The following is a 144,179-nucleotide window of genomic DNA, read 5'->3' as shown; positions in this document are numbered from 1 at the left end:
AGCCCAGTCCCGCAGGCAAGGGGACACTTCCACCCCCCTATTTCTGTGCAATATTACGTTTTGCGATGGCCCAGCCCAGCGAGGCCCATGTTTGTTCAGTGTGTGTGCGGTCAGTGGCTTCCCACACATTGAGGAGGCAAAGCAAGGGGGAGGCTTTCAAGGTCTCACCGCAGGCCCTTTCCATTTGTTTCATGACACTATCCCAATAATGCCTCTATAGCGGGCAGCCCCATAAAATATGGAAAAATGGGCCAGTTTGATTGCAGTGTCACAGGCATAGGGGGTCAGGTCTTCTACCCAGCTTGAATAGGAGTTTTGCATCAAAGTATATGCGGTGGAGGATTTTTAATTGGACTAGGCGCAATCTCATGGGTATGGCCACTTCCTTAGGGGAAGCAAGTGCGTTGCACCAGTCTTCGTCATCCACGCTCCCCAGGTTGGACTCCCAACTGTGCCGCAACCATTGCATAGGATCAGGGCGATTGTTTATCAGTTTTTTAAAGGTAAGGGATATCGCATTTTTGGGCATCAGGTCGAGTATCAGTCTGTCCTCTAAGGGGGAAGACTCCGGGAGGGGGAGCTCCCTTGGCATGGCAGTAGAAATGACATGACTAATCTGAAGGTAACGAAAAGTTTCAGTGTGTGCCAACTGATATTTGTTCTCTAGTTCGGCAAAGGTAGCCAATTTCCCCTTCACCCATAAGTCTCCCACCGTCGAGATTCCTATCATGTCCCATTTGTCAAAGCCAGGGCATTTACTAAGTTGACCAAGAATATCTGGTTCCCAGAGTGGTGTGGCTTTCGTCAAACGGTTATGCCAACCCCACTTTTTTGTGACTTCATGCCAGACCTCCACCGTGCGTGTGGTAGGACCAGTGAGATTAAGTTTATGGGGATTAATGTATAATGCTCTGTTATATCCTCCCCGTCCCAAGAGCCAGCGGTCTGTGCGAAAGTTAGGATCGTCGTATTACCCGTACACTCACCTGTTAACCGCAACCAATTATGATGCCTGGTAATAGTCGCAGGTCTGGCAGCGCTATGCCCCTGTCATACCATCCAATAGTGAGTTTTTTCATAGCTATTCGCGGTGTCCATACACCCCAGAGGAGACCCGCACTACGCTATCTATATTGGAGAACTAGACGTCAGGAATCGTGTTGGAGATATTTTGTAGTACGTATAAGAAACGTGGTAAAGCAAGCATTTTAAAGAGTGCCGCACGCCCCAAGAGGGTAAGGGGAAGAGATTGCCACTGTTTAACATCTGATTTCAGGCATGTTAGGGGTCCCCGCAGGCTATTGTCATAGAATAAAGATGGATCTGGGGTGATGAAGATGCCGAGGTATCTAAAACATCGGGTCACCACCGGAATGTCGTAGCCCCTTGGGCTGGAGGGCAGATCACCCCACATTGCATATAACTGGGATTTAGACCAATTTATCATATAACCAGAGTGTGCGCCTTACACGTGGAAAATGTGGAGCACTCGCCGTAGGGACCGCGAGGGTGAGGCCAGGTACAGGAGGATATCATCTGCATAAAGGGAGATGCGATCTTCGTGATCTTCCGTCCACTTAAGGCCCCGTATTTCCGGATCCTCCCTAATCCAGACTGCCAGGGGCTCCAACACCAGGGCAAAGAGTAACAGTGACAAAGTGCATCCCTGCCTCGTGCCCCGCTGCAAGGGAAAGCTTCTGGAGACATGTTTGTTGACGGTTACATACGCTGTCGGCTGGGTGTATAGTAATTTGATCCAGTTGGTAAATGTTGGTCCGAAGCCCATCCGGGTCAATACCGTGAAAATCAATTCCCACTCAATGGTGTCAAACGCCATGGTGGCGTCTAACGACAACAGGGTCGTGTCTTCTCTGATAGTGCCTATTCTGCCCAAGACTCCATTCAGTTGCCGAAGATTTAAGGCCGTGTTCTGTCCTGGCATAAATCCGGATTGATCCAGATGTACCAACCCAGTGATATGGAGATTAAGTCTATTGGCTAATACTTTCACTAGAATTTTTGCCTCCACTGAGATGAGGGAAATGGGGATATAAGATTTGCAGTCATCAGCTGGCTTACCCGGTTTGTGGATTACCACAATAGAAGCAGTCCTGATATTGGCTGGGAGGGTACCTGGCTCAAACCTTTTGGTTTCCATGTGTAGTAAGTTAGGAGAGAGTTTAATAGCCTTAGGTGTGAAGAGTTCAATGGGGAGCCCGTTGGGGCCCATCGCCTTACTGGATCGAACATCCTGAATCGCTTTCTGAATTTCAGCCTCTGTGATCTCTATTTCTAGGGAATCGCTATCTTGTGTGGAGAGGCTCGCAACTTTGATGGTCGAGAGGAGGTCTGCCACCATAGGGGCCTGAGATGCATTGGCTGGAGTATACACCGACTCAAAATAGGAGGCAAACGTGTCAGCTATCTGCTGGGGGTCGGTAATAAGGATGCCGGCAGGACTAGTTACTGCACGGACCCCTTTCGAGGCCCTCTCCCTCTTCTCAAGCCAGGCCAAGAGTTTACCCATGCTTTCTCTATGTTTGTAAATCCTATGTCGGGTAGCTAGATAGCGTACCGGTGCAACTTCTGAGAGAAGCTGCTGGTAGTCCAGGCGTATCATGTCTAGTGTATGGCGCACGTCTGAGTCGGGAGTTTGCGGAACGGCCTCCCTAACCAGGATGTCCTCTTCCAACTCCGCCACTCGCTTGGAAAGCTCCCTCTTGTGTCCTACCATCAATGATAGGGTACGACCCTTGATAACAGCGCCAAACGCTCCCCACGGTACCCCAGCAGAGGAGACCGACCCTACATTTTCTGTGAAATAATAGTCCGCCTCTTTGATCAGTGTCTCCCTAATGTGGGGAATTTTAAGGGTCCAGGGGTTAATGGAGATGATGTTGCGGTGTCCACCCTCTCCCACCATCAGTGTAGTGAGAAGGGGAGTGGTCTGAAATACCGTGCACTAGGCAGCGGGATGCAGTAAAATGATGGAGGTCTTGTGCGTGCGTGAACATATGATCTATACGGGATTGGCTATTGTGAGCCCCTGACTGAAATGTAAATTGAATCGCGGTAGTGTGGAACCACCGCCAAACATCTACCATGCCCATGGCAGTCGAAAACTCAGCGAGCTGGGAGCCCCGTAGGGGGTCGCTGCAGGGTGGGAGGCGATCTCTAGAACCATCCAGGACTAAATTAAAGTCACCACCTAAAACCAGTACCCCCAGGGGTAATTCAAGTAGGAGAGAACCTATTACGTAATGTAGGACGCTGCAGCCCAGGGAGGACGTCAGCGGACACTATGTTGAGAACTCGTCTCTCCCAAGTACCTGATACTGCTGCATATCTGCCATGTGAATCCGTCCAAGTGTTGTGGATTATATATGGGCAGACTTTGTGGAGGAGCACCCCAGCCCCCCGCGAGCCTGAAGTGAATCCAGAATGGGCAGCCAGTCGATATCCCACCTATTCAGTGCCCCACAGGAATTCCCAACCAGATGTGTCTCTTGGAGTAGGACAATATCTAATGCTTGGCGCTTCAGGTATTGCAGTACTATACCCTGCTTGATTCTATCACCCAGGCCATTGACATTTCAGGTCAGGAGTTTAAGTACTGTGTGTGAAGTCATAGGGGTAATATGGTTGAAAAATAGAGAGTCTGAGATCGTAGGGCGATGAATGGGGCATGGTGTCAGAAACGCAGAGGCGGGGGAGCCTGCCCCCCGGAGGCGACCCTAGTGTGTCCCCCTCCACCGTTTATGCCCCTTGGTGGTGTGTAGAAATCATCTCAGTCAAGGTGGATAGATAAGTAGGACAGTAGGATCCATTGACAAGAGAAAATACTAAGAGTTGCATTGCACAAGTACAGAAAACAAAATAGCAAAAACTACAAAACCCCTCTATCCCCCAAAATAGAACACCTTCCCCCCCACCCTGCCTCCCTGCATATTGGGCATAGAACCACCCGCAACTTGCAGAGTGCCTGTCACCCTCCCTCAACAACATAGGGTACGTAAGCAACCCCACTCCCTGGAGCCACTGTCGTGAACCTAAAGTGTAGCCCCGGCTAGTAACCCCCAGGTCATCCATTAGATCGCAAGAGTGATGAGTTACAATTGCAAATTGGTAACTTAAATCAGTACAACTAAACCAAATAAGTACTGAGGTGGAGCGACTCAGTCCAGGTTCATTAGATCATGCATGGAAGGTGCCGCCCCCCAAATATAAGGATTCCCACTAGACCAAGTCTTGGAAGTCGGTGTTAACAGTAAGTCACTATTACTTGACAACCTCATTTTTTCACCCCGTCGGGCTCTGCGTCCCCAAGTTGGCACCAGGGGGGGACCTCTGCCTCTGGCGGCAGTCATTACCTCCACCAGCGGTACTTGCTGTTTTTTGGAGGCGCTTATCCACTGTACGCCAACCATCAAGCCAGTCCCAGGCATCTTCGGGTCTTCTGAAAAACCATAGTTTGCCATCTGACTCTACCCAGAGTTTAGCTGGGAACAACATGGCGTATTTGATTTCCTGGTCTGGTAGTGCGCGCTTCACGTCCAGGAAGCTGCGAACCTGTTTCTGAACCCTCAGTGTGAAGTCTGGAAAAAAGGTGACCTTACTATTGTCAATTGTCAATGGAGGAGCCGCTCTAGCAGTCTGGAGTATGGCATCTCTGTCGCGGTAATGGAATACTCTTGCCAGAAGAGGCCGGGGGGGAGTCCCCGGCTTTGGTCTGCCCCCAACAAAGAAAAGCATTCAGAGAGACCCCTTGGCTGCAGCTGCTTTAAAATCAGTTCTTCGACAAAGAGGTCCGGAGCTTGCCCCTCTGCCCGTTTCGGAACCCCCAGGATCCGTATATTGTTGTGTCTCATGCAACCCTCATAATCGTCCAGCTGGAGGGCTAGCGCCTCTTGGGAAGTTTGAAGTTCGGTCACTTGGTGCTTAAGTAGATCAGTGTCACTCACCAAGTCTTTGGTTATATTCTCAACGGTACTGACTGCTATTTTATGCATACCTGACTTGATTAATGAGACCTCCATTGCTACTGTGTCGACCCGGGTTTCGAGGGACTGTGCGCACCAAGGTTATAGCTGCTAAAATATCCTTATTAGTGAGACCTGGCTGCTCCCCCTGGGTCTTGGCGGCAGTATACTCCTCCTCTAGGCTCTTTTGCCACACACATTTCTCCAACTTCGCCTGCACCCCATTGCGCCCACCTCGGCTGTTCGCCATTTTGTCATCGGTGGAGATAGGGTATCCGAAGGAGGGTAGGATCACACCAGCTACTCACCGCTGCCTGCAGTGGGACTCCCCACACAGGCCTGTCGGTTTTGACCAGCGGCTCCTGACCCCCAACGTGTATGTTAGTTAATCGGCACCCCTTCAATAACGCAATTATCCCACGCCGTCTTCGGGGGCCAAGAGATTGTAGGTCGAGGGACTCTGGGGGCAGCCAGGCAAACACCCCCACCGGCGGTGGTCAGTTGGAGTCAGGGCCCACTGCTGAGGCACACACCTCAGCCGTCAACGTAGCTTGGGGATAAGTCCCTCCAAATCAGGGTGCGAGGTGCTTGCTGTGGGGTCCCACGCCACCCCACTCAGATTAAAAATTTCTGTGTAGGGTCCAAGCGCGCCTAGGGTCAAACCGCCGGTGGATGAAAATTGGGCCGACTGCGGGCGCAGATAATCACAGCCTCCTGGGCCTGCAGTGCAGAGGCGCGCCGATAGTCAATGTACCGCTAGGCGCCCTCAGATCTACAGCCCGAGGTAGAACAGCAGAGGTGGAGGCAGTTAGCAGATGGGGGTGGCGCACTCACCGTTGGGATTGTAGGCTTCAGAGGCCTAACACAGCTGCACTCGCTCAGGCACAGGTCTCCTCACCCGGCCCCAGCCTCAGCTCAGTCAGCGCCGGTCAGCCGGAGCTTGCCACCGGACACCTCCAAAACAACTGGAGGCGCTGCAAGAGGGGTGGTGCACCTCATCTGGGTCACAGGCAGATCATTGTATAGCACCTCCTCAGATGCGTGCAAGGCTGGCTGTGCTCCAGCTCAGGGCCCATATCCGCAGCGTGCGTAGGCTGCAGAAAGTTCGCTGGGCACAGCAGCGGTCCTGAGACACAGGCTGTCCGGTCACCCCCGGAGAAGATAGGTGCGGTGGGCGTCATGCTCACTGTCAGTTGTGCTGGTGTAGGGGGAGAGCGCAGCCCCCACCTCACAGGTTCCGACTCCCCCCGTAGGCCGTAGCCGCGGCGTAGAATAGGACATACGTCTGGCGGATCGATGGGGCAGGATCCGACCGGATACTCCGAGCACAATATCTCGGCTTGGAAGCCTCGGATTGAGGCCGCTTTTGAGCAAGTACAGGGCTCAACCTCAGGGACAGATGGGCTCCTCCGCAGGTGGTACTGGCCGGGGAAAGATAGTATATTCCGGATTGATTGGGAGTGGCACAACGGAGCTCGGCTACCGTGCGGCCATTTCCCAAGGCAGTTGGCCACGCCCCCTCCATTTCCTATTTTTCAAGCAAATGCTTGCAACTCCAGACTATTCTATTTCGGAGTCTGAACAAAACCACTGCTCTAGTTATCCAACACGGTGGTGTGCATGCAATTGACATAGAAGGATGAAAGACTAAGCCAACACATTCAAATTCCCACTCTGACTTGCATTTTCAAGCATATCTCTGAGGCAGGTGTTCAACCTACCAAGCTAAATTAAGGGAGCACTAGACTTTCGGCATGGTCCACAGCCTTTCAGTCATCCTCGATGTTCACACAGTATCTGGCACATGTGTCTGTTGCAAGGGACCTGGAAGCAAAGGGTTTTAACACCTAAGCAATAGAGGCATAGAATGACAGTATATATGCAAGATCCAACTTTGGTCGCAACCACTCGAGTTTGCCCATCCCTCTGCTACCTGCCTAGGGTCTTCCTGTTGACCTCTATAAAAATGTAAATAGTAAACTCAAAGTCAGGCAGGTTCCAGGCACGCACTCACAGAAGAAGCAATAGGATCAGGTTGCTTGTATAATATCTATGACTGGTGCAGGCCAGGTTGACCATCCTCCAAAGCCCTGGTGCTGCTGCACCTCTGATGGGTACAAACTTATGGTTGTAGCGTTACAAGAGACAGGAGAGCAGTAAGTCCAAGAAACCTCACAGTTTTGTGTGAGCCTCACCCCTTTCTCTGCTCATCAAAGGATGAGGTGAGATCAGAGATTCTTGCTGATCCCACCATACCCTGTTATGGTTTGGGAAAGGACAATCCTCACTGATTGACGTCAGCCACAAGCAGCACAGGGTTGATGCTTAAAGCGCCCAGGCTGTGTTCAAATAATGATGGTACTTTATGTCATAGGAATGTGTGGAGCACGTAGGCCCTCTAAAATTTGTGACATGACTGCCTGACCTTTTCGCAGAGTGATGGTCCTGATAGTACAGTGTGAGAATAAAATAGAAAAATGTAGGAGGCAGAGTGCCAAATCCTATGTTAATGAGCTGCCACTGATATGAAGTTAAAAAAAATACATCTGCCCTTCCCTGTATTTACTTACCTTGATCACACTTGACGTTATAATCACAAAAAATAATCAAGGGTTTTTACACATGACTGTATGTCATAATAACACAGCCGAAATATCAACTTGCACAAATAGTGTATGCACAAGATCGAATGTCTCAACAAGGTGAAGGTAAGTAGAGAAGGATAGATTTACATTTCTGTGTGTGAAAAGGAGGCTGGAACCCCCAGCATCTCTGCTCCCTCCTGGCACATGGTTCAAAGCATACCCTTAATGCAAACACCATGATTACAGTCTAGACTCTAAAGTGATTTTAATCTGTTTCCACCCTACCTGGAGAGACCTTGCCAGCGATTCTTTCCTCTTGAACCCGCAGCACCCTCAGCCTGTTCCCGCTCTCGCCGCCGCACCACCATCTACAGCGGCCGCGGAGTGGAGGCGGGGACTACACTGCCCAGCAACCCTAGCGGCAGGAGAGCCGCCGACGCCGTTTCCACGCCAGGAGGCGCATAACAGAACGCTTTAACCCCGGTAGAGCGGGCTTCTGTTTCCACCCTACCTGGAGAGACATGGCCAGCGATTCTTTCCTCTTGAACCCGCAGCACCCTCAGCTTGTTCCCGCCTCCCGCCGCCGCACCACCATCTACAGCGGCCGTGGAGTGGAGGCGGGGACTACACTGCCCAGCAACCCTAGCGGCAGGAGAGCCGCCATTGCCGTTTCCGCGCCAGGAGGCGCATAAAAGAACGCATTAACCCCCGCATCACGGGATCGCGCGCGGGCAGCGCCGGGCTAAGCCCGGGCAAAGGGCGGGCCGTCTGTGGCCGTCCGGGGCAGGAGGAGGCAGGGCTGGGCCCACTCTCTGAGGCTTGCTTATTGCCACGAAACATGTAAACCCTTATGTGTGCCTGTTGTGTCCTGCAAAGCATTTAATATCTTCGTGACTGTTTAATCTGCATGAATTGGGTATAGACATTCACGCCTCCTAGTGCTGCTTAGAGCTATATCAATTTTCTATTATTATGTCGTCCCGTAATCCCAAAAGTAGATCTTCATTGCTGGGAGGGTCAGTACGAGGAACACTGGACAACTTTATTACAAGGGCTGCTTCAGTCCTCGAGAAGGAGATTGCCCTGGTGGAGCGGCGCCTATCGGCTGAACATTTACAAACCAAACGCTCCTCGGCCATTTCACCGGCGCCAGCACCACCCGTGCCCTGCTTAATGAATAACTCTCAGAGTGTTGTTAGAATTTCCTCACCTATGCGAGACTCTAATCTCCTGTCAAAATCCCACACCCATTCAACACCGCTTGTTCCTAACTCACCTTCTGATTTTTCCTCTGACCCTATAACACTGTACTCACAGTCTCCTAGGGCCGTTGCTGTAACTCCCCAGCTAAAGAAGGGCAGGGGAAGTATCATCGCAGGCCCTCCACCAAAAAACAGAAAGAGGGGAGGGAAGAAACATAACAAAATCAACACACTTAGTAACAACAAGTGTAAACCAGCGAAAAATACTGAGACTCTTGTTCCTCCAGTTGTTACAAAATTACAAGGCCCCGAAACTCAATTGGACCTTCATTACTTTGATCCATTAATAAATGAAATAACGGGCCGATTGGAGTTACTCGTAAGATCACTTCTTCTCTCACTCTTTGAAAGAATGAAGGGAATGTCTAAACAACTTGGGTCATTGGAGAAGTTGATTTCAAATAACACTGACCAACTAAAAGAACTATCGTCTAATAGACTGACATCTTTAAGTAGCCCCATTCATTCTAAACCATCTTTACCGATAGAAGATAGACAGTCTAAACTAGAGGCCAAGAAAACCCTACCACCTTTATTAAGTTTAAAAAATTCATTACCCAATCGGAAGGATAACACTGAGCTAGATTGTGGTCAGACTATTGTCAGCTCCCAAATTAATGGGCCCGACTCCCAAATACGCAATGCATGTGCTCCCACTGCGCCGGGAAAGACCGACGGCGCAAACTGGCATCACATAGATTTGCCTCCGGAGGCGGTCCCTTACGTTGTCGTCTTGGCAGGAGTCCCAACACTAGAAACAGGGAAAACAGAGGGCTATCACGACCTAAAAAATAAGGTTATATATTGGCTGGGACAGAACAGACCCCTACCTCCTAACATCGATGGCGAAATTTTAAATGTTCGCAGACTTGGTTGGGTTGGTTCACGGCCTAAGGAAATTCAAGGGGATGTGATTATTATTAATTTTAGAGATCGCAGGGCCACAAGGCATATAATCAATTGGTTTCAAGGCCAAGACCAGAGCGTCATTAGAACCTATGACCTGACGTACTTTTATCCCCCAGACGCTGCTTAGGAACATAACACAGCCCAGAACCTACCCACGGCCCCAACTAGGGGGCTTTAATTTTAACATTCCTATTTCCAATCGCTTCTCTTCTCTTAGAGGACTAGAGGACGTCGACTGACTTCCTATTGGAGAATATACTCGGGTCCCTCTCGATTGTGGATCCAAGGTACGAGCGAATAGTGATCTTCTTTCCCCTCGTCTAAATCCCACTGCAGTTCACAATAAGAAGCCACTATATCTGGCACTAAGCCCTGTCTCTCAATCGACGGATGAAGCGCTGGTATCCTCAATACCCTTATCAAACCCTACCATCGTTCATCATCGAGAGATTACCAAATCAAAAATAGTGGTTGTATTTTGGAATGTAGCTGGACAACGCTCCAAATTAGGGAACGATGTTTGGATTAATTTTACTTCAAATTTTAACATTTTGGGGCAGATTTATAATAACTGGCGCATCCCTGCATATCAGCAGGGATGCGCCAGTTATTGTGCGCCACAGCTCCGCCACCATGGATGCGCCGCATTTACAATGCGGCGCACCATGGGGCAAAAACGGCACAGATGCGTGACGCATCTGTGCCGTAAAAGTGGCGCATTGCTGGAGTTGCGTCGCAAGCGTGACGCAGCTCCAGCAATGCTTTGGGGGGACCTATCTTCACAATGCTGCGTCAATCCTTACGCCTGCTTCAAGCAGGCGCAGGGTTTTGACGCAGCATGGGCTCAAAAGTGACTGAGTGAAATCTTGTAGATTTCACTCAGCCACTTTTAGGAGGCGTTCCTGCGACGGAACGCCCCCCCCCCGCACAGGTACGCCTACTGCTGGCGCAGGGCTTTACAACGTGACGCATCTCCCAGATGCGTCACGTCGTAAATACCCCGCAGCATGGCGCAGGATTTGCGCCGCCGCTGTGTCACAAAAGTGACGCAACGGCGGTGTAAATGAGGCGCAAGGGCCTCATAAATCTGCCCCTTTGTGTTTACAGGACACATGGCTGACAACAGCGATTCATCTAGATGGCTATAGAACGTACTTTTCACCTGCCCAACCCTCCAAGTCTGGTAGGGCCAAGGGTGGCTTAACTACCTATATATCAAATTTGATTGAGATGGACGAGATGAGGGTCTTAAAACTCGACCCCAATTTCCAGCTCCTTAGCTTTAGTATAAACGCGAAGGACTCCTTTCTGCTGGTTAATTATTATAACAATCTTCCCGACTTAGAAGCAGTGGAAGTAGTTAATACCATTTGTTCTTTAATATCATCTATTATTAGGAAATCAGCCAGGGAGGTAACTATTATATGGGGTGGCGATTTCAATCAGACCCCCTGTTGTGTTTCTAATCAATTTTTATGTGGCTTAAATGATGAGACAGATAATCCTATTCCCCATTTCAGCCACTCGAAATGGGGAATAGGACAGTTAGCTCCCTAAATGAAATTATGTTCAAGTTAGATCTGGGATTTGCCAATAATTTGGCCAATCCGAATATGGTGCTGGCCCCTACCTTCCATGGGAGAGGTTGCAACTCCACCATCGATTTCATTCTGATCTCAAATGGAGCCATAAAAAGGGACACTGCTTTTCACATACACCAGATTGTAATGAGCGACCACTACCCTCTTAGAATCACCATCTATCTCTCCGACAGGCCCAACCCTAATATCCCCAGTTTGTTGGACCAAAATAACTTAGTATTAGCCAGACTTAATGGCTATTCTCTCAACTGGGCCCTAGTCGATCCCATTGAAACTGTTAATACAGTGGTAACCGACGCATACTCGTCCATCCTGAAATGTTTGGACTTGACCACTTCAGATGCCGATGTTACCATCAATTTTGGCACTGTGATTCAGGCCATAAATAAAGCCCTAACGGTAAAAAAGAATAATACTGTAAGGAATAGACAGGGCTGGTTCAATCACACATGCACAGCAGCGTACTCTAAATTAAAATCTGCTTTACGCAAGACAGTTAGGGTCCCCGCTGAGATATCCGAACTGAAGAGGGCATATAACTCCGCTATAAAAGAAAGAAAATCGGAGTTAAAAAAACAACTTTGGGACCAACTGCACGAGAGCTGTTTTTGTAACAATAGTGCCGCATTTTGGAAAGTGGTAAAATCACCTTTCTTGACCGATAACGGTGGCTTTCCCAAAATAGAGGTCGCCATAGATGAAAAGGACTGGGTAGAGCATTTCTCCAAAATTTTTATGATTGACCCATTATCAACTAATGTTAGTGACAATGATTTTTACTATCAACAGTCTTCGCCTTTTCCTATTGACCTGACCATTTCACTTGATCAGGTCACTCGGGCTTTAAGTGCAAGCAAGAAAGGGAAGGCCCCGGGCCCCGACGGGGTCCCAATATACTTTTTTTAAATCCATACTGATCTTTGGATTCCTCTTTTGACCAGGGTCCTTAATGCATTGTGCATCATCGGTATTCCGGAATCCTGGAAAAAACCTATACTGGTCCCGATCTTTAAGAAAGGGGAAGAAGCTCAGTCTCCTGCTACCGCCCTATTTCCCTACTGGACTCCACGGGGAAAATGATGGGCCAGATAATTCTTGGTCGTTTGCAGGAGTGGGCGGAGGAAAATAACATCTTATACTATCTACAATATGGGTTCCGTGAGGGTTTGGGGATCATAGACCAAGCCTTAAACTTAGCACTTCTGATTGACAAATATGTAAATATTAAGGCTGGAGCACTCTACATGGTCTACGTAGACCTGTCAGCCGCGTTCGATTGTGTCAGCCACTCTAAACTCTGGTCCATCTTATTAGATCTAGGGATGGATCGGAGTGTAGTTACCTTTGTGAGGGAACTTTACGCTGATGCGACTGCCAGGGTGAGGTTTAGGACCAGTGGAGAACTCACCGCGTCGTTTGGAGTGGAGAGGGGCGTCAGACAAGGTTGTGTCCTGGCTCCCTTCCTCTTCACCCTTTACACTAATGGTCTGGAGAGGGAGATGTTGAGGGGAGCCCAGGACCTTCCTATGGCAGCCAATCGTCTCATACCGGCTCTTCTGTACGCAGACGACGCGGTGATATTGGCCCGCACCCCAAACGAACTTCAGAGGGCCTTAAGCAGCTATGCACTTTTCATGGCCAATCTGGATCTTAAAGTCAATATTGGGAAAACCTTCGTTATGAAGGCGGGGGTTGGTAAAAAAAATAAAACCAGGGCTATTTACTTGAATAACGAAAAACTGCCGACCACTGACAAATACCCTTTCTTAGGTGTCATGATTGACCAAAAACTAAGCTGGAAACCGGCAGTTGATGTGAGGAAACTTCAATTCACAAGAACTACTTCCGCCCTCGTAAATTTCTCTAGGAAACTAGGGAAAAAAGCACCCGTGGAAATGGTTAAAATTTACAAAGCCAAATGTATTTCAGTGGCTTTGTATGGAGCGGGAGTATGGGGCCACGTAGCCGTGGGTCCCATTCAGGCAGTAGAGAACTGTTTTCTGAGATACCTTCTCACACAACCAACCACTGCTGCAAATTATTCCTGCCACTTGAAACTGGGTCTTCCGTATGTGACAGATCTGGCGAGAATCCAGCCACTGTTATTGTGGCACCGAATTTGGTCGTCGGAAAGAACAGTCTTTACTCAAAAAATTATTCAAGACTGTAAAGCCCTCGAAAACGCACACAGATCTAGGTGGCTAGTCTATGTCAAAAGTTTTTTAAGTGACCTAGGGCTAGTAAAATATTACTATGACCCTACCTTGATTCAGGAGATACAGAGGGAGGTCTTTTACAAACTCTGTTTTAACCACCTCGAAGACTTATGACTTAACTCAGAGGTCATGAAGCAAACAGTTAGACATAGTTTGACTGTCCAGACGGTATTTGGGATTCAGCCATACCTAACCTATGGTATTACCTCCTATGAACTGTTTCTTCTAGTTAGGTTTAGGCTGAACCTTTTCCACCGTTTAGTTGTTTTTCCGTTGAGAAATAATTGGGCCAAAACACTACCTCCCTGCCCCTGCGACGGGATATCCACCCAGTCTACAATCCATACTACCTTTTTCTGTAAATACTATATGGACCAACGGAAAAAACTACTCATCCCTCTACTAAAACGTTTGGGCTTTCGTGCTTGTCGTCCAGCTCTCCTCTTTTTACAGTCATTGGAGGGGGCGGGGCTGGTCTATATTGTTTCCAATTTTTTACAGTACATTGTGCGACATAGACCGAACTTAGGCTGATTTTAACGGGATTTTAAACTAATAGGTTGGGTTGATGATGGGATCTGACTGTTTTTTAGCCCATATTTATTACATATTTTATTTTATTGTTAAATTGACTGTTAAAATTCAATTGATGCTCTTTGCCCAGACACTTTACATGCACTGTCACTTTAAAGTCGCGAATAAAATTACTGTGATCATTCTTGTCTGTGTTGAATTTTAAAATGATGGAACTTCTATGTGACGTTTACCATGTATTTTTATCTGTATCTTTTATGACCTTTCTTCGGAAGGCCTAATAAAGTAAGTTTTGATTTGATTTTTTGATTTTAATCTGCCCAGACGAACAAAAAAGGTTAAAAGAGGTCATTCAAATAGGACATACATTATATACAGTTCAAAAATGGCGAACAGATAGACATCAGTGTATTGTGTCAGAATGAGAAAAAAAACACAGAAGTGAGACAATAAAGGTGCTGTGCATAGAAATAAACTTTTCAACATGTATTTCTTTTAACACACAACTCTGGTTCCTTATTAGGGACGTCCACCTAAGCTAAATAAGTATGTGGGTAAATGAGGCTCACAGCATTTCAAACTCATTTGTAGAATTGACTTTGATTGTTAGGGACACTTGGATGGATTGAGGCCACCAATTTGGGTCTGTGGTCCAGGTCCTATCTCTAACAAGTGAATGAGATGCATGGCATCTAATGGGATAAGGAAAAAGTGGATGCTTATTTGCAGAGTCTGAATGACCCAAGGAGTAAAACCAAGTGTCAATAAACTCTCAAGGGGAACGGCAATGTGCACTATGTGATTAGGTATTGGATTGCAGCAGGCTCACGGAGCAGTCTCGCTGGCAACTGTTGATACTTGGGCATGCTTTTGGCAATCAATTCCAAGTCACTCAAATCATACCCGTGGAAAACCAATATCTTACAGGCGGAAGCCAGCTGGTTAATCGGGCGGGAGCAGGATTAACCTGCCGGCTCCCGCCTGTGAGATATTCTTCTTCTGTAGGTAATGGCAATTCACTCAAGCTAACCTCATTTTGTGCCTAAATGAGGTTGACGGCATTTTTCACTCACTTGTAATATTGAGCTCCCATCAGGGCATGGCTAGCAGGTACACCTGGTTATTATCGCGCCAGCACCCGCTTGTGAGATATCATTCTTCCACAGGTATGGCTTGACCAACTTGGACTGTTTTCATGTGCAAGCCTAAGTATTAACTGTTACAGGTGAGATAATACCGCTTTAAGAGCCTGCAGTAATTCAATCACTAATCATACAGCACACAATGTAGTGCCCCTTGGGGAGTTAGTGACACGTGGCCTTACTCAGTGGGCCATTCCTTATCGCATTAGGCACCACATACCTCATTCACTTGTTTGAGGTTGTAACTTAACCACCTACCCACATTTGTAGCCTTAGTCCAGCCAGGTGTCCTTGTCAACCACTGTCCTAATCAGAACTAAATACTATAAGTGAGTTTCAAACAATGTAAACTTCATTCCGACACAAACTCGTTTGAGTTAAGTAAATTGCCATTATAAAGGACAAGAGTTTTGTATCAAAAGAAACACATTTAAAAGTTTTTGTCTATGTACAGCATCATTATTGTCTCACTTCTACGTTTTCTTTTTTCACTGGGACGCAATTCACTGATGTCTGTCCACTTAAAACTGTATACAATGTATGTGCTATTTGAATGATTATTTTTAACCTTTCTTTTCATTGTCTGTGCAGACTAAAATCACTTAAGAGGCTAGACTGTAATCATGTTCTTTCCGTGAAGTGCGTGCATTGAATTGCTTTCCTCTGCTAAAAAGATTAATGTAGCGGAATGAGTTCCAGGTGAACCACTGTTCTTTATGTATGATACTTCCCCAGGTTCCCACCTTCATGAGGGCCACTTTTGTTTTGTATTGTGCCCTCCTGGCACACTGCAGTCTCTGGTCCAGGCCAGCATTCTCCCCAGCAACTCCCCCTCACTGCTAGACCGCCTCGGTACTGAGCTCCTCCTTGTGCAGTGTTCGTGCCGGCAGCTCACCCCAGCACTACAGGTGCCTCCACTCTTGACGGCTGCTCTGATCTTGCCGCTCTTTCCTGTGTCCTCTTTGTGATATTGTGAGTTTATTGGATTGTTTTATTGTATTGTTGGTTTAATCGGTGTACTGGTTTATTTCGTTTCACCTCTGTGCTTGGTCACTTCCTGCTGCTGCTGCCTTATGGCCCCTCCCCTCGACACAGACCCGCTCCCGCCTCCCTACCTACAGTCCCGCCCCCTCCGCTACTTAATGGCGACCGCTGAGCAGTTGCATGCAGCGGGCGCGCTGAACGTGTGCCAAAGGCAAGCCAGTCTGCGCCTGTCTGCGTCCCGACCGGGGCCAGCGCCAGGGACCCTGCCGCTTCTAGGCCCCACCGCTATGATTCCGCCACCCTCCACGCTCTCAACCCCGGAAGACACACCAGCTGCGTAAGATCCTTGCCGAACACCACCCACGATCAGTTCTCATGCAGATTCTGCCGTAGATCCTTCACCACCGACAAAGCCCGCACCACCGCCGAAGACCCGCCGAATGCACGCACCGCCAAAACCCTGACATGCATCCCTCTCAATGTGCGCTCCCTGCACCGACACGCCGTAGAGATCTGGGACCTGATTGACACCCTCTCAGCTGACATCACCTTCTTCACGAGACGTGAACACCAACACCACCTCCGGCCCTGACATCTCCTCTGCCATTCCCGACGGCTACAAGATCTAGAGAAAGGACCACCCCCACCGCCCAGGAGGAGGACTCGCCATCGTATACAAGACCCCCCTCCGACTCTCCACCTCCAGTGCGAGTGACCCCCATTCCAACACCTCCACCTCCACTTCCACTTCCAGATCCAGACCAGCCCCAGGATCACGCTACGCGGCACCCTCATCTACAGACCGCTGGGACTTCGCACCCAGTCCGCAACTACCATCGCTGAGCTCGCCACACCCCATGCCATCACCTCCACGAACTACATTCTACTCAGGAACCTGAACTTCCACTTCGACAACCACAACAACCCCGACTCCACCACTCTCCTCGACAACATCACCAACCTCAGACTGAAGAAGCTGGTCAACACGCCCACTCACAGAGCTGGACACACCCTCGACCCCATCTTCGCTGGAGGGGGGCACATACGTTTCAGCCACACCACCCAGCCCCTCTGCACGGATCACCACTGCGTCTACTTCACCTTCCACATCACCACCACACCCAAGCCCACCCCACACCTGCCACGAAGGAACTGGAGCAAGGTCACAGAGGAACACCTCAACAGCACCCTTCACCAAGACCCCCTGCGCCACGACCGACACCAATTCCACCGCCAGAGAACTTCATCATTGGATCTCCCGCTGTGCCGACAAGCTCGCACCCCTCCCCCACCCCGCAAAACAACATCCTCTGAAGGCTGCCTGGTTCACCACAGAACTTCAAGAAGCCAGGTGCTCCTGCAAACGCCTAGAGAAAATTTAGCGAAACCAGAAAACCACGGAAACTTGGAACAACCACAGGAGCGCCCTGAAGGAATACCACCAGTGCATAACAGACACCATACGGACCTTCATAAGAGACAAACTCCAGACCAACGCAACCAACGCCAAGGAACTGTTCAACATCATACAGCAGTTCACCAAGACCCCCAGCGAAACCACTGACATCACACCTTCCCAGTAACTCTGCGACAAGCTCAGCTCCTACTTCCATGTAAAGATCAAGGTCATTTAAGACAACTTCAGCGAATAGACGATGGACGCCACACCCCTCTCCGCCCCCACAGGTAAGCCAGCCATCACGACCTGGAATCCCGCCACCATCAAACACATCACCGCAATCATGAAGAAAACCCACTCAGGAGCCCCTACCGACCCCTGTCCACCACACATATTCAACAAAGCTGCCGCCACCATCGCACCCGAACTAGGACGGACCATCAACGCCTCCTTCAGATCTGGCATCTTCCCAGATGACTGGAAGTGGGCCGAGGTTAAACCCCTCCTCAAGAAGCCAACCGCCGACCCAACAAACCTGAAAAACTACCGGCCCATCTTTCTCCTCCCTTTCGCGGTCAAAGTCACCGAGAGACTCGTAAATTCTCAGCTGACCACCTTCATCGAAGTAAACTCCATCCTTGATGCCTCACAATCTGGATTCCACGGCAACCACAGCACCGAGGCTGCCATCCTTGCTGCCACATACGACATCCACATACTACTCGACCAGGGACACACTGCGGCCCTCAATCTTCTAGACCTCTCTGCAGCTTTCAACACTGTCTCACATCGCACGCTCACAGCCAGACTTCAGGACATGGGGATACAAGGAGCCACCCTCGACTGGATCCAATCCTTCCTCTCCGGCAGAACCCAGAGGATCAGACTCCCTCCCTTCCTCTACGAACCCACTGACATCAACTGCGGAGTACCCCAAGGATTATTGCTCAGCCTGACGCTTTTCAACATCTACATGGCCCCTCTCACCACCATCGTCAGACAGCATGGGCTCAGCATAGTATCCTACGCCGACGACACCCAGCTCATTCTCTCGCTCTTGAAGAACCCCAAAGACACCAGACTCTGTTTCCACGAAGGAATGAAGGACGTCACAGCATGGATGAAGGGGGGAGGATGTGGTACGACGGCTAAACTGCTGACTTTGGTGCTGGAAACCAGGGTTCGAGCCTCAGGGTGGCGTCCAAATCCTGTGATTCTGGGAAAATCACTTAATCTCCCCGTGCCTGAATGTGTAACGTAACTGGTGCTCATGTAAAGCGCTCCAATTTCTTCGGGTCGAGTTTGCGCTATATAAAATCTGCGGGGAAAAAAAAGGACAGCTGCTTGAAGCTCAACTCAGAGAAAACCGAGGTCCTCATCCTCGGACTCTGCACCTCCGCCTGGGACAAAACCTGGTGGCCCCCCGCCCTCAGGATGCCACCCACCCCTACAGAGCTCGCACAAAACCTCAACATCATCCTCGACTCTTCCCTGTCCATGAACCGCCATATCAACGCCGTCACATCTGCCAGCTTCAACTGAAATTAAATTAAATTAAATGAAAAATGGTATTTGTAGAGCGCACGGCTACTCCACGGAGTGTCCCGGCGCTACAGGACCAACTAGGACAGAGCAGTTAGAGTACAAGACAGTCGCACTAGAGCCAGATCAGAGGCCTTATGTCCGAAAAAGCCCGGTTTTAAGCTGTCTCCTGAAAGCCAGCAGGTCTTCGACCTGCCTCAGATGAAGGGGTATCCTATTCCATAGGCGGGTGGCCAGCACTTGAAATGAGCGCCCCCTACCCGTGAGCGGGAAAATTTAGGAGTAAGTATCAGGGCTTGACCAGAGGACCTCAGGGCACGATGTTGCACATAGTGTTGAACCCGTCTCCTAAGGTAAACAGCGCCGGGCCATGAAAGGCCTGGAACACCTGAACCAATGCTTTAAACAGGATCCTCCTACGTATTGGGAGCCAGTGCAGTGTTTTTAGATGAGTGAACATGTGTGCTCTGGGTCCCACTATGAGAATAACTCTAGCTGCTGTATTCTGACCCACCTGCAAGCGGTTGAGTAGGTACTCAGGCAGACCCAAGTACAATACATTGACATAGTCAAGCCTGGAGGTGACCAAGGCTTGAACTACTGTCTTCCTGTGTTCAACCGGCAGCAGAGGGAGAAAGTTTTTAACATTTTCAATATGCCGAAGCACGAGCCAACAACTGTCTGGATTTGGGCTTTTATTGTTAGGGCGACATCTGACTTTACCCCTAGGTTTTTCACGACATTTACAGGAGCCGCAGGAGGAGACATATCACCAGGCCACCAATTGAGCCATGATTCTCAAGGTGGACAGCCCAAAAAGATAATCTCTGATTTTCCGGGTTGCATTTCAGTTGATTGAGCCGCAACCAAGAGAAAAATTTCGACAAACAGGCGTTAATCTCCTCACTACTGAAGTCACAGCCTTTATCACGCATGAATAGCAGTTGAGTATCATTGGCATAAGATACTATCTTAGTGCCGTTCGACTCTGCTAAGAGAGCAAGAGGGGCCATATAGATGTTAAATAGCGATGGACTCAAAATGGACCCCTGCGGGACCCACACCTTCATAGGGGGGATGGAGACTGAAAAAGGGGGGGGGGCGGATTGCTTGATGGCAGTCGTTAAGGAATAAGGTAAACCACTTAAGTACCGTGTCCCTGATGCCGCAATCCGTGGGGCACACTATCAAAAGCTGCGTACAGATCTAAGAGTATCAGCACAGCACCTCCTCCCCCATCCAATTGCTCTTTAATGGTTTCAGAAACTTCCAGTAAGGCTGTTTCAGTACTGAAATTCGTCCTAAAGCCAGACTGACTATCATGGAGAATATGGTTAGCCTCTACATATTCAGTCAGTTGTAGGTTGACATATTTTTCCAGGGTTTTGGAAAGGAATGGCAGCAGTGAAAGGGGCCTGTAGTTTGCAGCCACAGTGGGGTCTGCAGAAGGCGTCTTCAGCAAGGGGATGATATTAGCCCTTTTCCAGTGGCCAGGGACCTGCTGTTGTTAATTGAAACAACGATGTGATTAAGCATTTACTAAAGACATTAATTCCCCTCTTATAGAGCATGTTTTCTCCGTTATGTTGACCGAAGTTTGGACTCCATTTTGTATTGTTATGCTTCCACGTGTTCACCACGAGAAGAGTCCAACCTCTGTGTTAGTTGCTCCTGTAATCTGCCTAGTAACAGTCTATAAATAGCTTCTTTGTCCATCTGCTACATGCCCAGACTTGACCACATCTGTTATCGGTTAGCCTTGCTTGACCATGTTTTCGCGGGCTCAAGGAGTGTGTCAGCTCCGCCCACATATTGATCTTGTATCGAAAATGTCCATAAAAGGTAACATTCCTTGCCTCATGTTGTATCCGTCCACTTATGAGCCCCTCTGTTGTGTATAAAAGGGGACCGTGTACGCAAGTTCTTTGTGCTACTCTATGCAATACTGAAGAGTGTTGTGTGGATTGTAGGACCACCCTTAAGGGTTAATAAATGCTGTCTTTGTACTTTGCAGTTTCCGTGCCAACTTCCTTATAGATTCCATTACAGGAGAGCGAACCCTTGTGTCCTGCGGGCCTAGCTGGGGCCTGTACTCATCAATTGGCGCCCGTCACGTGGGGCTCATCGGCGACTCGGATGCTCGAAGGACTGGTCGCGACGAAGGTGAGGAATTTGGCCGGGGACGTGATCACTGCCAGCGGCGTCTTAGCCCTGGCATCCCGAGGTTTTTCTTCCTTCCCTTCCGAGCTGACCGTCTGGGTGGCGCCGGTCCCCGACTGAGACCTCTTCTGTCGGTCCTGCCGTGAAAGCCGTTTGGGCGATTGTGGAGCTTGGCAGTTGGAATCTGGACTCTTGATTGGTAAGAACCGGTGTACGGTACTTGCTCCGAGTTTTGAAGCCTGGTCCGGCTATTTGAGTTTGATTTGTGATGACTAGTCATATTTTGTATTTGTCTTTGTGAAAATATATGCGTTGCAACACATATAGGCAGGTAATGTGGAGAGATTTCTCCGGAGCTGTGTAACTTTGAACGGCGCAACGATTAAGTGCCATTTTTCTATAATATTGCATATTTTGCATTATTCCTGAGCATGCCTGCTTTTAGCGCACTCCGTAAGTGGTGTTGCTGTTTTAGAAACCGGTTGAACCTCGAGGAATCTGCTCCAGCTCCCCCAGAGGGGACTCCTAATAGGGATATGTACGTGAAGCATGGTCTTTCTTCCATAATGTACAGCACAGTATGGAGGAAATATACAAAAAAAGATCCTGAGTTGCGATGGCCTTTGTATGGATCGTTTGATATACGTAAGATTGAGTATGTGGAACAGTGTATGTGTAAGCGGCGTGCTCGTCAGGATATGTTTGAGTGTGTACGGTTGTGGGTGAAGGAGGTGCGTGAGCGAGAGAAGCGCGAGAAAGCGCTGTTTGATAAGGAACAACGGAAGAATGATCATGTGCGAGCCCAGGAAGCGAAGCGTCGGGAAGACAGAGAACAGACAGAGAGACAAGAGAAAGAGCGTAGGCTGCAAGTTTCGGGTCAATATGCTGTTCGGCAGCCACTCTATCCTGTCCTTAATAATCTTGATGATGATTTTTATTTACTAGATCGCTCTCCGCCCCCTTATGTTGGCGCATCTGCTCCGAGGCCGCAAGATTCTGTCCCGGGTCCGGGTAAGGTAGATACGCGGTCCATGTTATCGGCTGAGCATATGGCTGAGCTTCGGCAAATTTCCTTCCGTGCACTTAAGGGTAAGGTGTCCGTGGATGAATTGTTCCATACTTGGGGGTCGTGGCAGGATAGAGAGAGATTGTATTTTTTGAACCATTTCGCTGAGGAGGTGATTGCTGCTTTTCGGAAATATTCTAGTGTCTTTGAGCCTGAAGAAGTGACATCGGATGCTAAAGCATTGCATGATGGTGTTTTTTCTCCCTCTAAGGCTCCTGATACGGCTCGGCGGCTATTCGCCTTGCGGGACGCGGTGCTGGCCCATAGAGAAAAAGCGCGCCAACGAGCAGGGGAGGAGACGCAGTCGGATTCGTGTACCGCAGAAGGCCACTCATCCACCTCTCAATCAGATAAGAGCGATCTAGTGCATGCTAAGCCAATGCGCGAGGCGGCGCCTTTGTATGTTCCTCCTAAAGGAGCGGGGACTAGCTCGGACATTACCTCCGCCGATGCTAAGGGATATTTTGTGTATAATTGGGTTTATACTCCGTGGCATAGAGCTGATGTGATGGCATTAAAGAATGCGCTGCCTGACCCCCGCAAGAATCCAGCGGCCTTCTACGAAGAAGTCGAGGGGGCCTTGAATTCTTGCGTTATGACTTTAGCAGATATAGACCTGTTCTTTGGCCTTATTCTACCACCGGATATGTGGCGATCTGTCCGAAAAGTAGATGATACAGTTGCCTTTAAGGCCCGGTGGTCTGACCTTGAGGATGAGGATAGGGAACGGAAGCCCGCGCAGAAACCGCCCCAGAGTATTTTAGATCTCCCTGCTGCTATTGTGGCTAAGCTGAAGACAATTATTCCCCCTAAAAAGATTGACTGGAATATGTTAGCTGCATGTAAACAGAAAGCTGACGAGTCAGTTGCGGACTTCTTTACGCGCTTTGAGGAGACGTTTCATGATTTTAGTGGCCAGTCGCTTACTGACGATACGGGCCGCCACCTTTTTGCGGATAAATATGTGGCTAATCGGCTGCCGGCAGTTGCGGCCCGTCTAAAAGCGAGTGAAAGTTCTTGGTCTACCGCTACACCGACGGCCCTCCTGACTATCGCCCAGTATTATGAGCGTCAGGAGCAAGAAGCAAAGGGCCAGGAGGAAAAGAAATCGAAAGATTTGAAAACAAAGGTGATGTTGGCACAAGTCTATGGCCCGCCCCGGCGGGGTAGTAATAGAGGTAGGGGAGGATCTTATGGTCCTCCCTCGGGCCGATCTGATTTAAATAGGAACCAATGTGCGTATTGTAAGCAATCGGGTCATTGGGCTAGGGACTGCCCGGTGCTGCATGCATCGCGTCAGGGGCATACCTATGGTGGCCCGCGAGGTAGAGGGGGTTTCTCGAACTTTCGAGGGAAGTCTAACGAACAGGCTCGTTTTGACTCTGCTGGGCAGCACCGCGATAGATCAAACGTTTTTGATCGCCAGCATCAGTACCAAGCGTCGGGGATTGACCGGTCGGGGTACCATGACTCTCAGCATGCATAGGGATGCGTTGGATGGGGGTTAGAATCAGTTGAGGTGCCGGTTGATCAGAAGGGTCCTTATGTATCGGCTGAGGTTTTGGGCTCTACTGATCAGTTCCTAGTGGATACAGGAGCGACACGTAGTGCACTGTCTAAGCAATTGGTTCCGGGGGCTCCCCCATCCGGCTTAATGGTCACATCGGTAGGGTTTGACGGAACACTCTCCCGAAGCCCTCTTTCGCAGCCCCTCATGTTTAAAGTTGACTCTTTTTCTGCACCCTGTCCGTTTCTGCTTGCCCCGTACACACCGGACAACATTATGGGTCTTGATATGTTAAAGCATTTTAGGGCTACGATCCGTTGCTCCCCTGCTGGTGTACGGGTAATATTGAATGATAATTACCCCCGATCAGAACGAATGTGTACGATGTCAGAGGATGCGCTGTTAGCTACCCTCCCTCGTGCTTTGTGGGCAACTTCGGATACTGATGTGGGACAAATGGTGATTCCACCGGTCCACATTAGCGTCCAGGAGGGGGCGGTGTTACCGCGCCTTCCTCAATACCGTATTTCCCAGGAAGGGGAGGAGGCTCTCATACAGATAGTGCAGGATTTGATGGCGGTAGGAGTAGTGGAGGAAGTCCCCTACAACATTTGTAACAGTCCGATTCTTCCCATACTGAAAAAGGATACGGATGCCAGAGTTTATCGGTTTATAATTGATTTGAGAGAAGTGAACAAGATCGTGATACCTCAGTACCCGGTGGTTTCCGATATCACGACGTTGCTTACTTTGGTCCCGCCTACGGCAACCATGTTCTCAGTGATTGATTTGAAGAATGCCTTCTTTTCCATTCCTATTCACCCTGATAGCCGATATCTTTTTGGGTTTACATTAAATAATAGATCTTATCGTTTTTGTAGGATTCCCCAGGGCTACACAGAAAGCCCTAGCATTTACAGTCAGGCTTTGAAACGACAATTGGATTCCTTTGCTCTGCTCGAGGGTGTCGCCCTCATTCAATATGTCGATGACATCTTGCTGGCGGCTGACACCCTGGAGTTGTGTGAAAAAAGTACGTTATCCTTACTTTCCTTTTTAGCATCCCACAATCATAAGGTATCTAGGAAGAAATTGCAATTCTGTAGACCAAAGGTGACTTATTTGGGTCACCTTTTGTCTAAGGAGGGACGTGCACTCACACCGGATCGTATCCAAGTAATTCTGGATACACCGAGACCGTCCACACAGAAGGATGTGCGTGCATTTCTGGGTCTTGTTTCTTTTTGTAGACAGTGGATATTGGGGTTTTCGCACATAGCTAAGCCATTGTTAGCCCTCTTGACAAAGGACACGCCTATCCCAATCCCTTGGTCAGATGAGTGTGATACTGCTTTTCAGCAACTACGGCAGGCCCTTTGTTCAGCACCAGTGTTAGGGACCCCTGATTATGCAAAACCCTTTTCGTTGTATGTGCATGAGAAAGATGGATGTGCATTGTCAGTTTTAGTGCAGATGCACGGCGATAAGCAGCGCCCTTGTGCATATTTTTCGGCTGTACTTGATCCTGTCGCCCGAGCATTACCGGGGTGTTTTCGCTCGGTTGCGGCGACAGCTGTGTCAATACGCCAAAGCGAGGGAATTGTGTTATCCCATAAGCTGTTGGTATTAGTCCCCCATGCTGTCGATGCCCTGCTCAATCAAACGAAGACGCAGCATTTGACCAGCGCCCGTTTAACGGGATATGAGTTGACGCTTTTGGCTCCTCATATTACGATAAAAAGGTGCGTAACGTTAAACCCGGCAACATTATTGCCATACCCCGAAACCCAGCCTGAGGCGCGGAAAGCGCATGATTGTATTCTCGTGACTGAGGAACAAACAAAGGGTCGTATTGATCTCCAGGATACGCCCTTTCCAGATGTAGATGGAGAACTGTAGGTGGACGGATCATGTCTGAAGCTACCAGATGGTACGACTTCAGCAGCGTATGCGATTACCACATTGCAAACGATAGTGGAGACAGCACGCATACCACAGAAATCAGCTCAAGCAGCGGAACTGATAGCATTAACACGAGCATGTGAGCTCAGTACAGGACTATGTGTGAATGTTTATACAGATAGCCGCTATGCCTTCGGAGTAGCGCATGACTTCGGCCTACTCTGGAAGGAGAGAGGGTTTTTGACGTCACATGGAGTACAGATAATGCATGGAGAGTTAGTTTATAATCTTTTAACCGCATTGACATACCCAAAGAAAATTGCCATCGTTAAGTGTAGCGCCCATAGGAAAGTAGTTGATAAAGTTGGAGAAGGGAATGCGTTGGCAGATCGAGTAGCACGGGAGACTGCGATGCAGCCCGGTACTACTGCCGTGTATGTAGTAAAGTCACAGGTGGAAAGATGGCATGATGCGAAGGAGGAAGTGCGGGAAATGCAACGGACCGCTTCTGACAAAGAGCGGGAACAATGGGCTAGTGAGGGAGAATTGGATGATGAGGGTTGCTGGAGAAATAAGCAGATGGATAGATGGAAATTACCCACGGCTTTTGTACAGCCTATGGTTCAGATGGCACATGGGCTAGCACATGTTGGAGCTTCCGCAATTGTGAAATTGCTTACCCAAGTCTGGGAGCATCCAGAGATTGCTAGCACAGCGAAGAGGGTGGTGCAGACCTGTATGATCTGCCTGAGGTATAACCCAGGAAAGGGTACTCGAACTCCAGCAGGAGGGTTTGTGACACCTACTGCGCCCTTCGAGGTTTTGCAGATGGATTACATCCAGCTTGAGCGCTGTAACAATCTGAAGTATGTTCTAGTAGTGGTCTGCGCTTTCAGCAAATGGGTTGAAGCGTACCCCACGAAAGACAATACTGCAATGACTACTGCGAAGCTGCTGCTGAAAGAGTTCTTCCCTCGATATGGCGTCTGTAGACTTCTGTGGAGTGATAACGGCCCTCACTTTGTAGCGGATGTTATAAAGTATGTCTTGAAGGGCCTAGGCATCACTCAGAAGTTCCACGCCGTGTTTCACCCTCAGTCTGCAGGCCTAGTTGAGAAGTATAATGGTACACTGAAGCTTAAGATCGCTAAAATTCAAGCTTCAACGTCTTTGACTTGGCCAGACGCTCTGCCACTGGCGTTATTGTCAATTAGATCGGTACCACACTCTCGAACTGGCCTTACACCTTATGAAATTGTTTTTGGACGCCCAATGAATATTTGGGGTCCACCAAGACCTAAGGCTATGTATGATGTACCTTGTGTAATGATGAGCGATTATCTGGCACAGTTAACGGATAACTTGGTTTCTATCCATCAACAGGTCCGAGAGGCGCTCCCTGATCGGTCTACCGGTGAAGGACATGGTCTCCGGCCCGGTGACCATGTCATGGTGAAAGTCTTCGACAGAACGAACAGTTTGGAGCCGAGATGGGTGGGTCCTGAGCAGGTCCTCCTCGCAACGAGGACGGCTGTGCGAGTCTCCAACAGAAAGAATTGGATCCATTCCCTGCACTGTAGGAAGGTGCCGCCTGGATTGGTGGACCCTGCCGTGCTGACCGATCAACGAGAAATCTTGGCTGCAGAGACAGGCCGTGCTGCGGAGCCAAACGCCACTGAGGAGCTCTTTCCGGACCACGCGACTCCTGGAGGAAGGCGATATCATCTTCGACCAAGGAAGTGAGTTTTCCAGTACCGGGACATACTGTCAGAACGGCCCTTGGGTTAGTGAAACGGAGAGCCGATGAGGCAAGGGGGGGGGATCAGCCCTGCATTAGTGTAGCGACACCCGTCTTGGCCCGCTGGTGAAGAAATCAATCGCTGCCCAAGGGGAAGAGTTCTGACAGACTTTTAGTTTCAGGAAGATATTGGTTTTATTCTTTTATTTTTGCTTTGATATGGAGAAAAAGAAAATCCTTTGTGCATTAGGGTTCATGTTGACAGTAGCCATTGTTGGGATAACCACATGGTTCGTGGAGGATGTAACTCCCGCTCGGAATATTCTTGTGTTGACAACTCCGGTGCCTGAGGAGCACTACTTTTATACATTACCGTATCAAGAGTTGAAGCATCGACAGTCTTACTTGAATAACACTTTCATCCAGATGCTGCATCATACCCACGTTGCTACGAATGCTACGAACTGTTGGATATGTGGGATGATGCCAGCTCATCAGAAGAAAGGAGGAACGCCATTTATACCACTTCCTTTCTCTCATAATGGCTCTTGTAGAGCGTGGTATACTTTGCTTTTTGCTACTCGGAAACCAACAGTGGGACGATTGCTCTTCAGACTCAATAAAGAATGCCATCAAGACAAAAATGGGTATCCACAAGCGAATGGGACAATTTGGGAGTGGGAAGAGTACCGACCAGACAATGAATCCATTCCCTACATCTTTACGAACACAAGAGACACTGTGGGAAAGGACAAGTTTGTGATTCAAGTAGCACAAGCTCAAGCGGACCTATGTGTCCAGAGTGTGGGTTTTATCCCTGTTGGTGTTAGTGACTGTATTACTGTTCTGAATATTGATGGGTTGAACAATAGTACCTTTTTAGCCTCCCATAATACGTACTTTGTGTGTGGAAATAAAGGATATTACCGTCTGCCGGCTGGGTGGTCTGGGGTATGCTATGTATCATTTCTATTACCTCCTGTATTCCTAGCTCCCGCATCTTATCATAAGGATCTGAAATTATTGAATAATGTGACTGTAAATAGGTATAAACGTACTTTATCACTTGACGATGTAGATCAGACTGATACCAGTCTGCAGCAGTATATTGATTTTAACTTAGGATTGTTTTTCTTTGTTGGAGCTGCCCTGAACAGTAGGAAGATCCGAAGATTAACAAGAGTGGTAGAAGCTGTAACAAATCAGACTGCTGCTGCACTTGGGAATCTTACGGAGGAATTGCAAATTACTAGAATTGTTGCATTGCAGAATCGTATGGTATTAGACGTTATGCTAGCTGACAGAGGAGGAGCATGTAAAATTATTGGAAGTAGCTGTTGTGTGTTCATCCCTGATCATACGCCATCAGTTTATAATGCCATCAATAAACTGCATAAAATTGCAGCTGAGATCCATACAGAAAACGGCACTTGGTCCTTTTCTGGATGGTTTTGGACGTTAATTACTGCCTGGGGATGGAAGGTTCTAACTGGTCTCTGCATTATTGTAGCGGTTCTGTTTTCATGCTGTATCTGCGTTCAATGTGGTCCCTCACTCTACTCATTATGTGTATCATTTTGTATCCCCGATAAGAAAACTATTGCCAATGTTGCTCACCAGAAACGTTTAGCTAAAGAAGTTGAGGAAATGATGACAATTGACGTACATGATGATTATCCTAACAAACCGGATGTCTTCAGTAAATGCTGAAAGGGTCGTCTGTTGTAAATTGAAACAACGATGTGATTAAGCATTTACTAAAGACATTAATTCCCCTCTTATAGAGCATGTTTTCTCCGTTATGTTGACCGAAGTTTGGACTCCATTTTGTATTGTTATGCTTCCACGTGTTCACCACGAGAAGAGTCCAACCTCTGTGTTAGTTGCTCCTGTAATCTGCCTAGTAACAGTCTATAAATAGCTTCTTTGTCCATCTGCTACATGCCCAGACTTGACCACATCTGTTATCGGTTAGCCTTGCTTGACCATGTTTTCGCGGGCTCAAGGAGTGTGTCAGCTCCGCCCACATATTGATCTTGTATCGAAAATGTCCATAAAAGGTAACATTCCTTGCCTCATGTTGTATCCGCCCACTTATGAGCCCCTCTGTTGTGTATAAAAGGGGACCGTGTACGCAAGTTCTTTGTGCTACTCTATGCAATACTGAAGAGTGTTGTGTGGATTGTAGGACCACCCTTAAGGGTTAATAAATGCTGTCTTTGTACTTTGCAGTTTCCGTGCCAACTTCCTTATAGATTCCATTACAGGAGAGCGAACCCTTGTGTCCTGCGGGCCTAGCTGGGGCCTGTACTCATCACTGCCCCTGTTGCAATGAGGAGTTCAGAACCAGATTGACTGCTGGATTAAGGATCTCTGCAATATCCCAAAACTTTTTGCTGGGCACGGATCTGAAGGAGAACTGGACTTTAGAGAATACATGATCTAGAGGGATTTTTCAGGGGAAATAGGCAGGAATGGAGTGAAAGAGTGACTTATGCTCGGGCTGACCAAGCCGACCAGACTTGCCCCACCTTGCATACCAGATGAGGGAGTGGTAAAAGACTGTTGAATAATACAGATTTTATTATAAAAGTAGTTAGCAATATTGTTGACCCAGGTAGATGAGGGGGTAAACTGGGTACTCACCGCACTCGGAGAGGAAAAATCTTTAACAATTTTAAATATTTCCTTACTCTTGTTTCTGGCTCCCTCAATTTTGGAGGCAAAGAAGTGTTTCTTGCCCTCATCGATACTCTTAAAGTGGGCTTTCAAAGCCGATTTGTATCTTGCTTTAGCCTCCGGATTAAACTTAATCCTCCACACTCTCTCCAGCCGTTTACACCTACTTCTACTCTTCCTAAGAGTTTCAGTAAACCAAGGGGCAGAAGTGCGCGGATGCCTGCGCATCCTCCGCAAGACCTTCAAATGGATCCCCCCGATCGCAGAAAACCCATCACCCACGCGCTCATAACCAGCAAACTGGAGTACGGCAACGCCCTATACGCTGGAATCAACAAGACTCTTCTACACAAACTCCAAGCCATTCAAAATGCCGCAGCCAGACTCGTCCTCGGGACACCACGCCATGAGCACATGACCCACTACCTAGGACACCTCTATTCGTTCCCCGTCAAGAAGAGGGTCACTTTAAAACTCCTCATCCACACCTACAAATCCATCAACAACATCGGACCCAAGTACCTCAACGAGAGGGTCTCCTTCCACATACCCAAGAGGAACCTCCGCCTCACCGACCTCGCCCTGGCAGAGGTCCCCCGCATCTGCAGAAACAGAGCAGGTGGGAGAACTTTCTCTTACATCGCACCCAAGCCCTGGAACGAGCTCCCTGTGAACATCAGATGCTCCCTGACCGTGCACACTTTCCGGAAGAACTTCAAGACCTGGCTCTTCAACTGATCCGGAGCTACCTCCCCCCGCGCCTTGAGACCCTAACTGGTAATTAGCACGCTTTATAAACCCCTGATTGATTGATTGAATACCTCAAAACCCCTCTGCTCCCTTATATCCTCTACTCACCCCTTCATATTACCAATCGTTTTTGTTTTTGCTTAGTGAAAATGTGCTCACCAAATTTCACTAACTTAAAACGGGGAACAACCTTTACAACGCAACTTTTACAACGCACTACCATTACAACGCATTTTTTACAACGCATAATCCATTACAACGCATGACATTACAACGCATGACACTACAACGCATTTTTAAAAACTACCTTTACAACGCATTCCATTACAAAGCATACTACCATTACAACGCATAATATTACACTATACTATCCAACACTTACCCTACTGATGCACCCCCTGGAGTTAGAATAGTAATTTTTACCCCTATACTATCCAACACTTACCCTACTGATGCACCCCCTGGAGTTAGAATAGTAATTTTTACCCCTATACTATCCAACACTTACCCTACTGATGCACCCCCTGGAGTTAGAATAGTAATTTTTACCCCTATACTATCCAACACTTACCCTACTGATGCACCCCCTGGAGTTAGAATAGTAATTTTTACCCCTATACTATCCAACACTTACCCTACTGTTGCACCCCCTGGAGTTAGAATAGTAATTTTTACCCCTACACTATCCAACACTTACCCTACTGTTGCACCCCCTGGAGTTAGAATAGTAATTTTTACCCCTACACTATCCAACACTTACCCTACTGTTGCACCCCCTGGAGTTAGAATAGTAATTTTTACCCCTATACTATCTAATACTTACCTTAAATGTAATTTAATATTATGCGTTGTAATGGTATGCGTTGTAAAGGTAGTATGCGTTGTAATGGTAATGCGTTGTAAAGGTATTTTTTAAAAATGCGTTGTAGTGTCATGCGTTGTAATGTCATGCGTTGTAATGGATTATGCGTTGTAAAAAATGCGTTGTAAGTGCATGCGTTGTAAAAGTGTGCGTTGTAACGTCATACATCCACTTAAAACATACATAGAGCATGGTAGCAGCAGTTTAGCGTCTCTCACACGGTGATCAGTTGCAAGACAAGCACACGCAATGTAGGTTACTCACATGTGAACGCAGAATATGATCAGCTGTAGAGTGAGGTTGCCTCAGTGGAGGAATAAAGTGTAAGTGATAGCCAGTAGTTACAAAAACTATTGCATTTACCGGGCTTCTTTATAACTGAGAGAGCAATTTAAAGACCAATGGGCCAATTTACAAGCCATTTGCGACAATTTTGAGCTGCCGTTGCATCACTATTTGTGACACAGTGGCAGCATAAACAATGCACCACGTTGCGGCCCATTCACAACGTGACGAATCTAGGGAGATGCATCAACTTGTAAAGCCGTGCATCACATTATACCTGCGCCAGGAATAATGTATGCATGGGTGCGCGTTTCTGCACGGTGAAACCCTCAGAGAAGTGACGCAGTGAAATCTACAAAATGTCACTGCGCTAATTCTAGGACACCACTGCGTCAAAACCCTACGCCTCCTTGGAGCAGGCGTAAGGAGTGATGCTGTGTAATAGGAATGGGCCTCCCCATGGATTGCTGGAGTTGCATCATGCATGCAACACACCTCCAGCAATGCATAACTTTTGCACCGACAGATGCATCAGAATTTCTGATGCATCTTTCAATCTTTGCACCATGGTGTACGGCATTGTGAATATGGCCCATCCATGGTGGTGCAAGGGTTTCGCACGCAGGCGCAGGGAAATTGACGCATCCATACAGATACGTCAGTTTCTTGTAAAGAAGCCCCAAAGACTTCACTGAGTCAGACCAATACAATACAAAAAAATGTCGAATTTCATCGAAGTTTTCCTAAAAGTATTCCTATAAAAAGTACACTTTTCACTAACAATTGGGAAGCAGCACTATGGATCTATATCAATTACTTTATTTTGATTGTAGGGTACTTTCTTTACTTTTCTTTTGAGAATATTGCCACACCATCCATGTTGTTTAGAAATATTTGCATTATCGAGAAGATTACATGGCGTTTCTGAAACACAGATACATTTTACTTTCAAATTCCCATTACATTCATGTATGTAAATGTATCTTCTGTGAATATTTGCGGTTGCAGAACTTGAGGATGGGAGTGGGCCACTCCTTAATAGTCATGCCCAAAAATCTTCCAGTTTATGTACTTTTCTTTCTGACTGAAAGTTCGCCGATTGGTTGACACTTTTGCATTCATTACATGTAAACATATTTAGTATAGAGTGTTACCTAAAGTATATGTCTCATCCGATACAACTGAGTAAATTAACTGTGAACAGTTTTTGGTGAAGTCATTTATTTTACTGACCACCTCCTCTTAACTTAGCTATTAGGCTGTGTAGTAGTCTTTATAATCAGTGAAATATTTCCCACAAGCTAAGATTATTAAGGGCCTAATTCAGATTTCAGTGGTAAATGAAAATACCCCCAAATATCTGAAGGAAGTTCTAAATACGAATTAGAATTCACCGGCTGACTTTCCTTCAACAATGGGGGCGTAAAGTGACAAACTATCGGCTGCTGGATTTTACTCCATATTTAGACTTTCCTCTAGAAACCTTATAGGATTGTCAGCTACTATGGAACTCTAAATCGGGTCTTAGACAAATAGGTACATACATTGCTTTAAAAGAACCCAGATCTGCAGCGCATGAGAATGGTTATCATCAACACATATGATATCCGTTGCTTCTATAGAAGACAGCTCGAGCGACAAAGTTATTGGAGTAGTCTTGGCTGTATGTACCACTATCGACGACATTGGGGTAACTTGTAACACTTCCAGGTCCAGCATTGTAGGCGGCAATCCCACCTGAAGGAAGATGAAACAAGGACAGAGTTAGCAGTAAAAGTAAACCGAACTACTGCAAGCTTCATTAGGTACTTTCGCACATCGTACATACAAGGTTAGGAGTTAAAAACTCTAATAATGTGAAAGATAAATATTCTAGTGTTGTCACAAGCTAATCAGTTTGTGCAATAAGTATCAGCTGAGGGCCTTATGCAGACCAATATTTTGAGCACTAATGCAGTCTTTTTTTTCTATAAAGCCAAGGTCCAGGAAGATTCTTGACAATGCTGGGAATAAATATTAAAAATTAGAAAGAAACATTGATAGATCCATTAGGCCTGGCTTTTTGTGAATACAGATGTTTTGTAATAGTCAGGTACATGTGTGAACGTTTGCAGAGTTAAGCTGTACCCTCAAAGAAAAGTGTTATGAAAAGGAGTCAGAAAATGAAGTTTGCATTGTAAGAGGTGAATCTAAAAAGCATGCACAGCAAACAATTGTACAGTATGTGGTTTTTTTTGGTACTTGTTTACAAACAGCCAGTACTTTTATTTTCCTTACTTTGCAAACAAAAGCTGTACTTTTAACATGACTTCATGACAGCAAAGTAAATCAAATACATATGCAAGGGCTATTATTAATTAGCCTTGCATCTTTATGACAGGCTAAGGAATCGAAAGGAGCACATATTTCCTGAGCCAAAATACACACAAATGAGCAATTAAAATGTTGTTCTATCAGCAAAGGAAATACATCAAATATCACACTGGTTAATTTGTAAGCTGCATGTGCAGTCTAACAAAAGGACTACTTAATGCTTCAGCACTAAAAATCTATTAGGAGCGCAAATGGGCCAATGTACCCAGACATGAGATGCCATGATCTTGATGGAGATGGGCAACACATCCAAGCAATGGCAAACCATGAAAGACACATGACAGCAAATAGCTGCAGGGCGTTAATACAAGGCCCACTCCCTCTCTCTGTACTTCTTATTATACTTTTTTTTTAATTGCTGACTTGATAGTTAGCCAGACATATGGCTTTAAATTGATACAACCCATATCATGAACACCTATGACTTGAGTGTCGCTATGTAGACGACGAGTTTGTAGTTTAGTTTAGAAAACAATAAAGAGCAGGCAATGGAGTTTGTGAACCAGTTGAACTGACAGAACCCTTCTCTCACTTTTACCTGTGTCATGACTAACTCAGAAATATAATTTCTAGATCTACTAATACGGGCTAAGAAAGGTATTTAACACACAAAATGGTATAACAAACTTGCCATTCAGCCAGTTTTTGAGGACCAGATACAACTGTACTGTAAGAAATTCGGTTGTTGGTTGACTTGGGTGTGAGCCAATCACTGTCTGGGTGAAGCACAAGAAGCCAATCCTAAAATAACCTGTGCTCAGCCCTCTGGTAGTGTGGCACAGAGCAGTCACGCTTAACTTAAAGGCAGTGTGTAAGTATTTGCGCAACACTTCAAACAGTAATACAATGAAAATACCACACAGATAGGATCCCACACCAAGTTAGAAAAAAGAGTCACTTGTAATGGATAAAACAAAACCAAAACAACAAAAATCCAATCTTTTAGAACAAGAGATATGCAATTTTAAAGATTTCAGTGAAAATAGTGGCAAAAAGCACAAAGCGTCAACTGTGAATATCTGGTCCCTCTGGACCAGGATAAAGTCACATGTTCTGGCCAACCACAATGGATCCTGAGTCGGCTACAGGGACCCAGTGAGGCCCGCTGAACACAGTACCTTAAATCCTGGTTTGCTGAGCATTGCGAGTATCTGCGTCAAAGATGCATCGCGCAGCTGAAGCACTGCAGACATTCTGAGATGCTGAGATGTGAGGTCCTGCGCTATTGTCAAAGATCCCATCAATGAGGGCTTGTGATGTGAAGTCCAGTATCTAGGATGTGTCACGAAGTCAGGGCGATGCATCAGTTGCGAGGAGCTGCGAGTCTGTGATGCAGAGTGCATCACCGTCGTTGCGGCTGCCCTCAACGAGTGATGTGAAGACGAGGATGCATCATGCAGCTTTGGTTACGAAAGAGGTTGCGGGCTGCGGCAGCGATGCAGGTCTTTGCGACAGGTCCAATCGACGCAGCAGAGGCAATCCATAGGATCTACTTGGGACTTTGCCATACCGCGGAGGAGATACTTTGATTCCGCTGGATCCACAGAGGCTGGCAAGCACCTTAGGCTAACTTCAAAGGGTCTAGAGCTGGGGTGGCACCACTTGGCAGAGTAGACTCACAGATGGCAGAGTCCAGATGCAAGGGCAGGGATGTTGAAAGCCTGTTGTGCCCCTGAGGCTTCAGATCAGGAATCAGCCAACTAGCCTTTGAAGTCACTCTGGGTTCTGGTTTTTAAGAGCTACTTGTCCAGTCCTTCTCACGCAGGCAAGAAGGCAATAGGCCAGCACAGCTGGGCAGCAGTTCCATCATAGTCAAGCAGAGTGGCAGTTCTTTGAGCAGCACAGCAGTCCTTCTTCCTGGCAGAGTATCCACAGGTCCAGAAGTGTACTGAAGAGTTGGTGTCCAGAATGTATACCCAGTTGTGCCTTAGAAGTGTGGAAAAGTTTCTAGAGGCTGGTCTTTGCGGTGCACAGATGCCCTGCCTTCCTGGCCCCGGCTCCGGAATAACTACAGTGGGCATGCAACCTTTTGTGGGGAGACAGGACACAGCCTATTCAAGTGTGAGACTGGCTGGGCACACCTTCTCCCTCCCATCCAGTCGTGATGGCCCATTCAGTCACACCTAAGCTCCCTATTGTATGTGGCTGCTTATGAGGAATACGCAAAATCCAACTGTCGACTACACCCAGCTATGTGAACCAGAGACATGTTGCAGGCTTCAAATGGCTAAGGAAGGAAAATGACAACTTTCTAAAACGTGGCATTTTCAAAATTGTGTAAGCTGAAATCTGACTTCACCATAAGTTAGGATTGTTCATTACAATTCAAAAGAAACAAAACTTGAACATATTACCTGCTCCTATTTGGAAATTACAGCTTTCTAAATGTAATAAAGTAACTCAAATGCTATCTTACGGAGAGGTAGGCATTACAGAGGTAAAATGAATTTAAGAGTTTTTTACTAACAGGACATGTAAAACTTAACAGTACATGTTCAACCTTTGAATTACATTGCACCCTGCCCTCTGAGCTGTCCAGGGCCTAACCTAGGGGTGGCTTGTAAGTATTAAAAAGGAAGGTTTTGGCTTGGCAAAAGGTTTAGTTTGCCAGGTTGAAATGCCAGTTTACACTGAACACACACAGGCTGAAATGGCAAGCCTGAGACATGTTTAAAGTGCTACTTCAGTGGGTGGGACAATCAGTGCTGTAGGCCCACTAGGAGCATTTAAGTCACAGGCCCTGGACACAGGTACTCTCACTTTACTAGGGACTTACAAGTAAATTAAATATGCCAATTGGTAAAAAGCCAAAGTAATATGGTTTAGCACTGGTTAGCAGTGATAAAGTGTGCGGAGTCCTAAGGGAAGCAAATACTAAGTCAGCAACACAGGAGGTCTGAAAGCAAAATGATTAGTGGGAAAACCATGCCAAGGATGCGAGGTCTAACAAGTACCAACTTGCAAGACTTTGAAAGAGAAGCTGATAATCTATCATTGAATCTGTCTATTAGATATGGAAAAGGCGAAGAAACGGCCATGTAGCAATCAGAGATAATCTTTGCATGAGGACAGAAAAACACATTTATTCTATGATACCAAATACAGCAACACATCTAATGAAATGTAGAAAATAATCAATAAATATTATTGAATACTTAATTAAAATGAATTGTTGCTTGAAAAACTGCCATTTTCTTGCAAGCGTAAGACACATTTCAAAGGTATATTAGTGCATATTAGTGCATATGAGAGCCTGTAACACAAACTCAGCTGAAGAGAATTGTCTCTGGGGTCTCCCACCAGTGCAGGGGCATTTTCTATGTTGGCAGTGCTCACTGTGCAGGTCCTGTAAGTTTATTGATCACACAGATTGTAATTAATGTAGTGCGCTTGTTTAATAGTCCACGGGGATGTCAGTGTGCAAGCATAACATCAAGGAAAGCATAAGTTGGTGTTTGTGAGCAACAATGCAACATTGATGTTGCCAAAATATGACAGAAACTACTGGTTATTTCTTGGATAAGGGGCATTCTCAGGATGACTTAAGGTGGGTGACCCCTAAAACAGTTCCATCACACAACAGAAAAATAAAAATGCTAGAAAGATCACAAATATAGGTATTTCGATTGATCACTAATCTTCCAAGATTAAGGGCCATATGTAGGTGGCCTAACATTTACCACTTCATAAATACCGAATTTTACCGATTCGGTATTTATGAAGTGGTAAATGCTATGTAGGTAATCCATCGGTAATATTTACCGATTCGGAATGGGTCGGTATTTTAGAATCGGTATTTACCGCTTCTGTAATGGTAACTGGCTTCCCATTGATTCCTATGGGCCAGGAGGCCCATAGGAATCAATGGGAAGCCAGTTACCATTACCGAATCGGTAAATACCAATTCGGTAATGGGGGGAGCACAATCAAGGATGGCAGGGTGTCACAGTGACACCCTGTTGCACCCCTGATTCCTGCATGTGTGCACATGTGGCACACATACATGCCCTAAGGGCATGTATGTCTGCCACATTGCACACTTCTATGTGCCAAAAAATGCTTTTTCAAAGCCATTCGTCATTTACCACCAACTTTTAGTTGGTGGTAAATAACAATTCCACACAACACCCACACACTCCCCCTACATCTCATTTCAGGATTCGGTATTTACCCAATCGGTAAAATTACCCATTCGGTAATTTTACCGATTCGGTAAATTACCGAATCCTGAAATGTGCACCATACATACCAAAAGCCTGAATACCGGTTGGTAACGGGATTTTTACCGAAAATCAGCCGTTACCGACCGGTATTGGGCTTCCTACATATGGCCCTAAGTGAGGAAATCCCCTACTATCAACACAATTTGATTAGTCAATCCTAAAGGGAAGCCCTAATCATTCTAATATATATAGTTCATGTCACTAAAAACTCAAGTACCTCCTTGTGTGTGAACTACAAGATGACAAATCCCTCACACATTCCATTACCTGTTGGTGCGTTTACAATGATCAAGCTACAAGCATCTTGGAAAAATAATCTTTAGGATCTTCTCCTAGATCTAGTGTGGGTATAATAAGAATGAATACATTTTAGAAAGACATACTCAATCTACATTGTTGTTCCTTTGACATATTTGAATTGAAAACAAGAAACAGAAAATATTCACCAAGGTCGAGCTCCTCCTGGTTTTTAGGGACCAGGATGAGACCTGATGATGAAGCATGCCACTAATATACTGGGCAAATATTTTCAGAAAGAAATAATGTATATATACCAGGATTCCACCACTCCACCTCTATTTTGGCCTGGGTGTATGCATATACCCATACCTCCAGTGGAACTTCCTAGCTTTGTTTTTCCAGAGTTTGGAGGCTTGCAGAAGCTAGATGTGGCTATATGTTTGTCCAGTCCTACTAAAGTTAACCTTTAGTGCAAATCATGAAGGGACTGGGGTGTCATGGTGGGTTCTTTCACATTTTCTATATGAAATTTTGCTATAAAAACCATGTCATATGTTTTTTTTTAACTGCCTCTGCATGGGTTGGGTATTTAGAGAGTTGAACAAGAGGTCAAACTCTTCTCTTTGAACGTGTTTGGTTTTAGCATTGTAGAGAAAAGATTTGAAATGAGAGGGTACCCCAGGAATATTATCAAATCAGCAAGACAGAAAGTCAACAAAGTCAGTAGAACAAACTTACTATCTAATACTAACAAAAAAAAGAGAAGAAGTGCGAAAACATTAAAGAGTGCCTTCATCACTCCATATACTAGTCTGAGTACAGATGTGTATAAGATTCTAAAAAAACATTGGCATCTCTTAACGCATGACATCAGCCTACAGGGTGTGATTGGACCAAAACCGCAGATGATCCACCAACGAGGGCGTACATTGAGACAACAACTGTGCCCCAGTTTCATTCCTCCTGAACAGCAGTCTACCTGGTTACCCGCTGCCCCTAGTGGTTTTTTTAGGTGTGGTTTGTGTAATATATGTAGCTATGGACTCCATAAAATCAATACTTTTAAATATAACACTGAGAAAACTTATACCATCAGACGATTTATCAATTGCAACACCAAATGGGTTGTGTACTGTATCAAATGTGTGTGCACAAAAATATATATTGGAAGCACAATTAGACCTTTGAAGGAGAGGATTCAAGAACACATTCGTGCCATCAGAAACAACAACACACAGTATCCCCTGGCAGTCCATTTTAATAGTGAACACACACCATTTGACCTACAGAAAGTTGGCTTCCATCGTATAGATGCATTAAGTCAGAATGTACGGGGTGGCGACATGACGTCGCAGTTACGCAAATTAGAGAGTACTTGGATCATCAGACTGAGGGCGGTGGAACACGGGTTAAATTGTGATAAAGAGCTGTGTGAATTTCTATGAATCATGTTAAGGCACCTGTATGCCCTCCCACTGTCACACGCACTATTCCCTATATCTGCTGGTTTCTCCTTCTTCTAACATTGTAATGGTAGATTGGCATGTGATTACATGATTCCATATCAATAGACATTGGGCTTTTAGCCCTTCTTAACTTTCTTGTCTATTGACACTATCACAAGATGACTAAATCTACATTTAGATTGAGTCCTGAATTTTCCAGACCTCCACTAGCTGTTACTGGCATTGGACAGGTTATCGTTACTTCTGAATTTTCGCTTGTCTTATAAATAGATGCATTATTATTCCTTAGTTGGGTCTATATGTGCCTGTGACACCAAGGACATATTTGACCCTATATATACATTTTTTAATAATGGCTGATCACAATGAATAGGTACACAACCTATGAGTTGAGTGCAATTTTTGACTATACTGTCACAACGTTTTCCCGGCAATGATCTAGTCATCAGGGGACTTTTTTAGCATGTTTATGCTCCTCATGTATTGTCTTCACACATGCCCATGAGGCTTCAGGAGCAAGTTGCACTTTTAATCCCAGTGGGTCGATACTCACATCCAATATTCAGATAGATCCACTAACCGTTGACGAGGGAAGTTAGTCTTTTTTTCATGCTTATTAAACTACTATTATTTTTAACACATAATGTGCCTCTTAAGGGCTATGCTCGCAAGTAAATTACATCCTGGTCTAAAGTTAAATTCTAAAATTATCCGTGAGGCAAAGTACCTATTTGTACTAAATCGCGCTATACCGAATGGCACAACATTACCAAGTCCGCTTTCTATGACTACTGAGTAAGATTTAAATAGACGGCAAAAATGGCACCCGCGTTTACAGACACGCCGAGTTGCCACGCGTCTTCGATAGGACATTGTTGCGACATTCAGGTAAAGTTTAAACGATAAAATATCGATCTACTGCTCCTAAGAATTTAGCGCCGGATCCGAGTGTACGTGCCTCATGCTATCACAGCCAACACATAGCCAGACACGCTCACGGGAGCACATTAGTTTTAACGATGTAGTTCGTCCTCTGTTTTTAAACACTTACAACTTTCTCAGTTTGCTTTTGGTACTTTTAGTGAAACTATATTCTTGAAATTGTTTAACCCCTTCGACGCTCATGACGGAACGGTTCCGTCATGAGCGTCGGTTGAGCTGTGCTCATGACGGAACCGTTCCGTCATGAGCACGCCTGCGCAAGCAGCAGTCAGCACCGCGGGGGAATCCGCTCCGCATGGAAGGGGTTAATATAGGGCTTATCAAGTTCCGATATTTGGTTCCCGAACCTCATGCTATCGCGTCCAATACATAGCCAGACACGCTCACGGGAGCACATTAGTTTTAACGATATAGTTCGTCCTCCGTTTTTAAACACTTACAATTTTTTCAGTTTGCTTTTGGGTACTTTTAGTGAAATTATATTCTTGAAATTGTTAAATACAGGGCTTATCAAGGTCCGTTATTTGGTTCCCGAACCTGAAGGGGTACCTCAATCACAACATGTGATGCGGCTCGATCACTACGTGTCCCAGGCTGCCTTTTAAATACTCGACAAGAACATTAAAGTGGACACGGATTTAACAGGGTGAGAAACAGTTATAATAATGACTTCCAAAACTCATGTGAGTATTACTAAACTCACATCTATATCCAGTTTCGGGTTCAACATTTGTCCTTTTTCTTATGTGCTCTCTTATCAGAACTAATCCAGAAAGTGACGGATTTACAGCGCATGACTTTTATCAATTCAGGGGACTTTGGTATGATTTACTAGGTGAGAGGAATATCTGTAATGTTAAGTTTTGTTCACAACGTTTTTCCATTGCACTATCGGTGTATTGGTGGTGGTATTTTCCTATATTTTTTGAGTCTGTGTTATTGACTTTTGGAGTGTCATGATTACTTATAGAAAAAATTGTTCTTGTATTGCTGACATGCAATCAGGTTTCCATCAGATCTGGTAATGTAGGATATTGATTACACCAAAAGGACGCTCATATAGGCTTGTTTACAGTTTTCAAGATGCATGCATTAAGATGGGCTAACTTGACATAGCGTGCTGTTTTTCATATCAGAACCAGGATGTTGTTTCCTTGTTTCCAACAAAAATAATGTCTTTTCCTTATTTATGGTTTAATCATCGTGTGTTATCCTGTCCAATCATGTCATTAGAGGTTTTGAGTTGCGTCTCCTACGTCTGTTTGATATCTATGTGGACGGAAGAATACGTAACCAATGACAGAATGATACAATGGAAGTGTTTATCTATTTTCAAATTTGAATTGTGATATCTAAGGGCATTTCTATGTGTTTATTCACTGCGGTGATTTCCACTGATTATATTCGATGACTGTACAATTATTGTTTTATATGTATTTTCCTGCAGCCTTGAAAAAGCCCGGTGGGCGAAACGCGCGTCGGCTGCTGCTGCTCTGCGTTGTTGTTTGATGAATAAAATAATCTGCAACAGGACCTGATTGGGAAACTTCTTTATATCCAATTACAAAAAAAAGAAATAAGGACCCTCTAACAATTGACTACTATTCATGTTGCTGAGGTTTTGATTAAAACCTTTGGATTATAGTGACTCTACTTGGGTGTGCTCAGGTGTATTTTGATTTTGTGTTTGGTTTTTGGTTTGACTGCTTTATTGAGCTTTACCTTGAGGCTGCCTATTTGTCCAGAAACATTACTGTTCCAGCAACAATGCTTCATGAAGAGACAAAATTATTCACACTAAGGGGCCGCTTATGATGTCGATATGATTTCGGACCGATATCTCTGGTTTCAATTCCAACCACCTAATAACAATGTATGCGGTCTGAATTGAAACCGGCCAGTCATTCCGTCTAGAGTCCGACGGACTCAAGGAGCCCGTTGGCAGTCGGAGGCCCCAACGTAATCCATGAGGCAGCATTTCCACTGTCAGGATTACGAGGTTCGGTTCCGAAAGGCCTGCCATGTCGGGCTTTCTGACATGAAAAGCCGGTCGGAAAGCGACGTTTGGGGCCCATAGCAAGGCCCTTATTCCTCCACGGCATACAGTTGGGGGCCGAAGAGGGTGGGATTAACAGAATCTCCCATTTCTCAAATGAGAGCTTGTGCTACCATTGATTTAATGCTGCAGCACAAGTTCCCATAAAGAAACGGGAGTATGCGACTGCACCATGTGTGGTCGCATTGTAATGGCGGTGTCTGGAACGCCTATCGGAGGTCGGTCGGTCCCGGGACCACGGCGCACATCCACCTAATATCATAATCAGGCCCTAAGTGTGCAGCTGGGCCTTCCTCCTCTTTTTCAGTTTCTGTTTTACTTCTAGTTGGCTCAGCATCCTTCCCTAAACTTGATGTGTTCTACATTGTTTAACCAGCACAGCACTAGGTCCTGCTAGAATGCGAGTACACTCAGACTGTACTCAGAATTATAGTTCAGGGTAGCGTCTGCCCCCTCATGAAGCTATGGAGAAAGTGATGGTTGTTGGTGGTGAATTTGTATGCAGTGGCACAGGTCTTTCAATATCTATCCCAGGGCAGGTTCTTATATCCCTTCTTGTGAAAATCCTTTCAGACCTTTATATCTACAGTCCTTCGCTTTGCCCTGGTTTATGAAGTGCAGCTGTGCTTATGTGGTATGCATAGTAATCATGTGCTGTGCAAATGGTGAACTCTTCAAGGACACATCATATATCGTACAAGATGGTGATTCCCTACATTAGTATCTTCCTTCTCACTGGAGCAAGCCTTCACATTTGTGTCACAGATGTTTGTCAGAACTTTGACATAACTAGAAAATATTTATTTGGCTTCCTTTGTTGCTCTCTCTTATTCTGGTGCTGGAACCCTGGGAAAAACCTGCAAACAATTCCCTGTGCTGGCTGGGAACATATAGTTTGAAGATAGGGGAGCTTCTAACTATGCCCCCACCAACTCCTCAATCCTCTCAAACCACAGCAGCACCAGTTAGGAGAAGTTTGATTTATCATGCCAACTCTATATCTTTTACCCCTGAGGCTAACAAAAGCTTTGTACTAGTGGTGAAGGTCCTGCTACTATGTGCCTGAAAGTTCCTAGGCTACCCAGAGAAGAGGTAATCTGCTCTTGACTTGAGAACATGAATAAGGCCCAACTGACTGAAATCCACATGGAAACTAACTCAAGGAGAGAGTCTGCGAGTCTGCTTGGAATCCATGGGGATCTGCACCTAAACTGTCTTGGAGCGAACCTGAGACCCACATTTAATATCTGCAAGGTAAGGGTCTCAGGACATGCACGAGTCACTGTGGGAAAACGCTTAGTGGTTAACCTATAGTGGCCCCTCAACTTGCTCCCCTGTGGACTCATTCATTTGGAAGGTAATAGCCACCTGCACTTGTGATGCAGTGGTGTGGTGGAAAGGAAATGCAGTCTAAACTAAGTTGCAGAATCCCCTTTGATTTTTTGGAGCCTGCTATTTCCCAGTTTTGAACCTGAGAGGAACTTTGACCAGTCATCAAACAAATTGAGATTCTTATGACCCTTTAACCTTAAACCAGGATGTCGTTAAAGGAGGAATGATTACTGGAACATGGTGCCTCCAGTGTCACAGAGCCATCTCGAAAGCTTAGTGGAATAAGAGTACTCTTATTAAAAACCTCCCAGTGGACTTTGAGTTTTAGGTGAGAGGTACTCCTCCACAGTGAATGGAGCATGAATCCTCAAATTAATGGTCCTTCTACTGAGAAAGAAGCAAGTTATATTTAGCTGCTCTAAAACATAAGAGATAAAGAGTTTCACACAAGCAACAAGTAAAGTTCATAGTGTCATTCACCTAGTAGCTTCATATGTAGCACTAAATTAATCAGCAATTGACTGCACAAGAAAGCATACAATCTTCTAGATGGCCCAGAGAATGAGATAATTGCAGCAAAACAAAAGAGTTGAAACCACACTTAAACGCAATACACCTAAGTCCAAATGCAGTTAATTTTAATTTGCACTACTACTCCCCAATCTCCTTAGATAGTCTTTGGTGTCCATTTCACATTAAAGGTATTCGAGTTGCACACTCACATCCAGAGAGGCAACAAAAAGATGCCCTGCAAAGAGCCCTCCATAGGAACCAGTTGGGCATTGCAGTGTCGGCCCAACAAAGAGCATAGCCCGATGATGAAACATGCCACATTTGGGTGGATGAGGGCTTGTGCTCCACATAGCTGGCACTTCCAATGACCCACTTGGATCTGGATACCCAATATACTATCTAAGACATGTAGTGGAACAGTGTACTTAATTAACATTAAGCAAGAAGGGCCGCAACTTGCAAAAGTCATTGCAATAATGCAATTATGGTTCATCAAATATAGTAGAGAGACTTAGTGAACTTAGTTCCAAGAAAAAAGGTAAAGATTCTTTTTTTTAAAGTGTATTTTATTAAGATATATGTGGGGTGTATTGCAAAAATTTCAGGAACATTTTACTCTAACTGTCCACGTTTCTTAAACTTCTAAATATTCAACACCTTTTTTGAGACATTGCTAGTTGGGGCACAGATGTCACAGATTCCAAATTTAGGAAACTGAGCTTTGCTTATATAACACAGATTATAAACATTCTAGATTTCATCAGAGGAACGATTCTCCAGTTACACAGATATTAGTATAGACACAGGCACCACACAAGAATCTGTTCCGGAAGTTTGCATATGCTTTATAAGCCTTGAAAGCAATTCCTCAGGTTGTAAATATCTTCTAAACTCAAGCTCCTAATCCATCCCTCTGGTTACAATTGTACAAAATTAAAACTCCAAAGAACAAACCTATTGCACATGTTAAACAGATCTTCCACAGTCGAGCTCCGGCATCAATTCTATCTCATAAAGCTACATATATCTTCAAGTTAGATATATGACAGCATCAGCTTTCCTCAAATTTCACAGATGTCACACACTCAACTCTCTAACAGCAGCTTTGTTCAAGAAGTTCTTGGCATGGAGGGCTGCATGTGCCATTTTATAAATGTATAAATGTGCTTGAATAAGACATACATGTGTGAGGAATAGTATACAATGAAGATGTAAATGTGTGGCAAACACCACTCCATGTTTCAAATGTGTTCAATTTTATGGGAACTTTACTAAAGTGTGACAGCACAGAACAGCAACCAAAGTTGCTGTGCTGCATTGTGTCAAAAAGATAGTGAAAAACAGCATCATACCCAATGAGATATAATGCTGTTTTCTCTGTCCCACTGCTGTGTGCCAACACACACACCGTTGCACTATAGAGCAAAGATTTGCCCCTGACACCATTGAGCAAGGATGTGTGGATTCTATCAAGCATATCTTTTGTACTGGAAGGTAACCCTCCCTATTCAAATACTATGCTTTAATACTTATCCTGCTTTGTATGTATGCTGTACAACGCAGTACACATGAAAGGTTTGAAAAGAATGACGAAAAGAAAACATTCCTCCTCCCTTACTCCTGCCTTGAGAAGGTGTAAGGTTCTGGTGCAAATCACTGTGTAAAATTGTTATTACATAGGGATTTGCATCAAACGCCATGGGTAGCTGCATGGGAATGCCCACGTACCACCCATGGTATGTCACCTTGACACAAAGTACTTTGAGTTACCCATCTTTTCATTGCAAATCCTGATTTATATTGAAAGTAAATTCCACAGCAATGCTTTGTGCTTGGTTTGGATTACAAAGGTAAAGCAACCCCAGTGCAAAGTGTTAGTAAATCCGGGCCCTAATGTTCAGAATACATTTACCGGCAGACAAAACAGTATCATTTGAGTTTTCAATATTGTGGTACAACTGCAACTTAGCAGTGTTATTAGAAATCGCCTCTCTGGTTCTCCTTCATTAACCTTGAATGAAACATGGCTCAGCTCTAAATACATCTTATTACAAATGTCCCATAGGGCTAAAAGCATTTCTCTGCAAAATATATGTGATGACCTCCTAATCACCTGGCCCCCCTTGCTAAAAACATTCATCAAAAGAAATTAACAATTATGTTTAAGTAGCTGTTCTTATTATCAGGGCAGGACCGTCAGAATTAAACAGATAGCTCAGGCAAAAACTTTAGAAGACTCTGGTAGGGGACCTCAAGAATGCCTGGGGCTTTGGGCCAAAGCCTACTTTTCCCATGCCTTAAAACGTATTGGGCTTGCCTTGTTACCCAGAGGACTGCCCTGCTTCTTCAGGCCTGCTTTGTTCTCCAGAAGACTGCCCTGCTGCTTGAGGCCTACCCTGGGAGAAAGCAGCCAGAACCTGCTCCCTTCATCCTAGGCTATCTGAGTGACTCCAAGGGTCAGATGACTGACCTCCTGTTCTGTGCCACAGGGACACAACAAGCTCCAGAGGCCTCCCTGCCACTGCCCAGCTGACCTGCTGCAATTGGACCTCCTGACTCTGATGGAGTGAGTTACTAATCTCCAAGAGGTGCTATTTGCGGTAAGATACTGCCTCCCATGACAACTGCCAACACAAAATTCACAGTGAACCGACTTTTCATGCTACATTGGCAATCAGCAATACAAGTTCTACACTTCATGCTACAGCAACAACACCCTATGGTAACCGCTAATGCAAAGCTACAGGAATGACCGTCCATGATGCCCTAGCGAATCCTCGCATGGCAGTGAAGACCATCCACGATGCCAGGCCCGCTCTTTGCAGTACATAGATGACTATCCATGATTTTCTCCCTGTTCCTCGCAGCCTCCTTCACCACGAAGTGCACTTTTTGTGAACGACTTTGAAAAGGTAACTTTTTCAGTGGGATTAACCTAGTCCTGTGATCCGGCCCATGCTCCATCGTGGTTGCCCTGAACTTGTGACTTTCCTCCAGACTAACACGACTAAGTGACGGCGAGTGGCACTTTGTACTTTTAGGAGCTATACTTACCTACAACTTTGAAACTTAATATCTCTGTTTCTAATGATTGTATTTGTGTCACACTGATCTCATTTTATTTATTGAAATTTACTCTATTATATAAAACATTTCTTTTGTTGTGTTTTCACCTTATTACTGTGTGCTGCAAAGATACACTATGCCTCGATGTTCTAAGTCTGAAAGCTTTGTGCCAAGCAAATAGAGGGTTATGTACAGGTTAATTTAGTGACTTTTGTGGTTGACCCTAACAAGGATTGTGGATGTTGTCTGAATGGGGCTTCATCCCCCTCAACCAGCAACCCAAATCCTTACAGATGATAAATTAGTTTGATGGATAAATTAAAACATAATGGTTATTGCAGCTACTAGACTAGAAGGGGTAAACGAAAAGAATCATTGTTTTTAATTGCAGATGGGAGTTTTCTCAGCTGTGGGCATGGTCTTTTATAAAGCAGATCTGATAACCCTACATGTATGATCACCTTCACAGTATATTTAAACAAGAAGATACAAATTAGAACATAATCCCAAAAAATAAACTGTGTGCCCAAGCTGATGGATATATTTATTGATATGTTTTGCCATTTATTTGAATGAATTAATGCTTTCTTTAACTTGATAGAGCACTATAATACTTAGAGGTGCACCAATGCTTATTTAGGTTTGTTTGGACTAAGGTCTAGGCCACTGTGGTTGTTGAATGATTTTACAGTGGATATCTACAACTACATAGTCGCTCATGCTGCTTAAATATTCAGAAATATCTGAAGGGTCCAAGATCCTGCAATAAGTCCTGGACCTTTCTGATATTGTCCTTAGCACGAATGCGAGCAAACTTTTCCATTAGTAAATATGTGTCCTATGTGTCACTCGAGAACACAGAAATATCTAATTGAAATCGACTAAGGAAGAATAAAAGTCTAAAGTAGTAAAACTTTAATTCCGAGGTAAAGCTTTCATAATTCTATAGTGAAATGATTGGAAAAGCAGGCATGTGAATGAGATTCTAAGTGCTACAAGCTGGCTGCACCAGCACATACATGTTCTTTAAGTCATCTGGGCATTAGGCATAACTTGCATATTTTAGACAAATACTGTATCATGTTCGAGAAGAGAAGATAGCTATGTACTATTGGTGTGAAGATATCAGAGGACTAAAACATGGAACATGGAGTTGTTATGCTCACTGTACATAGAATCAAATGAATGTCTGTGTTTTAAAGGGGCATGCTTGATCTGTAAGTAGCTGTTTCAGAGAAAAGGTCAACTTGTTCCAGCCGGCAGTTTAATGAGTAGCCAAGCGACAAAGAAGTCGCCGCGTTCTGTGAACAGCAAGGGCCACTGAGAGACAGTCGAAAGATTTCATGGTAGAAACAGTAACAGGGAACCAATACTCACTCAACTTCATGGTCAGTCTTAAACCTCCCAACCTGGAAACAACCGATCCAGATGACCCTCACAATCCACAATATTGAAGACATTTGGCAAGATAAACATTGCTGAATACTTCTAATTTATCACTAAACGCATGTAAACCCAAAAAATTAGAATTTCTGACTTCATCTGTGCCAGGGGTAGAGTGCAGAGAAACATGGTCAAAAGGGTCAACTTCTGAGGATCTTCACCCCGCACCATTACCACAGCTGTCTCCAGACCACTCGAGGCTACTGAAATATGTGGAATTCGTCGTGGCTGAAGAGGTTACTAATTGTAATATTAATATGATAGACCTACCAGGAAGCATTGCCTGCAGAAAAGGATGTCACTAGGGGATCACTTGGAGAAAAAGAGAGCTAGAGCTGAGTCACAGATTGACTATTTAAGGACTGCGCCTTAATTCATGAAACAAGCACTTTTCTTTCATTTGCTAATGCTTGAACACACCGTCATGCACAAATGCTGATGGCATAATACCACACATATTGGCTCTGCTGTTGCTTGTTATGATTGTGGCTTTAAAAGTCACATTGTACCTGCCCATCTGTTTCCTCGGGCTAAGAGAGGGAACAGGTAGTTCTGTTCTGCTCCTTCTAAAGGGCATCAATGAATGCCTTGGTTTGTAAAGGGGCTCACTTGTTTGCGAGTGACTGTTTGAAAGAAAATATGGCCTGCATGTTCCAACAGGCAGTTATGTGAGCAGCCAGGCGACAAAGAAGTCGCCACGTCCTCTGAATATGGAAAATGCTGGCAGCCGTGCCCCAAAAAGCAAGTGCCAGTGGGAGGCGGCTGAAAGATGTCATGGAAGAAACAGCTACGAAAAGCAACTCCAAGACAGGTGACTTTGCTTTGGCAAGCATCAGTGAATAAATAATGCTAAACTGGCTCATTCAAATGTAATTGACGCATAAAATAAGAAGGGGCTAAAGGTTGCTGACCCATACAAGATAATGTCAGAAGGGGAGTATCAGAAGCCTACTACTGTCTGTTAATGTCATAAGGTCTTTGGCAGCATAAAAAATGCCTGACTTCATAGTATGAATCCATTCAGTAAAAGTGCCCCTTCCCAGGGAATAACATGCTTGGAATATTAAAAGAAAGCATGCAACCAAGAGGGAAAGGCCAACGTGAAACCCATCTGAGGATCTGCGATTAGAGACTTGACTTTTGAATTCCTTTTTCCTTGCACCCCGTCAGCTTTGTGAGTGAGTCTTTGCTGGTGATTCTCTCTGCATTGTCTAATTCTTAGTCCAGAACATTCCAGGTTCAAAAACAGGGAATCCAATCCTTCTCTGGTAGTGCTCGCAGGATATGAAACTCGTTCCCTCCAGACCTACCCACAAGCACCTCTTTCAATGCCTTTAACTAGAACGTAAAACGGATTCTCATCCAGAAATATATGTTATTAACTACTTGCATTTCCAAGGCTGAGGGCCACCGATGGTACACCCAGAAATGGAACTCGATGCCTCCAAAGATATATGCACGTCTCCCTCACTCGAGGCTTTCAAGAATGACTTAATGTTGCGACTTACTCAGAAATATGTACTTACATAACCCTCCCCCCAATTTTGCCTCACCCTAGTCTCTTGCAAACGTTTTGCATTGAAGCTGCTATAATGCGTATGTCGGACCCTTGCTATTTTATTTTTCCTAATATTATTGCATTGTAAAGAGCTCTGGCACCCGTGGGTCTAGTATGTGCTATATGAAACTGCAAATAAATGAATAAATTAGTTTAGATAAGTTGGTATACTGGACCATGATAACCATGTGGAGGAATAAGTAATAAAACAAGTATGGTAAATAAAACTATTGTTTATGTCAAAGATGCAAACATATGAGGGAGTGGCCTGTGTCCACGAATCTACCTACTATAGAAATGAGGATGTGTGTCAACCCTGTACAGGTCAGCGACAGAACTGAAGGTACCACCCTTGGAGCTGGATGTCCAGAATTATAGGAACCAGTTCAATTCAGTTCATTCTTTATTAATGTTTAGACACCGTCTTTAGAACATACAGTCCTTAAAAGCAATAACATTTTTAATATAATTATACCATATAAATACCAATTCATCATAATACACTAAAAGCTCCAAACCCCTACTATTTACACTATAACACAATAATCCAAACATTTTTGAAGAAATGTAGCCAGTGCACACGTCACATCAAAAAATTCCATCCTTAAGAGAAGTTCTAGTGCATCATTTTGACAATTGATATTGTATTTTTTTAAAAGAGGATTTAAAATCAAGCAACGGGGCATATAGCAATTCCGACAATCAATGAAAACATGAACGTTGAGGTTATGAAATGGCAGGAACCAGGATGGTACCTATTTGTAGAAGAGTAGGATCTGCACTTATGTTGCCCCCACTTATTTTCTGATGTTTACACTGCTTTCTGGCTATAGTCTGGCTGGGTCTCTGCTAATCAGGGTCCCAGCCTCTCTGTTCTCTCTAAACAACTTGGAGTGCATATTAGATGCACTAGTGAGAAGATACTGTGGTACCTTATGAGCCCCTTGTATATGGTACCTTAGGTACCAAGGGCATAGGTACTTCACAGGCCTACCAGGGGCTGAAGCCTGTATTATGCCACCCCTGGGAAGCAGACTAAATATGACACCACAGGCCTGCTACTGCAGCCTGGGTGAGGTAGTGTTAGCACTCCTCACTGAGGTATAGGTTCCCAATATCTCACCTTACACACACATATAAACATATCAGTCACCCCTAAGGAAGGCGCTATCAATCCTGAGGGCAGGGTGCTTGGTTTCCATGAGAGGGGGTGCCTCTGCCTGAGCAGGGCCCCTCTGCAGCTGGCAGAGTCTATTCTCTTTGGCTGTTTGTGGATGCGGTTAAACCATATACTCTTAAGTGCATTATAACCTAGCGGTAAATGCTAACTTTGGGATGGCTGCATCAAAACATGTCGTGTTTGGTGTCAAACACTTTGGAATCATACCCACACACCAGTAACTGGTGTGGGAGTATGATCCCGCCCTTCTAGAGGGATAGACATGTACCTACTGTGGAAACACTGTAGAATCCTGAAGGAGCCCTGGCATCACAAAATGGATGCCACCAGCACAGACACTGGGCTGCCCTCCTGCTGCTGACCGAAACTCGCAGTGGAGGAGGCCCAACAATAGGCATCCTGTCACAGGGAGGTGTGACCACCTTCCAGACAGGATTTAGTGTATTGGGGCTGGGTGGGTTCACTCCTAGAGTGCTTTGAAGTCCTGCACTGGGGGAGCAGTAGGCTCCTCTGTGCAGATGCCAGCTCAAACCGGTTCAGGGGCTACCAGCCCCTGCTCTGGTGCGAACCTGGACATAGGGAAGTGGGTGTAACCACCCACTCCCCTGACCCTCCCATAGGAGTGGTCATAGAGCTAGTCCCTACCTTTCCTTTAGTATAAGATAGGGAACCCTTGCCATTGCAAACTAGATATCCCTGGATGACGCTCTACAAGAAGAATCGAAAGTGCATGAAGAGAAAACTCTTCTGCTGGTGTGAGCACTGTTGTCACAGCAAATAAAATTGCTATCAGCCAATTTAACAAATGTTATTGCTCAGTTAATTATGGACAATTGTAGATCAGTATTCAATATTTGAAAATGTATTGCATTAATTCCATGCAAAAGTGATTTATGTGAAATCCAATGGTGTTCAATATCATTAGTAAAACATCCATGAATAACATTAATTCATCCAAACCCAATGCATTTCGGGTCTTTTCCAGACCCTTCGTCAGGGGTCATTCGTCAATTCTATAAAGTAAACAAAAAGGCAATTTATCTACTAGCCCTCCATGCCTAATACACAATTGTGTATGTAAAAGAAAGTGCGCATGCAACAAGATGGTGGCAAAACGCTAAATGAACTTGTGCCAATGTCAAAAAATGGCAAACCATGCTTACTACGAATCTTCGCGTGTACATAACAAAAGACCTGGTGCCATACGAAACATAACACGCAGTGTACAAAACATAATGCATAAAGATTGCAGTGTTCAAAAGAAAAATAAAGTTTCACGGTATGAATCAACTCAAAACAAAGTCGCGGTGTCAAGAGAATTGCGCGGTGTCGAAGAAATTAAGTACTCACATCTCTCACTGTGAAAAAGTGGTTGGTATGAGGACCCAAACCTCCTACTATATCACCCATCGTGAAACTGAACGCCAAAGCATTTCCAAGCGTGCTGCAAACTCACCGAGTATAGTGATTGTACGTGGCTTCCTCAGCCAGGAACGTGTACGTGACGTGAAAGACGTGTCTATTTAAAATTACCATAGAAGTAGAAAGCGGATCACAGTGTCTCGTAGTAGACATAGAAAACAAATGTGTGTGAAGGCGCGTCAACTGTCTCATAATATGAAAGACATTATCTAGCAATGCGCAAATAACAAAAATAATAAACAATTCATTGTAAACATAATCATGTTGAAAATAATCAAACTGATGTAAGTAATATTTACAGAAAACAACTGTATTCAATCCTATCATTTAATCCCATCGGTTGCAAGGATTGCAATTTTTTGGTCCAAAAAAATTCAGAGCGTGCTAATGATTTGGTAGGATCACAGTCTCTTGACGGCTTTTTTGCTTCCAGAATGGTGAAACGCAGTTGCGATATGTTATGCCTGGCCTCTTTCCAATGTAATGCTACTGATGACTTTTCATTCATCAAACGAATATTACTTTTATGTTCTCCTATTCGTGTCTTGACTTTTCTTTCTGTTCGACCCACATAAATTTTATTGCAAGGACATTTCAAAGCGTAAATCACATTCAAAGTGTCACCAGTGCTCGAGTGTTGTAATTTGATTTTGTAACCTTTAGTTGGATGGTTGAAATGAGCACCTGTCATGACGTTATTGCAGTGTATACAGTTCATACATTTTTGCATGCCTTTAAATGTTTTTTTGTGATCCGCTTTCTACTTCTATGGTAATTTTAAATAGACACGTCTTTCACATCACGTACACGTTCCTGGCTGAGGAAGCCACGTACAATCACTATACTCGGTGAATTTGCAGCACGCTTGGAAATGCTTTGGCGTTCAGTTTCATGATGGGTGATATAGTAGGAGGTTTGGGTCCTCATACCAACCACATTTTCACAGTGAGAGATCTGAGCACTTAATTTCTTCGACACCGCGCAATTCTCTTGACACTGCGACTTTGTTTTGAGTTGATTCATACCGTGAAACTTTATTTTTCTTTTGAACACTGCAATCTTTATGCATTATGCTTTGTACACTGCGTGTTATGTTTCGTATGGCACCAGGTCTTTTGTTATGTACACGCAAAGATTCGTAGTAAGCATGGTTTGCCATTTTTTGACATTGACACAAGTTCATTTAGCGTTTTGCCACCACCTTGTTGCATGTGCACTTTCTTATACATACACAATTGTGTATTAGACATGGAGGGCTAGTAGATAAATTGCCTTTTTGTTTACTTTATAGAATTGACGAATGACCCCTGACGAAGGGTCTGGAATAGACCCGAAATGCATTGGGTTTGGATGAATTGATGTTATTCATGGATGTTTTACGAATGATATTGAACACCATTGGATTTCGCATAAATCACTTTTGCATGGAATTAATGCAATACATTTTCAAATATTGAATACTGATCTACAATTGTCCATAATTAACTGAGCAATAACATTTGTTAAATTGGCTGATAGCAATTTTATTTGCTGTGACAACAGTGCTCACACCAGCAGAAGAGTTTTCTCTTCATGCACTTTCGATTGGATATTATCTACATGACGCCTTGGGCAGACGTCATGGTGTTTGAAGCACACGAATAACCTTACTAAAGGAACATGTTTAACCAAGAGTGCACGTCGGCATCTATTCAGTAGCTCTACAAGAAGAACCCTGGACCTTCGACGTTCCACTACCTTTGGAAGACTGAAGAATCTACCTTGGAGTCAAGGAGTTACTCCCCTGCTTGGCAGGCACCAAAGCTTTGCATCAAAGGTCGCATGCGTTCCCGCTTCCGCCGGAGTCCAAAGTCCCTACAGCCCCAGAAGTGGATTTCCTGACTTCGCAATAGCCATTGTGAGTCCTCAGCAGAACTGAGGCAAGTGGACCCCACGAGTGACGAGGAATAGCCATACCCGGGTACCATGCACTATTGTCAAGTGCAACCCCTTCACGACGTTCTATGAAATTGTGCATTGGACCACATGTGGTCATGCCTCCAGCAGGATCTCCACCAAAAATCAGAGGCCTACCTCATCCCGAGTGACCGTGGGCTCCTGTGAAGTGAATCCTCCTGAGGCATCTTCGTGATCCCTTGCCAGTTGGCTTTTGGGTCCCCTGAAGACTTTTTCATCAAACCAAAGGGATCCCCTGGTTTCTTCAGGCCTGCCCTGACTTACCCTTGCTGGGTGAGTCCCTCAGACCTTGCTGGTCTGCACCGCTGACTTTCTTCACATTCCACAAGACTTGCTGTTGCCAAGGCTTGTTGGCTCCAATCCGGTTACTGACACCTCAGTAAGCTGCAGACTTTGTGGGACACTCCGAATCCAGCTCCTGGTTGTCGTCGACGCCTCCTGGACATCGTGGCTGAAGAGTCAAGACTCCCGTGATCACCTGAAAACACCCAACTTCTGTGGGCATCCAGCTACCTGGCCCCGGGTCACTGGCAAGTGACTTTGAACACTGTCTCCACTGCTTTCAGGTCTTATTTCTTCAGAATCCAGCCTTGGATTCCACCGGACACTTCTCCTGACTTCACAAGCAGCAAGTCTTCTTTGGCTCCCATTGAAAACGACGGCGCGACCCGACACCAAAAGACACCTATGCACCCGGCTTCCCTGGGTGAGGTAACTCGAGTTCTCCACTGCTCCTGTGTGTGTTGGCCATAGAACTACTTACCCTGTAAGTGACTTGCTTGTAGACTCTCCCGAAGTATCCTAAAACTTTAAAATTCCAACCGCGACTTGCTCCATTGAAGTCTATTGGGATCCGAGGCTGTGTTCTCACCTGCATGCGTCTCCCGTGGGTCCTTTACTTACCTGCCTTGGGTGGAATTGTGAGGCCCCAGCGCTTCTGAAGATCTTAGGCCTTCTCCCTTCTCAAGTCGTTCTTCTTATACCTCTTTTTTAGTATATGGTCTGGTACGCCCCTAGGGCCCCAGCCATATAAGTGCTTAATTTGTTGCGAAACATTGATTTGTGCATATGTTCCTTACTTCTAATCTCATAAAGAGATTAGTAGAGTGTGTCTAGAAATAAATACATATATATTTTATATATATACCTGTGTGGTGTCCTTTCATTTGGTAATTCAAGAGATTATAAGGTAAAACAAGCTGCTTTACATTCCTCAGAGACTGAGCCTGAAGGCTGCTCTCCACAGCTACCACTAGGATAGTTTTCTTTAAAAGGTTGTCTTAAACCTATCTACCATAAGAGTCGAATTGTACTGGTGCAAGGTGGCTACTTTAACTAGTTACCAGCATATGCCAGGCCAACTTCTCACATTAGTGGGCAGCGTGTGGGATTACAGCTTGCCATTGTTTTACCAGAAAATCTCTATTTGAATTACTAACTGAAAAACACTATAGGTACTCAAGGTACATATAAAGTCAAGCTTAGTATCAATAAGTTCTACTGAACTTAGAGCTGTGTGTCAAGGGATAGCACACCCTTTCTACAGCTCAAGCTAGGATCAGCAGGCCACAAACTAGTGTAGGTAGTACAACACTGCACAACACTAGAATGTCCTTAAGGGTTGGAGCCAGTGGGTCCACCCAGCCTCAGTATAAGGACATGACTTTCTTTGACTTAAAAGCCATGTGTGCTGCAAGGCACCTGAGGATAGGACAGAGTCCCTCCACACTACACCTGATAGATCTGCTGACAGCAGATGATCTTAAATTAGCTCTAGGAGCTAAGGGGTCTGAATCAGGGAGTGGGTCAGCTATAGTCTCTGGGTCAGATGATGAAAATCAGGATGACCTGGACTCTGTGGTTGAAGGGCAAGATCCACAGGGATCTGAAAAGGACAGAGGAATTCTCCCTAAGAGAACTGACAGAGTGGAGGAGAGGCCTAGGTCCCTTTCTAGGGAATCTGACCACTCATATCACTCTGGCAGATAATCTGTCCACCAGAGGAACTTATATCTTCCTAGAAGAGAAACCTCCTCTGAAAGAATGTACCGACTGCTACAGTATGAGGAAGCAAGAGTTGCCCTCAAGGCCAAGCAGTTGGCATTAGATAGAGAAGCCTTTGAGCTCCAGAGAGCTTCTAGGAAAGAGGGGTTAGAACCCCCTGGTGGCAGCAACAGTGTCCCTAGAGTCAGAGATTACATTCCAGACCATAGGAACCTGTCCAAGGTTGTTCCTCCCTACCAGAGTGGGGATGATATCCACAAATGGATAACTGCTATGGAGAGGGCCTGTAGAGTACAACACGTCCCCCAGAAACAGTGGGCAGCAATCTTGAGGATCGCCTTTTCTGATAAAGGTAGAGACAAGCTCCTCACTGTTGGAGAAGAGGATGCTGATGATCATGAAGTCCTGAAGAGTTCATTAATAGAGGGGTTTGGCTTAACCACTGAACAGTACAGGTTGAAGTTCAGAGACACCCAGAAAGCACAGACTCAGGACTGGACTGACTTTGTTGATTGTGCAACCAAGGCTCTGGAGGGTTGGCTGATTGGTAGTAGAGTTACTGATTTTAAGGGATTGTATAATCTTATGATGAGAGAACAGATTCGTAATAATTGCCAAAACCAGTTGTTGCATCAATACTTGGTGGACTCTGATCTGACCTCTCCCCAAGAATTGGGAAAGAAGGCAGACAAATGGGTCAGAACCAGGGTGAGGCAGAAAACCCAGAACCAAGGGGGTGACACTAAGAAGCAGGATCCTAAAGGCTCTGAGAAAGGTGGGGATAAGTCAAAAGACCAGAAGTCTTCACAAGGGCCCCAAAAATCTGCATCTGGTGGGGATTCACAATCCAACAAAGGAAAAGGCCAAAAGAAGCCCTGGTGTAAATTCTGTAAACAGAAAGGGCACTGGACTTCTGACAGTAGCAAGTCCAAACACCAAACCACCACCTCTCCTGCCCCTAAGGCTAATGTTCCCCCTAGTACAGCTACTGGTGGAGGTGGTAATCATAATAAGGGTGTAGTAGGGTTGACCCTGGGTTCTGAAGTGGACTTTCACCTAGTCAGAGTACCCACTCAGGCATTGCTGATTTGTGATGGAGACATTGAAATGTCCATCCTAGTGAGCCCCAGTAATCTGGGCAAATACAAACAGCAGCCTGTAATAAATGGCAAACAGGCTTTGGCATTCAGGGACACAGGTGCTAGTTTCACCATGGTGGCAGGGGATCTTGTGGACCCTGGGCAGATCATCCTGGGTGAAATGTACCAGGTTACCAATGCAAGCAATGTCAGGACCAACCATAGTCTGGCAGTTGTGAATTTCTCCTGGGGAGGGGTAACTGGCCTTAAGAAAGTAGTAGTCAGTTCAGACCTCCATGTTGAATGTCTATTGGGCAATGATCTAGAGACTTCAGCCTGGTCTGAAGTAGAGTTATGAACTCATGCTGAGATGTTGGGCATACCTGCAGAGGTATTTGCTGTGACCAGGTCACAGGCCAAAATGCATAAAGCTGAACCAGCTCTGGATCCTGAAACTAAGGACCAGATGCTACCCAAGAGAAGGAGCAGTAGGGTTAAGGCAGTGCCTTCCCCTCTGTCTCAGATCACAGATTCCCCTCCTGAGGGAGGAGAAGCAGATCCTGAAGAAGGAACTACCCCAGAGGGACTTAAACCTGATCAGGTTGAGTTATTGGGGGCAGGGGGACCTTCTAGGGAAGATCTGAGCAAAGAGCATCAGTGCTGCCCCTCTCTTGAACCCCTCAGACATAATGCTGCTGCTGAGGCTGCTGGGAGTGCTAGTGGGTCCCATAAAGGTTATTGGGATGAGGGACTCCTATATTCTGAGGCTAGAGATCCTACCCATGGAGCCACCAGGAGGTTGGTAATACCTCAGAAGTTTAGGGGGTTCCTCTTGACCCTAGCACATGACATCCCTGTTCTGCTCGATTTTCCCGGCCTTCTTGTGAGGAACAATGATGGAATGTGACTTCAGTCTCTTATCATTCAAGTCTAAGGGTTAGAGTAGTGAATGGAGCCTATTTACTAGGCACTTCGACATGATTCTGTGCTCTTCCCCATAGATCAGGGCTTGCACACATAGCCTAGGGGATAGATTCGTTAGTATTAGGGATAACCTGTCCTGTAGTGAGGGTATTTCATGGAGCTGTGCTGAATTCAGGACTGGTAGGCCTCAAACGGGAGAGACTCCATCTTTCTTTCTGCTCCGGCAGCTTGGGATGCTTCTAGGTCAAATGTAATGTTTTAGTTATGAGGTGTTATTCGCTTGGAGAGAACCGGTTCAGGCCGGCCCTTATCGAAGGATTGTATTTTTCTTCATGCCGAAGACACTACATCAGGCCGGCCGGCTGGGAACGTGTCCTTGGTACGGGGAGGTACAAGAATTTGGTGGGCGGCAGGTTACGGGCCGGAATTTTCCATGAGGAAACGCACCTCTATATTAGTGAAAGTCTGAGGCAGTTACATGTTCAGTCCGTAGGCGGCATCTAGCCGTTAGCAGTAAAGCTACTACTTATTCCAGGGAAGACAGACGCCATCTTGAAGGCGGAGAAGAACCGAGAGACAGATGCTCTCCTAGCAGAATAGCCAGAGAGGAGAGAGTAGCCGATAAGGAAGAGGTCCCAGTGACTCGGAGAAGGGTGATTCCAGGCGAGCCGAGGCACAGACGAGAAGGGAACCTAGATGACCACTGAGTGCAGGCTACATACTACTAAGGTGATGTTGACCCTTTCTTATTAGAGTGTACAACTTAATCTTTCACTTTTCTTTGCAGGTTATGTGTTATATCGTAATGTTATGTGATTGTGTATGTAATGAGTAATAAAGTACCCAGTTTGTAGTGAACCAACATGTGCTGCGTGTTTTTGTATGAGAGGGTAGCCTATTCTTCTAGTCAGCTGCGGCTACATGAACAGATGTTAACCCTGATCAGGTAAGTGGTAACTGAATAAGGGAAAGAGGAGCCCCTCGAACCTGAGAACAGGCTATGCTCGAACTGGCAATCCTTGTGTGATCTGATGAATAGTGAGACTGATTCCCTTTTTGTATGTTATGGTGATCATAGGATGAACTGTCGTATGAGACTGCCGTCTAGGTAGAGAGGTCTGGATTCGTATAGGATCGCGAGGCCGCCACTTGTGATACTGTCGTATGGGCAGAGAGGTCTGGATTCGTAGGGGATCGCGAGGCCGCCGATTGTGCTGAGACTGCCGTCTGGGTAGAGAGGTCTGGATTCGTATGGAATCGCGAGGCCGCCACTTGTGCTGAGACTGCCGTCTGGGTAGAGAGGTCTGGATTCGTGTGGGATCGCGAGGCCGCCACTTGTGATACTGTCGTATGGGCAGAGAGGTCTGGATTCGTAGGGGATCGCGAGGCCGCCGATTGTGCTGAGACTGCCGTCTGGGTAGAGAGGTCTGGATTCGTATGGAATCGCGAGGCCGCCACTTGTGCTGAGACTGCCGTCTGGGTAGAGAGGTCTGGATTTGTGTGGGATCGCGAGGCCGCCACTTGTGATACTGTCGTATGGGCAGAGAGGTCTGGATCCGTATGGGATCGCGAGGCCGCCGATTGTGCTGAGACTGCCGTCTGGGCAGAGAGGTCTGGATTCGTAGGGGATCGCGAGGCTGCCGGTTGTGCTGAGACTGCCGTCTGGGTAGAGAGGTCTGGATTCGTATGGAATCGCGAGGCCGCCACTTGTGATACTGTCGTATGGGCAGAGAGGTCTGGATCCGTATGGAATCGCGAGGCCGCCGATTATAAGAGGTCTTGGTATGTATAGTAGGAATTCCCTGTCCTTAGGTGGTAGATATATGTGGTTGCACTATTGTAAATAGGTTCTAGGGAGGGGGTAACGTTCTGGCTGGGTTAGGGAGGCTCTGATGAGCGGGTTCTATCTGATTCGAAAACCCAAGCAGAACAATCCCTTTAGCAGGACACTTGGGCCAAAACAAGACCTGGGATAGGCTTGTTCCACATTTTCATTGGCTACATATGTCAGAGGACACCAAGGAGTTTTGTCTCTCCTTTGTCACTTGCCAAGCTAGTGGCAAGTCAGGGGGCACAACAAAGGCCCCCCTGATACCACTACCTGTGGTGGGGGTACCCTTTGAAAGGGCAGGGATTGACATTGTTGGTCCCCTTGACCCTCCAACAGCATCTGGGCACAGGTTTATCCTGGTGGTGGTGGATCATGCCACCAGGTACCCAGAAGCAATTCCCCTAAGGACCACCACAGCCCCTGTGGAGGCAAGAGCCCTCATTGGAGTTTTCTCCAGAGTGGGTTTCCCTTAGGATTTTATATCTGACAGAGATGCCAACTTCATGTCAGGGTATCTAAAAGCAATGTGGAAGGAGTGTGGTGTAAAATGCAAATTCACTACTCCCTATCACCCACAGTGCAATGGGTTAGTGGAACGCTTCAACAAAACCCTAAAGGGAATGATTAATGGCCTCCCAGAAAAGCTTAGGAGAAAATGGGACCTTTTACTTCCCTGCCTTCTGTTTGCATACAGGGAGGTTCCACAGAAGAGGGTTGGCTACAGCCCTTTTGAACTTCTGTTTGGGCATCCTGTAAGAGGTCCATTATGTTTGGTGAAGGAGGGCTGGGAGTTACCTCTAAAACCTCCCAAACAGGATGTGATGGACTATATACTTGGTCTCCGCTCCAGGAGGGCTGAATACATGAAGAAGGCAACTAAAAACCTGGAGGCCAGCCAAGAACTACAAAAAACTTGGCATGACCAAAAGGCTGTGCTGACTGTATACCAGCCAGGACAGAAAGTGTGGGTGTTGGAGCCAGTGGCCCCAGCAGCTCTCCAAGACAAGTGGAGTGGCCCCCATGCGATTGTTGAGCAAAAAGGAGAAGTCACCTACTTGGTGAATCTTGGAACTCCCCTTAGGGTGCTCCATGTCAACAGATTGAAACCATATGTTGGCAGGGCTGACATGGGTTTGCTCATGGCAACTGATGAGGAACAGGAGGAGGAGAGTGACCCTCTCCCTGACCTGCTCTCACAGAACCCTGATGATGGGTCAGTAGATGGTGTTGCTTTGGCAAGCAGCCTCACTGATCATCAGCAAACTGAATGCAGACAAGTTCTGAAACAGTTTAGACATATGTTTAGCCTGACCCCTAGTCATACTTCCTGGTGCACCCACGAGGTGGACACTGGAGACAGTCTGCCTTTCAAGAGTAACATCAACAGGTAACCTGACAATGTCAGGGACTGTATCAGGACTGAAGTCCAGAAAATGTTGGAACTAGGTGTAATTGAGCCTTCAGCTAGCCCTTGGGCTAGTCCAGTAGTCCTTGTGCCTAAACCTCATACCCAGGGTGGTAAGAACTAAATGAGGTTTTGTGTAGACTACAGAGGCCTCAATGCAGTCACCAGGACTGATGCCTATCCAATTCCCGGGGCAGATTAACTGATTGATACTTTGGCCTCAGCCAAGTATCTGAGTACATTTGACCTAACAGCTGGCTACTGGCAGATCAGGTTAGCTGAGGATGCCAAGGCCAAAACTGCATTCTCAACCCCTGGTGGGCACTATCACTTTGTGGTGATGCCCTTTGGTTTGAAAAATGCACCTGCCACTTTTCAGAGGTTGGTGAACAAAGTTCTGACAGGTATGGGAACTTATTGCTCAGCTTATCTAGATGATATTGCTGTCTTAGTTCCACCTGGCAGGATCACCTGGTCCACCTCAGAAATATTTTGGAGGCCCTGCAAAAAGCAGGCCTCACTATCAAGGCCGCTAAGTGCCAGATAGGGCAGAGTCAGGTTGTGTACCTGGGCCACCTTGTAGGTGGAGTCCAGGTTCAACCTTTACAGGGCAGAATCCAAACCATCATGGGATGGGTTGCTCCAACCACCCAGACACAAGTGAGAGCCTTTTTGGGCCTGACTGGGTACTATACGAGGTTTGTTAAGGGATCTGGATCTATAGTGACCCCCTTAAATATTCTTACCTCAAAGAAAATGCCAAAAAAGGATCAGTGGACAGCTAGCTGTCAAAAGGCATTCGAAGACCTAAAGCAGGCCATGTGCACTGTCCCCATCTTACAGAGTCCAGACTACACCAAAAAGTTCATTGTCCAAACAGATGCTTCCGAGCTCGGTGTGGGAGCAGTACTGTCTCAACTGAATGATGAAGGTCAAGACCAGCCTGTAGCTTTTATTATCAGAAGGCTGACCCCTAGAGAGAAGCATTGGTCAGCTATAGAGAAGGAGGCCTTTGCTGTGGTGTGGGCCCTGAAGAAGCTGAGGCCATACTTGTTTGGCACTCACTTCATAGTTCAGACTGACCACAAGCCCCTCCTATGGCTTAAACAGATGAAAGGTGAAAACCCAAAACTTTTAAGGTGGTCCATTTCCCTACAGGGGATGGACTATACAGTGGAACATAGACCTGGGACACAACATGCCAATGCAGATGGACTCTCAAGGTATTTCAACTTAGAACACAAAGAATCAACTGGTCAAGGTTAGTTTAGTGTCCCTGCGTTTGGTGGGGGGGGGGGGTTGTGTAGGAGAGTAGGATCTGCACTTATGTTGCCCCCACTTTGTTTCTGATCTTTACACTGGTTTCTGGCTATAGTCTGGCTGGGTCCCTGCTAGTCAGGGCCCCAGCCTCTCTGTTCTCTCTAAACAACTTGGAGTGCATATTAGATGCACTAGTGATTGGATACTGTGGTACCTTATGAGCCCCTAGTATATGGCACCTTAGGTACCAAGGGCATAGGTACTTCACAGGCCTACCAGGGGCTGAAGCCTGTATTATGCCACCCCTGGGAAGCAGACTAAATCTGACACCAGAGGCCTGCTACTGCAGCCTGGGTGAGGTAGTGTTAGCACTCCTCACTGAGGTATAGGTTCCCTATATCTCACCTTACACACACACATATAAACCTATCAGTCACCCCTAAGGCAGGCCCTATCAATCCTAGCGGTAAATGCTAACTGTGGGATGGCTGCATCAAAATATGTCGTGTTTGGTGTCAAACACTTTGGAATCATACCCCCACACCAGTAACTGGTGTGGGAGTATGATCCCACCCTTCTAGAGGGATAGACATGTACCTACTGTGGAAACACGGTAGAATCCTGAAGGAGCCCTGGCATCGCAAAATGGATGCCACCAGCACAGACACTGGGATGCCCTCCTGCTGCTGACCGAAACTCGCAGTGGAGGAAGCCCAACAACAGGCATCCTGTCACAGGGAGGTGTGACCACCTTCCAGACAGGATTTAGTGTATTGGGGCTGGGTGGGTGCACTCCTAGAGTGCTTTGAAGTCCTGCACTGGGGGAGCAGTAGGCTCCTCTGTGCATATGCCAGCTCAAACCGGTTCAGGGGCTACCAGCCCCTGCTCTGGCACGAAACTGGACAAAGGGAAGTGGGCGTAACCACCCACTCCGCTGACCCTCCCATAGGAGTGGTCATAGAGCTAGTCCCTCCCTTTCCTTTAGCATAAGATAGGGAACCCTTGCCATTGCAAACTAGATATCCCTGGACGACGCTCTACAAGAAGAATCATGGACCTTCGATGTTCCACTACCTTTGGAAGACTGAAGAATCTCCCTTGGAGTCAAGGAGTGACTCCCCTGCTTGGCAGGCAGCAAAACCTTGAATCAACGGTCGCAAAGTTTCCCGCTCCCGCCGGAGTCCGAAGTCCTTGCAGCCCCGGAAATAGATTTCCTGACTTCTCGATGGCCATTCTGAGTCCCCAGCAAAACTGAAGCGAGTGGACCCCACTAGTGACGAGGAACAGCAATACCGTGCACTATTGTCGAGTGTAACCCCTTCACGACGTTCTACGAACTTGTGCATTGGACCAGGTGTGGTCCAAGCCTCCAGCTGGATTTCTACCGAAAATCAGAGGCCTACCTCGTCCCGAGTGACCGTGGGCTCCTGGGAAGTAAATCCCCCCAAGGGGTCTTCGCGATCCCTTGCCGGTTGGCTTGTGGGTCCCCTGAATACTTTTTCATCAAACCAAAGGGCTCCCCTGATTGCTCCAGGCCTGCCCTGACTTACCCTTGCTGGGTGAGTCCCTCAGAACTTGCTGATCTGCACCGCTGACTTTCTTCACATTCCACGAGACTTGCTGTTGCCAAGGCTTGTTGGCTCCAATCGGTTGCTGATACCTCAGTGAGCTGCAGACTTCGTGGGAAACTCCGAATCCAGCTCCTGGTCATCGTCGACGCCTCCTGGACCTCGTGGCTGAAGAGTCAAGACAACCGTGATCACCTGAAAACACCCGACTTCTGTGGGCATCCAGCTTCTGGCAAGTGACTTTGAACACTGTCCCTTCTGCTTTCAGGTCTTCCTTCTTCTGAATCCAGCCTTGGATTCCACCGGACACTTCTCCTGACTTCACAAGCAGCAAGTCTTCTTTGGCTCCCATTGAAAACGACGCTGCGACCCAACACCAAAAGACACCTATGCACCCGGCTTCCCTGGGTGTGGTAACTCGAGTACTCCGGTGCTCCTGTGTGTGTTGGCCCTAGAACTACTTACCCTGTAAGTGACTTGCTTGTAGACTCTCCCGAAGTATCCTAAAACTTTAAAATTCCAACCGCGACTTGCTCCATTGAAGTCTATTGAGATCCGTGTCTATGTTCTCACACTGCATGCGTCTCCCGTGGGTCCTTTACTTACGTGCCTTGGGTGGAATAGTGAGGCCCCAGCGCTTCTGAAGACCTTAGGCCTTCTCCCTTCTCAAGTCGTTCTTCTTATTCCTCTTTTTCAGTATATGGTCTGGTACGCCCCTAGGGCCCCAGTCATATAAGTTCTTATTTGTTGTGAAACATTGATTTGTGCATATGTTCCTGACTTCTAATCTCATAAAGAGTTTAGAAGAGTGTGTCTAGAAATAAATACATATATATTTTATATATATACCTGTGTGGTGTCCTTTCATTTGGTAATTCAAGAGATTATAAGGTAAAACAAGCTGCTTTACATTCCTCAGAGACTTAGCCTGAAGGCTGCTCTCCACAGCTACCACAAGGATAGCTTTCTTTAAAAGGTTGTCTTAAACCTATCTACCATAAGAGTCGAATTGTACTGGTGCAAGGTGGCCACTTTAACTAGTGACCAGCATATGCCAGGCCAACTTCTCACACTATTTAATAGCGGAAGACATCTATTGAGTTTCTTGTGGTTCTATCCCGAGATGTAAGCAAAGCTTAAGCCGTCAGCAGCCACAAGCGTAAAAGCACGAGGTACATGCCTAGTGCTCAGGAGAAGAGGAACTCAGAAGGTGTAATTGCTGTTTTAATGTTGTCCTAAAGGTTTAGCACCTATCACAGAAATAATTTTTGCATTATGGTGCACAGGACTTATGAAGTGTGACCTATGGGGGAATTACACATACATGTTTTGATCATTTAAGATGCTTGTGATGTTTTTTTAACGTTTGCAACGTTTTAGTGAGGGAATAGTAAAATAAATCAATAAACAGAATCTTTACATGGGCATTTAAGGAAAAGGTTAATTGAGGTTTAAAATGAATGCATTTGGAACATTTACATAGGGGCTTTGGTCATGGAATTGGGGACTTTGAAAATTGTTTAATTGGAACATGAAATCTATGATGTTCTTAAAACCTCATGTATTAAAAATATGGGTGTTTGCCTTAATGACCCCACAATACCTGGGTATGAAAACAAGTTACACAGAAGCTATGGAATAATGTGGTAACAGATTTTACATAGGTAATTTTCACAGTGAATACTTAAATTAATCACTGGTATTTTTGTACAGTTTCACACACCGTGACTTGTTTTGCTCATTGGGTAGCGTAATAATCCTCACTCTTGGTACTGATACCTGGAGTGTGCATTAAGATTAACTTTAAACGTAGCAATACGCATACATTGCAAAGCAAAACAGGGAAGACAATCACCTAACTTCTGCATACATAAAATATATAGAAGACAAAAATAAATGTGACAATTAGAATCTTGCTTCAGTCTTCCAGTTGGTTCAAGTAGTGTGGCTGTACACTTTATTTATTGCACAGTCCACATGGGGGTAGTCCTTAGGATGGTCGCACATGGAGGACAATCCTGTCTGTTTTTTGAATGTGTGTCTAAAGCAATGCTTAATGTGTTAAAGATTGAATTACTCCCCCAAACGATAGTGTTGACGCATTTCAGCCTTGTTTTAGTGGGCCTCTTACGGACAATGGAGGTGATGGAGCAAGGATTCGTAGTAAGAGACTTGCTCGGAAGCAAACCTCTCATTTAACTCTTTAACATTGTACTAATTATGTATTGTGTAAAACTAATATGCACTACATCAAAATAAGGGCTAGAGAAGCTTGCCTATGTGTTTACTACCGTAAGTAACTTGAGTGAAGTTCTAAAATGGCTGCTAACGGGAAACCTTTATTGCGCATGCGTCAACTGCATCTACGCAGTATGACAAGTTGTCGCTTGGAGGGAAATTCTTGCGCATGAGCAGAAAATACTAAAATGGTGGATTGAAAGCTGACATGCACGGCATCTGCTTTGCTGATATTAAACCAAAATATTTTACTAATGCTAATGCGGGGAATGCATTAATAAGTAAAATGGGATTAGAGTAGAGATGGGTGGTATACAGTGAAACCATTTATTCTTGAAAATAATATTTGTCTTTCTGACTTTCTTATTAGTGTGCATTTGGGCCTCTCGTAAGAGTCCAGAGTCACAAGACCTCCGTGCATGCCTGGTGAGATTGAACCGGAAGAGTGATGATATTCTTGAATGCGATCCAAGGTCACACAAGTTACATACCCTGGGAACAAGCACTGAAGACCTCTGGATGAATAGATGATCATGACAAAATAAACGATTGTTTCTAATAAGATGTGACTATGGGTGGGAATAATATTTTTTTAATAAAAATGGAGGGGTTGTATCTGTGAACAATGGAATGATAGACTAAGATGGGGTATAAGCATGGTGTGATTATCACCCCCCCCCCCCTTGCCTGTCCAATCAGAGTTAGTATTTTCATGATATTTGAAACATTAATAGGTGGTACATGAATATTGAAAGGTATAATTGAGGTAGTCTTAGTTAGTTAGTCAAATGGAATTCTGTTGAATGCTGCAGAGTGACTGATGAAGAATCGAAAGCAGAACCATCTATCCTAAATTAATTAATTAGAAGAAGATCGCAGAAGAATCTCGAGGAGGAAGAGAGTGTCAGAGAGGGGTGCTACGCAAGCGTCGGTGTTAGAGAGGTCAACTTTCTTGTCCTGAAGCCTTTGTCGCCTGATCTTTCCCCGGGGACCCTTACCAGCCCTTTGGCCAGGGGGTTGATTTTCACACCATCCTAGTTAAATATTATTTCCGTGAATGTGCAGATGTCCTTTTCTCACTGTCCTCTCCTTTCTGAGCATAAGTCATTGCAAGATATAAAGTATGTGTTTGATGATTGATTAATTGAATTTTCCTTCCTATCAGTGACGGAGACTGTACTGTACTTTGAGGTAGTTCACATGAAATTAATTTAGATAAAGATTTAAAATGTCCCGAGTCTGTGGTTATTTCATTTGGTACTTAGAGAAATTATTAATGTCATTTCACCATCAACTAGTTCAACTAATGGTCCATCGACCAGAGGAAATAACTTTTTGATCAGTGAAAGATTAGTGATGCGAATTGTAAAGGAGGGGTCAGTTGTAAGGAGCAGAACTGACTTCATCGAAAAGGCCGCGCTGGTATTGGTCAGACCACGAGCGCGAGCTAGAGCCTGATTGGGTGACTGAGTGAAAGCTATTTTAGGATTAGTTGATATAATTTGTATGTTTGATTCTCATTTGCATTTTGAAGGGAGTCGCCCCGACAGAAAAGCTAGAGGATTTGCGGATTATTCTTTCCTACATCGAGTGTCTATAATGTATGGGGAAAAGAGAAAAATTTCATTTATAAAGAAAATTAAGAGTTTCTTTAAGAAAGATAAGCCTGTGTTGACTAGATAGGGAATTCCTATTCTGCCACCTAAAACGCCTGATTCATTTTTGATGATGGAGAGAGGATATCATACATGTGTATGGATGGAGAATTGTATAGAATATACAAAGAGTGATGGTGTTTTAGCTTTTCCTGGACATGGTACGTTTAATGGGAGAGTTCCTCAGAATTTGAGAATGCGGATGAATGATTTATATACAAGACCTAGACTAACGCAGTATGAGGCTTTAGAAGAATGGGAGACTGAGGCATATGAACGAGAGAAAAACAGGAGTGGAAGATTTATGGGACATTTTCCCCGATATTTACGGGAGTCACGTGAGGGTCAGATGAAGCAATGGAGAAGAGCAATGGTATCAGAAGGTTTATATCCAGTGTTAATGGCTGAGGAACAAACAGTCAGGGGGCAAGATTAATGAGAAAATAAGGCATATGAAAGTGACAGGATATAATGAATCAGAGGATGAATTGTTGGAGGACATTTTAACTAAAAACCCTCCGCCATATCAGGAAGGACCCTGTAGAATCACCCCAAGATAGGGAAAAAGAAGCACTAAATAAAAATAGAGAGAAATTAATACATAAAATAGGCCAATTAAACTTAAACCCTGATCCATTAACAATACCAGTAACTATAGGTCCTGTTGTTCCTTTGTATGGAGACAAAGTAAATTGCCCAAAACCACAAGCTGTAATGACTCCTTTAAAAAATCCTAGAAAAGAATTTGTAATAACTGATGACCAAGCCAGTCAGTGCGATTCAGTGATTTCCTTAATGGATATACCGATAAGAGAATCAGTAAGTGAATGCCTAAAAAGACTTACACCCAGCAGTTCAAAAGAAGGAGGGTCTGTGGTATCCACAAGAACAAGAAGTTCAATAGCAGTAACTCCAGAAGATCTGGAGAGATGGGCACAGGGAATAGAAAAACAAAGTTCGACCCCAAAAATATTAGATATTTACAAACTGAAAGTGGAATTAGAAGAGTTGATAGCTGGAGATATGGGAATAGAAAGATTGAATACTTACAATGAGGAAGAGTTGTTTTTTATATGCAGAAATATAACAAGAAATGTGAAAATGTTTCATGAGAAATTGACAGAGCTTGCTTCAGAGAAGGCAATAGATATAGGGAGATCAAAAGTGCTACAGAAACCATATTGAGTGGAGTTTACTGACAAAGATTTAGAACATATGAATGTGTCTGGTAGAAAGCTACAGGTGAAAGAGTTGATGAATATTTTGCAAAAGGGGGGAGACATTGACAAGTGGAGGACAAGGTGGACAAAAAAGAAGGAGGAAACACAGGCGAAGGAAGCGTCCTCTACATATTTATTGAAAGAATCAGGAAAGGTAGAAAAAATGTGTCCCATGAGAGAGGTACCTGGAGGTGGATGTGTTCATGTCCCATGGAGTCGACAAGATATTTTGTCATTTGCAAATGACTTCCCTAGGTTAAGAGAGAAACCAGTTGAATGGTCCAAACAGGTTGATAGGTTTGTAAAAGCTTCGAAGGTTTTCTTGAAAGATCTAGATGGTTTGTTTGATATAGTGGTACCTGCTGATCTATGGACGGAATGTAAGATTACAGTTGATTGGCCAAGTGAAGAATATCCATGAGATTCAAAAAAAGGAGCACCCTCAGATGATGTGATGAAGAAATATCACCATGTAATTACTTTCTTGAAAGGGAAAATCCCTCCCAAAGAAACAGACTGGGTAAAGATAGATAGAACAACTCAAGAGCCGAATGAATCTGTACATGCATACTATGAGCGATTACTGCAGGTGTTCAAGCGGTATAGTGGATTTGAGAACATTGGAGATAAAGATATGGGTCATTTTCTGTATTGGTTTGTGTATGGTTTGAGACCAGAGTTTAGTCAGATGATTCAACAACATATGTTGTGTTGGCAGGGAAAAACTAAAGATGACATTCTGAAATATGCAAAGTATTGTGGGGACAATATTGAGGCAAGACATAGAAAGCTAAAGGAGAAAATGATGTGGACACAATGAAACAACAGGAACTTATAGTCAGGCTGATGGTCAGATGAAAGAACAGAATCAGAGTGATCAAGTGGCGAATGGTGGTAAATCAAGAGGACAAATGAATAGAGAGGATGCAAAGAAGAAATTTCCTTGTCATGGGTGCGGAAAGCTTAGACATTGGAAAAACGAGTGTAAGAATATTCAGAATAATAATGGGCCAAACCAAAATTTAAATCCACAGATGCAGAATGAGGTGCTTATGAATCAGCCGCAGCAGATAGCTAATCAGCAGTGTCAGGTGCCACCAGCCTCTATGCCAAATTTTGTGAATCAGACAAAATACAGTGCGGACGCCGGACTTCAAGGAGGAAGTGGTAAGAAAAATTCACAATAGCTTTTACAGAATATTTATGAAAGTGAAAATGAGCAATGACGGTGCCTGAGGGGGGAGGAAGAGGAGTGCGTTCTTGGCGCATCCTTGCCGGTAGATCAGTCAGGTCCATATGTTGATGGGAAAGTGGAAGGCAATGATATCACTTTTCTGTTGGATACTGGTGCTACCCATTCTACTGTGAGAACAGCAGACATCCCAAACCTACCCCTCTCGGGAGACGTGATCCAAGTAGTTAGAGTCTCAAAGCAACAGATTACAACCCCAATTACAGAACCCATGGAAGTGCAGATTGGAAAATTTAAAGACATGCATAGATTCGTAGTCTGCGATTCTAGTCCAGTGAATTTATTAGGAAGAGATCTGTTGTGCAAAATTAACTGCACAATTTATTGCACACCAGATGGTGCTGCTTTTCAAACCCCTGATGGAGTTATTGTATATAAGATAATGCTTGCAAAACAGGGCACAGAGACAGATGAGATGTATTCTTTAATGACTATAGATGACTTACCAGAAGAACTGAAAACAACTGGGAATCCAAAAGTATGGGATTTCACTGGAAAAGAAATAGGGCTAATGGCAAATGGAGACCCAGTGAAAGTGACTGCGAAAGTAGGTGCAGTTTATCCCAACACCAGACAATACAAAATGAGTCCAGAAGTAAAAGCAGGAGTAGCTTCAGAGATTGACCGAATGATTAAACAGGGCATTTTAAAAGAAATAGTGAGTAGTCCTTGTTATTCACCTATCATAGGACTTAAAAAGCCTAGCAGAAAATACAGGATAGTACAGGATTTAAAAAGAATTAATACAATTGTCATACCATGTTGGTCTGTAGTGCCAATTGCAGCAGTAATTCTTTATCAGATACCCTGGAATGCAGGTTGGTTTACAGTAAGTGATTTATGTCAGGCCTTTTTCTCTATTCCTTTGCATCCAGACAGCCAGTATCTTTTTTCTTTTGAATTTGAAGATCGTATCTTGGCATGGAACCGAGTTCCTCAAGGGAATACAGAAAGTCCCTCAATTTGTAATCAAATACTGAAGAAATGTCTAGAAAAGTTAGTTATGCCTAGAAATTCAGTCCTAGTACAGTATATAGATGACTTACTTGTGGCATCAAAATGCCGAGAAGATTGTGTTACTGATTCAATTGCGTTGCTGAATCATTTGGCTGACGGAGGACACAAAGTGTCTCCAGAGAAATTGCAATTTCGTCAAACAGAAGTAAAATACTAGGGTCACAAAATAGAAAGAGGAGTGAGAAAAGTGACCCCTGAGAGAATTAAGATAATCAAGCAGATGTAGTTGCCGCATACGCAAAGAGAGATAAGAATGTTTCTCGGAGTGGTTGGGTACTGTTGGCAGTGGATTGTAGGATTTTCTTTGTTAGCAAAACCATTTATTCAGATGACACGCAAGAGAGTGAAGGATCCAATTGTTCGGAATGATGAAAGTGTGGAAGCATTTGTGAAATTGCTAAATTGTCTGTGCGAGGCCCCTGCCTTGGGAATGCCAGATTATATGAAAGAATTTGCACTGTTCTGTTGTGAGACAGAATGTTGTGCGCTTTCCGTCTTGACCCAAAGATTGGATTAAGTCGACGACCAGTGGCATATTTTTCTGCTACTTTAGATCCTGTGGCTTCAGCTTTACCTGGCTGCCTAAAAGCAGTAGCTGCTACTTGTATGAGTCTGGAGCAAAGTGAGTCTATTGTGATGGGACATCCATTTAAAGTTTATGTCCCACATTCAGTTGAGATTCTCTTAACGAGAACTCGTACACAGCATCTTACCCCTAGTCGGATGGCTAAGTATGAGAGAATAATTCTTGGAACAGAAAACCTGACAGTGATTAGGTGTACAATAGCAAACACTGCTATGTTATTGCCAGACCCACGTCGTGAAGAAGTGAATGATGAAGTGGATCATGAATGCTTGGATGTGACTGAGAAGTGTACTAAGCCCCTCCCTGATATACAGGAAGAACTGCTGAAAGAGCCAGATAACGAGCTATTTGTCGATAGCTCTTGCTTAAGGATTGAAGGAGGAGGACTGAGTGCAGCTTATACTGTCTGCAAAATGGCTGGGGTCATTGAAGCATCCTGTTTACCGGGAGTCAAGTCTGTACAATTATCCAAATTGGTGGCCTTAATAAGGCATGCAAAATTGGGAATAATTAGAAGTTAACCATATTTACAGACATTCAATATGGTTACGGGGTTGTGCATGACTTTGGACAACTCTGGATGCAGAGGGGATTTCTGACTTCTTCAGGATCCCCCATATGAAATGGGAAATTTGTGAAAGAATTGTTGAAAGCAATACAATTGCCAAAAGAAATAGCAGTGGTTAAGTGTGCTGCTCACCAGTCAGGAAATGACAATGGGGCGGCCGGTAATCGATATGCTGACCAGATTGCTCAATATTGTGCAAGAAATAATGTGGCATTGAATAAGAAAATTGAAACATGTAGAATCAGCTGCCAACTTATGTTATTCTCAGCTTTCGAAACATGGGATGAGGTGAAACAATTGCAGGATGAGGTAGAGGTAAACGAAAAGGAAAATTGGATAGAATCAGGTTGTGAAAGGAGGGCAGAAGATGATGTGTGGGTGTACCCTGATGGCACACCAGTCAAGCCAGACTGCTTGCTCTCTCAAATGGCAAGAATGTATCATGGAGACACTCATGTAGGCAGGGATGCTATGATCAGACTATTCAGAAAAGATTGGTATAACCCAATGTTTAGGGTAGTCGCAGAAAGTCTTTGCCAGAGATATTTAGTTTGTCAGCAAATAAATCCAGGCAGGAAGACAGTGGTCATCTGGGGAAAGATTGGAAAGGCAGAAGGACCATTCATAAGATTACAGCTTGATTTCATAGAGTTACCACCAAGCAGAGGAATGAAGTACAATCTTCTCATAGTGTGTTTTTTTTCACGATGGGTGGAGGCATACCCCACTAGGAGAAATGACAGTCTGACAGTTGCTAAATTGTTATTGAGGGAGTTGATTCCTCATTTTGGTTTTCCAGTAACTTTGGAATCTGATAGAGGATCTCATTTTAATAATGAAATAATTCAATTAATCTGTGAAGCATTCAAAATTGAACAGAAACTGCACTGTGCACACCGCCCATAGGCTTCTGGAGGGGTAGAGCAATTGAATGGCACAATCAAGTCAAGACTGGCAAAGGTGTGTGCATCCACATCACTGAGTCGGCCAGACACATTGCCTCTTGTAGTAATGGGACTCCGAAGTATTCCTGACAGAAAAACAGGAGTGAGTCCCCATGAGATACTCATGGGAAGGTCAATGAAACAAGCATCTATACCAGGACATAAATTGCTGAATATGTCTGATGATCTGTGTTAGATTTGGGGGTCTCTAGTTGGCAGAGGTAGGTACCTTTGACAAATAGGGACCCTTGCGTTTAGTCAGGGTAAGGGGGTACACTCCTAAAATAACCCCTGCTCACCCCCTTGGTAGCTTGGCACCAGCAGACAGGCTTATCTCAGAGGCAGTGTGTAAAGCATTTGTGAACACATACAGTAACTCAGTAACAACACCACAGATGGACACCACACAAGTTTTATATAAAAAATAAGTATTCTTTATAAAGACTTATCACAAGACCACAAACAACAAAAATCCTTAATACTGTACTTAAAAAGGGTAGAATTAGCTTAGTTCTCTTTAGATGTTAAAATGCGACACTTTGAGTCAATGTACCTTTGGATGCATAACGCTATACAACAAAAGTGTTGCAGGGATGGTGATGCGTCGGTTCCTTACATGCAGGAACAGTGATGCGTCGGTTTCTCACTGCGCTTCCATGGCGATGCGGCCTGCAACGACGTGATGCGATGAACGATTCTTCTGAGCCGCGACAGGCCCTGCGACACGCTTCTACGATGATGCGAGACGTCTCGACTCGATGCGACAGCTGCAGCGGCGACACCCTTGTTCAGTGATGCGACGACAACGGCTATGGCGGCGACACTATTCTTTGATGATGCGAGGCGCTTCGGCTCGATGCGACACCCTTGTTCAGTGATAGGATGACAGCAGCTGCGGCACGCTTCTCCGGTGATGCGAGGTGATTTGGCTCAATGCAACAGCTGCAGCTGCGATGCCCTTGTTCAGTGATGCGACGACAGAGGCGGCGACACGCTTCTCCGGTGTTGCGAGACGTTTCGGCTTGATGCGACAGCTGCAGCGGCGACACCATTGTTCAGAGATGCACCGGCAGTGGCTGCGGCGGTGACACGCTTCTTCGATGTTGCGAGATGTTTCTTACGATGCGATGCGATAGCTACAGCGGTGACACCCTTGTTCGGAGATGCGACGGCAGCGGCTTCAGCGGCGACGCGCTTTCAGCTCCTTGCGACATGCAGTCCCTCAGAAGACCCCAATACAGCTGCAGGCACTTCCAAAGAACTCTTGGGGAGCTGGTGGTTGAAGTCTGTTGTCCCTGAGACTTCAGCAGGAGGCAAGCTCTTTTCCATGCCCTTGGAGATCCTTGACAAGTTGAATAAAGTACACAAAGTTCCTTTTATCCTCTCTTTGGCAGTCAGGCAACCACTGCAGGCCAATCCCCCAAGCAGCACTTCAGCTTAGGGAGTGTCTCTCCTCAGTCTCTCTGGTTCCTCTTCTCAGCAAAGGTTTCTTCTTGTTTCCCAAAGTGATCTAAAGTTCTTGGGTTTGGGTCCCAATATTTATACCCAGTTTCTCTTTGTTCTCTGAAGGCAGAGAGGCCTTTGTCTAGTCCCAACCAGTTCTGGTCCGTCCTGTAGCACTTTTTTGACATGACTCCTTCTTTCCTTTCACAGTGCAGGGCAGAGACATCAGACGCACCACAGGAGGTGGAGCCAGCATTGTGGAGGGAAGACACAGCCCTATTCAGGTCCCAGGTGCAACTCCTCCCACCCATCTAGATGCAGATCTCTTTATTCAGCCCTGTGCTGACTCACCCTGCCTCCTGGAATCCCCCTGCCCCTGTCACTCAAACTTCACAACCTAGCAGAGGTAGGCCTGGATGGTTAGACAAGAAAATACCTACTTTCTAAAAGTGGTATTTTCAAACACAGAATGTTAAAACCAACTTCACTAAAATATGTATTTTATCATTCTGACTTCAGGCATACTAAACTCGAATTTCTACCATGTTCCCTGAGTCAGTTAGGATTATAAGATGTAATAATCAAACTGCCTATTCTGGTCTATAGGGAACAGGTAGCCTTGCAATAGTGAAAAACGAAAATGGCTTTAATTCACTATTAGGACATGCCATACATACAAGGGCTTGTCCTACCTTATACTTACAAGGCACCCTGCCTTTGGGCCTACCATGGGGTTGTCTGATATGAAGAAAAGGGAAGGTTTAGGGACTGACAAGTGGGTGCACTTGCCCAGTCAGCATAGCAGTACAAGACTGCACACAGGCTCTGCAATGGCAGACCTGAGACACACTCTTACAGGCTGCTTCTGTGGGTGGCACAACCAGTGCTGCAAGCCCACCAGTAGCATTTGGATCACCAACCCTGGGCACTCCTGGTGCACTGTACGAGGGTCTGACAGGTAAACCAAACCAGCCAATCATGGAATCACTAATTCATACATCAATTTAAAATAGGGAGCACTTGCACTGTGGCACTGGAGAGCAGTGGCACAGTGCCCAAAGCATCTAACACCAGCAAAAACACGAGGCAACAGTTAAAATGGTCAGAAAAGGTGATAACTGGCCAGGTGGAGTTAAAAGATTAAAATATCATTTGAGAATATTAAGTGAAAACCCTGAACAAGTAAATGAAGTTACTAGTCAAACTCAGTCAACGCAGTCAATTGTGACAAACACTCAAAGAAGTCCAAGACTGAGAATCTTGAACAATAAGTTCAAGGGTCCTGAGTGGACCTACATGATTTTGGAAGAATTTTAAAATTTGGATTTGAATGAAGAGACAGAGGAGGAATAAGTAAATGCTGAGCAGATTGATGAAGGGAAAGTGAGACCTTCTTGAAGTACCAAAGGTTTGAATTCACAAATAAAGAAAAGAAAGAAGAGAAATCTTCTTAGACTAAAATGGCTGAAGACAGGGTTGCTGAAAGACCAAAACAAAGTTGTACTAAAAAATGCTGTAGGGTTTGAGTAGGTAGCATTCTATTAGTGGTCATAGTATGGTTATTCCTATCTGTAGCAGTTCCTTATCTCATGATAACAGGCAAAAAGAAGGATACAGATACTAATGAAAAGACAGCTACCATGAAAGGAGATAGAGTAGAATTAGAAGCAGCAGATGGGATAGATTTACCGTACACAATATTGGATAATGACACATCATTAAATGTATTTACAAAGTTATTGTTTCAGTATGTAGACACAATGGAGATTAGTGATTGTTATGTTGGTATGGAATTACCAGCTTCAGTGGCAGAGGGAGTCACATACCATCATTTACCTTTAACATATGGCATTTCATGTAGTGTACTGACAAGTCAATTTTATAGGACAGGAAAACTTCAGTATTATTACTCAAATTTAGATGTAGTACTTTCAGAAATTCCCATTCGAAAGAATATGAATGCAGTGCTTAGTAGTCCACATGCACAGTTTATGGGTGAATTTTTCTTAACAATGAAGTCAATATATATAGTAAAAGCACACAAAAGTTATTTAGCATGCTCATTACGTGAAGAGGAGAAAGAGTTTTTGAATTTAGTTGAAGAAAGGAGACAGGATTTTCAAAGAAAAGCTACTGAACAGAAAACCCATATTCCACCATGGGCTTAGAAAAAGGGAATTTATGCAGCTGGCAAAGCTCATGCTGCAATGTCCCTAGACTTTGTAAAGACAGGGAAAACATGTCTCCATAGATTAAAGACAGACTATAACAATGTATTTATTGGTTCCAGTGAATGTGAACATAACTTCCTGATTCTGGGAGGTTGGGGACTAAAAGGGGAACTGATCCATTATTTCCTGGGGTTTACTACGTGTGTGGAAACAATGCTTACTATAAGCTGCCTGCACGGTGGTACGAGAGTTGCTACTTTGGAATAGTATTTCCGAAGGTATATCATTTAAAAAGAATCACTGGAAGCAATGAAAACACTAAAGAACTAACACGAAGAAAGAGAGCTAGTTTTTCAGAAATAATAGGTGACATTTTTGGTGCATTGATACCTTCAGTGGGAGTCATCGTAAATTTGCATAGAATCTGTCAATTGTCAACAGTAGTTGATCGTCTTTCAATGGATACTGATGGGGGTTTCTTGATGATCAATATGGAAATGGTTGCAATTAGGTCTATAGTTTTAGAAAATCGACTTGCGCTTGATATATTATTGGCAAAGGAAGGCGGAGTCTGTAAAATGCTGAAAGTGCAACATTGTTGCACTTATATACCGGATAAAAATAAGGAAAACAGAGGATATATTAAGAATATTACAAAACTTCAAGATGAATTGATACCACTGGAGGTTGACAGTGTATGGGAGAGACTAACAAAGAGTATTTCTTCAATAGGGACTTGGTTTACTAATCTTGAGAAAGGTATTATAGATCAAGTAGTCTTTCCATTAGTTGGTATAACAATAATAGTTTTAACGATAATGATATGGTGTAAATGCTGCAGAAACAAAGGGAAAGGAAGAAAATATGAAGTGATTGGAAAGGGAAAGAAAAGAAAGTATGAAGAGATCCAACTAGAAGAAATGAAAGGGAAATTATACAAACGAATGAAAGACTTAAAAAACAAAGATGAGAACGAGAACAAAAAGGGAGGAGAAGAAATTGAAATATGTTAAAGTTGGTATCTAATCGGGAAGGGTGATTTTGTGATGGGTCAAAATGCCATCAGAGAGGGGATTGATGGAGCAAGGACTCGTAGAAAGAGACTTGCTCGGAAGCAAGCCTCTCATTTAACTCTTTAACATTGTACTAATTATGTATTGTGTAAAACTAATACGCACTACATCACAATAATGGCTAGAGAAGCTTGCCTATGTGTTTACTAATGTAAGTAACTCGAGTGAAGTTCTAAAATGGCTGCTAACAGTAAATCTTTATTGCGCATGCATCAACTGCATCTACGCAGTGTGACGAGCTGTCGCTTGGAGGGAAATTCTTGCGCATGAGCAGAAAATACTAAAATGGCGGATTGAAGCTCACATGCACGGCATCTGCTTTGCTGAAATTAAACCAAGATATTTTACTAATGCAAAAGGGGGGGAAAGCATTAATAAGTAAATTGGATTAGAGTAGAGATGGGTGGTATACAGTGAAACCATGTATTCTTGAAAATAATATTTGTCTTTCTGACTTTCTTATTAGTGCGCATTTGGGCCTCTCATAAGAGTCCAGAGTCTTTTAGTCACATGACCTCCACGCATGCCTGGTGAGATTGAGCCGGAAGAGTGACGATATTCTTGAATGCGATCCAAGGACACAAAAGTAACATACTCTGGGAAGAAGCACTGAAGACCTCTGGATAAATAGATGATCATGACAAAATAAACAATTTTTTCTAATAAGATATGAATATTGGTGGGAATAAAAAAATTTGAATAAAAATGACGGGGTTGGATCTGTGAACAATGGAATGATAGACTAAGATTAGGTATAAGCATGGTGTGCTGATCATCCCCCCCCTTGCCTGTCCAATCAGAGTTAGTATTTTCACGATATTTGAAACATTAATGGGCGGTACATGAATATTGAAAGGTATAAATGAGGTAGTCTTAGTTAGTTAGTCAGACGGAGATTTGCTGAATGCTGAAGAGATCGGGATGCGGTCGGAATGACTGATGAAGAATCAAATGCAGAACCATCTATCCTAAATTAATTCATTAGAAGAAGATCACAGAAGAACCTCAAGGAGGAAGAGAGTGTCAGAGAGGGGTGCTATGCAAGTGTCAGTGTTAGAGAGGTCAACTATCCTGTCCTGATTCCTGTCCTGAAGCCTTTGTCGCCTGATCTTTCCCGGGGGACCCTTACTAGCCCTTTGGCCAGGGGGTTGGTTTTCACACCATCCTAGGTAAATATTATTTTCATAAATGTGCAGATATCCTTTTCTCTCTGTCCTCTCCTTTCTGAGTAAAAGTCATTGCAAGATATAAAGTATGTGTCTGATGATTGATTAATTGAATTTTCCTTCCTATGAGTGACGGAGACTGTACTGTACTTTGAGGTGGTTCACATGAAATTAATTTAGATAAAGATTTAGAATTTTCCCAAGTCTGTGGTTATTTCATTTGGTACTAAGAGAAATTATTAATGTCATTTCACCATCAACTAGTTCGACTAATGGTCCATCGACCAGAGGAAAGAACGTTTTGATCAGTGAAAGATTAGTTGAGAGCAAGCGGTGACTAATCTTGAAATGTTAGAAAATTATAAATTCTGAATCCAGTGGTATTACTAGACAGAGTGTATGTGGGAATATGGGCCCAGGAGAGTAGATGGTATTAGAGTATCTGTTGCAGGTGAGTCGCTGGATCAGAGGAACGGAAGTACTGTTTGGGCAACATGGAATAATGTAAAGCGGCGAACACTGTCATTTGCTAGAGCGTGCCTTGGAGTGTTCAAGGGCAAGAGGAACTACTGAGTGCGCAATTTAGGGAGAGGCGGCCATGCTCAGGTTGTGGCAAAATCTTTGTCTGCTTTGGGGAGGCAAGAGTATTGCCTACAGGGCTCTGGACGCCGTCTTGGAATTAAGCGGCATGAGGCTCATATGCTGTGGCCAGTTGCTGGAAATTGCAACAGCAGGGGGTGCGTTTCAGCAAGTGGCACTGAAAGCCTCTATTTTTAAAAAGAGGGACTCAATACCCGTTTGCTGCCAAGATGAGGTTGTGGCAGGTGTCGCGAATATGGCATTGTGGTATCACTCTGTTAGAGGATTGTGTAGCTCTGTGAGTGTGCCAGGGGTGGATCAAGTCAGCAAAAGTTGACAGCTCAGGGTGTACCTGTTACCTAATATGCTAGCCAATGAGCAAAATAAATCATGGCTTATGAAATTGTACAAAAACACCAGTGATTAATTTAAATGTTGACGGTGGAAATTACATTTATAAAATCTCTTCCCACATTATAATATAGCCTCTGTTTAACGCGTTCTTAAAGCCTCAGGTGTGTCACTTTAGGTCTATCAAGGGAGATGTGGTTAATATAGTTTCCATGGGTCTACTGTGTGCAAGTAACAGAGCAACACTACCTGAGGTCTTCTACTTATTTGGAAGTAGAAGATCTCAGGAATGGATTCTTTTTACAAAGTGGTTGATAGTAGGGGGATAAATTAGGTAAGTATTTCTGAGAGATATCGCTAGAGAAAGAATGAGACGGAGAATGTTTATGTTTGAATAAATTTGAGTAATGTATCCTGCTGTAGGTTAGCATGGGGAGTAAATGGGAACACTAAAGGGTCCATTAGTATGGCGGGTGGACTTCGTCCGCCCGCCATAGCCCTGGGAAATGGGACCGCCCTCAATGCATGCGGCGGTTCCGCATGTGAAATTAGGATGCGCCCGCCGCAATGTCAAAAATGCATGTTGTGCATTTGCATGCACAATGTGGCAGGCACCGCACGGTGCCTGCCATGTTGAGCATGCAAATGTATGTGCCCCACCACCCCCCCAACATCCTGGGGGCCCGCAACGGGTCCCCAACTTCAAACTCCGCATGCCTTTCCGTATCGGCAACGCCACCACAGAATGGCTGCTTACCTCCCGCATAATAACATGGATGGCGGTGTCTAGCAGACACCACCACCATATTCAACCCATTTCCGCCCGGTCGACGAGTCGACCTGGCGGAAAAGTGATACTGATACTGATATGGCGGGGGGTAATTTCTATGTGGGCGGTGATTTATGGCAGGTAAGCAATGGACTAACCCAGAGGCCACATAAGTATTGTTACAATATGTAACATTTCTTTGGCAACGCAGGTGATACCTAATAAAAGGAAAGTATTGTGGGCTGGGTCAGTGGCATAGCTAGGCTCTCTGCTGCCTGTGGCGGTCCCTGCCTTTGCCACCCACAGCCGCGCTGAAGGGCGGGAGGTGCTGGCAATAAATTCTGCGCTCGCAGACCCCCACAACAAACGCATGTAAGAGCAGGGGCCGCCACTGCCCCCAAAACCCATGCTGGGCAGGCTGCACCCCCTTGCTATGCCAATGGGCTGGGTGTTTGATTAGCAGTATGTAGAGACAGAGAGAGAGTATTCGTATGGCTTTGGGGAAGCCGAAGCTCCCCTTGCACTCACTCAATGTTTGAAGGCCTTGGGCAGGCTACCTAGGAGGAGTTCAAGGGACAGATGGGAACCCTTGGCTTTGACTCTTTGACCCAACTCAACTAGCGCAGGCATACAGATGAGATATGAAAATTTCCACACATACGAACTGTGGATCGCAAGTAATTATCAAGAGCCTCATTACAATTGCCCTGCAAATATAAATGTAGGTATTTGTGCCTAAATCAGCATTCAGATGTAGCAGTAACTACCACATAAGTGAAGGTTTTGCCATATCTCATTAGGAACAGGTAAACTCTGAACGGTGTGGTACATGCATACCCAGACTATAATGTGGTTGGAGTTATCGATATTTACTGTGTGCGCAATTATAACCTAGGATTGCAGAGCACTTGGAATGAAGCCATAAGTTGGCACCATGAATAGTAATTGTAGAGCTTAGCAAAACCATGTGCCTGTAAGGTGCTCGGAATAGTTCTCTGTTAGGAATGTCTAGCTTGAAGTCAAGTCCTAAGTGTAGTGGCTAGTCAACTCAATGCTTGTGTGTCTATCACCCAACCAGCAGATTTCTCTGACAGTGAGCAAGAATGGCCTCTCAACAGTGCACATGGATTCCACAAGCTGATCTTTGATTAGCTACTTTTACCCTTATGTATTCACACACACTCCACACACGTATACCTAGCTATTAGCTGTTAATGGAAACCATTGGGGTTAACTTTGCCTGGAGCTAGTGTGAAACTGACAAAGTGGGTAAAAGACTGGGTCCAGTTGTGACTAGGAACTACAGAGTACGTGAAGGAATGCATACCTCTGTTTGGGGGTATTGCCCTTGAATGTTGAAGCCAGAACATTGAGGTACGCTAATTTTGAGGACAAAATATTGAATCAAAAAAATAGAAATCTGAGTAATTATAGATTTTCTATGCCTAACTCTACAACTATGTACCTTTATAAAACACATATATCTTCAAGCTACGTAGAGGTGCAGTTAGGAATAGCAAATCTATACTTCCTCTTTATGCACTTAATGATCAATATTTTGTCCACAACATTCTTGTACCACGACATACATAGTCTCAATATTCAACAGCAGAATTCTGCCTGGGTATCATGGTTAGTAAAGAAAGCCATACATAGAGCGATTCACCTGACAAAAAATATTTAGGTTTGTAAAATTCCTAGTAACTTCCATCTAATTTGATTTTACAAAATCCCCATGCACACTGGATTTTAGTCAAGTGATTTAATTATTGAGGTTCAATTTATCATTTGATCTAGGGAACAAATAGTTGCACTAATTGCCTGTTACATGAGGTATGAGGATGAAATTGGTAGGGCGCACCAGACTGGTAAGTGCTGGGAACCTAGAGCTCGCACCATTATATGCTCCTTATGACTTCAAGAACCCTAATACATGCTCTTTAATATTTCAAGAACTCAGTCATACAGAATCACTCTCCTTAACATGCTACGCTTAGAATGGTCCGCTGTCCTTACCATCACAGTTTGCTGTTAGTATCCACCCTCATTTCTACTGCAATGGTAAGTATTTTGAAGGCTCTGGCTTCTCACCAAGGACCTATGGTTACTAGCATATGAATAATGTTTTTCCATACAGGTTTCTATTGTCCATTTCTGCGGTTTCTGGGTGTATCAAATCGCATTAATACTACCAAATGCACTGATACCCAATTTACCAGCTTCAAAAGGATGGAAGGCTGACTTCGGAGCTGGTCTGGACGTAGCAAGAATCAGATGTTTTCCCGGCAGGCTGGAAGGGTTGTGGCCAGTTTGCAGCAGTAGGGGGCAGTTTTTTGTTACTGGGGGATGGTTTTGCAGCGGTGCTGTAATATTGCCCCAAAGTAACAAAAGCAGCCGTGCGTCACACTTGCACCTCCACTGTTCCGCTCCTCCTTTCTCCTCCCAGGGGCTGGTCCTTCAAAATTGCCAGGGCTGCTTTGGGTTTCCAGACCGGCCCTGGCTGAGTTGGCCTTGATTGGATAAGAATATGTGATTTGTAAATCGTAGTAGATGTCACTAGTAGTGTTAGCTCATTCACACATTTTATAGCGAATTTAAAGAGCAGCAGTACAGGTGCAGCATCACCTTCAAAAGGTTCCTCCACCCTGTACTGTGTAAGAGAGCTGTAAAATGCCCACATGCAATGAAATGTCCACTAGTGGTTTGAGCAATACACATACCTTTGAGTTGTTGATCTACGGTCCAACCAGGGAAGATGTTCCTCAACGTCCCAGGCTCCAACAACATTGTGCCATCTCACATCAGCCTAGGATATCAGACACACACATGAATTATATGAACAAGAATAGAAAGTATGCAGCAGAAAATAATGAGTGTGCTATTTTTCCTATCAATCTCTGCCAGATCTGGGGGCACTTCATTCTGACTGGTTTCATGCTTTGTTTCTCATTACTGTGTGAAATTCAGAGTTTGGTTAAACATTAGGGAGGTGTTCAGTTGAATTAGAGGCAGAATCAAACACCGAATTCTGCTAAATATAACACGTTTGTTCATTCCTTCTCTGTAGTCATATCAATTCAAATGCTGTGATTAGAATCACGTTTTAGTGATACATGTGGGGAGATTGCCAGAGGTGTGGGACTTAAGAACTGCAATGCTTAAACACAAGATTTATTTAGATGTGCATGAAAAAGGAATATGGGGAATGCTAAAACAGCCACTGCATGTTAGGATTTTTTGTACAAAATGAAAGAAGGTGAAAACATGGGAATACATATTATAAACATTTGTTTTTTGCCACAATATTTTATTGACATTGTCTACATAACTCAGAAGGGACACTGTACAACTATGAGAGCAAAACGCATTATTTGACTCATTGAAAGGAAAAATAGTCATTGAATTGTACTGTAATTGCATTTATATAGCACTTACTAGCCCTGAAAAGGCATTGATGCAGTTTTCAGTGTGTAACATGCTGCTCCAGGAACACAGGGTTAGTTGTTAATACAAAGTTTATTTGTAAAATTAGTTTTCAACTTGTGCTCTTCAGATGAAATCATCTCATGAAATAGCCTATGATTTGTGTGGTTGAAGTTAATAGGTTATAGTCTTGTGTTCTCCAGATATGTTCTTTCCTGCAATAAATCTATAGATGTCAGTAACTGAGATTAGTTGAATTTGGATTGGGAAAGGTTAGGATTGGCTAAATTTACAATTGAAAAAATTAAAGAAGAAATTAATTAGAGGTTTATGTGAATGGGTTTATTGCATTAGGGAGTTAACAGACATTGCTAGTAGAAAAATGTGTGCTTTAGTGCCGATGAGTAGTGAAATATGAAGGTGGATTTGAAGGGAATTATGGATTGCAATGTTTAGTTCAAGAAATTCCAAACTGGTAAAAGACAAGGAGGCAGATTTATGAGCCCCTTGCGCCACTTTTGCGTCACTTTTCCCATGTTAAAAGTGACGCAAAAGTGGCGCAAGGGGCTCATAAATCTGCCCCAAGGTATTTAGGAGATGATGAAGATAAGAGCAAGCCAAAATGGCAGAACATATTTTGGGAGAAGTCAAAGTAGAAAAGGGAATTTTAGAGGGAAGTTGTTAGACCTGGCACCATTGGTGTGAGTCTCCCTTCCATTTTTCGCTGTGTCTCCTCTGTTTTTGCTGGTTATAGATGCTCTGGGCGCTGTGCCACTGCCATTCAGTGCCTCAGCGCGAATGCTCCCTGTGTAAAGATGACATGTGAATTGGTATATCCATGATTGGCTTATTTGGTTTACCTGTTAGTCCCTAGTAGCGTGGCCTGTGTGTGCCCAGGGCTGGTAAACCAAATGCTGCTGGTGGGCCTGCAGCGCTGGTTTGCGCCACCCACAGAAGCAGCTTGTAAAGTGTGTCTCAGACCTGCCACTGCAGTGTCTGTGTGCAGTCTAGAACTGCCATCTTGGCTGTGAAGTGCACCCACTTCCCAGCTCCGCCACCTTCCCTTGGCATCATGTAAGCCACCCCTATAGTAGGGTGCATTGTATGTGTAAGGTAGGACATGCTCTGATGTGTGTAGCATGTCCTGGTAGTGAATTACACCCAATTTCGTTTTCACTACTGTAAGGCTACCTGTTCTCCATAGGCCAGAATGGGACGTTTGGCTATTATATTCTATAGTCCTAACTGACCCAAAGAACATGGTAGAAAAACGAATTTAGTATGCCTGAGCTCAGAATATTAAAATACATCTTTTAGTGAAGTTTATTTTTATATTCTGTGTTTGAAAATGCCACTTTTAGAAAGTAGGTATTTTCTTGCCTAAGCCTTCCAGTGTGCTCTGCTGTTATGTGTATTGGCTGTCTGGTTTTGGAGGGACAGGGCAGGCTGAGTCAGACTTGGTTTGAATAGAGAAATATGCATTGGAGTATGGGGAGGGGTAGCTCCTGGACCTAAAAAGGGCTGTGCCTCACAAGGTGAATGCTGGCTCCACCTCCCACTGTGCGTCTGATGGCAGACCCCCTCTTTCTGAAAGGAAGGATGCAGCCTGGTAAACAAAGTGCTCAAGGTCTGGGCAGAACTGGTTCTGGCTGGGTTCAGTGACTTGTGACTCTTTAGAACAAAGACTTTTGGGGTATAAATATCTTTGCTGTAACCCCTACAATTTGTATTGCTCCTGGACAACAATAAGAACCTCTGTCCGTGTAACTGAAGGAATCTGCAGGAGAGGACTGTCCTTGTGCTTGTGTGCTGTTTCTTGGACTGGCCTGCAGTGGTTACTACTGGACTTGGAAGAAGAGGAAAAGGACTTTGAAGGAACTTTTATTTTTGCTACAGCAATCACCCAAGGGCTAGAAGAGAGCTAGCCTCCTGCTGGAGTCTCAGGCACATCAGACTCCATCACCAGCCTCCTGTTTCCTCCGAGCGAGGATTTCTATCTGCAGGTGAGGCTCCTGTGAGTTCCAGGGCCTCTAGTTCTACTGTGGAGAAGAGAGTGCTGCAATCGTCGCTAACGCCCGTTAGCGAGCCGCCGCAGCTGAAGAGCGTAAGGAAAATCATTGTGCTGCTGCCGCTGAGTGCTCGCTGCCGGAGATCATCGCATCACACGTTTGCGGGCTGCCAAATGCTTGCTAACCCGAAGATTATCACATCGCATGTTTGCGGGCCTCAAAGCATTCGCTAACCAAAGATCATCGCATCGAGTTCATCGCTTCACCACATCGCAGCGCGTACGCCGAGCATTCACCATTTTCATCGCATCACATCAGGATTGTTGCTCCCTCGTGGAGCGCCATTTCTTTTCATCGCAACAAGATCACATACGCAACAGGCTCGGCGCATCATCCTCCCTTCAAGGCAAGCATTTCATCGCATCGCCGGCTTAGCGTGTAGAAGTTTGTCGCTTTCTCCTGCACACAAATCAGCGCATCATCCTCCCTTGCGGCAAGGATTCAACGCATCGCTGGTCACGCGTGAGGAAAATCATTGCTACAACTCCTTAGCGACATTTTGGTTGCTTTGCTACAGAATCCAGGTATTTTGTGAGTAAAAAGGTCGCAGAGACCACTGCCTTGAACTGAACTCCTCTTTGCACACTTTGAACTATTTTTGCAGCATTTTAAGAGTAATCCTATTTTCCTAGTATTGTGGATTTTTTACTGTTATTGGTCTTGTGTTAAGTCTATATATAAAAATACTTATTTTTTATAACTACTTGTGTGGTGTCCCTTTGTAGTGTTCTTCACTGTGTTACTGTGTATGATCATAAATGCTTCACACACTGCCTCTGAGATAAGCCTAACTGCTCGTGCTACGTTACCACAGGGTTGAGCAGGGGTTATCAAAGGGTGTAGCCCGCGTACTCTGACTTAGGAAGAAGGGTCCCTACTTGGTCAGTGGCCAGCCATTGCCAACTAGAGACCCCCATTTCTAACAGAAGTCAATATCAGTGGCATGCAGGGATGAACCATTTTTCCTTGTATAGTGATATCTGTTACGTGTTTCAAATTAGTTCTTCAATATTGTTCAAATTTGAAGAACATAACAGATAGCACTTTATGGGTAAGGCTTTTGTGCCGCTATAGAGTTGGGACTGCGAATGTAGTGTAGGGGCAGTGTAGCTCAACAGAGCTGCAGTTATTTGCTTAGGCTCTCCTCTATGTGGTGAGTCTTACTTATGTTCTCAGGTAAACATGTTGGAAATGGCAAGTTCTAGTCTTTATTGTGAGTTTCAGGTGATTTTCAATGGCTTTTGCCTTTGCTAGGAGGTAGTTCTATAATTTTGGCACACAATAATGAGTGAGTAGTGCCATCAAAGGTTTTAGAATGCCGGACCTTCAACCTGGAAAACGAGTTCCTGGTTGAATGTATGGCAAGAAAAGATGTGCTTCTCTTGGAAACTTAGGAAATAGTTTAGGTGATGTGTTGGTGAACAGAGTTGCTGGTATTTGTGTTATTTCACGTTTTCACAGCTCAATCATACACATTTTCTCTGATTATCATATAGTGAAAATATAGCTATTTATAAGCTTTCTAAATTTCAGGTGTTTTTCTGTGGCTCTTAGATTTGCCAGAATTGAATTCCAGAATTTGGCAGCCTGTATGGAGAAAGTAGAGTCACTGACATTTTTTTCTTGTATATTGGAATTATTCGATTCTAAGCTAGCCTCGGATATATCTTCCAGGGTTGTAAATATTGATTTCTTTTTCTGAAGGAATTCAGGGCCTTTTTCTCTTCATCACCCTGCACAATAGCTTGAATGATGCACAATAGCTTTAATGAGGACCTTCTTGTGACCACTAATCAGTGGGGGGCCCTCAGAACAGAAGATCTGTAAGCTCCTATCTTTACAGTTAGAAGACGTCCTGCTGCTGAGGTCCGAATTCTCTGGGGAGTGAGAGAGCGTGAGCATTAGAGAGAAGGGGATGGGAGAGTAAAAAGAGCACAGACGAGAGACAGAAAAACAGAGAGAGGAAGGATGAAAAAATATGCACCTGATTGGACTGCTGCAAGTAAAATAAAGCAAGCAATGGCAAAGCCAAGATGAAGTACAGTGAAGTTCTAATGGATGCCCTTTTGCTTGAGATGCAACTGAAAAGATGTTTAAAAGCTGTTGTACTGCAGGTTGTTACTAGTTGTCCCTGTTGAGTCAGATGCAACTGCTCGTAAAGTCTTTCTCAAAGCTGCAGAAACAAAATGTGTTGCTTGATGTTACGCTTGACCCAGATACAACTGCTTGAAAAGGCCTTCTCTGAGCTGCACTACCTCAAGCTGTTGCTAGATAGCCCTCTTGTTTCATGTGCAACTACTTGAAAAGAGTCTTCAGTTTTGGAAGGCTTTAGTAGATGCCCCTCAAGAGTCAGATGCAACTACCTCATAGCTCATTCTCAGTAAAATACAACTGCTTTAAATATCTTTCACTAAGTAGGAGTATTAGAATTGTACTCGAAGTCCCTCCCATGTCTAACGCAACGGCTTGAAAAGTCTTTCACAGAGTCACAGTACTTCAAGTCCTTACTAGATCCCCCTCTAGAGTAAGAAGCACCTGCCTGAAAAGTTTTTCATAACTCTGTAGTACTGCAAGGCAACCTCATATATAAAAGAGAAAATGGAAAATCTAGGATTGCCTCCATACCAAAAATAAAATCTGTTACCGCATACAAGAAAAATCACAACTATGACAGCCAGGTTCCTATATTTATAAGAAAGGCACCAGGAAAAAAAACTACAATGCTAACTAGCTAAATATACTGTGTATATATTGTGAACAGATATAATTACTAGACATTAAAGGCCTGCTAGACACTCAAAATGAGTGCAAAAAGAGACTCCTGGATGGAACAGCGAGGCAGAGGTCTAGGGGCAGATGACCATGCATCAAGGGCTTCTCATCATAAATGTGCCCTACACTGACCAGGTACCTTGAGGGAAAACATTGCCTATCACTATAATTTGAGAGCCACCTCTAGTCTGTACAAATGGTGATGCACTGTCTCAACACTAACACATTTCGTTGGTGGAGAGATGTAAGAATGTCAAAGGGAACCCCTCTGCATTGTCAGAGAAAAATAACAAAGCTCAGTCGTAAAGGATTATTATACTAGATCTCCCGAATAGCACAGGTAATGATTATTAAAAGTGTGCAAGCACTACTTAAAAATAGGTAGATGCATCTTCAATGCATATAAACAGGTTATGTAGATTTTATCATAACTAGAATTGCATTTAGACTCTTTAAGCACTACCCTTTTGCTAATTATTTAAAGGTGACTCAGGAATTGGAGATACCCTGATATGTTTTGATGTAAAATAATTTGAGAGCCCTGCCTTTAACAATCAGTTTTCCCATATCCATAGACAGAGTAGTTCAGCCAACATTCATATAAACAAGTTAAAGCCAAACTGACTAAACACCTGTATTGGTGGCTTCTCAAACAAAAAATGTTTCTCTAACTAGCATGAATTGTGGAAATCAAAGAGAAAAGGTTGTTGTCCCACCTCTTTATCGAACACTACATCGCTATGAATTAACCGTCCACAACCCAGTTTCCTCTCCTATTACTCATTGACTTTATGTTTGTCTTTGGCCATGTATAACTTCACTGCCTTTGGCTAGGTTACAGCTAAAGATATACCATATACATGCATACAGAGAGAGAATTATCTACACTTCCTTCAACATTTGTATTTTTTAGCTAGTCCTAAAGACCAGGAGACTACAAAGCAGCATAACTCTAAATCCACAACACAATTAAATAGGATTGTCAGTGGTGTCCTTGCCACCTCTTCAGCAGACACACAGACACGGGCGCTCTGAATGTCAGCACAGGGATCTGGTACACCTGTGGTAGCGACACTTTACACAGTTGGGCCAATATGCCACCCCTCCTGTGACCCAGATAAAAAGGTCTGGTCACATAAGGATCATGCCACCACCTTGCTATACACTAGAAATCATTACAGGGAGACTAGTCATCCGTCACTATGCAGAAAATGCTTGGTGCACTGCCACAGGTCCAGGATCAAACTCATATCAAGGAACAGACCTAGGCCTTCACTCAGACTCTAGATTAGTGTGAGGCGGAGGCCCAAAAACTCAACACACAGGATACCAGATACTTGCAGCTTGGTCCTCACGGCATCGGGCACAACTGTTTAGCATGCACTGGACATTCCCATCCCAGCACTGGTTCTCAATAACAAATAAAAATTGTCAAACTAGCAGACTTTCAGATGTGGTATGCGGCCAAGAGATCAAGGTTTATCTTGGATAGTTGTGGCCGAAGTATAATGATAGACTGTAAATTAGACCATTGTGAGTAAGTTATGCACTTTTTGCCGGCCTTAATATTTATGACATCTCTATAGAATTGTTATTAGATTGTACACATACTCTGTATTTCTACAGAGCATACTTGTATCTACAGATCGTGCATAGATCCAGAGTCTGAGAAAGGCAAAAACTAAATAAAAAGTCTATTTACTTGCTACCAAGCTGTGAGGTTATAGAGCAGCAGGGTACTCTGTTTCTCTCGGTGGCTGTTGGGTGTGGCAACCACATTTGAATTTGATGCTGCTCCTGATTCGACTACAAACCGTACCCAGCCAGGACCAAATAAATTAGATTGTCTGTGAACTAAGTATATGCAGCATATCGAGGTGAAGTAGAACCCGCCACTGCTACTTGCATCAAAACACTTTATATGTGAGGACAGTGCGGCATGTCCCAATGTGACACAGGCGGGAAAGTTTCTAGCGCCAGCTTGTAATCTGGTCCTAGCTCAAGAACAGCTGCCAGGACCAGAATCCATCTGGAGCCCACTCTATTCAGACTATTCCAGCACTAGACTTGAGTACATTTTCATTATGCAATCAAGGATTTATACTATTAGGATGAGGGCATTTTTTTCTTCATAATTTATCCTGCTTTGATAATGAATTGGATGGGAGTTGCTCTTTTTGAGCAAAAATACTTTGCAGAGAGAATATAAATATAAAAATCTTATATGTGTGGTCTATATGATATATCATGGTCAATTTATGACTGTTCTGTTGTTGAACTTGTTATTTTGCAGAATACCGTTGTATACACAACTTCCTTTAAATATAAAACACACCATGGTTTGGTTTGATTTCATTTGTGTTGCAACCTCAATTCACTCCAATTTGTAAAACAAGGTATCATCATTTTAAATGCTCTGTGTGAGAGCCTTGTAGCTTCAGCATTCTTTTGAATACTTCACATCAAAAGCTCTTGCTCAGGCAATTCCACTCTGAAGACATGGCAGCTCCGCGAAGATACCATTTGAGAGTCTAGTGATCACAGCAGTACCTGCATTAAGCCCCAGGTATTTCCATTGTCGCCCCATCCATTAATGAGACCAGTCCCTCCACGCGTCTCACGAGAAATAATGCCAGCAATCAAGGCTGGATCCACACATAGCCTTCGGCCAACATTGAGGATTTTGGTTTTATATCCTTCCATGTGCATCAAGTCAGTGTTCGCCATTGTATGCGAAGCCTGAACTCCTGCAGAATAAGGAAAGACAAACTTTATAAGTCAACTTGAATACATTTGTGTACATTTTATATCACATGTTCAACTCCATTCAGTGACAGTGAACACTGATCTTCCATTTCTTGCATGAGGTTACAATTACTGCACTCACCACATCAAGAACAGATGATCAACTGACCTATGAGAGAAGGTGGAAGCACAAGGCTTTAGGCAACTAGTGACTAGTATATTCCATTCTCTCAGACACAATGCAAGACTTTTCCTCATTAGTGATGCTATTGAATAACCTAGTAATTCAGTAAATTGTATTAGTATTTAGTAGATCTTCTCCTGGCATCTTTTAGAAGCAGATATTGATCAATAGAGACTCCTAAATTGCCATAGTTCAGATTCTGAGGCAGGAGCAGACCACCTTTGGTAAGAATGCCTAAGAACACCCATCCACATATGCGTGTGCGCATATCAGCAAATCAGCACGTTATTAAACATATACTGCACCCTTACAAAGACACTTCTGCCCTCAGAACAAGTGGCTCGTAAAATGACTTGGATTTTCTCCACCTTCTAGGATACCATTTACGGGAATACTTGTATCTCTGAGGATTGCAAAAACCCAGGGTATTACAAGTGGGACCCTTAGGGTTCCCGTAGAAATGCATTACCAGGACAATCTGTCATTCTAGCTCAGATTCCTTTAGTAACTTCCTGTTTTACTCTTGATGTTCACACAGAAATGTTGGTTATCTCTAACAGATGAAATCTCTGTGTGAAAAACAATAGCTCTCATAATTCTGATGTGGCCTGTAACTGCGCAAAATTGGAATTAAGAGGCCATTCGTAATGAGAGCCAAACTAATAATTTAGACTTCTGAGCCCCATTGAGGCAGTGGTGCTGGAAAAGATTTTAGAGCAGGGGTGCTGCCATGAATATTACATCACTGAACACATTGGGGCTGAGAAAAGTGTAGAATTTAGCCTTCCCATTCAGCAATAAGTTGGTAAGGGTGTGGCATGTAGCTTGTGGGGAATTGTTTTAGGACTGTGTCACAAAACCACTAATCCTTTATGGGTTTCCGGAGTTGCGTGCTTCAACAGCCCATCAGGGGTAACAAGTGCTATATAAATACAAACCTTTTTTCCTCTTCTATACTTCTGCTATCCTTCCGAATCCAAATAACTGACTAACCTATCCACCACTTAAAATTTACTCGCATGTTTCACTATACTAATTCAACGCTAATCCTCTATGGGTCCCGGAGTAGCGTGCTACTTGCTGAAAAAGTGCTTTGATGCCTCGTCAGGTGTAGTAAGCACTATACAAATGCAATTTCAATACAATCTATATGCTTTCAATGTACTTAAGGATCTATATAATTATCACTATCTTCTTATTTAGCATTTCCAATGCACCCTATTTCTCAGTCTATACTTCTCTCACTATATCTTCTACTCCAACTTTCTGACTCATCTCAAACTTCTTTCTACTACTCTTTCCAATGCACTACCAATTTCTCACCCTTTACATTTCTCAATATATCCTCTACATCCACTCTCTCATTTATCCCAAACCCCATACCACTACTATAATCCCCCAAAATAACCCTTTCTAGACTCTCCCTACTTTACCCCTCCTTGCATCATCTGACACCTCTTTTACTATACTGATCCACCAAAACAAACCTTTCTAGACTCTTCCGCTCCAAATTCCCCTTTTACTCATCCAAAAGCCTCCTTCTACTGCTATGACCTCCATAATAAATAAATAAATAATTATCGAAATCCTTCACTCTTCTATCCCTCCACTATCCTTTTCAATCAAAATAACAGACTAACATGTTCACTTCTCAAATTCCATATTCCACTACACTAGTTCACCACCAATCCTTTAAGGGTTCCAGAGTAGCGTGCTACTTGCCAATAAAGCTTTTAAACACCTCGTCAGGGTTACAAGCGCTATATAATTGCAAACCTTTTTCCCTTTTCAGCCCCTCCCCAACCCTTCTCAATCCAAATAACTGACTAACATACCCACCACTCAAATTACTTTCATGTTTCACCATACTAATTCAACATTAATCTTTATGGGTTCCAGAGTAGCGTGCTACTCGCCAAAAAAAACCTTCAAAACCCAATCAGGGGTAGCAAGCGCTATATAAATGAAATGAAATGAAAAAACGATTTATAGAGCGCTATAGTTGCCCTGAGGCGTCCCGGCGCTAGAAATCAAGAACACATCTTCCAGTGAGATAGTACCAACAAGGGATAGACTTACTCAAAGAGGAAAGTTTTAAGTTGCTTCCGGAAGGTCAACAAATTAGGATTAAATCTAAGGTGCAAGGGAAGTGAGTTCCATAGCTTGGGCGTGTTGTGTGTAAAGGATCGGCCTCCAGCTCTGGATCTCTTAATCTTAGGAACTTTTGCTAAAAAAGCCTGAGAGGAGCGAAGTTCCTTTTTTGGATAGTAGGGGGTAAGCAGAGCATGATTGATTGCAGGGCCAGCTTTCCAATAGGCTTGGTGAGCAATAAAAAACCTCATTCCCTCTTCTATCCCACCGCCTACCCTTCTCTATCCAAATACCTGAATAACATATCCACCACTCAAATTACTTCATAGTTCACTACATTAATTTTCAACACTAATCCTTTATGGGTTCCGGAGTAGCGTGCTACTCACCAGAAAAGTGCTTCAACACCCATCAGGGGTAACAGGTGCTATATGAATGCAAACCTTTCTTCCCCTTCTATCCCTCCACTATCCTTCTCACTCCAAATAACTGACTAATATTCCACCACTCAAATTACTTTCATATTTCACCATACTAATTCACCACTAATTCTTTATGGCAATTACAATACAATACAATACAAATATATTACTAAAGCATGGTATGGTAGGTCCAGTAGCGGCCGCTGCATAACTCAAATGGAGGACGGGGAATTAGGGAAATGATAATACAATAAAAAAATTACCTGTCCTGCCACCGATGCTGCCAGTCGCCTCAGTGCTCCTCTTCTCTCCTGTTGCTGATGGTGTCCTACCAGGCCGTAGGATAACAGTACATGATCCCCACCCAATCGTGGTGCTGCTCTAAATAGCATGAGAGCATCACCAGGATTGGTCTGAGCAGCCTGGTTTGCCGACATGTGCACTTTACAGTGCACCTACCACTCCTCCTTGCCATGGCTTGGCCTGCCCCTGCCCCAGCCAAGCATTCCTGGCTCAGTATGTGAAATATTGTTTTACTATCATTTTATTTTTGCAGCTGATGATGCCATAGCAGAGGAGCTCATTGTCATTTACAGACAGCGTACTTTCCATTGGAATGGCCACTAACTTTGCACTAACATAATTCAACTAATAAAACTATATAGAACACAAACAATAATGTGTGGAAATCTAGTTTCAGTGAATATTTGTCACTTGCATATCACCTACTAAAGTAACTTGATTTGCTTGATCTTATTAAAATATTTGCTTCCATCACGCTTCAGAATTACGAAAAAAAAAGCACTTAGGGCCTGATTACCTTGACGGTCGGACCACCACCTAGAACACGTCAACAGAATGAGGATTCCTGCCACCTCATAATGATTGCAGGAGGATGTATGGTAGTCGGAGAGACCAACCGTCACGGATTTACCCGTCAGTCGGTCGGAGGAGCAGTAATACCTACAATGGTGGCGGTGCCTGCCAGGCACTGCCGTAGGTATTACAATGTTACTTTCTGCCGGCCTATTGCTGCCAAACTGCGTTGACACCGTGACCTTTTCCTGACGCTCTCTGGAGTTTTTGACTGTTTATAGCATTTTTTTAAAAGCATTTTAGGACTGTGGGGGAATTGCTGGGATTTCGTGGTGGTTTTTGGGCTGATCTCGCTTCCACTTCTGTGTCCCTCGGTAGGCTGAGCGCTGATTTGTTCATCTACTCCAATCAGCAGCTCAACTGGGAGGAGCCAGTTGTGCCCCCCGCTCGTAATGCCTGCCAGGGCGCAGACGATCATTGCTGCCAGACTGTGTTGACACTGTGAGCTTTTCCTGATGCTCTCTGGTGTTTTTAACTGTTTATAGCATTTGTTTAAAAGCATTTTAGGATTGTGGGGGAATTGCTGGGATTTCGTGGTGGTTTTTGGACTGATCTCGCTTCCACATCCATGAGAGACGCTTAGCAGCCATTGTTTAATCCTATGGTTCACTTTACACCCACACGGATGATAGTCCGCTATTGCTCAATTTGCGCTTCCACCTCATTGATGCCTGCTTCCCCCACCACAACTGTACCCTGCCCATTGACTTCCAATTTGGTCAAAATCCTGCGAGTAAAAAAAGGTTCTGCACTGAAACTAGACTGCCTGGTGTCCACTATTGTCTTCTGGTCCTTTTCGTTTTCAACAATTCAGCTCTGTCTTGCCCTTCTTAATGTTGGAACCCGGACACATGGCAATTTCAGCTATTATAAGATAGACTGTTACAGTAATCTTACAGTAATCCAGTTTTTATAAGAATATAAAATCATCTCTGCGCCTCAGTTCAACATTGAACAGCCAATCTTGTTATAGGAGCCCCTCTTTCCAGCCATACCACCTCAGTTTGAAAATCCTTACATTGGCTCCTAATTAAACCACAAATTATCTTTAAAAATCTTTGCAACATTCCAGCTCTTGTTCCCGACCTTCACAGAGTCCCTAGGCACTGAAAAGCACATGGTGGGTGCTTTACTTTCTCAGTAAGTCCCATTTTTCTTTGGAAAGAGGTTGTCGAAGAACTTTGTCTCTGCTCCAATTACTTCACCTTCAGAAAGACCCCGAAAACACTTATTTTGTGTTGACATCGGCTGCCGTCTTTGACGTGGACCCTGCCTTTACTATTCAGTGCCAGGAGACCTTGTGGGTGACAAAGTGCTATAGCACTTTGAGGCTTCGACTATTTCCCCACCTGTACCAGCCAATCAAACTTTCAGATGATCGCCATGCTTTATATCTTCTTCAGGATATGTGAATAGAGAAGTTGTCAAACTCTACATTCGTTTCTGTCCAGTCTGGAGTGGGACGATCTAGGAATGCAGTATCCTTTACTGCAATTTTTCTGGATAGCTTGGGTGCTATGGCAGTAGTATTTATTTAATTTACTTTGTGGATTTATGTAATACTTAGTAGACCAAGGCAGTAACACAGTTGGTACGTTACATAAACTGCATTGAAACCTACTCTGCTTAATCTTGTATAGGAAGATAAACTGTCTAAAGGACTTGGATTATAGTACAGAACATTGAAAGGCAGCAGTTCATATTTTCCACTTGTACAATAATTTGTTCAGTTTGTCCAAGGGTAGAGCTGTTAGGGAAGTACGAAGTTTGACAGATGCAACACCAATATTCTATTCTTCCAAAAAAGTAGATCACATTATGAAGTGATGTTTAAAAGTAGTTGCTTCATCTCTTGTTGACTTTAATATTTTTGTCTTGTTAGGCTGGCTGCCTTCGGCATTGCTTGAGTCATTGAAGAGTCTGTTCTTAGATGAAGTCTGTTGGCTACTCCCATGTATTTATTGCCAGATTTGAGATAATCTTCCTGCTACCTTATTTAGTCCACAATAGGGCATGGCAGTTTAGAGGCTAGCAGCTTTTTCTCCACTGGCATGTGTGCACTGCTGAAGCCTGAGGCCAGTTTAAAAGTAGCCCTGGGTGGCAGGACAGTTTTTAAAAAAGTAAATTGTGCTCAAACTCAATTTTGGGGTTTGTGGCACTTAGAAATGGATAACCTGCAATGTTTTGGCATATTAGGAGCCCCCAGGGTCTGCCCTAGGTGTCCCAGGGGTGAGCGGTCAGGTGTTTATAAGGTAGACCCTTATAACATAAGTTTTATATGCCCTGGGTTAAGTGAAATTTCACAATTCACTCGCCACTTTGTGATAAAGTGCTGCCCAAATTTGACTTTGATGCTAGGAGCAATGTGGATGGAGGATCTGCAATACTTCTACAGAATCAGAACCTGTAAAGTCTCCCCTAGTTGCCACATTGGGTGGGGGTCCTGTAGATATAAGCAAAGTACTTAGAAAATATGTTTTTGTAGGTCCTGGTGCTGGCAAATGAGCCAAGTCACATAGGTTAACATGGCAGGAAGTTAACCAATAACTCTTGATAGGAGAAGGCCAAAAGTACCATTCAAAGACTTCCAGAATGGTATTACTAAACACAATATGATATGGTTGAATTTCTCCTAAAGTGTACGTACAAGAAGTTATAATACTTTCTTGTTTGTAAGTCCAGATTTAGCCTTCCAGTGGTCTGTCCTGATTGGTCAGAGTTAAGCGGATTAGCCAGGCTGCTTTAAAGAGGTGATAAAGAGGCCCTGGGTTAACCAGCTCTTCTGGGAGGGCAGTGTGCTGTTCCACAGGAATGCCAGGGCAGGGGTAGGAGTCGTAAACCATGGTCTTCAAAGAGAAAGGAAGAATCCAGTGTCATTTACAACTCTAAACTTTTCACCTCAGCCAGAGCTAGGCTTATGGAAGGAATGCACAGATGCAAGGGGGAGAGTTTATGAAACGTAGCCATCCTAGGGATGTGTTTAGCCAGCTCTTACCTCCCCTCCCTCTTTGAAAAACAGCCATTAAGAATTTGGAGGATTTGATGTACTCTGGGACAAAATAGTGCCACACTCTACAGGATGTGGTCATTTCTTGGGGAGTTGACCTGCTCCAATTGGTCATCAGTGACCTCTTGCGTGACCCAGAGAACTTGGAATACGTATCTGGGAGGGGCAGAGTCTCTGAGATCTGTTGCTTAAAACTTAAGAAAGCAAGACGTTACTATGCTGAGAATTTTGAGGTGTAACTTCTAAAGGCCTGCCCTCAGAAGACTGCACCATCTGAAACTACAGCCCTGTGGACTACCTTGCTGTAAAAGTACTAAAGAGTGGACTCCCCTGCAAGCTACAGGTTAACAGAGCTCACCGGGACATCCCCATAAAGAATCCCCAGCTTGGATTACCAGTGGATTTGTAAGGGTTTTGTTCAAGTGGATTGCGGAATTGAAGTTTCACACTTTCAAGGACTCTCTTGGAGATTCCAGAACCTTGGATTGTGTGTTGGATACTTTGGGACCTGCAACAAGAACTTCAGGAAAGAGTTCTAACTGGACCCAGCCTTCTGGAGGGGGCTGCACAATAGAATGGTGAGAGATCCTCCAGAATGTGAATATGTCCCTCTCAGAGCAAATAAAATGACTAAAAGGGGCACTGTTGGTTTCTAAGCACTAGAAAGTGACTAATCTTTAAAAATTCATATCTCTGGTTCCCTACAGTGGATTTTTTGTTTGTGTTGGTGTCATTTAAAAAATAAAAATATTTCCTATTTTCATAATTAGGTGTTGGATGTTTTATTTTGTGTTGTGTCTTAATTATTTACTGAATTGGTGTTTTTAAATGCTTTACATACCTGTCGTTGAAGTTAAGCCTGCCTGCTCGCAGCCACGTTACCAAGGGTTGAGCATAGAAATAATTTTCTAAGACCTATTTTAAGCCCTATAATGTGTTTGTGGCCTTATTGCCAGTGGCAGACCTAAATTTCCTCCTACCAATAATCCACTTTCCAACATTTTGTGCTCAGCGGTGCGGATTTGGACTTGTGTTTAAAGATACACCTTTCAATAAAGTGAATTAAGATTATAAAAATCCACTAAATTGCCTTAGAACAAAACTTTTGAGTTTGATTTTTGGAATTTGGACTGAATTGTTTTTAATCCATTGTTTTAATTTTTCCAACTTGTTCTACCTCTGTTGTGCCTAGTTTAGTGGTGGTGACCCAAAACTAGGGAACCATGGAGCTGGACCTGGCTAAACTGTTCCAGCTCAAGATGGGTGATCTTAGGGTACAGTCTAGGCTTAGGGGGCTGCCTGCTTCCAAGAAGCTTAGGAAGGCAGGGTTGATTGAGTCCCTAAAGGCCTGGGATGGGGTAGCTGAGGAGAGTCAAGGGGGGATAGAGGGTGAGCCCCCAACCTCACTCCAAAGGGGGGTGAGGATGATGCATCTTCCATTTTGTCTAGTGTATGCCATCTTCTGAGCTGCAGCATACCTGTGTCCCAGATTGTACTGAGCAGTGTCCAGGAAGTGGTAAGGAGGCAGACTAGTGCTGTCTCTCTCCTAAAAAAGTTAAAAAACAACTTCCCCTACCTGTGATTCCATCATCTTTTTTTCTTTTTTCTTTTTTTTTTACTGTCTTTGCCTGTGGTTGTTACAGTTTAAAATTGTAGTTTTAACCTGCCTATGATTGCATAATTTATTACCTGCTTTGTGTTTAAACTTGTGTTTGTTCCTGCCCGTGACTGCTTCCATTTAACCTGTTGAATTCTGCTACTTGCAGTACAAACTCTGTAGGTTTTCCATCTCATTCCCCGTGACTACCAGTTTTTCCCTCCAAATTTGTCCTTTACTCTGTGCTAAGACATGTATGTTAAGCAGTGCACCCAGCCACCATTTTGTGTTAACAAGTCAGTAACACCAACCCCCCCTTCCCCCGCAGCAACAGGGATATTCTACATCAGAAAGTGCTCTGAGATAGCAGTAATCTGCTGTGTGCTGTTTAAACTGTATTTAATAGGGACTGTGCACTTCGTTTTTTGGCTAGGAGAGGGAGTAAAGTTTTATTCAATCAGTATTGCTGGTGTACAAGTTTGTTAGGCCCTTACCTGCAGAAGTCCAAAGTGTGGATTGAGCCTGTCTGTCTCCTAGGAGATTTTTTAATAGAGCAGCAGCTCCCAACTCCCTGGCCAGCAAATCTTGTCTGAGGTGGCTGGGAACTTATATAGTCTGCTATTGTTTGGTACATGTGCACACTGATTTGTGGTTGTATCTGGTGTTTCTATTGGATTAGGGTTAGTGTCCTCATTGGTTGGGTATATGAGGGTTCTGATTGGTTTCTGGGTCTGTGATTCAATCAATGTAGGATTGGGACTTGGGGGCTGGGGCAAGGACTTCTATTGGAAGTAGGGACTAGGGCTTCCTTTGTTATTGGTTGTTGGGACTAGGGTGGGACTAGGGGTAAGGTTAGGCCTTTAATTGGAAGTAGCGATTAGGATTTCTGGTGTGATTGGAACTCATATAAGGATAGTAGAGGGATAGAAGAGTGGAGGATTTTTTTTTCGGTCTTAGCAGCAGGAGGATGCTTTTGGATGAGTAAAAATGGTTTTTGGAGGGGAAGAGTCAGAGGGAAGAGGGACGAGTTTAGAGAGGTTTGTTTAGGGGGATCGGTATAGTAAAAGAGGTGTCAGATGATGCAAGGAGGGGTAGAGTAGGAAAGAGTCTAGAAAGGGTTATTTTGGGGATCATAGTAGTGGTATGGGGTTTGTGATAAGTGAGAGAGTGGATGTATAGGATAGATAGATAGATAGATAGATAGATAGATAGATAGATAGATAGATAGATAGATAGATAGATAGATAGATAGATAGATAGATAGATAGATAGATAGATAGATAGATAGATAGATAGATAGATAGATAGATAGATAGATAGATAGATAGATAGATAGATAGATAGATAGATAGATAGATAGATAGATAGATAGATAGATAGATAGATAGATAGATAGATAGATAGATAGATAGATAGAGTAGTGTATTGGAAAGAGTAGTATAAAGTAGTTTGAGATGAGTCAGAAAGTTGGGCTAGAAGATATATTGAGGGAAGCATATGCTGAGAAATAGGGTAGTGCATTGGAAAAGCCAAATAAGAAGAAAGTGATAAATATATAGACCCATAAGTACATTGAAAGTATATAGATGCATAAAAGAGATAAGTATAGGTAGATGAAAGATTTTGATAGAGAAACAGGATGAGAAATAGGGTAGTGCATTGGATATGCTTTTTCAGGAGAAAAGTAACAGATGCACAGATCCTAGTACATGGAGGTACATAGATGCACAATGAAAGCAGGTACATGTAGACCAAAGATGATTTTTTTTAAACATAATTATTCTACATGTTTATACAAAGCAATTCACAAAAATAGGTACATATCTCTAGAGAAAATAAATGCTTATATACAGAGGGATTTGGCGTAAATTTCTATTTGCGTATGGTGCTTATGTGGGGCAGAGTCAATTCTTGACTAGTTTTCTGAAGATAAGGTGGTTGTCGGTGGATCTTATGTTGGAGGGTAAAGAGTTCCATATTTTGGCTCATTTAACAGAGAAGGATGTGCCACCCATGGTTTTATTCTTGTATCTTGGAATTTTGAGGCGAGATGCCCCTTTAGAGTTGAGGTTCCTTTGTTGAAAATGTTTGGTGATTTTATTCCTGATGAAGAGTAGTCCCATTCCATGTATTGCTTTGTGTGTGATACAAAGTAGCTTGAACATGGACTCAGTGTGTGCAACAGTAAGAAAAGTGTTGAACTCAGGAGGGGTTAAATGAACTATTCCCACTCCAGTAGTTGCAACAGCACAGAAAGCGTTCTGCTGAGGAGGGGTTACATTTACAATTCCCACTCCAGTGTGTGCAACAGTAGGGAAAGCATTGGATTCAGGAGGGATTCAATTTACTATTCCCACTCCAGTAGTTGCAACGGCAGGGATAGCTTTGGACTCAGGAGGGGTACAATTTAATATTCTCACTCCAGTGTGTGCAAAAGTAGGGAAACATTGGACTCAGGAGGGGGTAAGTTTACTATTCCCACTCCAGTAGGTGCGATAGTAGGGAAAGTGTTGGACTCAGGAAAGGTTCAATTTACTATTCCCACACCAGACAATGAAAGCGTTGGATTCAGGAGGGGTAAAAATTACTATTCCCATTCATTTCACTGGTACAGTACTGAGAGAGTATGTCACTTCAAACATATAACATATTTTAACAACTCTATTATATACCCCAAAATATTAAACTCTATGGGGCCGATTCCGATCCGGGTCGGAAGGGCACCGAACGCGATCCGGCCGGAAAAACTACGAGCGTATGTGTTTTTTCCGGCCGACTCGTACAGCTGTACGAACGAGCAAGTACAATGCGAGCTACATGAAATTCACCGACCGAGTCGTTTCCGGGTCCGAACTGTTCCATACGTCTCGGTTGTAAGCTAACCGTGGCGTGCAATGGATGCGATTCACGACCGAGCCAGTACGATGCACGCGTTGGACGGCCTGTGCGAGCCGGAGTGTCTGGCTCGCAAATTGTCCGGGTGGTTGCCTTTGGGGGTCCGCGTCGGACCCCCTGTCACCCGCAGCCCTACGACACGGACACAGGGGGAGACCCATGGGTCTCCCCAACACAGGCATGTATGGTGCGGATGGTACCGACGCATACCCACTGTAGACGGTGCACTTGTCCGCGACGTACCCATTCAGTCAATGGGAGCCCATGTACGCGTCGTACGACCGGCTCCCATTGACTTCTATGGGAGTACAACTGAACCGGCAGCATATGGCCGCATCGTACTCGCTCAGTTGGACTGCAGGACTCCGGCTCGGTCAGAAAACAATCCGGATCCGGTTCGGTCAGAGTGCTTTCTGACCCGGATCGGAATCGGCCCCTAAATGTAAAAATTAAGGGCCTCATGTAGGTAGCCCAATACAGGTCGGTAACGGCCGATTTTCGGTAAATATACCGTTACCGACCGGTATTTAGGCTTTTGATATGTAGGGGGATCATTTCTGTATTCCGTAATTTACCGAATTAGTAAAATTACCGAATTGGTAATTTTACCGATTCGGTAAATACCGAATACAGAAATTAGATGTAGGGGGAGTGTGTGGTGGGTGTGGGGATTCGTTATTTACCACCAACTGAAAGTTGGTGGTAAATGACGAATGTCTCAGTTAAGGCATTATTCGGCCCTTAGATGTGTGCAATGTGGCAGACACACATGCCCTCAGGGCATGTATGTGTGCCACATGTGCACACATGCAGGAATCAGGGGTGCAACAGGGTGTCAATGTGACACCCTGCCACCCTTGATTGAGCTCCCCCCATTACCGATTCGGTATTTACCGATTCGGTAATGGTAACTGGCTTCCCATTGATTCCTATGGGCCTTCTGGCCCATAGGAATCAATGAGATACAGGTTACCATTACCGAATCGGTAAATACCGATTCTAAAATACCGACACTTACCGAATCGGTATTTTTTTACCTACATTACATTTACCGATTCATAAATACCGAATCGGTAAAATTCGGTATTTAAGAATCGGTAAATGTAATTTACCTACATATGGCCCTAAAAGTCTTAATTTTCACAAAAATTTTAAAATAACATACATTTTACAATTTTTAATAACTATTATCAATCAACACATATATTTGTAATATAATTAAAGTACCACATGATATTCCCACAAAAATTAGCAGCCAACAAATAAAATGTAATAGAAATAAAAAAGTAATAGAAAAAACTTTATACAAAACAAATATTTTTTTTAAGATTACTTAAATTACTTCCCCCATTCCCATTCCTCTACAAATTAAACAACATACCAAAAATATAACTTAACAGATATAAGTTCACATTTAGCATACATTTTCAATTAAATAATTAATATTAAAGTAATATGTAATTATCAATACATGATTTCTATTTAATTTTCCACCCTGTATCCCTAAAAACACAACCCGAACCTGACATATAATTAATTAGCAATTCAATAATTAATAATTATTTAATTTATTAAACAACCTGCACCTAACATATAATTTAAATAATGTGAAAATTACACAATTCACACAATTCATTATCAATTAAATAATCAATACCAATTTAAATTAGTTATGAATTAGTTATAATTAATTTACTTCCCAACCTGTACTTCTACAAATCCCACAACCCGCATCTAAAACATAACTTAAAAAATAAATACATTAATTGTTTTTTAATTATTATCCATTAAATAATTTTAAAAAAGTATTAATTATTTAAAATTTATTTATTTCCTACCTTGTACCCCTACAAACCCCATCTAAAACATAAGGTAAAAATACATTAATGACACTATTTACATAATTATCAGCTAAATATTTAATAATAAATAAATCTTAATTATTAATGGATTAAAATTAGATTACTGCCCACCCTATACCCGCACACAACCCAGAACCCGCTACGATACTAGAAATTACAATAAACAGTTAAATAAAAATTACATTAGAAAATAACTAAACATTTACAAACTATCTTAAAAACATTAACAATAACTACACAAACAATTTATAACATATACAATTAAAACATGTACTAAAATACATACAAATAATTTTAAAACTATAATATTAACAGCTATATTATTGTAAATGGAATCAATAACATAGATATTTTGAACATCGAAATTAACAACATAGATATTTTTGTAAATAGTATAAACAGAGATATTTTTGACATCGATATTACTTTTCTTAGAAAATCAATATTCTTGTCAATGATATTTCTGCATCACGATATTTGTGGATCACGATATGAAAAAATCAATATTTCTGCATCTTGAAATTTTTTACTCAATATTTTGTCCAAATACCTGGAAGTAGAGGAAGCTGTACTGTTGGGAATGGTGCAAACCACCACACAAACTCAGATAACAAAGAGCAGGACCAGTGGACTGCCACCTCTATGAAAGTCATTTTGAAAAAGTGAGGGACCTAGGAGACATAAGTACTTTGCAGCATGGGAGCCAGAACCAAACCCAGCAGCGTTGCAAGCACAAGATGATGGTACATCTGCAGAGAGTACTGTGTTAATTTCAGTGCGTGTCCATGCATTGTCTCTAACCTCTTCTGCATGGTCTTTGAGTTTGTAGGAACCTCCACGTTACCATTTCCAGCCACAAGGGAAAGGGAAGATTTTCTTTTGCCCCCTAAGTCAGACTCTAGGCTGAAATAAGTAACTCTGATTCCACAAACAATTCTTAAGAGCTAATGGAGCCTACACATAAGTGTCAAGATCCCCCAGTTCCAGCTGGTGAACTATTAATCCAAAGAGCATGACGCAGGTAATTCTGATTCCACAACCATAACTAAAGACCTAAATGAACCTACACATAAATTTCAAGATTCCCCAGTTCCATTTTATGAACTAGTAATCCAATGAGCATCTTTGGTCTATGGGTATTCATTGTGAACTCAACATTGACTAAAGAAACAGACTTTTTGAGATATAGTCTTTTAAAGTTCGATATTCCAAATGGGACAAATATTTGGGTAGTGGTTCAACTCCAATATCAATAGTTTATCTCCATATACTCCACTAAACTGGCTGTAATGAACCCCGTCATGTTTAGTATCAAACTTGTTGGAACCATACCCCCATACCATAAATGGTTTGTGAGGTATGATTCCATGCACTGTAAAGCTCCTCTGGCAGACCTTCAGTGCTCTAGGTCCCAGTCTTCCAGAACTGGACAGCAAGCTAGGGCTGTTGCCGACCAGAGTAATGTTTCTGCCCTCCTGCTGCTGAGCCAAGCTCGAGCAAGGGAAGGCAGAACAAAAGATATCCTGTCACAGGGAGGAGTGGCCACCTCCCTGACAGCGTTTAGTGTATTGGGACAGGGTGGAGGTGCTTGCCAGTGCCACTGAGACTGATTAGAAGGCACTTTGGTGCCCTCCTTTCATACTCTAGTTCAAACCAGTTTAAGGAGTTGTTGGCTCCCGCTCTGGTGTGACACTGGACAAAGGACATGGGAGTATCGTCCCCACTGTCCAGCCCCTCCTCAGGGAGGGACCCCTGAATCGTCCTGACCCTGTTTTAAGGGTACTTCAGTGCTTACCTGTGAGTGAGTCCCTAGATTCATTGTGGGACAAGATTCAGATCACATACCACTTCAACTTCGACTGTTGGACACTCTGGACTTCGCTGGACTTCGCTTTGGGGATCGATACTGGAATAGGGAAGATTCCTGATGCTCCTGGTGTCGTCGTCCTGCTGGTCTTCTGCAATGTCTGTGCCTGTACTCCATACAGTTTCTTTATCAGGCCTATGGACATCCAAGACACCAAAGAAATCTCCCTTGGAGTGAAGGAGTCACTCCCCCGCATCTACAGGCTTTTCAACACAGCTGACCAGACTGCTGAATCGGGCTCCCACAGAAGGCTCAGCAGCACAAGTGGTGGTTCTGCAACTCCCTCAAAGCCTGCACTATCTTCATGTCGAGTTTGAGGCCAGTATCTCTCATCGGAATTGCTGGAACAGAACCCCTGTGACCTTTTTAAGTTGCTGTTGCCAAGGGCTGTTGACTCTCTCCTCCAGAGATCTTTGGGCCCCAAGAAGCTCCAACCTCAAGCAACTCCTGCAGCCAAGATCTGTGTCCTCACCACTTGCTCTGCACCGTGGGGTTTCTTCATTGAGGAGCTGCTTGAGGTCCTCTTGCGACTCCTGTGCCTTCGGCCTATGGGTCCTCTTGAGGGTCTTCGGGCGTCAGTGGGCTCTCCTGCTTGCTCCAGGCCTGCTCTTCCTTACCTGCTCATGGAGGGTCACTTGGACCTTGCTGGTCCCAACACTGCACCTTTTTTGGTTTACTAAGTTGCTTGCCGCTGACAAAGCTTGTTGGTGCCCCTGCCAGACACTGAACCCCTGGCTTTTGAGATTCGACACAGGAGAGCTTGTGAAAGGCTCCTGGTTTTACACAGTGTCGCCTGGTCTGCAGAGTTGCACTTACAAGGGCACTGTCAAACTCTCTTGCATCTTCGACATCAGTGGGCATTCTTCTTCCGTGCCTCCCGGTCACACCTGAGTGTCACAGACTGTCCCCTCTGCTTGCAGGTTCTTCTCAACTTGAATCCACTTTTGGGTTCCACCTGACTCCTGCGCCTTCTTCTCCAGCGGCATCTTTCCTGAAGCCCTCCATTGTGGTCTAGGCAGTTTCTAGCCTCACTCGACATCTATGCACCCGGATTTCCTGGTGTAGGAGTCCTAGTTCCTGGGGTATCCATGGGTGGGGAGACTCTCGAACCTTCCATCTTCCACAGGGTTTCTTCAAGGTCCACTGGAAAGGGTCCTTCATCTTTAAAGTTTTAAACAGTGACTTACCTATTGACTAGCATTGGGCACACAGTCATGTTCCCACTCTGCACACAACGTTTGTAGGGTTCCTACATACTTACCTTGGGTGGTTCCTTGGGTCCCCGGCTCTGGGTCCATTCTTGACTTAAGTTGTGGTTATCATTCCACTATTCAGGGGCCGATTCCGATCCGGGTCGGAAAGCACTCTGACCGAGCCAGATCCGGAGTGTTTTCTGACCGAGCCGGAGTCCTGCAGTCCGACCGAGTGAGTACGATGCGGCCGTATGCTGTTGGACTCGGTTCGGTCGGACTCCCATAAAAGTCAATGGGAGCCGGTCGTACGACGCATACATGGGCTCCCATTGACTGAATGGGTACGTCGCGGACAAGTGCACCCCCTACAGTGAGTACGCGTCGGTGCCATCCGCTCTGTACATATCTGTGTTGGGGGGACCCTTGGGTCTCTCCCTGTGTCTGAGTCGTAGGGCTGCGGGTGACAGGGGGTCCGACGCGGACCCCAGAGGCAACCACCCAGACGATTTGCAAGCCGGACACTCCGGCTCACACAGGCTGTCCGACGCTTGCATCGTACTGGCTCGGTCGTGAATCGCATCCATTGCACGCCACGGTTAGCTTACGACTGAGACGTACGGAGCGGTTCGGACCCAGAAATGACTCGGTTGGTGAATTTCATGTAGCTCGCATCGTACTTGCTCGCTCGTACAGCTGTACGAGTCGAGCGGAAAACACACGTACGGCTCATATTTTTTCCGGCCGGATCGCGTTCGGTGCACTTCCGACCCGGATAGGAATCGGCCCCTAATTGTTATGGTCATATCTCCAGGTAGGAGATAATACAATGTGTTAGTGAGTATTTTTAATAAAATACATATTTTTATAACCACACTGTGTGATTCTATTTCACTTAACCGATACCATAAGATTAAGTACTGGTAAAATAAGCTGCTTTACACTCCTTCTGGACTAAGCCTGAAGGCTGCTCTCCACAGCTACCACTTAAAGAGCTTTCTAAGGTTGTCTAAGGCCACTAAAAGCACCATAAGGGTTGTCTGGATTAGTGCAGGGTGCTACACTTACATAAGTGAGCACCTAATACTAAGCCAGCCTCTCACATACTGAGATACCATGAGGCGTATTAGTTGGCTGATGGGGCTATAGAGAGGTGAAATATAATCCTTGCAGTGTCTCTCTCTTAAAAAGGAGTTTCATACCAGTATTATTTTTAGATTTTGAAATAGTTGATGGGATGTTTTCAAATCCTGAGTATTATCAAAATTGTCCACTAGATGTTACTACAGGCCATACTATATTTGTAAATATAACTAGTAGTGAATCTGTATAGACAGTAACATGAGCATACTGAATATAGAAATAATATTATAATATTTTATTTTTTACGTGTTGAAGAATTAAAAATATTATATTACTGTCTACTGCATACGAATGCCTCAAAATGAGCTGACAACTGAAGCACTGAGCGAAAATAGTTGCTTGCTATGGTGCTAGCTTTCGAAGTACACTATTTGAACTTTTCCAAACTCTTGATCAAAAACACAATAAGTAATTGACTTTAAAAAAGTGAATAATGGATACTGACAATTTTCAAAATCTGATGAAGTAGCAGAGTCCAATGCAGGAAGTAGGCGCTTAACTGGCCTGTGTGGGGACTCAGTGTAAGGAAATAGGGGCAGAACATTGATTTTAATATTAGGTCTTCCTTGCATCAGAACTGTAGAATTAATCATACAAGAATTGCCACAGAACCTTGAGAAGACCTCTGGACTGGTTAATATATTTCCCACAGCCAGAGCCAGCTTTAGGGCAGTGCAACCGGTGCTTGAATACTGGGCACTGATCTGTGGAGGAGGCACTGACCTGGGGAAAGGGGAGTCGGTCGGTGTGTTTATCGATAACCTTCTGATTGGAGAGATATGGGGCACTTTTGCCAGGTGGTAGTGAGAGAATCCGAGGAGGCGGGTCATGAGGATGGGGGATGGTGGGAGTGGGTGCCAAAAATGATTGTCGCACCGGGTGACACCAGCGTTAAAGCCAGCCTTTGCCGCAGCTATTCATCTGCTGACCTAGCCGAGCTGCCATATCTACTAAATTAGGTGGAAGGAAAGGAAGAGGAATGTAAAAGAGCTAGGGTAGCATTTATGCCTGACTTCATCCACATTGGAAACTGTGCACTTGATATCTGGCTCATCTGCTAAATCAAGTGACACCCAGGGGCATATTTACAAGGCCCCTGCGCCACCAGAGTGTCACTTTCTTACATGCTCCAGTGGAGCTTTATTTACAGAGCCATGCAAAGCCACCTTGTGTGAATTTTCATGGCCCTTGAAATATGGCCCCCTTTCACGCATTACTCTGTGTGAAAGGGGCATTCCATGGGTGTTGCTGTGGGTGTTCCTACTAAACACCCCTGGATTATGACGCATACCATAGTTTACAAGGTTTTGTATATCTGGGAATGCATCAGATTCTAACAGCTCCCAAGGGGAGGCATTAAAGTGGTGCAACAAGGAGAAATACCTTTTTTTCTCCTAGTGTTTTGCTCTTTCTATGTGTGTTGCATTCTATAGCACACATAAAAGTAGAAAATCACCATCAATGATTGTTTTTGTGCAGGAAGGTGTCCCTTGCTGCACAAAAACAATCATTCCTGCATCGCAGGCATGCCTACTTTGCAGCTAGATAGCCAATTGTGCATCAGCGCACAGGAAAGCACAGGGATGCGCCATATTGCTGTAAATACAATGCATCCCTGCACTTTCCTAATGATGCAGCTAGCCGCAGCAGGATGGCTTGCAGCACCATGCCATTTTCTAGTAAATATGATCCAAGGTTTTGCAAATCTGGAATTGCATCACATTCTAACACCTGCCCAGGGGAGGCGTTAAAGTGGTGCAATGAGGAGAAATACTTGTATTTCTCTTTTTATTTTGCTTTTTCAATGTGTGTTGCATCTGCAGCACACTTAGGGCGGAAAATTTCATTAATGATTGTTTTTGTGCAGAAAGGTGTTACTTCCTGCACAAAAACAATCATCCGTGCAACCAGGCACCCTTGCAAAATGGTGCAAGGGTGCCGGCATTGGCACTAGGCAGCAAATTGTGCGTCAGAGCAGAGGAAAGCACGGGGGTGTCATATTTTTTGAAATGCAAAGCATCCCTGCAATTTCCTAATGACGCAGCTCGGTGCACTAAGATGACTTGCAGCGCTGTGCCATTTTATAGTAAATATGCCCTCCAATCACACACTGTACAAAAGATACTCTTTCAGAATACACAAAATGATGTACGGGGAGCAGTGGATGAGCACAAGTACTACACAAGAAGAGGCATGACACATGCATGCCATGGACAAATGTGGACAAAGGATATAAGAATGATGATGAAGTGAGCAAATAGTACGCTGATGTGCAGGCTGAAGTCTACAGAGTGAAAACAACGTCTCTTCGAGACAGTGTATTCACTGTTTACCCGAGACCTAAAAAGTAGGGAAACTGTTTTTCTTAAATTAAAAGAGTTGGGGCATGTTGTACCCCTCAGATCTCCCCCACTTCACCACTGGATTTTTCATATTTTTGAGTGTGGATGGTCCTTTTTGTCTTCTGTGCACTTTAGGAGCTACTTTTTTCTTTGTATTTGACCTCTCCAAACGAGTGATCGTGTTTTAACTCACTCTGTCCTCCATCTCCTGTTGACTGTTTACCCCTCCCTCCCACCCCATTTCAATACCAGCCTTATTGTCCTCACATTCAAACGCTGCGTTATCTGTGCAGGATATACTTGCAGGAAACCTTTAGAAGACATAAGGTATATTTTCTTCTCACTTGTTTTACAACACTGAGTTTATTGAATGCATAATCAGGTATTGTTATCGTGATATAAATTCATATATATTGCTATAAAGTGGGTGCTTTTGTGTTTCGTGTAGTGCACCAAAGAAGCTCCTACACCAGATGAGTTGCCAAATTATATATTTACTTTGCTTCACTCGGGAGCGCCGGAGCGGTGCTCTGCAACGTTCGGAATCCGGGCGCCAATGCCGAGATCATGGCCGCCACCAGACTTCCGCCTATGTCACACGCCAAGCGCGCGGACGACTAGACTGCTACACCACATCTCACCCCTTTTACAACAACCCAAAGAAACTGTACAGTCTTACTTGCTGTCCATAACGAACTCTCCAAACCTCCTGGGCAGATTGACTCTTCTGCCACACTGTGTACGACCACTGAGACCTCCAGTGCTCGGAGTGGAATCTGTATGTCCCTGCTTGGGTGCTTCCCCACCGTCCATGCGTCCTGTTTCCCTTCTGCTTTCCGGATCTGTTCCCTCTTGGGTGCTGATCGCCTGTTCTCTCATCTCCTCTCTCTCCCCTTGCACTGTTCTCGGTGGTGGGCTGCTCCCCTCCTCCTTGGGACTCTCCGGGTTACCTCCTCTCCTCGGTGAGGTGTTACTTGTCTCCTCTATGGTGCTACTCAGACCTGCTGAGTTACATCTCGCCATGCGATCTTGAGACCATATTTTCCCGTTGCTGAGGAGTGCCGACCTGGAATATGGTTCAATCACTTGAAGTGGGGGTGTGAATTTACTATCTCCTTTCTTCTTCTGTGTTGGCAGCTTGATTCTCACCCATTCGCCCTTCTCCAGTGTGATCTCTTTGGTGTTATGTTTGGTGTTGTAGTGCTCTGTGTACAGTGCCTGAGCTCTCTCTAAGTTCTTGCGCACTACTGCTGGAGACCAGTGGCTTTGCACCATGAGACGTTTCCAGGCCACATTGTCCTTCGTGAACGGTTCTCTTCCTCGCAGTATTCTAAATGGACTGTATCCTGTGGTGGTAGGTGTTATCCGATAAGCCCACATCAGTCTTTTCAGTTCTTTCTCCCAGTTCATGCCTTGGCTGATCGCCGCCTGGACCGATCCCATGATCACCCAGTTAAATCTCTCCGCTAATCCATTTCCTGCCGGGTGATATATCAGTGTATGTCGTACAGTAATGCCATTCCTCTCCATGTAGGCTTCCCATTTAGATGACGTAAATTGTGGGCCATTGTCACTCAAAATACCTTTGGGGATTCCCTCTCTTGTAAAGATGTCTGTTAGGAAGGCCAGTATTGTCTCTGTTTCCGTGTTTTCAGTCACGTCGATCTCCGGCCACTTGGAGTACCGGTCGATGACAACCGTGATGCATTTCTGAGTGCCTTGTGCATCTTGTATGGGTCCCAGAATGTCTATGGAAATCTCCTCCCATGGATTTTCCGGAAAATCGTATCTGCCCAGGGGTGGGCGCAATAACCTCTGAGTCTTGTCCGCATTGCAACACTGCTCGCGCGCCCTTACATGTCTCTCTATCATCACGTCCATCCCGGGCCACCAGTAGTCTTCCTTTGCCCTCCATTTGGTTTTTTCGATACCTAAGTGACCTTCGTGTGTGATGGCTATGATGTAATTCCTCAGGGCGTAGGGAGGAATGACCTTTGTACCCCTTAACAAGAACCAGGGTTTGTCCCCTATCGACAGTTCTTCTCGGATTTCCCAGTACTGTTTCAATTCCTCCTCCAACAATCTCTTGTCCGGCCAACCGTTCATCACATATGCTTTTACCGCGCTTAGTTTCGCGTCTTTGTCATATTCATTTTCCCATTCCTGGGAGCTTATGGCTCTTTCCGGGTCCCCTGTGAGGGCAACTGCGTACTCCTCCCATCCTCCTTCTCCTTGGTCTTCCGCTCTCTCCTTGGATGCAGCCCTACTCAAAAAGTCCGCTACCTTGTTCTTGTGTCCAGGTAGGTACTCCACAGTATACACATAGTCTAGGAGTCTCAGGGTCATTTTAGCAATCCGTGGAGTGGCATGTTCATGCCCGCTTGACGTGAGGACCTTCACCAAGGGTTTGTGGTCCGTGCGCAGAAGGAACTTTCCTCCCCACAGGAACTGCCGGAATCGCTCCATTGCCCACACTGCTGCTAGCATCTCTTTTTCAATGACACTGAATTTTTGTTCGTTGGGGGCCAATGCTCTGGAGGCGAAGCTGATTGTGGTGATCACTCCCGCAGTGGATTGTTGCGTGAGTACTGCCCCCAAACCTCGATCACTAGCATCAGTGGTTAGTATGGTCTGTGCTTCGGGGTTGAATCCGTGTATGGGCACTGCGTCACTGATGTTGCGTTTCATGTCCTCGAACTCCTGTTGTTCCCTTTCTGTCCATTGGAATGTCGATTTGTCCTTCAGAAGTAAGCGCATGTTATGGGTCTTGGACGCAAAGTGTGGAACAAATTTACTATAAAACTCTGCCATCCCCAGGAAGATCCTGATGTCTTCCCTGTTCTTAGGTGTGGGAGCATCTCTGATAGCTGTGACGTTGGATGCTTTGAGCTCGATCCCCTGTTGACTTATTTTGTGCCCCAAATACGTGACTTTGCTCACTCCAAACTTACATTTGTCCCATTGGGCGGTGAGTCCATTTTGCATCAGTGTGATGAGCACCTCCTTTAACTTCATGTTATGGTCCTCCCTGGATGTTCCCATCACCAATATATCGCCCTGGAAATATTGGATGCCTTCTTTCTTGTGGAACAGCCGGTGCATCAGTTTTTGAAATACTGCGGCGGCTAGTCCAAAGGGCATACTTAGGAATTTGTAGCATCCGAATGGCGTGCTAAATGACGTCAGGTGGTTGCAGGAGCGATGCAGGGCAATCTGGTGGTACGCTGAAGTGAGGTCGATAGTGGAGAACCATTTTGCCCCCTGTGTTTTCGCCAGCATTTCATTGATCCTGGGAAGTGGGAACTTATCCACTACGATGTTTTTGTTCAGTTCTCTCAAATCAACGCACAGCCTCACCTTACCATTTGGCTTCTGCACCACCACCAAGGGTGCCAGCCATTCCGCATTGTCGATAGCCTCTATCACGCCGTTATCTTCTAGTCTCTGCAACTCTTCCTGTACAGCCGTCCTGGTCCTGAATGGTATGTTACGTGCTTTGTGAGACACCGGTTGTGCCCCTTCTCTCAATTGGATTCTATGCGTGAACTTTGCCATGCGTCCTATGGACTCTCTGAAGACCTCCGGAAACTCTTCCTTCCATCGCTGTGCTGCATACTCTGGACCCTCTTCTGTCATGAGGACTTGTGTGTGTCCTCCTTGGTTCAACTTCATTCCCAGGGCTCCTTGATCCTTCCAGCCCAGTACCGACGGTCCCTTTTCGGCCACATACAATTTCCCATCGCACATTCTCCCCCTGAACTCGAAGGACAAGGGACAAAACCCCACCATGGGAATAGGCTCTCCAGTGAATGTCACTGGGTGGATGTCTGTGGGCTGTAGATGGTAATCCGTTCTTGGGACGAACTCCGTCTCCCATACCTTCCTCTGGATTATCGTGTAGGGTGATCCCGAGTCAGTTACCATGGTCACTTGTACCCCTCCGATCGTCATCTCGCATTTCGGCTTCTTGTCGGTGGCACATTCTATGCCCAGGACCTGCTCTGCCACTATTAGGATTCCATCGTCATCTTCCTCATCCTCTTCTTCATGCTCCTTGTGCCCTTCTTGTGCCACGTACTTCACTTCGCCTCTAGGGGACTTCCTCCTGCACACTTTCTCGTAGTGTCCTAAAAGTCCGCAGTACGAGCATTTGGCGCTGAACGAGGGCATCCCTTGTCGTTGGCGGCATGAGTGGTGCTGCCGCATCTGTAGCAGGCTGTCCTACTCCAATTCCGTTGTCCTTGGGGTTCTTGTATTGTACTTTTTGTAGTTCCGTGCTCCTTGTTGTCCTGGAGGTTGTTTATTGTCGCAAGTCTTTCTGTCCGCTACCTTGCACACTGCTTGCCCATGGCTGCTCTCTTGCTTGGCTGCTTCTGCACATCTCTTGGACAACTCCGCCTTTTTTACTAACGCCACCACTTCCTTCAAAGGTGCATCGCCGTTGACCCACAGCTTCTCTTGTATTGAGGAAATTACAGTGTGCATGATGATTTGATCCCTAATCAATTCTTCTTGTAAGACTCCAAATTTGCACGTTATGGCTAACTTTTGTAGGGCCGCCAAATATTCATCAACCGATTCTCCTTTTTCTTGCTTCCTGTGGTAGAAGTTGTACCTGTCTATAGCCGTGCACACTACCGGACGATAGTGTGCATCAAGGTCTTCTAGCGCGTGCTTGAACACGTCATCATCCGTTGCTGCTCTTTCCTCTTTTACCAGGTTTTGGTATACTCTTTGTCCTGCCGGGCCCAAATTGTGGAGTAGAATTTTCTTCCGCCTGGCACTCGAGAACTCCGCTTCCCCCTCCTCTTCTAGCGCCGAGAGGTAATTCAAGAAGTACTGTTTCCAGTCTTCCCACGGCATCTCGGGTTCTCCCCCTTTTGCCAAGAACGGCACCGGGTTCGTCAACGAGAACGTCTGCGCACTCATTGCCTCTCCGGTAGCAGCGCGTTTCTGTGTAGAGGTAGGGTTGTCTTGGAGTTCTGCACCCTGGGCGTCCCTTCGACGCTCCTCTTCCTCCTGGCTGGAATCCCCACTCTCCGCGTGGCTGTCGCTTAGCTGCGCCAGGGTCAGGATGCCCCTACAGGGGTCGACAGGCCGGTGGACTTGTACCCCCCCGTGGGCGGCGTGGAACTATGTGCCTTGGACTTCTGTAGGCAGGGTGGTCGGCCACTGGCGTAGTGACTTGGGATCCCGGAGCAAGTGGGGCTGGGCGCCGGCTCTGTGGCACACTCACCGCTGCTCTGCCGCGCTCCCGGTGTGCTGTTCCTGTGATGGCAATCCCGGACTGGTGAGCTCCCACGTGGGTTTCAAAAGGGGTGCTGGTGGACCCTTCACCTCCTCGTCGCCATTATAAAGTGGGTGCTTTTGTGCTTCGTGTAGTGCACCAAAGAAGCTCCTACACCAGATGAGTTGCCAAATTATATATTTATTTTGCTTCACTCGAGAGCGCCGGAGCGGTGCTCTGCAACGTTCGGAATCTGGGCGCCAATGCCGAGATAATGGCCGCCACCGGACTTCCGTCTACGTCACACGCCAAGCGCGCGGATGACTAGACCGCTACACCACAATTGCATTCACTTATAGTGCTCCTTTCCGGCCATCACACTGTAAAATTCCGGTTCTCCGTTTAACTTAATCTGAGATATTTTTTGGTGCTTATTCTGGGGACAGTAGAGCTCATACTGCTATCTAGTGGCCAAATGCGAGAACATGTGATACTCCAGCAGAACGAATATCATTGCCGCCTCCTCCTGGTAGGCTTCAGTTTACATTATTAAAATAATTGCCTTATTCATTACCCCGGCTCAAAGTAGTGGTAAATACAGAAGTTAGAAGTTCAGCATATTCTATAGGTAACTTAGATAAATATCAGTATTTCAGCAGACTGCTTCTCGCTAGGCACAGACTTTTTTGTTTAGCACACTTTAGTGAAAGATCACAAATGTTTAGTCACGTTTGCCTTGGGTCATCAGTGTCAGTAGTATTTAGGATCATAGGGTACAATTCACAAAAGTAATCTGAGACAAAATCCTAACTTTACAACTTTTGGTATTTACAAAGGGCATTTAGAAGTAGTAAAGTTAGGATTCCTAACTTTACTACTTCTAAATGCCCTTTGTGAATACTGAAAGTCGTAAAGTTAGAATTTTGTCTCAGATTACTTTTGTGAATAAGGACCATAGCCCTCTGGCAAAATGAGAGAGAAGCTATTTTCAAAGATATTATTGAGAGTTACTTCTTGGATGACCCACATGTTTGCATAGCTTAATACTTATTTGGCAGATTTCATAAGACTCATAACACAAAAAGTATTTAAATACACTAATATACATGGCTAAAAAACAGTAGCATTGACAAAGACAATAGCTCTTGCATCGCTGAGACCTATTGGCTTTGCCAATGCTTGTTATGAAAAGGCAACCATCCCAGATCGGTAAAACTTGAGAGGCGGAAGGCTATAACTGACGTGTAAGGCAAGGAGTCTCCTGTGCTGTGAATCCAAGGCGGGGACAGACAGCTAAACAAGCCTTCTTGCCAGGGTGCTTGCTTACCTAAAAGAAATGTATATGTGCGCAACTCGTTAATCTGCAATTGTTAAGGGTGCTTGGAAACCTCTATTGGATTTAATTCATGCAATAGCTTGAAGCTTCCTGATAACAAAGATTTCTTCTTTTTGAGTGGTATTGCAAGGGATTTACCAGCTGAGCTGTGAAGTGTGTGCTTTTAAAGAACAGTTATAAAAATATTTGCACTACGCACAGTCTGGGAATTATTAAAATCTATATTTTGGACAACATTTTTTGTCTTAAACTTTTTTGCATATTTTATAGCATCCTATCTTCTACTGTGTGTAATGCAAGTTCAAAATAATGACTTGCAGTTCCCCCCGCTCCTGAATGAGTTTGCTGCAGGGCAGCGATGGCAGGGACTGCCATGGGCGGTAAAGCACCTAGCTAAGCCACCAGGGACATCGTAGCACTAAACATACACAAGTCACTGTTCTCCACTGCACCAACCAGGTTTAAATTCTGAGGCTTTCTGGTTACAGACACAGACCTCCACAGTCGACTAACTAATAGAGGTTTCATAATGTTTGATAGTGTATTTCCCACTGATTAACTTAAATTGCATTTATTTTTCACAGCCTGTTATCATCCCATCTCTTTGTTGGACTCCTTTGTCAAAATATTAGGCAGGGTAATTATGGAGAAACTGGAGGCCTGTGTTGAAGATATGGGTTTCCTCTCCGAAGTCCAATATGGCACACCGACCAGGCGTGGGAATGGTTGAATAAACTCCCAATCTACTCGTAATTTATGATAAATACGCAAAGGCTAAGAAAGGTTCATTACACCTCGCCATTAAGGACCTGTCCAGTGCATTAATCTTGTGGACAGGGGCCTGTTACGGGATCTTATGAGCCAGGCCAGGGTGGAAGCAAGGATGGTTGAACTCCTCAAATGCCTGCACTGGGACACTATAGCCCATGTAAGCTTTGGTCAGGATGGAGAGTGTATAACCATTTTTATCGTTTCTAAGGGTTTCAGGTAAGGGTTTATCCCAGCTCCTTTTCTTTTTCTTTTTTGATATAATTTCATTGAGTATAATGTTAAAGATAAGGATTAAGGAGGCACCCAGGGTAGGGTATATGGTCGCACCCATATTAATGAATGCAGATGATGACGTGCTGCTATCACACACAGCAAATGGGCTTCAGCATTTGCTGGATATATTCAATGAGTTTATGTTCGATCTGAAACTCAGGGTCAACCAAAAAATCATTTGTCATGACACTTGGTTCTGAAAACACTTGCTTCCGCAGTTTTAGTTTGGACGGGGCAGTTATTATGAAGGTGCTAAATTTCAATTACCTGCACATACTGCTTGACACAAATTTCAACTGGGCAAAGCTCGTCAAGCAGAGAGGGCATAAAATGCTTAGTGCAGTTGGGGCCATCTTTAGTTTTGCTATGAAACTTAAGAAAAAAACCAGTGAAAGACCTCCTATGCCTTTACAAAGCTTAATGCATTACAGTGAGTTCTTACGGAGCAGGGGTTTTCGGGTATGCAAATTGGAACCGCCTACAATCAGTTTAATTAAATTCCTTTCTAGTCTGTTGGCAGTACCTAAGTGTACTGCTCTTCCATTACACAATTAAATTAGCTCCAATCTTACTATAGGTTCATATTGGGATCTCTCAATTTACCAAGTTCTCCCATCGTGTATTAGTTGACTGCATTAACCTAGATCATAGTGACAACATTGCTCGGCTAGCATATGTTAGGAAATCTTTCTCAGATTTGGATGTTCCACAGTTTTTCCACTCTTCTTGTGATATCACCACAAATGCAAAGTCATGGATCCATTCCCTGTTTCAATCCCACCACAAACTTAAAAGGCTCAACACTCACAGAATATGGACACTGTTTACTACTTATGCGGAGATTACCACACAAGATGGGGTTGAACTCTATTTAGCATGGATCCCAAATCAGGAACATAGATTCTACATGACACGTTTGAGGCTGTGCACTGTACACCTTTTGGTCGCCTTTCCCTAATAAAGCGGCTGGTTTTCATCTTTGCCCTGCTGCCCTAACGACAATACTAGCATTCAATCCACTCTGCACTTATGTTTTTTTGCAGCTTCTTTACAGTGCCTAGAGTTACATTTCTACATCCAGTATTATGCTCGTTTATTTGTAGATCAGCCCAATGGAGCCTCAAGCTAGTACAACGCCTGTCGACTGAGCCCACTTGTCACGCAAAAAGAACAATTGATGGACAGAATGCAGAACAATGTCATATTCACCCCAGTACAGAGATCTGTGCCTAAATCCATCTTTTTTTGCTCCCCATGCCATTCCAGTTTGGACCCAGCCATATGCAAATCAGCCTTGACTCTGCCCCCAATGGGAACAGCCCACCCCAAACTGCCAGGCCACGTCCTCCCTGGACTGGAAACAAGCATCCTATGACCGGTTTCGGGCTTTCAGCCCTCATCAGCCAGGAAAGTTTGACTCCAGTGCCACGGAGAGCACAGGACCCATGTCTGGGCATACCCGTCCCACTCAGGGTTACAAACGCAAAAAGAACAATTGATGGACAGAATGCAGAACAATGTTATACATTCACCCCAGTACAGAGATCTGGGCCTAAATCCATAGTTTTTTTGCTCACCATGCCATTCCAGTTTGGACCCAGCCATATTCAAATCAGTCTTGATCCTGTGCCCAATGGGAACAGTCCAGCCTGAACTGCCAGGCCAGTTTCTCCCTGGACTGGAAACAAACATAATAGGACCGGTTTCAGGTTTTCAGCTCTCATCAGCCAGGAAGCTTGATTCCAGTGGCATGGAGAGCACGGGACCCATGTCTGGGCATGCCCGTCCCACTCGGGGTGACACAAGCAAAAAGACCAATTGACGGACAGAATGCAGAACAATGTCATACATTCACTTCAGTACAAATATCTGCGCCTAAATCCATTTTTTTTTGCTCACCATTCCATTGCAGTTTGGACCCAGCCATATGCAAATCAGTCTTGACCCTGCGCCCAATGGGAACAATCCAGCCCGAACTGCCAGGCCAGGTCCTCCCTGGACTGGAAACAAGCATCCTAGGACCGGTTTTGGGCTTTCAGCCCTCATCAGCCAGGACAGCTTGACTCCAGTGGCATGGAGAGCACGGCACCCACGCCTGGGCATACCCGTCCCACTTGGGGTGACAAATGCAAAAAGAACAATTGATGGATAGAATGCAGAACAATGTCATACACACACCCCAGTACAGAGATCTGGGCCTAAATCCATCGTTTTTTTGCTCACCATGCCATTCCAGTTTGGACCCAGCCATATGCAAATCAGCCTTGACTCTGCCCCAATGGGAACAGTCCAGCCCAAACTACCAGGCCAGGTCCTCCCTGGACTGGAAACAAGCATCCTAGGACCGGTTGTGAGAAGGGGGCCTGATATATGATTTCCACTAGTTCTAGTGGGCTCCTTCTATCAGTCCAAACAACCCCTTATGGTGATAGGTTAAAGACAACCTTAATTGAAAGCTCTCCTAGTGGTAGCTATGGAGAGCAGCCTTCAGGTTAAGTCTTGAAGGAATGTAAAGCAGCTTGTTTTACCAGTCTATAATCTCTTGAATGATCAAATGAAAAGACAACCACACCAGGTATATATTCAAAATATATGTATTTAAGATAAAACACACCCCTCTAGTCTCTTTATGAGACTGGAGTTCGAAGTACTTAGCTTACAAGTCAACAATTATCAGTAATAGCAGAAATACACGTTTGGGCCCTAGGGGCGTACCAAACCATATACAAAAAATGTGGTATAAGAACCACGACTGGAATAGACACTAGGCCTATAGCCTGTAGAATCGCTGGGACCCCAAGGAACCACCCAAGGTAGTGACACAGGGGACCCACGGGGACTGTATGCAGTGTGAGAGCACAACCGCGGATTCCCGTTATCTTCTATGGGCAATGTCGTGGTTGGAAATGTAAAGATTAGGGACACTTCTAATCGAGTCAGGACCAAACCCCTCTGGACTTAGGAAGTTCTAGGGCTAGCACCCACGAGAGTACCGGAGTACTCGAGTTACCTTGTTGCAGCGTGGAACATCAAATTCCCCCTTTGGCACAGACCAAATACCTCAATAGTAAATTCACTCAAATACATTCATGGTGGGGCCCATAACACCAACACTCACACTCCGTTGATCTGCTTCCCTAGAGGAATAAGCTTCCAAACGCTGACATGAAAGGAATATCTTTACCTACCCTAAATATTGACTCCAACCCTGGGATGTTCCCCTCATTAGGAGATGAATCATTTAGTTGTTATATATGGTTTTATTGAACCCAATCATTTATCTAAGCTTTATTCTTTATTCTAGATTTTCTTCTTCAAATAATCGACACAACACATTTGTCAATTAATCAAATATCATTTATCTATGAAAATTGCCAAATTTTTTGAAATCATCACTAGAACTGCAGAACATCATATTTACCTAATCTGGCTAATAGTCGTCCTCTAAGTCAGTCAAGTCGTAGTAAAACCTTTTAAATTTCATCAAAGTCAGGCCACAATTCAGTCTCTCAAAGATACAGGATAACAGCTGTCCAGCAGTGTCACCGTCCTCTCCGTCAGCATAACGTCAGGAAATTGAGTGCGTCAAAGAAGAAGAGTTTTTTTTAGTTCAATTCCCTACCTACTTTTATAATGAAATAAATTTCAAAATTTATCAAGATCGGGGTTTTGGAAAGTTCTGATTGGTAGACTTGGGGTCATCCGTTAAAGGTCTCACATAGTCCGCAAAATGAAGTAATCGCACTTGCTGGTTTCGGTTTTAAGACAGTCCTTTGTTTTATCGTTGGCGAAGCTCCCGGAGCGACCTTGACTAGAACATCAGCTCCTGGGGTCAGGACTAGGCCACTGTTGCTGGCGGTGACACATGCGCACTTCACCCAGAACCTCGTGTTGCCAGGAGCAGTCACGTTCAACGTCTCGTTCGGCCATTTTGATTAGGCCGAAATGGGCAACTTAAGCAAAACAAACACAAAAACGTAATTAAAACATGGAAATGACTAATAAAATGTTAATCCCGCGCTAATACCCTTATGTGTAAGTAATTATCTAGCAGAAAAGCAACATCCAAAGCATTTATACTCACTCAATAACGCACAATTTACAATTACATCACAAAAGCAACATGTATCATGCAATATCCTACTTTTCTACTATTAGTATGCGTACATATGTTAGTTTACAATTAGTTTAGCCATGCAAAGTGCAATTCCCACGTGTAATTCTTTTGTTAATATGATTGATAAGTCTTTCACTGCAAACAAATTAATAAGATTACTATTAGTTAATTATTTAGATTAATATAAACATGCAGAATGGGGGGGTATACAAAATGTTGTACTACCCGCTCCAGCAATCCCCCCTTTGGTGATTATATCACCACACCAACAAAAATTTGATTTCTTGTTTCATTTATATTTCAGTTTCTCCTGTTTCTTCTCTTTTCGCTGTTTTATACATACTCTCTTTGATTTCTTCTAATTCTATTTCTTCAAATTCTCTTTCTTGTTCCTTATCCCTCCTCCTTAAGTTTTCTCTTTTTAATCTTCTCTGATTTTTATCTTTTCTACGACAAATACATCCTAGTCTAATTATCAATACTAAGAAAATCACACATGTTAATGGAAATAATATCTTACCTATAAATGTACTACCTAATTTTACTACAAAGTCTTTAATAGCTGATATTTTCTTACCAATCTTCTCCCAAACACCTTCAACCTCCAGTGGTACAATTTCGTCATGCAATTCTGTAATATTCTTAATATAAATTTTCAAATCTCTACTTTCGTCAGGAATGTAAGTACAACAATGTTGAATTAAATCCCCATCCTTCCATGATACGGTATGTATCATGGCACTCACTATTCCCTACAAAATAATTATCATACGCTGTTTGATTCCTTATTATACACAATTTCCCTTTCTGAGGCCAATCTAAAGCCATAGTTGGACTTGTTTCCCCTTTCAAGTGTTTCTCCATTTCTACATCCCAAACTGTTTTCTCCACTTTCCCTTCTGAAGCCTTTCTTTGCATTTTCAATCTCCTTTCTTCAACCATATCTAAAAATGTCTTCTCCTCTTTCTTTAAACTGCAAGTCAAATAATTTCTAAATATGTATTCTAATGTTAGTTGTTTAGTCTCTAAGAAAAATTCACCTAATACCTTTGCAGGTTTTACCTTGTTTATTGTTAATTGCCGGTACTTGTGAAAATATAGTATCTACATCTGAAAAATAATACTCTAATTTACCTGTTTGATAAAATAAACTAGCTTTACACTACATGTTATTCCATATGTTACTGGAAGGTGATGATAAGTCACTCCTTCAGATACAGATGCAGATAACTGCATACATACGTAGCAATCCCTTTCGTCCATTCTTTTTACATATTCATACAACAATTTTGTAAACACATTATTAGAAAAATCTGTTATAGACCTGTCTTTATGCAAATAATTTTTATCTATTCTAGTCGGAACTACCTTTTGAATATTCCCTATATTAGTTATATTATCACTATGTCCTTCTATAGTAACTTTAAATGAAATTAGTAGAGCAAGTATACTCCAAAGAAGCATTAATAATCCTGTACAACAACAACACATTTTGCACCATCTTCTAAAGAAGGTACATCTACTTTTGCTACTTTCTATGTTTGCCATTTCAGCTAAAATGAGCCGTGTCTTTTGACTTAGCCTCTTCTACTTCACAACTTGTTTCTAACCCAAGGCTCTAAGCACCTACGTGGTTCTACCAGTTTTTGTCTTTTTTCAATATTTTATTGTCTTTCCATCAGTAATTTTCTTCTCTTATTCAGTTTGGCATCTCATCATCTTTCACTTTTCCTTTGTTTTCATACAGAGTGTCCTGAACATCCGCTTCTTATCCAATATCGGACAAGATAACTCTCAGGATTTCCGATTCTTCGTCTTCCTCAACCACTTCCGGTACAACCACCTCTGGGTTTCCTTGGCTATCCACCTCTTCTTTTACTTCAGGCAGGGCCACATATGTCCATTCCAGTGATTTATACTTCTGGTTAGGTTTCCTTGTTCTTTTGCTTTCTTTAACCACTGTTGTTTCTTCTCCTTTCGATCTTTCCTGACTCGTCACTTCATTCACCTGTTCTTCCCTTGGTGAATTTACACGTGTCAGTCGATATCTCAATCTTTTTATTTTATTCGGCCAAACCTCGTCCTTTGCCGCTCTTTTCAATTTACTCCCTTTATCATTCTTTTCAGTCCTCCAAGCTCTCTTTCTCAGAACTCGGCCTTCTGGTATTTCATCTTCGCTTTCCTCTGACTCTGTTTCAACTTGCTTTTTACTCTCAACAGTTTCTTTTTCCACCACTTCTTTTGTTTTCCCCACTTCTGTCCCTCCTCGAATCTCCGTCACGCAATCTTCCTGCTGACTACTTGTCCCTGCCTCTAACTGGATGTTGGAGTTCCCTACACCTCCTCGGGGGGTCTTCCGCAATAATCTTTCCCTCTTCCTCTGTATCTGGCACCTGTCCATCTAAAGGTGTTGTTTCAGGTGGAATTTCTCTCAATCCTTCATCTGGCACTTCTTTCTCATGAATCTCTTTTATCGTCTCTCCACTGTCCTTTTCTTTGTTCTTCCCTTGTTCCTTCCTGGAAGAGTGTGCTCTTTGTTCTGTCTCTGAGTCTGAACTGGTATCAGAAATCTGTAACCTTCTCCTCAGGGAATTACTTCTGGGGACCAAAGTTAAACTTGGCTCTGTTTCCCCCTTTCAGGATTTTCTTTTTCTTTTGACTCTCTGTCATCCGACTCAGTACTGGATTCTGATTCGTCAAAATACTCCTTCTCTTTGCTGTCAACTGGATTTGGAATTCTCAAAGTATGGCTTGCATGGATCCAGTTCTTCAATCCAGCACACTTCACAGCTGTTGTTGTGGTCAAGATGACTTGTCTTGGTTTTCCCCACCTGGGAACCAAACAGTTTCTTCTTCTGTGGACTTTTATCCTTACCAAGTCCCATGGGCTGGCTTCTTTTCAAGAGTGGTGGCATCCGCTCCAAACTGATGAAACACAGAATGAACTGCGTCAGCCAGGCTTTTACAGTATTCCAACACCATGTCATCTGTTATAGTCATCAGCTTGTTGACAGGTATAAATAAATGACGCATGGCTCGTCCCATGATAATTTCATGTGGACTCAAACCAGTAGTTCTGTCTGGAATTGATCTAATAGTCATGAGTACCAGAGGCAAGACATAGGGCCATTTCATACCTTTGGCTAAACACATGTTCCCTATCCTGTTTTTGATAGTACCATTCATTTGTTCTACTATACCAGAAACCTCTGGTCGATAGGCGCAATGCAGTTTTTGTCGTACATTCAATGCCTCACATATCAGTTTTATGATCTCATTATGAAAATGTCCTCCTCTGTCTGATTCAATTGTCACTGGGAACCCAAATCTAGGGATAAATTCCCTCAAAAGTAATTTTGCCACTGACATTCCATCATTTCTTCTTGTTGGGAACGCCTCTACCCACCTGGAAAATAGACATACCATGACCAAAACATACCTCAACCTGTTACAAGGAGGCATTTCAATGAAATCCACTTGCATTCTGGTAAAAGGCCCTCCTTCTCGACCTATTGTTCGTAGACTCACTACTGTCTTTCTTCCTGGATTGTATTGCTGACAAATTAGGCATCTCTGACAAAGACTTTCTGCTACAAGTCTGAATTTTACATTATACCAAGTTTGAAGTACCTAATCATGGCGTCTCTCCCTATATGTCCCTGTCCATGATACATCCGGGCCATGGCAGACATCATGCTATCAGGCATAACTGGTCTTCCATCTCCATAGACCCACACATGATCCTTCTCTCTTGGTGCACATCCTGCTTTCACCCAATGTTTTATTTCTTCCTCTCCTGCTTCTTCCTGCAATTGTCTTACTTGTTCCCATGTTCCCACAGTGTTAGTAAACATTGGGAAACAAGAAATCAACTCCTTTTCCTTTGCCGATTGATTGAATTCTGATTTTGTGCACAATATTGCACCATATCATTTGCTAATTTGTTACCAGTGGCAATGTAATCACCACTGCGACTATGGGCGGCACATTTTACCACAGCTAATTGTCTAGGCAGCTGTATCGCCTCAAGCAACTTTCCAACCACTTCATCATTCTTAATGGGAGTTCCACTCGAGGTTAGGAAACCTCTCTGCAGCTCTATTTGGCCGAAGTCTACCTCATAGCTGTACTGGCTATCAGTTATCACAGTCACTCTCATACTTTTCCCAATCTTGCATGCTCTTGTCAGGGCAACAAGTTCAGCTACTTGGGCCGATCTTACTCTTTTCAAATAGGATGCTTCCATCACTGCTGCAACTGTACATACCGCATATGCTACACCAGGGGTCTCCAACCTTTTCTTTTGTGAGAGCTACTTCTGCTCAAGGGAAGACTTGCAGAGCTACTAGCATATTTTATCTCTGTAATATAGTGACAAAACGTGTTCATATTACACTGTGACCGCCTGTTGGACAGGCCACACAGAGGGCTTGCTCCCTCCCCGCACGACAGGGCCCAAGCTCCGGCCCACCAGGCATACCCCACGAAAAGCACCTGTACCCCGTCTCCCGACGGATCTTCTGCCCTCGGACCTCTACTCATCACGGGGGCCAGCCCCACCGGCTTCCCCGGCCGGGTCAAGCCGCCATCTTGGGCCCTGCACCACGAGGCCGCGTGGCCTCACCCCGACCCTAACCCCGGGCCTGGCCGGCCCCGACATCCCGGCACCACCATCCACCCAGGAGGTGAGCGGACCACTTGGCAGGTCAATGGGAGAACGAAGTGTCAAGGGCTCTCCCCCGCCAGGTGCCGATCGCCTCCAGCTCCCCCAGGCACTGGCTCCACCCCCTGCTGGGTGTCTGGACACCTTCATCCCGGACCCTCCGACCTCCAAGTGCGAGGGTCCGGACATCAAAGGGCACCAGCCCTATAACTGGGGCAGCTCCGGAGCAGGAAGGCAGTTGTATCCTGGAGTCGAGAGACACCGAGAGAACTCAGCCTTGACGGACTACTGGCGCTGCCGTAGCCCGCTCTTGTGAACCATCGTCCTGCCTGCTGGCGCTGCCGCGGCCTTCTGCAACCTCCATCCTCGTCGGGACCTGCTGGCGCTGCCGCGGCCCATTGTAACGACCATCCTCGTCGGGACCTGCTGGCGCTGCCGCGGCCCGTTGTAACGACCATCCTCGTCGGGACCTGCTGGCGCTGCCGCGGCCCGTTGTAACGACCATCCTCGTCGGGACCTGCTGGCGCTGCCGCGGCCCGTACATCGACCATCTTTCCGGGACCTGCTGGCGCTGCCGCGGACCGTGTACCGACCATCTCAACCGGGACCTGCTGGCGCTGCCGCGGCCCGTACCAACTAAGCCACCAAGCTCGAGGATTGTGAGCTAGTCATCATCTCACCCGAACTACCTGACTGGTAGACAGACTGTCCCGCTACCCCTTACCCTGCTTTGAGAGACTTGAATCGAGGGGACCCCTGAGTCCAGACCTCCTTGTACCATTCAACCGTACCTTAAGAAGTGCTTATAAAGAACACTGAACCTTATCCGTGTGTGGTATCTGTCTGTGGGGGGGAAGTTACTTGTCTGTACGATCGTTGGAGACGGCTCTCCCCGGAGACCTCTCCTCCTGTCCCCGGCCGACCCTCCCGGTCCATCTACCCTTTCTAACATTGGTGGCCAGCGGCGCGATCCGAATCAACGCGTAATCGTACAGAGAGTAGCTCACCCCACGACAAAAACACGATGTCAGCCAAAGATAGCAGCTCCACCGAGAATTTCCAAATGGATAAATTAGAAGAATACAACCACCGCGAACTGAGACAATTCTGCATAGAACTTGGCATTGCTACCACCGGCCTGAGTACCAAGGATGATCTAAAGCACGCCCTAGAGTCGTGGACAGAAACTGGGGTCGCCGGACCCTCCGACCAAAGCAGCATCACACCAGAGGGGAACGCCACGGCTCCCGAGGAGCGGGGAACGGGCCTCTCGCAGGAGGAGATCCGAGAAAGAGAAAGAACCCGATTGCACGAGTTGGAAATGGCACGACTCAAGATGGATGGGGAACTCAAGTTAGCTGAACAGAAACTCAACCTCGAGCATATGCGGCTCCGAGATGAACGAGAAGAGAAGCAGAGACAGAGAGAGCTGGAGGAGAAAAAAATAACGCTCGAGCACGAGCGCCAACTAGCGGAGATAGAACTTCGGAAACAAAATAAAGAACTGGGGGTGCCTGAGCGACCACATACCCCGGGGCCAATCGAGAAAAAAGTCCACATCCCCAAGGATGTTGTCCGCGAGTATGTCCGAGAAGACGACATACAACAGTGGTTTAAAGCCTACGAGATCGCCATGACCTCCCACCGGATCGACCGGAGTGATTGGGGAGCCGGACTTTGGGGGAGGTTTATCAACGAGGGTCGCGATGCCCTACTGCAGCTCCCAGATCACCAAATGTCGTCCTACGACCACATGAAGGCTGCCCTCCTCACCCGCTACGGCCTCACACCCGAGATGTACCGCCAGAGGTTCAGAGATTGCACCCGGATCCCAGGTACAACTTGGGTAGAATACGTGAACTATTTCAGCCGTGCCTTCGAGGGTTGGAAAAGGGGGAGCCATGTCACCACTTACGAACAACTCTTTAACCTTATGGTATGGGAGCACCTGTCGAACAACTGTTTCGTCGAGCTCAGGCAGCACCTCCTCGACAGTAAGCTGACTGACCCCCGGCAGCTCGCCGCCGAAGCTGACCGATGGGAAAGCACCCGAGTGGGCCGGAGGGGGCCACACGAACAGAACAGAAGCAATCCAGGCCAGCACCGTCCTCGGGGAGGAGGAGGGGGCCAGGGGCGAGGAAGAGACGCCTTGCCAACAACACCCGTGGCCAGCACCCCGCCTCCGGCCGGCCGGGGCAACCCCCCGTGGCGTCCTGGGGCCCGAGCCAACGTCACGTGCCACCGATGCCAGCGAGTCGGCCACTACGCCAATGACCCGAGCTGCCCGCAGAACCAAGCACCCAAGCCCCGCCAGGTAGCTGCCGCCGCCCTGGGGGAAGAGCGATCATCGGAGGAACCAGAAGAGTATGAGCCGGCCCAGCAAGAGTGGGAGCCGGCCGCCATGGTCCTGGCGTGCTTAGGGGGAAGAGACATGGTCCCGCGGGCTCCCCTACCCGCTAACACCAGGAAATACGGTCAGTGGGTGACCATTAATGGACAGCGAGCCGAGGCCTTGCGTGACACAGGCGCCAGTGTGACGGCCATCCGCTGTCACCTGGTGAAGCCCGAGCAGATACTGCCGAACATTCTCTGCCCCGTCCGCTCGGCAGACAACTCTGAAAGTATGTGTCAAATGGCCTGCGTCCCATTCGAATGGGGAGGGGTCTCCGGCCTGTTGAAGGTGACGGTCCGGGACGATGCCCCCGTGGACTGCCTCCTGGGGAATGACCTCGAGAGTTCCCCGTGGGCCACCGTTGAGAGAAGAGAGCACCTGGGGATGCTGGGCCTCCCGGACTGGGCCTGCATAACCACCCGGTCCATGGCCGCCCGTGCCGTCCCTCGATCAGAAGAACCAGAATGGCCGGCACCTCCGCCCCCGGTCGCCCCAGTAGAAGACAACGACAAGGCCAGCCCCCCAGACCCAACGACCGAAGGGGACGCGCAATCCCAGGACCTTCCTGACCTGGCTCAGTGGCGTCAAGAAGGGGGGCCCACCCAAGAACAGTTCCGCCAGGAACAAAAGACCTGTCCCTCCCTCGAGGGACTCCGCCAACAAGCCAGCGCCCAGAATGCAGGGGACGCCACCGGAACTCACTGGGTCTACTGGGATAACGACCTGCTATACAGCGAGCAAAGAATCGCCGAGCTGGGGGCCGGTCGAGTACTGGTGGTACCTCTCCGCTTCAGAGACTTTCTGCTCAACCTGGCACACGATGTCCCCCTGGCTGGACACCTGGGCCAGGACAAAACGTACAGCCGCCTAGTAACCCACTTTTTCTGGCCGAAAATGAGGAACGACGTCCTGAACCACTGCCGATCTTGCCCCACATGCCAAGCCAGCGGGAAGAGTGGTCGGAAGCTGAAAGCCCCTCTGCAACCCTTCCCTGTGGTCACCACCCCGTTCGAGAGGGTGGGGATAGACATTGTGGGGCCTCTGGACCCCCGCACGGCACAAGGACACAGGTTCATCTTAGTACTGGTGGACCATGCCACCCGCTACCCCGAGGCGGTGCCCCTACGGACCGTGACAGCTCCGGTGGTTGGCCGGGCCCTAATGGGGATCTTCTCCCGGGTAGGCTTCCCCCGAGAAGTCGTCAGCGACCGAGGCACGAACTTTATATCCAAATACATGAAGTCCCTCTGGCAACAATGCGGGGTCACCTACAGATTCACGACCCCCTATCACCCCCAAGGGAACGGACTAGTGGAGCGTTTTAACCGCACTCTCAAGGGGATGATTGGGGGATTGGAAGAGCCCCTCCGTCGCCAGTGGGATGTACTACTCCCGTGCCTCCTCTTCGCTTACCGAGAAGTTCCCCAGAAGTCCCTCGGTTTTAGCCCTTTCGAACTCCTGTACGGGCACCCTGTGCGAGGGCCCCTCAGCCTAGTAAAAGAAGGTTGGGAGATGGCCCCCCTAAAGACCCCTCCAGACGTCTTCAAATACATCCTGGCCCTACGCAATCAGACCCGGCGCTTCAGACAGATGGCCAAGGCGAACCTCGAGGCCAGCCAGGAGGACATGAAGAGGTGGTATGATCACAATGCCTCCTCCGTTGAGTTCGAGCCCGGACAACAAGTATGGGTGATGTCCCCCACCGAACCATGTGCCTTGCAAGATAAGTGGACGGGGCCCTTCAAAGTGGTCGAGCGCAAAAGCCCCGTCACTTACCTCATCGACATGGGGACCTCCCGGAACCCCCTTTGGGTCCTCCACACCAACCGACTCAAACCACACTTTGTGCGCTCAGAACTTAGCCTCCTGATGGCTACGGACAGTGGTGCAGAAGAAGACTCCGAACCCCTCCCGGATCTCCTGAAGACTCAGGAGAATGACGGCTCCGTGGACGGGGTCCGGCTCTCTGACGCCCTCACTTCGGAGCAACGCCAGGACTGCCGGAACCTCCTGCTGCAGTTCGCTGCCCTGTTCTCCCTCACCCCCGGGGTCACCCCTTGGTGTTTGCACGACGTAGACACCGGGGACAGTCCCCCTGTCCGACACCGGGCCTAACGCGTACCAGATCGGGTACGGGCCTGCATACAGGAGGAAGTGGCCAAGATGCTCACGATCGGGGTCATCGAGCCCTCGGACAGTCCCTGGGCCAGTCCGGTTGTATTGGTTCCCAAAGCCGCTGCCCCCGGCACCGCACCCGAACTGAGATTCTGCGTCGACTACCGGGGCTTGAACGCTGTCACCCGGACCGACGCTCATCCTATCCCCCGAGCAGACGAGCTGATCGACTGGCTGGGGGCCGCCCGCTACCTTAGTATCTTCGACCTAACAGCGGGCTACTGGCAGATCGGCCTCACACCCAGGGCTCAGGAACGGTCAGCCTTCTCTACCCCCGATGGCCACTATCAATTCAAGGTCATGCCCTTTGGCATGAAGAATGCCCCCGCCACGTTTCAACGCCTTGTGAACCAGGTCTTGGCGGGGCTCGAAGAGTTCAGCGCTGCCTACCTGGATGATATCGCTGTATACAGCCGCCACTGGTCCGACCACCTCCGTCACCTCCAAGAGGTCCTACAAGCCCTCCAGCGGGCCGGCCTCACCATTAAGGCCGGCAAGTGCCAAATTGGCCAAGGGTCTGTGACCTACCTTGGGCACCAAGTGGGAAGCGGGCTGGTGGCCCCGCTACAACTTAAGATTGCTGCCATCCAGTCCTGGCAGCCCCCCGTCACCCAGACCGAGGTCCGAGCCTTCTTGGGGCTCACCGGCTACTACCGGCGGTTCGTGAAGGACTACGGCAGCATCGTGGGGCCTCTCACGGGTCTCACGTCCAAGAACCAACCGAAGCGGATTAACTGGACTCCTGATTGTCAAGCGGCCTTCGAGAAGCTGAAGGCCGCCCTGTGCACCGCCCCTGTGCTCCAGGCCCCCGATTACAGTCGGGAATTTGTGGTGCAGACCGACGCCTCCGACCACGGCATCGGAGCCGTCCTTTCTCAGTTAAACCCCGAAGGTCATGACCAGCCGGTGGCCTTCATCAGTCGACGTCTCCTGGCCCGAGAACAGCGTTGGAGCACCATCGAGAGGGAGGCATTCGCAGTAGTGTGGGCCCTCAAAAAGCTCCGACCCTATCTCTTCGGTACCCACTTCCGGGTACAAACCGACCATCGACCCCTGCAGTGGCTGATGCAGATGCGGGGGGAGAACCCAAAACTCTTGCGCTGGTCCATTTCCCTGCAGGGAATGGACTTCACCGTGGAGCACCGACCAGGCCAAGACCACGCCAACGCGGATGGCCTGTCCCGCTTTTTCCGCCTCGACGAAGAGAGTCCCCAAGGAGATGGGTGACTCTCCCCGCCTTCAGCTGGGGGGGACGCATGTTGGACAGGCCACACAGAGGGCTTGCTCCCTCCCCGCATGACAGGGCCCAAGCTCCGGCCCACCAGGCATACCCCACGAAAAGCACCTGTACCCCGTCTCCCGACGGATCTTCTGCCCTCGGACCTCTACTCATCACGGGGGCCAGCCCCACCGGCTTCCCCGGCCGGGTCAAGCCGCCATCTTGGGCCCTGCACCACGAGGCCGCGTGGCCTCACCCCGACCCTAACCCCGGGCCTGGCCGGCCCCGACATCCCGGCACCACCATCCACCCAGGAGGTGAGCAGACCACTTGGCAGGTCAATGGGAGAACGAAGTGTCAAGGGCTCTCCCCCGCCAGGTGCCGATCGCCTCCAGCTCCCCCAGGCACTGGCTCCACCCCCTGCTGGGTGTCTGGACACCTTCATCCCGGACCCTCCGACCTCCAAGTGCGAGGGTCCGGACATCAAAGGGCACCAGCCCTATAACTGGGGCAGCTCCGGAGCAGGAAGGCAGTTGTATCCTGGAGTCGAGAGACACCGAGAGAACTCAGCCTTGACGGACTACTGGCGCTGCCGTAGCCCGCTCTTGTGAACCATCGTCCTGCCTGCTGGCGCTGCCGCGGCCTTCTGCAACCTCCATCCTCGTCGGGACCTGCTGGCGCTGCCGCGGCCCGTTGTAACGACCATCCTCGTCGGGACCTGCTGGCGCTGCCGCGGCCCGTTGTAACGACCATCCTCGTCGGGACCTGCTGGCGCTGCCGCGGCCCGTACATCGACCATCTTTCCGGGACCTGCTGGCGCTGCCGCGGACCGTGTACCGACCATCTCAACCGGGACCTGCTGGCGCTGCCGCGGCCCGTACCAACTAAGCCACCAAGCTCGAGGATTGTGAGCTAGTCATCATCTCACCCGAACTACCTGACTGGTAGACAGACTGTCCCGCTACCCCTTACCCTGCTTTGAGAGACTTGAATCGAGGGGACCCCTGAGTCCAGACCTCCTTGTACCATTCAACCGTACCTTAAGAAGTGCTTATAAAGAACACTGAACCTTATCCGTGTGTGGTATCTGTCTGTGGGGGGGAAGTTACTTGTCTGTACGATCGTTGGAGACGGCTCTCCCCGGAGACCTCTCCTCCTGTCCCCGGCCGACCCTCCCGGTCCATCTACCCTTTCTAACACCGCCATAAACAGGACTACCAATAGTGACCAATAAGCATTCCAGGCAAGGTGACCAATTGAAATGCCAGGAAAATGTTAATTCATATTAAAAGCCTCCACCGAGTTATGAATTAAAATTCAAATCTTTACATGCCTTGTGGCACCAAGGACATAACCATAGCAGTAAGTCTCCTCAACTCACACTCTACTGTCAATAGGCTATCAAATTTAATGTGTTTTAGAATTGCAATATTTTGTCTTTGTTAGCATATTAGTTATTAAAATCAAATACCACCTTTCTCTTTTTTGTCTTCAAAAAACTGTTTTCATAAAAAAAAAAATACAAAGCGCCCAAACATAAATACATCATTTTCATTGAGCACTATCATGTAAAAATTCCTCACATGGACAAATTCAGCTTCAAATACTCCAGTATTACAATCATAGACCATAAGTGGTCACCATAACACAAAGAATGCCTGTGTTATGCTAATATTAAAACCACAATTATCCCAAAGCTACCACTATGCTAAGGCTGGACGCCAGACCATCCAGGGTCCCCATTCTATACCAGTCATGGGCATTATTATGCAAGAAGCTGTCACCATTCTGCCAGAGATGGCTAAAAGTATGCCGGTCATGCTCTTAATATGTGAACTGCGGTAGCCAGTATAGTCTACCTCTACAAAAGGTGATGGCCATTATTATGCTATTGCCACTATTATGCCAGGCAAAGCGCTGGGAGGCCGTTTGGTAGCCATGCGCTATATAAATGTGTATTCATTCATTCATGCACTGACACAATCGCACCAAAGATAAAACCCTTGACTTTAGATGTGGCTTCCGAGAAACAACACTGTTTATTCGGGAGGGGCACAATGTCAGACAGGCACACACATAAATAAATGCAGATAAGGCTCTTAATTTTCTCTACCCTGGATCCATGCCCTGCTCTTATCAGCCCCTGGGCTAATCATGCTTCCAACTAACACATTTTCACTCTGGTACTTGCAGTCACACAGTTTGATTAGCCAGCACTGGTAACTGCAGGCACTCTTCTTTGTTGGTGCATTGTTTGCACATGTGGTGCAACTGATAGACCAGTACATATAACATGGTTAATCTCGTTGTGACTTAGTTAGATTTAAAGTGGATACAGATGGTTATTTGGCAGACCCCATAAGCCAAGACAGTGCATGTTTGAGTGTTATCATAATACCCTGTCATTGATTTTGCTGGTCGTCACTCTAACGGTCTTGAAATGAGCATTGCTGCTTTGTTTAATGTGCACAGACTGCGATTGGCTTAGCTTCACCTCTGAGAGCTACTTTGAGGGTGCGGGTGAGCTACCAGTAGCTCCCGAGCTACTCGTTGGAGACCCCTGTGCTACACTCAGCACTCCATCATCTGTCCTCAAACAAGACCCATCAACGAACATGACATAATCACTTTCTGATAAAGGTTCGTCTTTTATGTCAGGTCATGGTTTTGTACAAAAATCAAGTACATCCAAACAGTCATGATCTGCTTCATCTCTTACTTCCACATGCTCTACGTCTGGCAACAGCGTTGAAGGATTCACATTCACACATCTCACAAGACTCACATTTGTTGCACCCAATATGACCTTTTCATATTAGTCAGTCGGCTGTGCGTTATATACTGAGTCCTTGTTAAAAGGATCGCCACATCATGAGGTACAAACACTTTTCACAGGATATCCCATCACAATTCCCTCACTCTGTTCCAAACTTCGACATGTAGCAGCTACTGCAAAAATGTGCTGACTGTCATGGTGCAATGGGATGGAAAAGAAAGAATGGCATAGATCAATTACTGTATACCATTCTGCGTCATGGGGGATCTGATATAGAATCACAGATGGATTCTGTACAATGGGACAACATGGTACAACAATTTTGTTTATTTTTCTCAGATCTTGCACTATCCTAAACTTCCCACTAGGCTTTTTCAGTCCCATTATTGGTGAATTACATGGGCTACTCATTACTTCTCTCAAAATTCCTTGTTTTATCATTTTCTCAATCACAGGAGTAACTCCTTCAATTATATCAGGTCTCAATTTATATTGTGGGACATTTGGGTAACTTATTCCTTCTTTTACAGTTATTTTTACTGGGTCTACATTTCTCATAAGTCCTACGTCTTCTCCTGTGAAATCCCAAACATCTGCTGTAACAGATTGTTTTAATTCTTTTGGTAATTCTTCAGGGTTAAATACAGCATAGGTTCCTGTAATATCTTTCTCTCTGTTTGCCATTGTCATTTTATACAGCACATCATCATCTGGTGTTTCAAAGGCTATTCCATCTGGAGTACAAAATATGGTGCAGTTCATCTTGCACAATAGATCTCTACCTAACAAGTTCACAGGACTGGTGTCGCACACGACGAACCGGTGCATTTCAGAAAATTTCCCTATACTAACTTTCACTGGTTCTGTAAGGTAAATTTTATTCTGTCTGTTGGATACACCAACTAATTGGATTGTTTCATCCGAGAGAGGAAGATTCTTGACATCAGCTGATCTAACAGTTGATCGAGTAGCACCAGTATCAACTAGGAAAGTAATATTTTCATTATTAACTTTTCCATCTACAAATGGGCCTGTCTGGTCTACTTCTAGAGTTGCGCCAAGCACGCACTCTTCTTCCTCCCTTCGGCACCGTTAATAACCCTCTTCTGAATCGCTTTCATCGCGTTAAAGCCAATACTGCGAAGCAGCGCTAGCGCGTGGCGGCTTATTTACCTGTTCTTCGTTGTAGAATCCATTCTCTTTACTATACTTCTGGCAATTTTTGTTCTGTGGAAAAGGTGGTTTTGGCACCTGATTCTGTTGTGTTACAACCTGCTGTTGGCATTGCTGTTGACCACTCACCTCATTCTGCACCTGTGGATTCGATGATGCATTTTCATCGTTAGTACTCAGAGGAAATTTACACATTTTCCAATGCCCTATCCTACCGCAATTATGACACGGAAATTTCTTTTTAGCTTCCTCGAAATTCCCTTTATTTTTCCCAGGATTAAATTTTTGTCTTGACCCAGCTTGTTCCGCTAATTGAGCTTTCTGTCTCTCTGCTACCTTCACTTGTGCCCACATAGCCTTTTTCTTCAATTTCCGCTGTTTTGCTTTAATTTTATCACTGAAATATTTAGCATGTCTCAATACTTCGTCTATTTTCTTATTTTGCCAATCTACGGTATGCTGTTTTATCATCTCACTAATTTCTGGACAAAGACCATATACAAATCTGTATACGAAATAATTCAAATCCCTGTCACTTAGATTTTCATCTCCACTGAATTGTTTAAAGGTTAAAATTAACCTCTCATAATAGCCATGTGCTGACTCTTTGCTTTCCTGATGTGTTCTGTCAATTTTTATCCAGTCTGTCTCTTTAGGAGGTAGCTTGTTTTTCAAAAAGGCCATAACCTGCTCGTATTTCTTCATTACCTCGGGGTCTGGAGCCCCTGTTTTTGGATCCCTTGGGTATTCCTGTGTCGGCCAATCTATCATGATTTTACACTCTGTCCATAGATCTGCTGGTACTATTATGTCAAACAAGCTATTTAGATCAATCCACAATACTTTGGATAATTTTACAAATCTATCCACCTGTCTATACCACTCGACGGGTTTTTCACGTAGTCGAGGGAAGTCATTCGTAAATGACAAAATATCCTGTCTAGTCCATGGGACATGTACATATCCTCCTCCTTAAATCTCTCTTATAGGGCATTCTGTCACAACCTTCTCTTTCTCTCTCACAGGGAAAGCTGAAAACGTTTTGTCTGAAACTTCATCTCGTTTACGATACCATCTACGTTTCCATTTGTCCACATCTCCCCATTTTCTCAACAAAATAATTATCTCTTTAATCTGACCTATTCGTCCTGTGGTATTCATGTTTTCAATGTCTTTTTCAGTGAAATCTACTCGATAGGATTTCTGTAGTGCTTTTACCTTTTCAATATCAATACCCATTTCATTTGCCACTTCTTCTAATCTTTCATGGAGACTTTTTGCTCTCCATGTTACGCTTTTACACAGAAATAACAACTCCTCATCTTGATAAGTTTTTAACTTTTCCGTAGGGATAGTTCCTACTAATAATTCTTCCAGTACCATTCGTTGTTTGGCCACATCTATTGACTGAGATTCTTTGTCTTTCTTTTGCAAACTTCTCAACCATTCACTTAATTCCTCTGTAGATGGTCCTACTGGCTTCTCTACACTTCCTTGTCCAAAATCCTTTTGTGTTTCTGACATTGATTTCACTATTGTCATACGCTTTTCTGCACAGTTTTGACCTATAAATGGTTTTTTTGAAAAATGTGGTTCAATCATACTCATTGTCTGTCTCCATGGATTCTCAGTCTGATTCATTCTTGGTTGTTCAGCTGGTTTACTAATTTTATAAGGGACCGTCAAACAATGTTCGCTATCTTTCTGTTTATCAAAAATAGGCATTACTGGACCTATCGTTACTGGAACGGTTACCGCTTCCAGATTCTTAGTCAATTCTCTTATTTTCTCGCTTAATTCTATGGTCGTGTTCGCTAGTTCTGCTGAATTTTCATTGTTTACTTTGCCTCCAGACTTCTTCTCTACCTCACTAATAGAATTGTTTCTTCCCAAATCTTGGGACTCTGGTTCCGATTTTATGATTCGTCCTGTTTCTTTCATTAGGGCACTTGGGGTTAACATTTCTGGTTCCGGTCGATATGGAGGTAGATTTTTATAGAACATATCATCAAGAACATCATCCTCTGAATCATTCACTCCATACCCTCTCGATTCCACACTATGCCTCTTCTCTGCACACTTTCTTCCTTCATTCTCTCCTGCAGTTCTTACGGGAAACAAACCCTCAGTCATGCTCGCATTCCGCCACCTTCTCATTCGATCATCATGCGTCTCATGTTCATATGACCTACCAAACATGTACCTATATCCTCTACCATTTCTCTGTCTTTCTCGGTCATGCATCTCATCTTCCCACTCCGTCAATGCTTCGAATTGGGTCGATCTAGGTCTTGGTTCAAAATTAATCATTTTCTTTCTCAAATTTCTCAAAACGGCCAAATTAAATGAACCATGTTCTGGAAAAGCCAACACTCCGTCCTTTTCGGTATACTTGACCCAGTTATCTGACGAAATACAAGTGTGATATCCATATTTCGCAACCATAAAGGATGCAGGGGATTTCGGTGGAGGAAGTAACTGTCCTTCCCTAGTTGCAATCGGTTTGTCCTTTTTAAACCACTTCTTAATTCTACCAAACCAAGACTTTTTCTCCTTTTCTGGTGAATCGTAATACATTATCCTGTCTTTCGTGTATCACTAGTCTCTTCTTACAACTGTACCGCTATTCCGTCCAATCACAGCACGACTCACACTAACGCACCAATCCGGAGCGTCTATGCCACTTTTGCAATTCTCCAATCCTAATGCGATTCACACTAACGCACCAATACGGAGCGTCTACGTCACCCTGTACTTCTCCACTCCTAGCGCAGCACACACTAACGCACCAATCCAGAGCGTTTTACGTTTCTGACCGACTGTCCAATCCCAGCGCGGTCGTTCTGACATCAGCAGCCGCTGCGGCAGCTCCTGCTCCTGTCTACCCCTCCTTCACAAAATCCGCTCGGTAAGTTTTGTTTCAAAATTTACAATTCTGTTAGTAACAACACTAAAACACCACCATTGTCCGCTTCGCTAACCAAGGAATAGCAATAGACCTTTCTCACGAGAATTCCGTCTTTCCCGAGAGCAGCGCTTACCTCTGCCCTACTACGGAATCATTACTTCCGTTGATAAAGTAGCACATCCCTCTACCTTACCCTTCTAACAAACATTAGCTTACCATTTCTCCAGAATTAAGACACATACACCCTTATGCATCAACCCAAAATCCAGTCGGTAAAATACCGATTCGGTAATAGCTCCCGGTATTAAGGAAAAAATACCCAATCCCAATGCATCAACCCAAAAGCAGAAATCGCTATTTAAGGAATCCTTAAATAGCGATTCTTTAAATAGGGATTCCTTAAATACCGATTCCTTAAATAGCGATTGCATTTAAGGAATCCCAAAGTGAGATTCCTTAAATGCAATGCATCAAAGTTAAAAAATTAGCGATTTCGCTAATAGGGGGAGCAAATTACCATGAAGATGAACTGCATGGTAATTTGCAAAAACTTTGAAAAATGCACTTTTGTGCATTTTTCAAAGTTTCATGTTGCGCACACACATGCCCTTAGAGCATGTGTGTGTGCAACATATGTGCACATATCATTTTCAGGGGTGCAACAGGGTGTCCTTTTGACACCCTGGCACCCTTGAAAGTGCTCCCGCTATTAGCGATTCGGTAATACCGAATCGCTAATACAGACTGGCTTTACATTCATTCCTATGGGCCTCCAAGCCCATAGGAATGAATGGGTAGGTATTCCTTATTACCGATTCGGTATTACCGATTCGGTAATAAGGAATATTAAGGAATCGCTATTTGATTAGCGATTCCTACATGCATAGCCTTTTGCTATTCCTTATTAGCGATTCCTTATTTTTCGCTAATAAGGAATCGCAAATGGCATTGTTGATGCATAGGCCCCATAGTTGGAGACCCAATGCTCCTGAGAAATAAAACTAGAGTTTCACAATTAACCCAAATGCCTTTACATTCACGCACTTTCACACTAGAAAATGTAGTACATTCACACAGAATCCTGTCTTTCCCGAGAACAGCGAACAGTCTGTACTACTACAGAATTATGACATACGATAACGAAGCAGGGCTTCCCTCTACTTTGTCCTTCTAGCAAGCTCAGAGAACACCTGTTACCTTTCCAGTGATAAGCGTTATTGGAATGCCATTTGGACTCCTGGTACCTAAGACCAAAATTTCACAGGTAACCTTCGCTATCATACACACTTCTCTCACACAGAAAATGTCTCTAATGGCAACCCACGGCGATATCACTGAATTTACCCCAGACAATGCGTCATGCAACTTCAATCGTTACACGTTTCTCCCTGTGTACCTACAGGGCAACAACAATTCCGTCTTTCCCGAGAGCAGCGCTTACCTCTGCTCTACTACGGAACCGTTACAAACTTCCGACTTCCTACATCCCAGAAGCCGCACAGACAACATAAAACTCAACGCGACTCAACATAGAGTGTAAGTACATAAACCAATATCAATAACCAATAATCAATAAGCAATTTATAATCACCAAACCAAAACAATAAAAACCATAACTCTGCTACCAGAAAAACTGTTGCAGCGTGGTACATCAAATTCTCTTTTCGGCACAGACCAAATACCTCAATA

General features: G+C 45.0%; 1 pseudogene; it reads right to left on the bottom strand.

The window, feature by feature from the left end:
* Positions 1 to 33,693: 33,693 nt before the first annotated feature.
* Positions 33,694 to 109,771, bottom strand: LOC146805519 (lysozyme g-like; annotated as a pseudogene).
* Positions 109,772 to 144,179: the final 34,408 nt, after the last annotated feature.

Source organism: Triturus cristatus, chromosome 8 (assembly GCF_964204655.1).
Source record: "Triturus cristatus chromosome 8, aTriCri1.1, whole genome shotgun sequence".
NCBI classification, from domain to species: domain Eukaryota; kingdom Metazoa; phylum Chordata; class Amphibia; order Caudata; family Salamandridae; genus Triturus; species Triturus cristatus.
Note: the sequence above shows the minus strand (reverse complement) of the source record. Positions and strands in the feature narration are given on the sequence as shown.